The sequence below is a fragment of the Vicugna pacos genome, chromosome 12 (genome assembly GCF_048564905.1).
Source record: "Vicugna pacos chromosome 12, VicPac4, whole genome shotgun sequence".
Classification (NCBI taxonomy): Eukaryota; Metazoa; Chordata; class Mammalia; order Artiodactyla; family Camelidae; genus Vicugna; species Vicugna pacos.
The window spans coordinates 33,524,329-33,668,507 of record NC_132998.1 but is presented as its reverse complement, the minus strand read 5'-3'; the positions used below and the strand labels follow the sequence as shown (position 1 = coordinate 33,668,507).

Genomic DNA, 144,179 nt, shown 5'->3' with positions numbered 1-144,179 from the left:
CTCAGCACAGACATTTAAGAACCAGGTTGGAAAAAGGAACAATATGAAGGGAATAGAGATGAATTATAGACTCAGGATGGTTTGATGATTGCCTAACATTTCTTAGCTGAGTAAGGAAAATAATTTGATAAAAACCACATGTATAGAGGGTGAGACCTGAGGACTTAGGTTGGCAGGAGATTGAGAACCAAAAAGAACTCAGCTCATTTAAATACATAGTAAATCAGAATAGGGGTGTGTGGAAGGGAACAGATAAAGAGGAGGAGACACAGGAGGAAAGGAAGTCTGGGGCAGCTGGTGAGGAGTTAGGCTCTGAGCAGCAGAAATGATTGTTACTCTAAGAACGGAAGCTGAATACTGAATTTATCAAAATGTTTGATAAACTCCTAAATGGCTCTTGCATTCCTAGTCCCATTTGGTTTTTTTGTTGCTGTTTTAGGTTTGGTTTTCTTTTCTTTCTGTTTTCTGGTTTTGGGGATTTTTTGCTTTTTAATTTTTAGAAATTTTTAAATTTGCTTTGTGTTAGAGCATTTATCGTTCTCTGAAACTCTTATATAAGATCTCTGTAATCTATGTGTTTGTTTATGGGCCAGATTTTCCTACTAGCTGAGGGGATTTTGTCTGTTTTCTTTCCCCTTGTTGTCCAAGGACCTACAGCAGTGCCTGATTCAGAATGGATCCTGATACATATTTTTGAATGAATGAACAAATGATTGAATGAGAACTACTGATACCCTTAAGGCTTTCGGAAAACTGGGGGGAAATGCAGAGAAGATTTGATGGCCTGCCTAAGGTGACTTTATTTAAATCTACTGGTTGGTGTCATCCAAAGATTCCACTTACCTTAAAACTCTACCAGTTCTTCCTTTTCCCAATTTTCTCTTTCCTAGTAGCCTAGCTTTACCTGCACAAATTCATGGTCTCTCCCCTAGTCCAGGTGTGTGGATCACATTGTATACAGTATTGTTTTATGATTATGGCTTTTCAGATTCTGCTGCTTTATTTAGTGATAGGACTTTTCTAGTCTCATTAATAATAAATTAATAACAAACAGAATTTAGCAATGATATTTTTTCCAGCTCTAGAAATAAGATGGATGAAATCTATAGTAGACTGTTAGTACTTCATACCCTACATTCTATCTTCTGATTTTCAACTCCAGACTCTGAAAGCTGACAACCCATGCATTAAACTTGCTTAATGCATGGAAGTTGTTATGAGGATGACAGATGGAAGTGCTTCATGGTCCAGAATAGCAATGCAAACCAATGAAACTGGCCCACCTGCAATAGTAGGGTGGAGGGCAGTGGTGAGTGGGAAGGTGCTAGCCTCATCTGAAGGTGTTCAGGTTCCCAGTTTGACAAGTTGTGCTAGCCAAATATAATGCGGTTATATTAGCATTTGGGAAATGCTGTTTTGTAGCTATGATTCCTAATCTCAAGCATAATGGGGTTAAAAAGATGATTTTGCTCATAAATTTAATTTGTTTTATAAGTCCTTATAAATTGTTCAGTCAATTCTTTGACTCATATGAAGATTTTATGTGAAAATATCTATATAGATATAGATATATACATATATACATAAATATTGAGAAAAAGGAGTTGTGTATCAAATCTACAGTGTTGAGGTCCAGAACAAAGGCAATATACAGAGGATGGTGAAGCATGAAATTGGAGCCAGAGGTGATAAGGAAAAGTATGAGCTGCCGCCTTGTCTCTGAAGTTCGTGGAGGGCTCAGTAGGGATGAGGCTTCTTTTCCCACATGGAATCTAATTTCACTTAATTCTGTTTGCAGCTGATTCAAATCCCAACTCCTCCCTCGGTCGTAGTCTGGCCTTGGACAAGTTATTTAACTGTGTTACCTCTGTGTTAAAGTGTCTCTATCTGTACAGTGCGGTTTATAATGGTAGGCGCTTCATGGTTCACATTCAAAGGGATGCTATGAAGATTAAATGAGTTAAGGCACACGAAGGACTTAGAGCAGGAAGTGAAAGGATTGACTGATTGATTGATTATTGTCATTGTAACTTTGTTGCTATTTCAAAAGGCAGGGGAGCTCTGCTGACATTTAAGTTTTCTTTATTCTGCCCCTGTTTTCCCCACCCCATATGCCCACTTGTTTAGGATAATTGTAATGGGTTGTACTGATCAATGTAACTCCAGTACCCCCTACCAATCACTTATGGATATACCCTTTTTACATAGAAAAAAAAATGTGTGGGTGCTGTCGATGTATTCTAGATGATAAGCTACTGAAGTGCAGGACCTATACCTCATCCTAGACCCGGGTCTCTGATAGTCCCAAGCCTAGCATTTTTTGAAACCTAATGCCAAGCCCAGGAGGCACATAATGGGTCCTTAATACAGACCTGTTGCATATGTGAAACTATTTTGCACCCACACTTGCTAACCAATGGAATCCTTTCTCCTGGAGATTTGATTAGAAACGTATGCTCAGTATTTTATATTCTAAAAGCAGCACTGGTCATGCCGTAAGTTTTGCAGTTCTTCAGCAACCCTGCTTTTAAGCTACTAAACCTGATTATACCTTCCATGAGAAGACTTACACCTTCCACGAGAAGACTTGAGTTTACCCTTCAGCTAGTGTGCATCAGATGTCTTGCCAACCTGCCCACCATCTGCTTCATTTCTCCCTCTCCTGGGTACCCGAACACGTACACACACACACACACACACACACACACAGAGCAACAGTAAAATCTTTTTTCCTTGAGCCAAACAAAACAATCCCTTGCTCTCCCCAAAACAAACTCTCCATGCATATTAACACATGACATCAATACCCACTGAAGTGACTGAAAAACCAGTTCTGCAAACAGAAAGATTAATCTGCTCCTTCATAATCTGACTAAAATGACATGTTCTCTCCAGGCCCTCAGGAAAGACCACTCACATCCTCCAGTCAGAGATGAGGTTGCTCTCTGTGGTATGTGTGCCTCTCTGAGGCTGCTCAATCCCTTTCATATCCATTTCTAGGAGTTTAATTGCATCAATAAAGTTCTAAGCAGGGTGGCACATGTTTGGAGAGACTGCGTGAGATTAGCCACTTGCCACTCTGAGTTTTCAGTCTGAATGTCTCATCTTCCTGAACTTTCTTATGGTTGAAAGGAGGATAATGCAGGACCTCAATAAGCTGAGGGTAATAAAAGAAGGCAATCTATGTGAATGTGCTAAGCAAATCCCTACCATTTTCCCTGCTTCTTTAGGTAAGGAAATTGGTGACCAACTAGGGCCAAACAGGTGGTAATAACCCCCACCTATCACTACCTTGGACAGTGGCTCACAAGTCCCAAAGAATAGTTCTGGAGTTCTTAACAGTGGTTAACCTTTTTATTTCTGAAGGATTTTTTCCTTGACTCTCTTTTTCTTTTTCTTTCTTTCTTTCTTTTTTTTTTTCTTTCCCTCATGAGTATCATTCCCCCTAGACCCAAACTCAACCACAAAAAAGTGTATTTGACATTAAAAAAAAAGTACCAACAGCATGAAATAAAAGCAATTTTCAAATGTTACACAACTTCGGGCATTAAGGAGGGACATAGCCCCTACCTAATCTCTCAAATAACAAAGATAAAGCAATCACAAAATGTTACCACCTGAAGGGATTTAAAACCTGACACATTTTGAATATCAAGGGACCTTTAAAGGATTCTTACCAAGTAGACCACCATAGCTAAGATCCTCAAGAAACTCTAAAATCAACATTATTGCTCCACACATGTTTAAAATGTGCAGAATTCCAGGAAACAACAAACCATTTTTTTAGAATAAACAAATATTTGAAAATAAATGATTACTACTTAGCATATCTTGAGTATATACTATGTGCCAGGCACAGTTCGAAGTGCTTTACATGTATTAATTCACGTAGTCCTCATAAGAATTGAACATAAACTCTTGCACAAGGTCACACAGCTCATCAGGGACTGAGCCAGGATTTCATCAGAGCAATCTTGGTCCAGATTGCTGCTTTCTACTGCAAATGATTCTATGCTAACTGTAGAATCTGCAGTGGAGCAGAGCTGTGTTCCAGTCTCCCCTTCCTGTATGGTAGCACTACCCCAATGTCAGCTGCTCACACTGCTGCCTGATTTCAGACTGCATCCCGCACCCCCCCCCCCAGTTTTAAAGCTATGTGTGGCCTTATGACCATGTGCTGACCAATGAGATACAAAAGGAAGTGATGCATAGGAATCCCAGGAAGACTGTTAAATGGAGCTGATCCAACTGAGAGGCATCTCTCTGTCCTTCCGTTTGTCCTCCTTCTGGATGGCAATGTGGATATGAAAGTTGGAGCCATCACATGATAGCATGACTATGAGGCTGAAGCCATGCGCTGGGATGGTGGCAATAGAAAGATAAAAGCCCCACAGCAGCCTTGGTCAGTCTACATCCAGACATTTATAATATCCAAGAGAGGCCTTTTGTAGCCTCTTTTTTGAGGGTCTAGCTTGACCCTAGTTTCCTTAACTTTCCCCCTAATTTTGTCTGTTGTGGCTTCTTAATCTCTTGGTCTCTCTTCTTTCCATCCAGTTTCTTAATTTTTTCCCTTCTCCCCATCCCTTTCCTTCTCCACTTCCCTCCTTCATCATCTGTGGTTCCTTTTCCATTCTTTTTTCTCCTTAATATCAATACTAGCTCTCTTTCATGCTCTGTTTCTTTTTTTTTTTAAGTAAGTATAAGAATTAAGAATGCACATGGAAGGTGATATGCAATTTTGGGTGAAAATATGGTAATTGTATCTGCATGGTAGGATTATGGATGATTTCATTACTAACTCTACCACTAATAATACATTCTAAAGTTATGTATGTCTTTCAATAAAACATAATGATAAATTGCGCATTTATAATTCTCTCTAGAAATCAGGATTAGCCATTTTGTGTTTATTCATAATGTTTTTTTTTCCTAACCAAGGAGTTTTCCCTCAATCATTGAAATGTTCCGAGGTTACCTTTAATGTGTGGCCTGGACAGGCAGACCCATTTTAGTATTAGGGCAGGGTAAATATAATTAGAAAGCTAAATATGTTTTTAAATCATATAATACATTTTAATCCCCCAAAACAAGGATTTGGGGATTTTCTGCAGGTTTGTATTATCCACGCGAGTGAACTCCTCCATGCAGGAGTTGTGTTAATTGAAAATTAGCAATTGGCTCCTGTAATCCTAGAAGTACGTTACCTAAAATCACTTTTAGTTACAAGAAAACAAAATGTATGCTGAGAATAAACAATATGACATGCAATATAAGCAACCACTCTTCTTCATTACTGGTACCTCGGGGTCTGGTCAGAGCAGGCAGCCATTGATGGGCTAAAGTTTCTAAGCATCTTCTTTCATGTACTCAGTGGACGCTTCATTCTCAGAACTGTCAGGTATTATAGGTGGAAAGAAAAGTAAGTTCCTTCCAAGTTCTCTGATTCTAAAAAAAAGAATTGACCGAGGAAACCTATTGTTTAAACAGAGCCAAGAGACTTGAAATGAAATGGTCTTTCATTAAAACACGTTTTCATTTCTTAAGGCAGCATTGGGTTCCAAATATAGAAGAGATAATATGGTTTTTATTTTAATGTTAACATTATGAAGATTCCAGTAGAGACTTTTGCTGAGGAAACTAGAAAAAGGGGAATCTGATTTGTGTCCGTTTCTTAGAAGAGGAATATTTCTGGCAACTGTAAAATCAAATGTACCTTCTTCTAAAACTTTTGAAATTTGGGCAAACTGTGCTCCATCATCTATTTACTTTGGGGAAATTGCATATATTTTGATAACATCATGTATCTGTATGTATTAACTTATTGTGCAATAGGGGTCTATCGATGTATGAGGGAAATAAAGCCTTTTCCTGGGCATTTATTTAGCTTTCTTCAATCTTCACTGTTATTTGTGCGTTCAAGAGTGGCCTGTCAGGTGCTGCAGCTTCATTACAATCCAGGATTTCACTTGTTCTCCTTTAACCCTTTCATGCCACCTGATTTCCTCACAGCGTTTTACTCTGCCAGCAACGGTAAAGCCAGCAATTTTGATTTCAGAGAAAACATAATCTATAGTTTAAAGTCAACTCTCAAGAAATATAATTAAGTTATGTTCTGTGAATTGGAAATTGTGTTGTCTCATGTAGGTAGCTCAGATTTCTGTTGTCTGCTCCTGCCGTCTCCCCTTTTTTCCTTTTCTCTCTCCTTTTTTCCAACAATATTAAAAGCCAGTTCAGTGATTTCCTTATCTAAGGAGACCAGCTGTTTCCTGGTGGTTGGATCTAGTCTCTCCTTTCTAAATCAATGTCTGTCATAGGGAGACAGAAATATGTGTATGACTTACAGGATTTGTCTTTATAATGATGAATGTTTAGTTAGAACATTGATTATAAAAATAGAAACCAGACTTTGAAAAGCAATTTAAAGCTATGGTCTCTCTCTGTTACGATCGCTAAAAGCTAATGAGTGTATTTCTTTGTTGTAGTTAATCTTTCCACAGTCTAACAACAAGTTAATGTGGGAAAGATTCCATTTTAGTGTATGATAAACATTTTGCTGATTAGTCCCCAAATTATATGCTAACTATTTAGCCCATTATTTAAATATGGTATAGCATAGAATCTGCTGCTTAACTAATGATCACTTGGAAAAAATATCCAGACTCAGGCAGAATGGAAAGAACATTTATGTGTTCTAAACTTGAAGATACATTACATGTGATTAAAATTTAAAATTGTTGCAGGAACAGTTGTTTTCAAAGAGATCAAAGGTTGGTTTTTATGCATACATCTTACTGCAGTTGGTTTATAATTATTTATCAAATGTCTGACAAGGCTAATGAGCTTTGTCTACATTTTCCATCCATCTTACTAAAATTTATTCTCTCCACTTTTCAAGACTGTAAATATGCATAGAACTACAACTGGCAGAATTTTCTCTAAATTGAGGGAGTTCATTATAAAGCAAATGGCTTCATAAAACACCTGAAGCTTAAGTTTGAAACACCTAAAATAAAAAATTTCATGCCCTTGTAGTTTGAATTTTCAAATGAGCATAGGTTTTTAGATCTGAGGGTAGATACAGAGGTTATCTAACCCAATCCTTATTTATTTTTTCAAAAGAAAATATTGAGGAAAAATTCAACTGGGAGGTTACTCTTAATAAAGCATTTACTTAAAAATTTGGGATACCAGTGAAGAGGAGTCTCTCTATATAAATTCGTATGTATGGCATATACTCACACATCTGACTCTAGTGCATAAGTCGTAGAAATGCAAACTGGCTTTCATAATGAAAGATATCTATTGGCTTCTGTAACAGGACGATCTAAAGACATGCTGGGTTTCAGGGTTGGTTTGATTCAGCGGTTCACTGATGGCATAGAGATCTTTATTTCCCTCCCATCTTTCCTGTTGTGGGCTTCATCATGAGGCTGACTTCTCCCAGAGTGGCAGAATACCTTTGTTAGATAATAATTTTAGGCTTTATATCTACATATGATATCAACCAGATCAAAAGAGGAAATCCTAGCTTTCTCATATGAACAGATCACCTTTGTTCCAGAAGCCCCCCAAAACTGCCTGTCATGTTTAAACTGGACAAATAACCTCTGGCCAGAATCACACCACAGACTGAATTGCTTATGGCTGGTTTATTTGACAAGTAGCCAAGGAGGTGGGTAAACCCATAGGCCTAACTATGGGTTGAACTTACTGGATTAAACCATCAGGGCCTGTGCCTAGACTCCCTCAGGAAGGAAGACTCCCTCAGCCTCCCCCACTGCCCCGCATTGACCAGGCAAACAACCACAACTTCTACTACTATCTATGCGTCTTTTACTTTTAGTAATCATAAAAGTAAATTATGCTTATTGTAGGAGATTTGAAAAGTGCCTTCAAGAATAGTTTAAAAATCACTCATAATCTGACTTTTAGAGATTATAATTAGTCAAATGTTAATCAACCATGAACATTTGGTGTACTTTCTTTTAATCATTTTAAAAGATAACAGTCTTAAAATTACACTATATCTATGTCTGCCTGTCAGTCTATTTATTTATGTATCTATCTTCAGTTTTATATCCTTTTTTATATTTCAACCTAACACTATTGGAAACCTTTTCATTGTGTCTTCTAGCATCATTGGACTGAAAAGGGCATTGAGACTATTTCATCTCTAAGTGATTCTAAAAAATTCCTCAGGATTCTAGGACTTTCTGTGGAGTAGCAGCGCAATCATTAGAGGTATAGAAGCTGTCGGTTGCTAGAAGAGGTCTTCTTTGAATTAAGGCAGATATATATTGAACAAGGAGACAGGAGAACTGATCAGGCCTCAGGACACTGGGTTTTTAGTTCAGTCTGTACTATTATCCAATGTCTGAGTTGAGAAACCATTGTAAATGGTCTATGTGTCGTTTTCCTTATTCCTCAAGTGAGGTAAGTGTTCTCAGGTACCTCGTCAGAATAAAACAATATGAAGTACAACTATGAGAGTCATAATTAAATGATTTCCTAATGTATGTCTTGATGTCAGTCTCATTATTTCATTGTAAGAATTTGAATTATTTTATCTTCTTGTGAAGTGTTGGGGTGGTAGAGTAGATATTGTTAACCCCTTTTGACAGATGAGGGAAGCTAAGGTCAAAATGATATAATTAACATTAGAATTGCTCTGCTTCTTTGAGGTATCACCACTGGGTGATGAGCATGACGATGGTGGTGGTTACAAACATGATGGTAATACTTAACAGTCAAGAGTGATGAAGTAGCTAAGAGCTAAGTTACCATGAATAATATTTGTGGCATCTATTTTTAAAAACTGGGCTTCATCATTCCATTTTCTCTCATCTAGTTGAATTGGTAGAAAACTGCTTAAAATGATTTTTTAATTCTAAATTTTTTAAAGTAGCACATATGTAGTAAAGACAGCTTAGAAAATGCAGGGAAGGAAAAAATAAGAAGAAAAAAATCACTCTCACTCTGCTACCTATAGGAAACCAATAGTGACTGGCCTTTTAAGCTTTTTTTTTCCCCCTATGTTCACATTATATTTATTTCTGGTAATATTAAGTTCTTGAAACTAAGGAAGAAATTGTAGCAAGACCTAGAGATGACTATAATACAGTAACTGGTAACAGTATTGAGTGCCATCTCTGACAATATTATCTGAAGTACTTTAAAGATATTAAATATACTGCTCACAATTACTGCTGGTAACTTATGGATCAAGCTCTAATGTATTATCTCTATTTTACATGTGAAGAGACCAACACACAGAACAGTTAAGTCGTTTGTCCCATGTCATGTATCTTTGGACTTAGGCCATCTGACTCTAGAGCTTATATCCTTAATCTCTGTTCTGTGCTGCTGCCCTGCAGTGTACCGGAACTTCCAGGGATGCCCTGGAATCTGAGGATTTGGGACACTGACCTATATCCTGGAAGCATTCTTTGGACGATCTTTTGGCTTATTTTGCTTTCTGTGGGGTGTTAAACAAGCTTGCAGCTAGAAGTGCAAAGTGGAGCAGCTGGAAAACCAGTTGTAGTGAAAGCTGAAATCCCAGAACCTTGGCTGACTATGCACTCATTCATTGCACGGAGCTTGTGGAGTTTCACGTACGAGTAGTCTACCAGTCTCTACCCAGGGAATGGACAAGATGGTAGAGGACAGGAATGTTTTAGAGGACCTTCCTTAAGTAGGTCCTAATGACTCTCTCATGATGACATCGCTTTTAGTTGCTTTTTACTTCACATATGAGTGTGATGACAAATGATATTTGTGTTATAAATTACTGTTAAAAAGCTAAAAAATAATTTAAATTTTTAAAATTTGTGTTTCTCAAATTCTAAATAATAAACACATACTATTTTTTTATAACCAAAAACCGAAATCTAGGACTCTATCCCCTTGCAGGCCCTATAGCCGATCGTGGAGTTAGGCTGTCTGGCTTAATATTGAGGCTCTGCCACTCACCACCTCATAGTCTTGAATAAGTTTCTCAACATATCTGTGCTGTGGTCTCCCCATTTATAAGGTGGGGATAAGAACTTCACATGCTTTAATGTGTGATTGTGAGGATTCTGTGAATGACACATTAATAATTGTGCTGTCACATACTAAACACAATCTTAGAAAGTATCCTACAAAAATGTGCACAGTCATATATGAACAAAGATTTTTCCAGAAGCACTGATTTTAATAATGAAAAACTAGAAACAACCAATATGTCCATCCATAGGGGTAATAACTAAATAAATATTAATACATGACAGTATAGAATTTTGTGCCACCCTTAAAATTAGTAAGATGTATAGAAACTCTGCCATTAGATTACAAGATTAGTGGAAGCAAAGATACTGTTCTTTATTTTATCCTTAGGGAACAGTACTGGCACAAAAGTGCTCAGTGAATATTAATTAAAACAAAGAATAAATATTTATGAATTAATATCAACAAAATTCTATTATGTATTAAGTGGAAAAAAAAAAGCAATTTATAGAACTTTCCTCCCCATTTGCTTGCCTTTTCTTATCCTTCAAGTTTTAGTTTTTCCAAGAGCGGTTTCTGATCCCTTTACCTAATGCAGGACCCCTCAGTATTCTCTTTTCCAGCTCTGTGTTTATTTCCTTCCTTGGGCTGATCACAATTTATAATTCTTTTATTTACATGTTAATCTGCAGTTACTGTTTTTCTCTGTGTCCTTCCTTCACTAAAATATAAGGTACCGAAGGCAGAAACCATGTCTCTTCTGTTCACCATTAAACCTCAGCAGCCAATCACATAGTAGATACTCAAACAAAATTTGTTGAATGAAGGGATAGAAAATTAGTATGAAAGGATTCACAATAAACTGTTAACAGTGGTTTCCTCCTGAGTAGGGAGAAACTGCAAGGAGATGGGTGAAGGGATGTTTATTTTGCACTCTACTTTCTAAATAGTTGGTTTTAAAATAGTAAATCTGAATCACATTTATCACTAAAATACAGAACTATGCGAAAACACTGACTTGACTGGGAAAGAATTACTATTCATTAATCTGTCCTCGCCATGACTGCCTCCCACAGTGGGGTTTCAGTGGGGAAAAGCATCCTGAGTACTTTCTGTGTTACCACCCCCACTTCTATAGGAAGGACCTTTCAGCTTTGTGAAAGAGGTGAAATTCTTGCTAGCAGATCCACTCTTTACCTAGGATTTCTGTTTCCTTTAAGGATGTTATTTGATTATACATATTTTGCTAATGAGTTTATTTAAAATGCATTTTCTGAGAGCCTCTTAAGGTGTGTTGAAGTGTGGCCACAGGTGGTTGATAAGATTATTTACCTATTAATGGTGATGAGTGGGGAGACAGAATATGTGGGGAGGCAGTACATCTTAGAAAATCAGTACATAACAACATAGGTTTAAAAAGAGAGTCATTTCCATTCCTGTCAGATGAACAGGTGCTGAAATTGCACACAGGACAAAAGCATATCCTGAAGACATGACAATACTTACAAAATGATGACAAGAGGCTACCCCAAACTGCAGCAACCAAAAGGCCCACCTGGAGACTTTTTAATGACTCAGATTTGAAGCTAATTTTATATGTCTTATTGAAACCATCTTTTCTACAGAAACATCTGCTGTTCCTTCTATAGAGCAAGCCCAAAATTGCCAATGGGTGATGGTGACTTGATTGACAAAATGCTTATCCCAGATACACAAGGTTCAGCCTCAGAAAGCTGGATGCCCAGTAGATGCCTATATTGGAAGGTGCCTAGAATGGAAGAGAATATCTTGACTCTACAAATCCCCCCCTCTACCAGCACACACACACACACACACAATGACATCTTATCATTTTGGCTGCATAAAACAAACACTGCACTTCCTCCAAATCAGTTTCTCAATCTCAACATTATTGACTTGGGGCCATAAATTCTTTGTGTGGGAGACTATCCTGTGCATTTGTAGGATGTTTAGCAGCATCCTTGGCCTCTACCCACTAGATGCCAGTAGCACCACCACCACTTCCAGTTGTGACAACCAGCGATGTCTCCAGACATTGCCAAATGTCTCCTGGAGGGCAAAATTGCCCCTGGTTGAGAATCATTGCTCTAAGCCACGGTTTTCTAATAATGAGAGCAGTTATTAGTATTACCTCTTCATTTGTATAGCACTTCCTAGTGTACAAAACCCTCAGAATATGTTTCAGAAAATCAATTTTATTGCCACCAGGGAAAACAGTATGAGAGAGTGGTTGACCGTGTCTTACAGTGATCTTCCACAAGCTCTTATCAGAAGAAACTGCTGGCCAGCGGGAAGCTGATGAATGGAACTTTCCTCTTGGTTTTAGTTCCTTTGATGCCACCTGCAGTTTGGAATCCTGGGGCAAGTTTTTTGTTCTTTTTTTTTTTTTTCTTTTTAGAAAATGTCAAAAGAAATACTGGCTTTAAAGAATAAGTCATAACTTAAATTATTAACTATATTTCACTAGCTTATCTCTTATGTTCCTATTCTTCAGGGGCTCAGGGAAAAGTGTGAAGGAAAGTCGGTGGAATCTCACTCTTTTCCTAATACTCAAGTTTTTAGTCACATTCTGTAAAAGAAAACCTAAAAGTTGGTTTAAATACATTTAGCAGTTAGAGTGCTGCTGGGTGCATGAAATAACCTTTAGGTCTTTCACATTGTGTGACTATTCCATTTAATGGCTGTATTAGCTTTGTTAAAGGAATTTTTGCCCCTTTAGTTACTAATTTTTTTTTTATTATCTCTTCTCTGTCTCTCTCTGTTTATGTCTGTCTGTCTGTCTGTCTCTCTTACTCACTCTTTATCTTTCTCACTCTCTCAGTGTTATCTGAGACCTCAGAATCAAGGTATTTTAGGGAAAATGAGGTCTTTGGAGCCAGATAATCCTGAATTTAAATCTTAGTTTTAACAATTCTGAAATTGTGGCATTGGGCAAAATTTCTAGCTTTTCAGTATTTCAGTATTCTAACATCTATGGGTCGGAAGAGTAAGGGCTATTCTATCTGTCAAGACTGCTCAGTTACAAGTGATCTGTAACCTTACTCAAGTTAGCATAAGGAAGAAGGAAATCTGTTAGCTAATATGAACTAAAAAGTCCTTGAGTAGAGCTGTCTACTTCCAAGAAGGGTTTGATCTAGGTCTCAAATAGTGTCATAAAGATTTATTTCTCCTTGTGCTTTTACTGATTGGGTATATTCTCCAGTCCATATAGTGACCCCTGTCCACTTCAAACTTACATTTAACACCTGACCAGTATAAGAGAGTCTGCTCCTCCCGTAAATGAGCCAGAAGTTCTGGCCTTGAGTCTTGTCATTGATGAGCTCCCGTTGGTAAAGATTCCTAATCTGAATCAGCACCTGTGGCAAGAGTTTTGGATTGCACTAACTGGCTTAATCTGCAGCACGTGGTGAAGGAACTGGGAAGGGTGGTTCTTCAAAGTCAAAATCAAGAGCATACCATAAGAAGGGGACTAGAAGCTGAGCAGAGAAATAAGACAAAATGAAACAAAACAAAAAAACAAAGTAACCCAAAACTCGCAAGTCCACTAAAACTGCCTTGAAATATTAAAATATATATTAAATTGTATAGTATGCAAATATCTTCTGGAGTAGTTTTCTCCTACTCCAGAATTTGGGAAAGGCAAGATGTTATTTCACTCATCACAATATATTTTTGTATGTCTCATGTGTGGGTGGATCTATGTGTGTATAATATTTGTTTGGTCACATAAATTATTTACTTATTTTTGAAAAAGGCATTTTTCACATTTAAAGTATATCATGTTTAAAAGAAACAAAAAGTTATATTATGAAGTCTCCCTTCTTTCCCTGTTCCTCACCCACCTGTCTTTCCCAAAGGCAGCAAATCTTAGCAATTTCTTGTATAGACTTCTAGAAATAGTTTATAGCTATCCAAATAAAGGCCTGTTTTATCTCCCTGCCCTGGTCGTGTTCTCCTCCCATTTTCTCCTCTCCCCGACTCTTCCTTCTGCTTCTTTACAAAATAGTAGAATATGTCACATATTCTAATGCCTCTTACATTTTTCATTTAAAAATATATCTTAACAGTTTATCCATAATTGTATATAAAGGGTTGTTTCACATTTTTACATAATGTATCATTAATGTGTTTGTTTGACAGTAGATGTTTATTATATGCTAGACCACCTGTGAACAAAACAGAGAACAAATTTAGCAAAAATACCTGGTCTTAAGAAAGTTACATTCTAATGGGAGCAGACAACTAAAAAAATTAAGAAAATAAACAGATTATATAGAATGGTGGAAGACGATAAAAGCTATGGAGAAAAACAAAGCAAGCAAGGAGGATGGAGTGTGAGAATTGAAATGTTTAGATCAGAAAAGACCTCACTAATGTGACATTTGAAAAAAAATAAAAGAGTTGAAGACAGTAAGGAAGGGAACCATGCGCTTATGTGGGCTAAGAATTTCCTGAGTGGAGGAAGTGGCAGGTACAAAGGGCCTGAAGCAGAGATGTACCTGATGTGTCCAAGAAAAACCTGAGAAGCCCGTTTGGGTTGAGCACTGAGCAAGAGAGAGAAACAGGAGGTGGTGCCTGAGAGCCAGTGGCAAATCATTGATGGCCTGCGGCAGTTGTGATGACTTGATTTTTACTCTGCATGAAATGAGAAACTCTAGAATGTCATCAGCAAAAGAATACTGTGATTTTATGTGCATTTAAAAGCCATCCCTGTGGTCAACACGTGAACAATAGACTAGGGGGAGAAAGGGCAAAGATGGAAGAAAGGAGGCTACATTAACATATTTTCCATAATTTCTATTTTATTAAGAATGCCTCTCAAGAATGTATGTTGAATTTTATCATGCACTTATTTTAGCATGTTTGGTAATAATTACGATTTTTCTCCTTAGAGCTTACTAAGATGGTGAATTATAGTAATAGATTTCCAAATAAAGAATCAATCATGCATTCCTGAAGTAAACCCTGCTTGGTCAAAGCATATTCTTTTTAATATTCTTACTGTTTCCCCATAATACTATTTTATATGGAATTTGTTTATTTATGTTCATAAATCTGATTGGTTGGTAGTTTTCTTTCTGAGCAACATTTCTGGGGTTCTGCATCAGTGTTTTTACTACTGCGGAAAAAAATGGAAGCTTCCTTCTCTCTTCTATAGTCTAAAATGATTTTCAAATAGCATGAGAATTAGCTGTTCTTTAGAAGTTTGTTAGAACTTCTCCTGTGAACCAAGTCAGCCTTGGGCTTTTTTCGGAGGGAGTGGGAAGATGAAGCTATTTCACAAATTTCTTTATTTCTTCTATAGTAATTGATCAGTTTGGATTTTTCTCTCCCTTCTGAAGTCAGTTTTGGAATGTTATATTTTCCTAGAAAATTTTCCATCTCAACCAGATTATGAAATTAATTTAGAAAAGTTGATTAAAGCCATCTGATATGATTTCTTAAATTTCCTCTGTATTTATAATTATTTCTTATTTTCTGTGTTTATGTTCTCTCCTTTCTTGATTGTATTAGTTAATAGTTCATCTGTTTTACTGTAGGTGGGTGTGTTGTTTCATTATTTTAAAGACTATCTTTTAGATTTATTTGTTAGATCTCCATATGTCCTATATTCTAATTTACTAACTTTTGCTTTAATATTTATTCTTCTTTTGATTTCTTGTGCTGGTCTTATTAATCTGTTCCTGATTTCATGAGTTGTATACTCAATTCATTGAATTTCTTCTTATTTATTAATATGAGTATTTAAGTATGACTTCACTGATGATTGCTGCTTTAGCTGAATCGTGCAGTTCTTATCTGTAGGGTTTTTACCGTCAGTTTTCAGACATTCTGCAATTTTGATTTCTGAGTATTCTCTTTGACTTAAATGGTTGACAGTGAGCTTTCAAAATTTCAGGTGGTGGGTGATTTCTGTTTTCTGATTTGTTCTGCTGAATTAGGATCAAGTTATATTTTCAGTGCTACTTCTACTTCATGGAGTTTTTTGATATTTTATTAGTGGCCTAAAATATGTCTTTTTCTAATGACTGTTCATTCGATACCTGACAATAGAGATATTCTTTGTTTTCAGGTTATAGGGCTTCACATGTATCCATTAGAGACACGGTATTTATTTTTTTAGGCCTCCTATATCTTTATGAATAATTTTTATACTTTTGATATGTTATGAACTAAAACGAAGTAAGTCTCTAACTGCTAATGTAGCTCTGTTTCTTATTGTTATCACTAGTAGTTTTTGCCTTAGGAATGTTAATATTTTACTTGGTAACTAGATATTGAGAACTTCTTTGTGGATTGTACCCTTTGGTATTATAAAGTGTTTTTATTTGTCTGAGTTGATACTTTGTGTGCTGAACCAAGCTTTGTCTGAGATTAAGATCACGACCCTGATTTCTTCTTGTTTATACTTACTTGCTATGCGTTTGCCCATCTTTTGTTCTTAACCATTCAGAATCTCTTTGTTTTACCCATCTTTTATATAGCACACAGAGGAGTTTTCTCTGTGATACTACCTACACATCTTTTTCTTTTAATAGGTGAGATTAGCATGAGCATTTAATAATATGATAGATGTGTTTGGTCTTAGGTAGGTTTGTTACTGTATGTTTGGCTTCTGTTTTTATTACTCTCAAATACTTTCATCGTGTAGCTTGTTTTTATTGCTTTATGCGTGTGTATGTTTCTTCTGATAAATTTGAAGGTTTATAATTTTTTGTACTTGCTTATTATTGTAAAATTTTTCATAATTTCCTTTCTCCTTTGTTTTTTTGGCATTATGTATTAATTCCCTACCACGAGTAACAATGAAAATTTCTAATGTTTTTCTCCTCCCTTTCCATCATTCTGTCTTGCTAACTCAGTTTTAGATGATCATTTTGTCTTTTTTATGATTACCTTTTTAACATTAAACTTTTACTTTTTTTCCATGATGTGTCAGCCTTAATTGATTTTCTTTGACCTCTATCTGTTAAATATGAGAAAATCACTGGGCTTAAACTTTTCACCCTCTGTCCTGTCTTCTCCAAACTGCTGTTAGTTATAACATTTCTGATTTTCCATCCTGTTGTCATTATATTCTTTTTTATGAACGCATTCCACATATTTGTTTTAATCATAATATAGCAATTAAATGGATTCCATTTCAACCAGTGGTCTTTTGCTGTAGTGTTTTTTTTTTTCTGTTATTTCGAAATTTGCTTAAGTTTATTTTCTAGTAGATTGTCCATAAAGTTCTCACACAAAATATTTTCTGATTTCTTTAACATTTTAAACTTTTAATTATACTTGTACTTAAATGACGTTTTGACTAGCTTTAGATTATAGGGTGACAGGGTGACACTGTCTGTACTTCAGAATTTTGTAGTTTGTGTGTTGCTTTAGAGAAGTTTAAAGCAACGCGATTTTTAAATTTCAGTTATTCTAATTTACTTTACCATTTCACTGGAAGAAACGATGTGTTCTTTGGTTTTGTATTCTAATAGCTTCTTAGTATTAAGTGTATGAAGTCACTTTTTTTTTCTGGGAATAGGATGCCTTTCCAATAGGAATATTAAATCCTTTTGTTATTTTTGGAAATTTTTCTTTATATGTTTTAACATTTGTTGTATTTCATTACCCTGGTTTTCTTTTTCTGAGACTCCAGTTGTGTTGGATTATGTGTCCAGTTATGGTGGATTATTGTGCCTCTCTGTAACTACTCTTGAGTTCCTATTTTTCTCTGCTTCCTCCTTCCCTTTTCCGCTGCCCTCTCTTTTTTGTTCCCTCACTCTCTTCCTTTCTTCTTCTCCCTGGGATCCTGTATTCTGGGGTGTGTTCTTGCTTCTTAGAAGCAATTGCCATATCAAGGATAGTAGTAGCATTTAATTAGTTAAATATTTGTCAATGTTTTCATTTGCTCCATTAAAACATTTTTCAGAAATTTTTGGTGAGTGTTCTTCATCTATCGTTATATTTACGATTTCTTATTTTTTATTATAGTATCTCTATATAATATCCTTATCTGTTCCTTTTTGATTGTTCATCTTGAAATAGAAAATTTTCTTATTCTGAACCCACCATTTGCAGGAGGTTTCTATGTGTAGGGAAGACCCAAGATCATACTTTAGCTGAGTAGGAAATTTCTTTTTGACCCAGGTGAAGATGAGACTCTGTTTAGTCTTTAAGTCTCCCCAACTACTAGAAAAAGCCCACTCTGAGGTGGTTTATGATGCATACTCTCTTTTTTCCCCACTGCCACAGCCTGCTTCCTGCAAAATTTGGCTTTTTTGTTTTATTCTTCTTTGGGTGGGGTTCTTTTGTTTTTCAGAACCAAGTCTGATTTGGGAAACTCCTGTATCCAGCTGGTGCATATCACTCTTGTGGTAGTAGAACAGGTATTTATATTTTTACCGTATATTTGGGAAAGAATAATTTAATAGCTCTTTCTGATTTCTCCAGCTGAAGGGACTCCCCTCTTCATCCTTCTGCATCTATCTCCATACGTCTACACTGCTGTTAGCAGCCACTCCATCCATTTTCTGATTTAAGGTTTCAACTGTATCCTAATCTTACCAGATATAGTGCTTTAAACTTCTTATTCACGTTCACCTAATTTCTTTGAGGGAGGAGAATTTCTAACAGAATAAAGGGAAAATACTAACTTCATACCACCATATTAGAACCAGAACTATTTCTATTTCAGTAGTTTAATTCAAACACTTGTTTAAGGTATTTCAGCCATACCTTTTCATTTTGATCAGAAATAGTCACATCTCACATAACCCCAGTTGACCACAGTGTTTTCATTTACCAAACAATTTTTCTGATTCCTTATCTTTCAACCAGTTTTAGTGATCAATACATTATTTGTCATTCTTTTTAATAATGATTAAATAAAGCCAGATTTGCTTTATAAAATTTATACTTTAGTCTTTATGGAGAAAGAAAAATAGAAACTAATGGCTCCCAAGATCTAGAGATTTAAACACCTAATTTTAAATTGTGCTTTTCTTTTTTCCATAAAAGTAATAACGTAACTAGAAATATAGTGCCTTAGAATTGTCAGTCTTTGATAACCCTACCTGGTTTCTGAGTCTGTTAGTGAGAAATATTTATAGCTTCTTAATATGGGCATATGGTTAGAACATATGCCATAGATCAATGGTATGTATGGAGTTAAATGGATGGATGGAGTTAAATCCAAGCCCACAATAATGATTAATTTTATTAAGAAAGTCATGTCTAATTGGAGAGACTGTAATAGAAAATCCCCCTAAATTATATGAACTGGAAATAAGGGGGGGGACCTTAAAGGAATTCTCAGAAATTATATCAAAATTATAATAATAAATTCAGAAAGGACAATCTGTCACTTTCCCTCTCCCACCTACCCTCTTTCTTAAAACTCGTGAATGGTTTGCCTTTTTCCACTTCGGAAAAAAATCAAACTCCTTAACATAGTCGACCAGCCTTTCTGTGGTTTGGCTTTTACCTGCACCTCTAGCTCCATTTTACATCAGGCCTCCACGTGGCTTTTTCTAGAGCAAAAAGCCTTCTTTACTTCCCTCATACTTGGCATGCACTTTCCACTGCAGGGCCTTTGCACCTGCTTTTTCCTCTGCCTACAGAAACCTGCCCCTTATCTTTGCTTATTTAACTAACACTCATCTTCAGATGGCAGCCCAGGAGGCTCCTCTTCAAAGAAGCTTTCCCTGGCCTTCTTGACTAGCTGCCCTGTTGTGTCTTCTCACAGAATCTATCCCATTCCTTTGTAGTTTCCATGTCTCCTCCATTAGCTATAACATCCATAAGCATGGCTGTTTTTGCACATTATTTTATTCCCAAGGCCTATCACAGTGCCTGTCATGTAGTAGGCACTTTATAAACATTTATTGAAGGAATTAATAATGATTCTTAACATTTTTTGAGTGCTAACTTTGTGTCAGGCATCTGTATTTTCTTACCAAAAATGCTGATCTTCTTTTTAGAAATTATAAAGTAAAGTAAAGGATAAAATAGAAGAAGAAGAAGAAAAAAAAGGAAAGAAATGAATCTAATTAAGTGTCCTTGAGGAAGAATTTTTGATCTTGTAAAGTTTTGCATATTTACTTCTAATGTCAATTGAATATGAACGGTACCCAGGAGTCTAGAATTTGCATCAAAGCCTGTTTAAACTCTTAAGCTTATAAAAATGACCAAGGAATCTAATGATGGGTTTTTAGAAGGTATATTTGGCATTTTCTGCTTGTAATTGGATTAGAATTACAAGCAGATCAAATTTTCCTGCACATTTCTTACTTCTACTCTTGATCATATACTGAATCAGAAAGTCTGAGGTAGCAAGGGAAAGATACTTTTTTTTTTTAATGTATTGTAATCCAGGCCTTTGTCTTCTAGAACTCATTGAGAAGTGTGCTTCATGTTTTGATTTTTAATTTCTCACATTTTTTCTACTTTGCAGCACCTGCTGGATGTTCTTCCTTCCAGTGCTACTTTTAATTTTGAGAGAAGAAAGTGATGAAATTAAGAATTACAGAAGATAAGTGCTCAAAAGGGCTGTGGGGATGATCTGCTCAGTGCTTTTCATTTTACAGATGAAGAAACTGCTACCCCAGAAGCATCAGTGCTGGAACAGTGGTGAGGACTTCGGTTTCCACACTCCTTTCCCAAAGTCCATGCTTGCTCATGGAAAAAAAAAAAAGGAGTTAGATCCTGTGTTAAACCTTACTCATATATCAAAACTAGTTTTCTCATTGACTTGGCTTCAAGATAGAATAATGAAAAAAATAGTATCTTGAAAATAAATGGATTTTATATAGACACTACAATAATAACATTAACACATTTCAACTCTCAAGTCTATTTTCCTTAAATTTGATTTTTTAATATCATATAGAAAGTATGACTTTTAATCCATATAGTACCTAGATAGCAGAAGGTGCACACGGAGCTTTGGCATAAGTATATCTATGTTCAGTTCCTGACCTCTTCCACTTCTTAGCTGACACCTTAGGCAGACTACTTACACTTAGAATCTTAGTGTCTTCATCTAAAAAATATAAATAATTTAAATATTAGCACTTATTTAATAAACTACCTGAAGTATTTTCTTGGTGTGTTAATATGCAGATAAATATGTATTTAATAAATAAAATTCTTTACAGATTTCTATGAGGAAGAGATGATACAACAGTGTGTGGCATGTAAAAGATGTGTGCTAAAACTTACTTTCCCATCCTTTTCTAAACCTGGTGGAGCTGCTCAGCTCAAGTCAGCTTGGGTGAAGTTTTGCTTTTCATTGTGCAGAGGCAGGCTGTTTGAGATCTCTTAGGGAAGTCACCACTGGAAATGTTTCATGTCAATGTTACCTGACATGGAACATGTATTGAGAATTTTTTTGTTGTACTGAGTATTTAAGTGGTTTATAAAATGACCCCTATGGTGGTTGCTGCTGTAAATGACAGGAAAATGCACATGCTCTTGTGATGGAAAATCACTGCTTACTAGCATACCAAACTTTTGTTAATGTATTGATGGAGAATATTTGCATACTAGTTTAAAGTTCTGTCAGTTTAATAGATTGGACTATCAACCAGAAAATAATAGATTTTTAGAACAAACCATAAAGGCAAATTTAGTTTGCCTCATGAAGCAGATTAAATTCTTCAGAAGGAGGCCACTGCTACATGACACTTGAAGAATTGTTTCAAATCTGCAGATTTTTACACTTAGAATCCTATAGCCTTGGGAAAAGGCAGTAGAATTTAGTGAGATAAGTAACACTATCTTCCTCTAGTTCCCAGAATCATGAAGAAGAAGCTGAATTAGCTTCCAGGTAACGAAGTGTTGTGGAAAAACCATTGATCGAGAAACCCAGAATGTTGGTTTTCCTCCTACCATTATAAGGTGTTGGGCAAAATTACCTAACCTCTTTCAGTTTTCCATTTCCTTATTAATAAAGTCATAGACCTGAAGTAGACTCTCAGTAAGGGAATAAAATTCTGAGTCTGACTCACTTACTATAAAGATATTTTTCCAATAGCCATGGGGATCCAGCACCGGGGGTGCATCGGCCTGTAAGGTAGTCTACGATACGCTTGTTTACACTGTATTCTTCTTCCTCATAATACTTAAATGCCTTCAAAGATAGCATTTTGTACCCCCTCCCCACTCTTGTCTTTTCTAGGCTAAATATCCTTATTACTCTTCACACTAATGTCATTTCAAATTATTTTACCAGCCTGGCTGTGTCTTCTGGACGAGTTCCCACGACTTGATCCCCTTGTAGTCTGGATCCCTTGTCTTCAACATAATAATACTCTTTATAGAAATTCTCCAGGGCAGAGGACAGAGGCCAGCATTTCTTACCTAATGATCTATCCCAGGATTCTCCATTTTGTCTGCAAGAGGTCTTAAGACAATGATCTGCTGGTCTAGAAAGCTCTTATCAAAGAACGGAATGTATTTTGTTCAGGATAACTCATTTCTTAAAGAATCCAGGGAGACTTCCAATTATTTCTGTTTCCTTTGCTAATTGCCCATAACTTATCTATTCAATTATCTCTATGAGAATTTTCCCCAGAAGTTGTCAGACTCATTGATTTATAGGCTTAGGAATCTAACTTTTCTCCTTTTTTCTTGGGTGTAAGTACACCGTTTACCCATGTTCCATAATCTGGACTTTTACCTACGCATCTATTTACACTAAGAGAACCAAAAATGGTTCTCCTCATCATTTTTCTGATTTGAACTTTTTCAAAGTCCCTAAATGCTGTTTTTTAATCATTTCACCTCTAAATGACTCCAAGTCAAAGGATGTAAAACTAGTGCGCTAGAAGTCTGAGTTTGAATGCCCGTATAGAGCACCCACTCTCCAGCCCACCCAATCCTTACTAAGCTTTCTGTTTTCTTAACCTACCATTTTCACACATTTATGCAACAGGACTGGTCCATGAAGTCTTCTGAGTTTGCAGCCCCTGTTGGTTCTACCCTTTCATCTTGAGGATTATTTTCCTTGGTAGTGAAGAAGGAATCACAAAAGGAGTTGCTACTAAAGGTTTCCCCACCTTTGCTCACACTGTGTTCTCTGTCTAGAATCTTCTTCTCCATTTCTCCTAATGGTTCAGAATCTTTCCAGCATTATCTTATATGACAGAAGCAATGACAATTATTTATTGTGCAGAGAATATGGAAGTGAATGAGACCTGGTCCCAGGCTTAGATCCTTGGTCACTTATGAAGGAGTGATATGTAAAACTACACTTACAAGATGGTGTGTACTGTGGTGTTTTTGCACATGAACTCAGGAACCAAATTGCCTAGGTTCAAATCCAGGCCCCCAACACCTAGTGATCATTTATCCTGCAAAAAGTTTTTAACTGCTCTGTGCCTAAATTTCGTCATCTTGAACTGGGGATAGAAGTAGAACACCCTTTTAGAGCTGTTGTGAGGATTAAATGAGTTAATGCATATAAAGGATTTAGAATAGTACCCAGCACATTTAAGATCTCAGCGTTTGCTGTCATTTTATTACTCTAAAAGTATAAATGTAATAAAACATTCTCTGATCCCCTTCCTGCCCCTTACAACCACTCCCATGTATTAGATGTTCCCTCTCTTTGCTGTGCCACTCTCTCTATATATTTATAACAGTCAAGGCTGAAATGATATAATGTAATGATCTCGCTCCAAGGTGCTGGCTGGTAATATATTGAAATCATTCCTACTGTTTGTTTTAAAAAGCTATTACCTCAAGCTTAGCTTCCACCCAATGTTCCCAGTCATGGTCTCCTTGGCAGCCCCAAGACCCATCTCTGGTATTCTTTGGAATTCCTTAAAATATAGCAACTAAAAGGTTAATTTTTGGCATGGAGGGTTCTTTATGATCCCATCCCAATGCTAATTTTCATTCTTTCGTTCTGGTTGACCAGTGCCCCAACTATAGTGTTGTTAAACATTTTGAATTTCACTCTTGTTTTCTCCCTCTGCAATTTAAGTAGAATACAAGTCCACAATTCTTTTTCCCTCATCCCAAAGTTAGAAAAGAACTGAAAACCAAGTTTTCTCCTTCCTTCCTTCCTTTCTTCTTTCCTTCCTTCCTTCTTCCCTCCCTCTTTCTTTCTTTCTCTCTTTCTTTTTCTTTATTTCTTTCTTTCCTTTTCTCTCTCTCTCTCTCAACTTTTACTAAAACATATTTGACCACAAATCTTATCCTGAACTGAGGTATGGAGTTTACAGTCTTTATTTGTTATCCCATTTAGCATTAAACTAACATGCTTCACTTCAAAGCTACAAATAAATGTATCATAACCACTACCTCAGACTATACTGGGAATTTTATGTAGTAAAAGTGAATATATTGTCTTATATTTCTGAAATACAAAAAATTCTGAATTTTCTAAAACATGTCCAGCTCTAAGAGTTTCTGATAAGAAATTTATGAATTTTATAGGCTGATACCTTGGATTTAAACTCGCCCTTTTATATAAATTATGTGATTTTGAACAATTTAGTTAACTTTTCTCTACATCAGAAACCCTCATCTATAAATAATAATGAAGAATATTAGTACCTACCCATAGATTTGCTAATAGGATTTAATTAGCTAATGCATGGAAATTGCTTTAGAAAATGCCTGTCTCACAGTAAGCACTCATTTATTATTAACTATTACTTTTAAATTTGTTGTTGTTGTTTTTCTTTGAAGGAAAGGTTTGTACTTTCCAACTTCATGCTTGTACAACGCCTGGTGCACAGTGGGGACTCTAAAGGCTTATTGGATAACTTCGTGAATGAATGATTCCATGGGTCCCAAGTAGTGAGCTGATTCCTTTCCTGTTTTTCCTCAGAAAAATGGGTTAAACAGGTTAAAAAGCCTCTTTCACTTTTTTACACTTTTCACACACCTCAACTCATTTTAGCCTTTTTGTTTCTGACAGCATCTTAGAGATCTTTGCCCTCCTGTTCTTCCCATCCTTGGATACATGCTTTTCTTTCTATCTTTTATATATAACTTTGTTCAGTCAAGCACTTTTAAAGTATACACTGTCAAGCATAGTGCTTTCTTTAAATTTTCCTTCTTCTTCTTTTTTTTTTTTTTTGCCAGAATTGATGTTCTAAGAATGTCTCATCGTCCTTGAGGCATCTTCCCTCTTGAGATACTCCTGGAATTCACATACTGCTGTCTATATTTCCTTGAAACTTTCTGATATCTGCATAATCGAGTGCATATTCCCTCTCTGTGGCTACTACAAACCAAAAGAATTAGGAATATTTAACCCCAAGAAACATTATCTTTGGTCCTTAAGGTCTACTTTTGGTTTCCAGCAAAATGCATAACAACATTTCAATACATTTTTGTTTTAAAAGATTCAATCCTTCCTTATTGGTCAAAATGAAGTTCAGGGAATCTGCCACAGTCATCACTTACTCCATCATCTGAGAGGTAAAATTATTGTAAGGATTAACTAGGAGATATGAGATTGTTCTGCATGTAATAGAAGGAAACTCACTGAAAAAGTCCAGATCATTGAAGTTACTCAGCATTATTATGTCTTTCCTCTGTAGTTATTTATTTTATAAATTGCATTTTCTAGCAAGGAAATCTGCAGGACACCCCAATGGCATTATTTTTCCTGTTTTTTTCTCTTTCATTTTATCTAAGTTCTTTTTATCTGCAGGTTCATGCAGTTCTCTACTGGTATCCTCTTTCTTGGCACAGTGTGTTTACTTCCACCACTTCCATTAGATGTCTTAATTTTGAGCAAAGTATACCTTTTCATTGTCATACTCTTATCATGAGTCCTATCATGTCAGACATCAGGAATTCTTCAGGATCAAATTTGCTTCCTTTGTTGAATGCTTCATTTCAGTTTATTATCCAAATATTGCTCATTGATATCTATGTATTAGAAGGTACATTTATTATCTGTGATACATTTCCTGTTACTTGAGAACTTAAGTACCTCTTTCCTAGTATTCCCTGGCATACATAGCCTCTTCTCTACAATTTTGGGCCTTTTTCCTTTCTCCCAAATACCATTTTATCACCCATCTGATCTAGTTGTAAAGTCTCTGCTAAGAACATTCTTCCTAGAACACATTATTCTTTACCAAGAGTTCTTTAGTCAGGAAATGTTTACCATGTTCCGGAAAGGCAACCTTGTTCTTTAACCCTGTATACCTCTCAGGTCTTTAATTTCCTGTTGCCAGTGGCCTGTTTCTTCATTCAGGATCATTTTTGTACTCTCATGGCCTTGATTGGAACCATGCTACCTCTGAAGTTTCAATTTTAAATATCTCATGTTCAGACTGTCTCCCATCCTTCCACTTCATTCATTGAATCTGCAACTTTGTCAAGACCTACAGTCCAGTACCCTATCCATCTCATTCCTGAGGAGAGGGAAAGGGCTCCTTCTACCTTCTTCCCAAGATGAGTTTCCGTAATTCATTAACATAGCCTCGGTCTAGCAAAGGTGCCCAGTTCATTTTATCTAATTCCCTTTTTGTTTTTCTTGACAAAGCCCCAGGCTGGTATCTTCTCAAATCAAACGGTTAAAGTTCATTGAAAATAATCAAATATGCATCCGGAATTTTGTTTCATTTTAAATTCAAGATTATAAGCTTCAAACCTGCTGGACAGCTGTTCTGTATTTATCTAGTAAACTCATATTTCTACCTGACAAAGACTCTCTTAATGACCAAACTCTGGACAGGTTTCTCTGAGTCCTTTTGTGACTAATCCCTGACCTTGGGCTCTGTCCTTGGCCAGCTTATCCAGTTTTAGCAAGAATCCTGCTGAGTCAGTTTAGAAAAATCCACCACCCTTGATATCCGATTATCCTGTATTATCTGATCAAATCCCTCATCCCCCCACTCTAGATATCTTATCACCCTGGCCTGCCTTCAGCAAGAATCCTGTCAAGTTGGTTAAGTTAGAACCCTCCTTACCATTGATGTTTCCTTCCTCTTAGTAATTTTCCATCCACTGACCCCCACCTTGCTTCTTGTAAGTCTCCACTTGTCCATGTTGTATTGTGAAGTGAGCCGATCTGTCTTCCCTGCTGCTAACTGCCTCCACTACTGCAGTGACTCCTCACAAATAAAGTCTTCCTTACTGCCTTTAACAAGTGTAATGAACAATTTTTTAATACAAGATGACATATTTCATACTTTCTTTCAAACTTCCACATCCTCTTTTCTCCCCTTGCTCTTAGCTGATAACCTTGGCTGACACTTCATTTACATTATAGAAGCTCTTGGTCAGTCAAGAACTCACTCCCCCTTCTCACCACCAAATCTACACACCTACCTGCCTCTTCACCAATCTTCTCTTTCCTGTCTCCTGTGATAATGATGGAACTGTCCCTTCTCTAAAAAGTTTCAATCTTCCCATCCTTTATTGCCTTGTCAAAGAATTTAGTTCTTCCCTCATTCTCTCTTTCTCCTCAATCAATAAACTCTTCTTTATATGTGGATGAACCCCATTACTGTTAACATGCTCCAGAGTCTTCCATACTGAAAGAAGAGAAGGAAATCTACCTTGACTCCACCTCCTTCCCAGCAGCTACTGTACCATGTGCTTTCTTTCATGACCAAATTTCTCAAGGATTTGTCTAAATGTGAGATCTCCACTTCCTTATCTCCCAATCATCCCTCAACCTATTCCAATGTAGCTTTTACCTCCAGCATTCCATAATGTTGCCAAGTGAACACTTAATCCAAAATATTTTTTTCCTATTCTTATCTTACTAGACCTCTTAGCAATATTCTGCACAGTTGACCATTTCCTCCTTCCTGAAGTAGCTTCTTTCTTTAGCTTCTGAGGTACCACAGTCTCTGTTTTTTCCCTACCTCTTTGGTTGTTTCTCACTTCCTCCTTTTGTCATGCCTTTAAATGTTGACATTGCTCAGATCTCTAGCTTAGGATTCACTTTCTTCTTTCTGTACAGATTTTTTCTGGGTGATTTTTTTTCCTGGAAAAGAAAGAAATGTCTTTCAATACCATATATATGCTGATAAGCCACAAATTTATGTTCCCAGCCCAGACCATATCTCTGAGATATCCATAGATGTCTAAATTCTAACATGTCTGGAACTGAACTTTTGCTCTTCCAACTCCATCAACTGTTTCTCTTCCTCTGTATTCCTCATCCTGTAGTCCTTATTCCCAGCAACCTGGGACTTGTTGACTCCTCCTTCTGAGTCACTACCCACAGCCTATCCATCTCCACATGTTAACAATTCTATCTTCACTGTCCACTCAAATCCATCTTCATTTTCTCATTTTGACAGTATCCCTCTAGTCCAGGCATCTCTTTACTGGGTCTCTATAGTAATCTCCTAATTTATTTCCTTGTCTCTATAGTTATCTTGTTCCAATCTGTTTAAAACAGGGCATCCTGAAGATCTTAAAAATGAAATTGATAATGTCACTCCTCTGCTTAAATCCTTCAGCAGTACCCCCTTATGTTTAGGACTAATTCACGTCCAAGCACAAACTATGCCCTCTCACAAGTTGGTTACAACTCATGAGCCACCATCACCCTCACTCATCTTGCTGCATTCACACTGGCCTTCTCTTACTCCTTCAAACAGGAATGTTCTTCCTTTGTCTGGAACACTTTTCCCATACCATCTGTGTGTGGCAGCTTCATTCTTCAGGTCTCAGATTACAGATGTCTTTCTCAGAGGCACTATTATTTTCTTTATTACAATATATATTTTAATTGCTTGCTAATTCATTTTTCCTCCCATTTCCTCCCCAGACTAGACACTCCATGGAGGCAAAGATAATGTCTTTTATTCACAAATGGAGATACACTCAGCATCTACCAGTGTCTGGTATGGGATGGGTTTAATAAGAATTTGTTCAATGACTGAATCCAGAATTCTAGCTGACAAGATCTTAGTGCTTCTTTGACTCCCATTTTAGTCTCTGTGAAATTCAGTAGTGTGATTCTGTAGATTGGTGGGAGATGTCTATATTAGTTACTACTTTGTGTCTTCTTACACTTAACTATGTCACTAACCATGGTAAGTCAAGGGAATCCCTATTCCTTGATCAGCTTGATTAAAATAATATCCTTTAATGATATCTACCCACCTTACCACCTCTTGGAATTCTCACCATATAAGTCAGTTTTTTTTTTCTCTTTCAAAATCCATTTCACAGCTATTTTGTCTGATGAAAGTGGGATGAAAAGGAGAGGAAGAAATCTTATTATGATATATAATTCTGTTCACACTGAATAAAAATTCAGAAATAGCTAGCCTATTTAGGCTATATATTCTTTAGATTTAAAAAAAATGAGATGGAATAAAATATATGTTGTAATAACCATAGAGGAGAGCCCATGGATCTCTATATTTATAGAAATGTAAAGATGTTAGTATGAAATGTATACAAATATATCATATTAAGTATGCCGAGTACTTTCATCAAAATGTTCTTTTCTAAAATGACAATTATTTTTGTATTTATTACCATTTCAGTAGTTTAATATATTTAAAAAGAACATGTACATGAGTGGTAATTGACAATGGTGTTATTTTCCTTACAGTCTTAAAAACATATTCAAAAGTAAAAGTTTACTGGTAAAACGTCTACAGCATCGTGACAAGAATTCAATTTATTTAATTAGAGAGCAGACATTTCTCTTAGGATTATAGCAACCTATGACTAGGATTATTCAGGTGCCAGCATTATTAAATAATAGAGTCGAAAGAAAAATCAGTGTAACATTTAAAATTCACTTACATGCTAAATTGTAATAGAGAGAAGGAGAACATAAAACAATGTCGAACCAAATTAAGGGCTAAGCCCTCACTTTGTGAAGGCTAGAAAGAAATGCACAAATTTCTTCCCCAGGTTTTCACTGTTTTGCTATGGACAGTCTGGATTAATTAGAAAATGCAGTGCACTTTTTCTTAACAGAAGAAAAAAAAACTGAATCAGCTGAGAGATAAGAAGAATAAACACTGAAATCAACATTGCAGCCGAAACTAAAGTAACTGAAGTGAGAATGTTTTCATAATGAACTTTTATGTTTAACAAGCCCAGACACTTGGAACAGTGTAAGCTATATTAAACCCTTTTATGAAAGGATTATGTTTTGTATGATGAGTGTTTTAATATAAGTATAGTACACAGCGTAAAATACAACTACATTTAACTCAAAGTAATTACGAGAACTCAGGCAAAATTATTTTCTCCTGTACTATCGATATAGGAAAGAAAATTCTTCTGGAACCTTTTCCCAACGTGTCTCTGTTTCAATTATTTTTGGCAGTATATATATTGCGTCTCTGCCTCCGCTACCTTTTATATCGACAGTTGGTAGCACAAGCCTTTTAACGCACAAAGGGTAGCAGCTCTTCAGCCAATCTGTGATAAAAGGGAAAAAATGAAATCACTATGGAAACTGCGGGAAGGATCTAAAAGCTCTCTTTATAAAGTAAACGTCTGATGTTTGTGACTGCAGGGGTAAAAAATTCATAAATCTGTATGATGCTATCATTTCTGATTTGTTATCACTGCAAATGCCAACTCGAAGCAGACTGACCTTAGCTTCATTAAGTGCTGTCTGTTCAGAAATAGTTACTATTCAACAGGAGGAAGACGTGGTCTGCAGAGAGGTCAGGGGTTTAAGGGAATAGTGTGGGACGGAGCGAAGAGACTAATTTGCTTAGAATGTTTCCTTTCTTTTCTCATTGGATTGTCTCTTTCTTTTAAATCACAGTGACTTGATGGAATCAGCCACACTGAATTTTTTGCTCTATGTTTTATTTTGGGTTGTTTTTCACTCAGAAATGGGGCAAATCTCAGACCCAAATTCAACTTAGAAAACTATGTCTGTCTTTGATTTTGAGCTGAAAAAAAAAAAAAAAACGAAAAACAACTAACCCTCTCCAAAATAAATACCAGGGAGAAGCCATTCTCACTTCAGCACCCTGGACCCCAGGCAGAAAAAAGGAAGGAGATCGTGACTGTACAAACTCTGATGAATTTGATCCGTCCACAGCCAGCAACAGACACCTGTGTCAAAGAAGAAGTTTCAGAATATCTCATCAGTTCTCAGAAGTTAAGTGACTTTTAAAAGAGAATCGTATGGGTGTTAAAATAGGGAGCTTTTTATTTAATAATAGTTCACCTATGGAGAAGGGACTCTGGGGTCAAGAGGAATGTGAAAAGTCTCAAATGTGAAATTCTGCGAATTTGAGAGTAGTCTTAACTTAGAGGAAGATGAATATTCAAGTAAGTAAACCAGTTTTAGCACTGCATAGGCTGCTTCACTTATTATTTTCAGTGTTTGCAATTGAATACTATATCATTAGCTAGATTTTCAGGCGATAGAAACTGTGGCTTTTTTTTTAACTTTATGGAAACTTTACTTCAGTTGTAATGCATTGAAATATCAAAGACTGATGTGCGTGGTAATTGATTTCATATCATCATGCTGTATTTAGAGAATTATAAACATTGCTAATCTAATGTTTCAGGGTATTTATGAACAATTAGCAGTTCTGCACTAGCATCTCAAACACACTTTTGATGATAATAATATACTGAGATAAATTCTGTAAATCCTAAAAGGGCTGTTGTATAAATGATGATTAGAAAAAAATTAGAGTTTGTTTTTTTTTTCCTGGTGAAATGAGTAAGGCTTTGAAAATAAAAACAGGAGTATTCTGGTGGTGAGCATGCAAAAATGCAGCACAATTAGCAGGGAGAATTCTTTGCTTTATAATAATATACTTGTTCAAAATTAAAGACTATGACATCCACCATTCTAACTTTATTGAACTTCTACTACTACTACTGACTAGCTTGGCTGTTTGTGCAGCCTTTACAATTTCCACAGTGCTTTCTCCCAGGTCAGAAGAGCGTTAGTGGTCAGTGATACCAAATCTAATGGAAGTGTGTGTTTGTGTACTCAAACAGAAATCCATGCAGACTTTTATTTGAAAATATTTAAATGCCTCATACATACCAACTTCACTGATGCTTTTTGTGCATATAATGAAAACCAATTATCTGTGGAGAAAACTTGACTGGGTGGAAGGAAATTAAATTGGTTTTTAAAGACTTCCTTAAACAGCAGTAGCTAGGGAAAGCTCCAGTAACGCTTTCGCTCAGGACTGTAATGCCTTTGCCATATTCATTAATCATGCTTTATCCTGACTTTTATCAGAAGACTTGGATGGGGAAGACTGCACATGACAGGAGGCGAGAAGAGCACTTTTAGCGGAAGCTGTGCATGTCTCGGGGCCGCTCTCCCCGTTCCTGTGACACTCTGGGAACAGCTGCTGGAGGAGTCAGGTAAGTCCTAATTCACTCAAAGAAAATATCTGTCTACTAACAAAAACTTCTAATGGTAATTTCTGGAAGGAAATATTCATGTTCTGGAATATGCTGTGACTTTTTTTTAAATGTGTACGAAACAAATGTGAGGAAATCTTTACCAACTTGTCTGCCTAATTTCCTTCGGGGAGTTTCCCAGCTTCTGTCAAATGCTTTTGTGTTGAATATCAACTCTCATCAATCAGCTCCATGTAATTTTTGTTGTTGTTGTGCTATGAGTCCGAGACCACTTAAGAGGCCATTTATGGAAACGTGGAAAACATACCGTTTCATTTACACATGGAACAATGCAAATACTTTCCCTTTGTTACTATTCAAAATATTAAATTCTGTTCTCTGTATGTACTGTTCTCAGAGTTGACTTCTAGCAGCTACTGTAGAAGAAGGAAGGCAGAATACACTACCATTACCTCAGAATATCTGATTACTTACTAATTGATGAGTAAAGTACTTCATTGAGTTTTCCCAAAGCCAAATATTTATCTAATTTAAACTCTGTGTCAGAAAATTATGGAAGCAGACTCTATATATATATTATTGTGCTGCAGTGAGGGGGGCTTGTTAGGGAAAATGCATGCTTTTCCTCCTATTAATTATCAAATGGCCAGACTAGTACATGTTGCAGGAATTTGGATGGTGTAAAGTAGCCTCTAATACTTTCCATTAAATTTTCACTGACTTTTCAGAACAGTGCTCTTAGAAATAGTGTTTTCATTTAGTGAATTAAATGGAAACCTAAGCAGCATTTACCCCATCCTGGATCTTAAATACTAAGAAGTTTATATATTTCATGATGTGTTTTCGAATCAGCCAGTTGTATGATCGGATTTGTAAGATACTGTTTTTGAATATAATCATAGCAATATTTTCCTCTCACACCGCACAGAAATTTCATCTCTCAGTTCTCTCTCTCCCCAGCTCACGAGAAAGTAAAGTTCTGTGGAATAAATCCCCAGGGAATATCTTTATGGCACTAAATACCCAGGGTCTACAGGGGGTTTCCGAAGTTGTTCACAGTTTTGTATTGTTTTCTTTCTACTGGAAGTACTTTGTGATACTGCCATGAATTGCCACCTTGGAACCGTCGGAAATCCCAATTCTACACGAGCTCTCACTCTAAACCAGAATTCACTCTCTAATCTCAAATCGGCCAACTGAGATAAGACAAAAACTTTTAATTAGAATTTTAATATGTAATCCAAGCCATTTATAGATTATGCACAGAGGTGATCTTCTGTGTATTTAGATAACTGTGTGGAGAACTTAGATAATGTTTAATTTGGTGGAGAGACTATTTTTAACTTTGCTGGAGTGGGGTTACCTGCTACTTTCCGGGAGAGTCTCTTAGAAGTTCTATCAGTGTGAGGTTTATTGTGTGAATGAGTAACTGTAGCAAGTCTTGGGGGGAAATTATAAAAATTGAACTATTCTGTAATATAAAGAAGATACTCTGTTTTCCTTTCACATTTCTTCTGGGAAACCTAATTTCATGTCTCTCAATTCAAGCTCTGTGGATGAAAAGAGAGAAATAGCCAGTTGAGACCCAGGGGAATTAGCCTACCCCTTGCTACTGTTAATGAGTGGTACCTCTAACCTCATGTGTTTATTCCTCAAAACCCAGCATATGAAACAGTTTTTTTTCCTTCTCTTTCAAGAAACAGTTGGCACTTTATGTTGGACTTCTGCTTGACATGAATTATTTGGCGAATTGGTGACTGAAGTGTGAATTATAAACTTAGGGCTGTGTAATAAGCTTCAGGGGTGTTCTACAGACAAAGACATCCTAGTAGGAAGTTTAGAAAAAAAAACTTTATTAAGAAAAAAACAATCTTTCCTGCCTCTCATGAAACAAGGATTTAAAAAAAGATGTGTACCTTGCTCAAAGACTGATTCGCAATTACACACACGCACACACACACACTATGCAGGAGTGTATCCTCTGCTTTTTATTTCCATGTGCACATGACTCTCATTAATGTTGATAACCCTCTGCACATGCCTCCAGAAAATAATGGACCCCGACTGTGAGAACTGTCTGTATTCAAACATGTTAAGAGCTGAATATTTAAAATCTGTTTGGCACACCAAGCTTGGTTTTTTGAAGACAACAGAAGTTGGACAGAAAGATCAAAGGGGGAAGAAAAACACTGCAAAAGATAATGACATCTGGATGGGGCCTGGGTAATGCTCTAATTAAATGTACTTACACCTAAGTCTTATCACATGCTCAGGAGCAGAGCTTAGATGCCCCTTTTAAACTGCAACATTAGAGGCAGTCGTGGGAGCCTTGCCTGGGAGCTGTCACCTCCCCTGTGATCTAGCTCAGTTCTATATGTGTACCTATAATCTATCTTCCTTTCTTTCACTGATTGGGCTTCTGCTATTTTGTTCTTAAGATAGTCATGATCAATTAGGTTATCCCTTAAGCTTACAAAGATATGCATGTTCTTTGAAATGGGCTTGAAAAAAAATCAGTTTACCCCACCTGGAGAAAACAGGCTACGGGATTCTCTTGTTCCGTTGCTGTCTCATAGGTGAAGATGAGCTTAGTGAGAAGCCTTGCACACGTTTCTCCCTGTTCAGGTGAAGTCTTTTGACATCCTTTCCCTTCTGAACATAACAGAAGCTTTCCCAGAGGACAGAACACAAGGTAGACTTCCAGAAGGCGCCAAGTCAGGGGATTTTAACTTCTGAAAGAGTTCTGAAGCCTGTATTAATGGCACAGAGTTCAGTGAAATTAGCATGACTTGAACTGGTTTCAGAATTCTGGCATTTAGGATAAAATACAGTGTGAAAGGAGGAAACTGTATTTGCTAGGTCTTCTTTCTTTCTTATTTTAATTGGGTTTTGAGACATCATGATGCAATCTCTTACTAGGTTCTTAAAAAATAAATAAAGCACCCTTAGATATTTAGAAGAAGCTTCCAGACAGTGCATAGACATAGAGTGCATATCTCATTACCATTAACAGCCATGCATGGCTAAACCTCCCCCTGTTGCTTTGAGTATTTACCCTCTGGCTTTGTAAAGTGATGCTTGAGTGTGGGCTTTCCCAAGAAATTTCATAACAATTTTATAGACTCCACAGCACACCTACTAAATCAGAATATGCACATTGTTTCTTGAGTAAATGTTAACAATGAATGAAATTGGTGTTCATTCTAGAAAAAGTCCAAAGTGCTTGTCTAGTAAGTCTGTGGGAGAAGTATGAGTCCACCTCTTATTTTAACTCAGCTTGAGAAGCTACTTTTTCTTTTTCTTTTGTTTCTCCATTCCCTGCCTTCTAACACTGTTAAACAATCAAATGCAAGGCATTTTGCCTTCTTTCACTCTTCAGGAGAAAATTAATACACAAAGGTGAAGGTTAGAAACGCACTGTAATCTAGAAAGGTCCAGAAATTAAGAGAATCAAATGTACTCTCTGGATCTCGGGATCCATTAGGGAGAATATAGAACTAGTTCTTTTTCTCTGAGCTTCCTTAATTTTGTTTTACTGCTTTAGGCATAATTGGAACACTGGCGAGGCTTTGAGGAAGGGAGGTGTTTCGGGGGTGCTTGAGATATCTAGTGAAGTCTAAAAAGAGAAAGACCAAAAAGACTCCAACCCCCAGGAAAACGGAAGTATACTGGGGCAGATTTTTGTGCAGGATGAATTCAGTGTGCCACACACCTCTGCAAAATGTTGGGACCCTTTTGGCTCAGGTAAGCCCATTCATGTTCTAGGGTACTTTGAATAAACCCAATTTCTGTCTTCCTTTTAAAATTGGCTGTGCTGTTCATCTTAGATGTTAAGATTTTCTTTTACTTGCTAAGTCTTCCCCATGTGATCTAATGCTTCATTTCTTCCCAGAAAAATAAGATATTTGCATCAAATTCAGCATTTCAATAATAGTAGTGGAAAGTCCCTCTTTGCCAAAGGTACTGGGTTAGTTCCTGCCACGAGCTCATCTGCATCATCTCCATTTATTTCTCGTGGGTGATGAGAAGACCTTTGCATTTGACCAAAAAGCACTAGTAAATAAGGAGTTAAAATGAAGGCAGGCTCACTGGTTTGCTGAGATCTGTCAGAGTCTGACTGGCTGGCTACATATCTGTCTCTGGAACAATAGGTACCTGTATTCTGCACGGACTGCTGGGCAGCACTGACACTCTGGAGAAGGTCTGCCTCTGTCTGCGCTTTCCTGGTGAGAATCCCCAATGACAGTTCCACTTTTCAGTGGAGGAGAAAAAAATATCTGTCTACTCTCTTGATGAAGGACAGAGCTTTGATCATTTTTATTCAGGCTTGTCTTGGCTGGAGGTTTCAGGTTCTTAGTCTCAAGTCAGCTGTCTCTCCCTTTCTCTCCCTCTCTCTCTCTCTCCCTCTGTCTCTCTCTCTCTCTGTCACATACACACACACACACACACACACACACACACACACACACACACAAACACCCCTCTCCCTCTGTCTTACTCTCTCACTCTCTCTCTCTCATTTCCCCTTGTAGGTTGCGTGCAGGCAGATGAGTGCCACAGCTGTAACTGAGGCACAGAGCAATAAACAGAGTGGAGCCAATTTCTACGATGGCAAGAGGGGGCATCGGAGGTGACAACAACGACAAGGACTCAAGGACCGTCCTCCTGACAAGTTTTAGGTAAGACCATATTTATGCCCCGATTCTTGTATTTTTGCATCCTAGTGGCTGAGAGAGACGTGGAGCTAGAAAGCGAGTCTCGGGTAGGGAAACATTTGCGTGAGAGTATCATCTGCTGTCACTTGCCTGCAAACCTGTGTTCTCAGGGCTTTGTGTTACTAGAATCATCGGGGTGAGGTGTGAGCAGGGCTGGGCAGAAGGGTGAGTTGCTTTTTATGTCTGTCTGGTGACATTTATCATGCTGTTTAAATTCATATCTGGAAAAAATCCTGTTTGATGATAGTTAGCAGTGTTTTGTGCAACGTAGAGCATATGGCCATGTAGAATTCCAGTGATGCTCTTTCATTCTTAATTTCTAATTATTTTTACACTCAACTGTACTGAGGTCAGAGAGTTTTAAAAATTAATGAGATTCCCTGTGGAGTTCAAATAGTACTGCCTACGTGAGCTGCCACAAAAAAGATAAGATGTGCTTGGTGCATTTTTAACATAGATTTAACTGACTTACGTTGAACATACTCTATTTGAAATATCTGAATTGCACAATAGTTTATGGAAGCTTAAGTATTTGGGGATATTAATGTTTAAAAAATTTTTTTCATGTCCTGGAGAAATTTTTGTCAAAATTAGACTGTAAAAGATGAGTATTTTGTGTGGAGATACTGCAAAAACTTAATAGATATTATTATTATGGCAATGGAGAATACCTTTTACTTTCGAGGAAATGACAAATAATGAATGAGGCACATGCTAAGTAAATCTGCAAATTGCTTCATCTTAAGAAATATATCACAATTCAGGAGATATTTAAGGCAAAAAATTGCTAGCACGAACAAAGAAGCAAGTGTACACATAGATGAGAATTCTTTGTCACAAAAATGAATCCAGGGCATGGATTTAGGAGGTTAAGTGATTTCTACATTCTCCATGCCCCACAAAATGGGTGAGTCTAGGCATTTAAAAATGTACCAAAAACTTTCATTTCCCACAATTTAAAAACATTGTTTATGTTCCTGATACAACACATTGTTTAAAAGAGGGGAATTGAAAAGCAGTCTGAGTATACAGTAATCGGGGCTAAAGATGCTTTTTATCCCGAGTTCCCCATTTATAAGACCCATTCTGAGCTTCCTGTGATATATTGTTATGTAAATACTGTGCAGCCAGGGAAAGCAGTACTATGGAGATTCAATTTACTTTGAAAGTTGTTCATTATAGCAGGGATGAATGTTATTTATTTGATGTGATTCAAAGGCTGGAAATGACTTTTTCATTGTGGCGCCTTTTGTAATGGGTGCAGGGTGATCTAATCTTTTTAATTTTGGCTTTCACACCAGTGGAGATGAAAAGAGATCTGAACTCATTTATCGGTTGCTAGGTCCTTCTGGAGACCCAAGTCCTGTTCTTGGTTGCTATGGCCAGTCTGACCTCAATCTCTGTGGTTTTGGGGACTTAAGCAGTCTTTTTTTTTTTTTTTTTTTTTTTTTTTTGAGGAGCATGTACCTTGATTTATGTCCAAAATTGTGGCTCAACGTCTTTGTCTGCAAGTGATAAATGGTGCTGAACAATTCATCAGTCCTTACAAGTAAACACCGCTGCCCCGCTAAAAATATGTTTTGTTCTGAGTTAATGGTATGGAACGAGGCAGCCTCCACACACAGCTATCTTTTACTGCGGAGGGGCCTCAGAAACTCGGAGCAAAGTGGAGGAAATTGGCATTCATTTTCTTGTCCATTAGCATTTCATTTGTGATTCGGATGATGTGGCTTTAGGTGCATTGAGGATGAGAGGGTAAATCTTGCACTTCCTTACTTTCTCTTTAGTTGGGGCTGCGTCCGAAACAGGCTTTCTCCAAACGCCTGGGTTCTGCCGGGGCCCTAAGAACTCAGGAGTAATTTCTCCGATGGGGTCGGCCTCCTATTCGCAATTGCCAAGTGCTAGGGCGTAAACAGGCAGATGTGCCGCGGCTCTGTTGCCTTCAGTCTCATGCTGGTTCTTTGAGGCAAAGTTGTATCCAATACTGGTGACTCCCAGGGATGTTCTGCTTCTGTGCTACTTAGTGGTCCCTGGACGTCTTTGCATTCTAGAACCTTGTTAAAAGGAGCCATGGTGATTCAGACGCTGAGGAATATATAGCCGTTCTTAGCAGCTGAGCCCTCATACATTTCCCTGTTCCCTTAAAAACTGCTTAATTGATGCTGCAGGGAGCACACACTCTGCTTTATAAGATGGTGATGACAAAATAGGTATCAGGAAAGGCATTTATTGCTTATAAACGCCATCAGCCTTTTTCCAAGAGAGATTGCGGCTTTTGTAGTGTAGTTTTTTTTTCTTTTAATAGTAATATGCTAATGGTTTGTATTCTAAATCGGCCAGCACTGAGTATCTCCAGGAAAAATGCGTTCTCTAAGAAGTGGCATCCTCCTCGAACTGAAAGGTAAAATTGAACGTTTTTAAAAATACAATTTACAAGCCGTTTCATGTACTTCTCGCCAGTAGCATTAGAAAACTGCTTTCTAAATAAAATTTCAACTATTGTTTTGAACATAAAAGGTTTAAAGAAGAAACTATCTTAGGGAATTTTATTGCTAGCAATTTGCTAAAGATTGGCTAGCTTTTATTAACAAAATACAATTAGGTACTTTGTATGTTTACTTTCAGCCTTAAAAATCAGCAGAGTTTTACATTTTAGAGAAAATGATCATTTTGGGAGTGGATAAAAATGATCTTTATCTATCTTATGTAGATTTTGTTTCTAGAACTGGTAACAAAAACCAGGGTTAGGTGATGTGGATGGCCTCTTCCGTCTTGAAAATTCTTCAGAGTGCTAGTTTTCTGAAAAAAACACATAAGGATGCCTTTATTAGTATAATTGGGCTAATTCAACTAATGTTTAGCTCTTTAGTAGAACAGCAGTTAAAAGTTCTATACTCTGTTGTACAGGTAATATTTGTGGTGGAAGAAATCTCTGAAAAATTGATTTTTGAAGATTTTTTTAAAACTGCTACTTTAGTGCTTTATTAAGAGTGAGGTTTTGCAAAGCTCACTTGTGGCTTCTTGGGTTTCTTACTTAGGTCTTCTTGAAGGTAATACCTTATATGAGTGGTTAATTTCACAAGAAATATTTAATTCCAGGTATCTAAAGACAAATATTCCCCGGTATGTGGTATGTATCTATGTATGTATATGAACATATTTTAATATAAAATGTCTTATAAATTTCACATTGTGTTTTGCTTTGCTGTTATTTCAAAGGATTTAAGTGAATGTTAGATAGCACTCAATTTCCGGAAATGATTAAATTCAGTCTCTGAAGAATCTGGGGAAAAGGCCTGTAATGACATTTTGATGACTTTCATTTTAAGGTGTAATAGAAATTGAGTAAAATATTTTAATAGCTATTCTCTAATATCTCATTCCAAATACAATGTTTTTATTGCTCATTCTAGCTTACAATTTTCTGGTGATAATAATGTTGGCTGGTAATTGTTTATTACACAGAAATCATTTCATCCTTATGTAAAAGTATTTTAGAAAAGGCTTCATGAATTTATCTCAGCTGAAGCAATTGTATTGAACTGTTTAGATATAACAACGAGTATTTCCAGATTCCTCCTATTTTAATTTGATACTTCCTTATAAGACTTAGGTGTAAGTTAAAGGGAGGAACATTACATATGATAGTTTGTAGTTTGAAGAGGAAAAACAATGTCAGGAAAGGCTAACAAAACAGAAGGAATAAATACTATGGTACCACAAAATTGACTTTCCTTCCAGATATCATGTATTTTTTTTAATTTAAAAAAGGATTAGGAAATTAGAAATCTGTGTATAAATATACAGTTATTATATCTATCTTTATTGAATAGGTAAGTGTAGATAGGTAAACTTAATTTGACTGCAGCTAATGTTACCAGAAACATCCTGGCACTTCAATTCTTTCGGGACATGTAGACACAAATAAAGTTAATCACATAGCTTTTACAGAACCAGATCTTTGGGGAACTGGGGTTGTGACGTATTAGATCAATTTTTATGTAAGTCAAAATGAAAACCTTAAATCAGTTTTTCTATGTGTGTTACACAAAGCCATTAGCTTCCAAATTGCATTGTTCTCAATGCTAATTAGAAAAGTTGTTATACAATTTAACTTAATTGTAGTGAATATTTAAAGTCAGAATACAATATTATTGCTGAATTAACATGCAGTCAGTGCATTTTTTAATAAAAGTAAAATTAAGCACTAGTATCAGATTATTCTCTCCTAATGTGTTTACTGCATTTCCCTAAGTTTGCTTTCTTTCTGTAATTAATATTCCTTTCCACCTACCAGGGTTACAGAGTAATCAGTTACTCTTTTTGCCTCCTCTAATTGTGGTTTTGTGTTTCTGGTGTGCCATTATTCTTATCTGTCACCTAGAAAGTTATAGTGACTTTGGAGCTATTTGTCTGACCTTTTTGTCTGAGTTTGGGGGAAAAAAAAAAAAGCCCGAAACTTGTTTCATTAGAAATTGTGTATAAAGTGCTGAAAGATTTGAGTTGGCCTTGGGATGTTGTTCAAGGAGTTGATATTAAGATGTAGAATATTCCCAGTAGTGGCAAGCTACTGGAATAATTCACTAAAATCTTTCCTTTGCCTCAGTTAGCTTATTTTTCACAAAATAGTTTGTCAAGTGGCAAAACTCAGATTACAGTGAGCATTATCTAGAAAATTTATTATAGAGAAAGAACTGGCAGGGAAGGGGGCCTCTTACACAGCTAATGGAGTCGCCCCAAGTTACTATCCTAGCATGTTGGCAAAGACACATGGTAAAATTTTATCTACTGGTGTTTAGTGTTTAATTACCTCAGAGATCCAACAGCAGAGTTTAATTGGTATAGCCATCAGTCAGATATTTCTGTTTAAATGATACCAGAATGACTTAAGAAAATGAAAGTTTTGCCAAAAGCTGAATTATATACTCTAACAGTCACTAATAATTAACTGAAACATTTAACATTTATTCAGATTAAAATGTGAAACTTGTAATTTGCTGAATGGTGTTTATAATTTTTTTATCAAAAGATGGCCTATATAGACTTACAGTGACCCCAAGTCCTTCTAAAGGTACTAGGCTTTATGATCTTACACTATCTAGTAAACAAAACCTTTTCACATTCTTAATAATATTTCTAAGCGATAATTTATATTCTTGATTTTGCTTGGCATTATTTAAGCATGATGTACTTGTGATTCATAAATCCTTGAATTTCCTGTATTTTTCTGACAATTGAGTTCAAAGTCCGAAAGCAGAGACTAAAATATACCATAAGGCTAGGCGTGTCCTTAGAGAAAGAAAGACAAGGTAGCTTACCATGGCTGGGAACATATGGTGGATAGTTAATTATCATAATCTCAAGGGTTTTAACATAGTTTACTGCAGGCATCTTTGAAAGTGTTGGATTTTCAGGAAATATTTGAAGAAGAATTCAATTTGCTAGAAATTTGAACATGGACATCAAGTAAATTATAAAAGTGTCTTCCCATACGGATTTAGAAAATATTCGTTCATTCAGTCATTCGTTCTTTCATTCAACAAACACTTATTCAGGACCTAGCCTGTGCCAGACCCTACTCCTGTAGCTTTTAATTTAATATTCACCATTGATTCAATTTAATTATTTGCCTGGTTCTGCAGATTATAGAAGTCTCACCAGTTATTCATACATCATCAGTTAATTACAGCACAATCGATGTCATTTGGGAACTTGTATTTCTCTTGGCTATTCTTTAAATGACTTAAAATATATTCTGGACATATATGCCAATTTAGAAGAATATATTGGCAGAATAGTCCAAATGTGTTTTGAGCAGTTATCTTATTGATATGCAGGCCCACGAGATAGTAGATACAGTTGGTTTTATTGCTTTTATGCTTCCTTCCAATGCTTCTTATACTATTTTAAGAGACCTCTAATTCTAATTATAAATAGCTAACATTCATTTTCTATATGCTCGTCAAGGTGCTAAGCCTTTTAAATTTGTTTCCTCATTCAACCCCTTCAATTACGTTACGCCAAAGGTAGTATCACTGTCCCTGCTTGCAGATGAGGAAACTGAGGCTTTAAAAAGTTAAGGAACTCCCTGGAGGTCACAGTAGGCAGCTGAGATGACTTAAAACTCAAGTCTTTCAGGCTCCATTCATTCTTCTGGTCATTCAACAAATATTATTGAGCATTTACGATGTCCTCGGCCACTCAAGATGTTTAGAATAAAGCAGTGGATGTAACAGGCAGGTCTCTGCCCTTAGAACAGGTCCTCCCAAGCACCTTGATACTTTCATTACGTTATTTCCGTTTGCATCTATGGGTTCCCCAGAGCCAACAGGAGAACATTTTAAAATTTCAAAACTTCCTCAGACTTCTCACCCTTTGGCTTCAGTCTTTCTTTCCGATTGCATTATTGCCTATTTCTGAACAGGGCTTTTCTACACTGGAAAGCTGATCTGCTCATTGCCCCACAAAGATTGCCTTGCATTTTCTCTAATCATTCCTGCACCTGAAACACTTTTGCCACTGCTTTCTCAATGCCTCCCATCCTTCAGTGTCTGTGTCAAAGCTCATCTTAGAAATGAAATCCTAAAATTCCTTTATCTGAGTTGATCATTTGACATGTGACATTTGCAACAACTAGAATAACCTGTGGCTAGGTAACATTTCACTTATTTCCTGTGTCCTGGCTGCTTCAGTTTTGGTAGCTGTACCCAGCTGACATGCTGGCAACGAGTTCAGACAACCAGCAGTAAAATAAGTAAGACTCAGTAAAACTAGAAGTCTTGGAAGCAGGAGCCCCACTGCCTAGCACAGCACCTGCCATAGATCATACAGTTAACAGGCATTTGAGGCTGGGAAAGAGAGGACTGAAAGAGGGAGAGATGGACAACAGAAAGAAAGTTAGCAGGGAAAAAGAAAATAATATCCTTAAATTTATATCTGAGGGCCTTTAAAGATTTTTAAATATTTAATAAGGGTCAGGGATCCTATTAAGGAATATATACATACATACAATAATCTTTTTTTTTTTTTAGTGGAGTTACTGGGGATTGAACCTAGGACCCCGTGCATGCTAAGAATGTGCTCTACCACTGAACTATACCCTCACCTCTACACAATAATCTTGACTTTCAAATATGTTTTTGCTTCTTCTGAGAATAAATTGTCACTCATCAATATTAATAAATTAGATATATAATGAACTCTGTGGTGTTTCTGAAAGAAAGTGCAGTTGTGGTGTGTTTGTATTTGTTTTCCATCACTTTTCAGGCCCATGATGCAGCAGACTCTAAGTAGATTTTATTGTTTTATGCTGAATATGATTATTTTTATATCCTGGGAGCATTTTTCATAGAAATTGCTGACCCCCCCCCAAGAGCTATTCTCTTAACCATCATAAAGTTTCATTAGTTAATACTTCACGTTGCACTTTTTTTGATAAAATTCAAATTCAACACTCAAAATCCTAGTGCAAATCTCCTGTATCAACAAGCAGCTCTTGTGGTTAATTTTATTTATGTTTTCACTCAATTGTGTTAAAAAAAACGTAGCCTTGAAATCTCAAGAGAAATATATATGTCTATATGTTTATGGGTTCTCAAACTCAGTACTTAAGGTAGAAAGTTCACTTTGTAGGAAATTCCAGGTAGATATTTCTTAAAGCAACTGCTACATCTGACCACTGCTATGAAGCTGTTTTACTGACTCTAAGAGCCATGACTTGTCCTCATAGATACGAATATAGGGTTCACTTCAAAGAGGTATTACTAGTACATAATACATATGTAACGTATACTAGTTTTCCTGGGTGAGGCAAGCTAGAAAGTTTGCACCCTGAATCAGTGAACAGGATAGCCTATGCGTACCCTCTAATTTATATAGGGGTACTCTGCTAAAGCAGCCCCATTCTTTGGGCATCCCTACCTGCTAGTTGAGATAAGTGAGGCTAAAGCTTCAGCTATGAGGCTTTTGGCTATACCCTGCTTTTAGGAAACCAGGTATATTTCTGCAGACAGTATTGTAATAGTAGCAGCTGAAACAGTCAATGAGTATTCCAAAAATGAAACTGCTCCAAATGCTTATCTGCTTATCACACACTGTGTTGATGTTGGTAAAATGCAGAGGATGAGCTTGTCTCCTCTTTAACCCTGGATTTCTTTGGTCCTTTCATTTTGACACTAATTTCAGGCATGAACCTTGGCACTTAGCTACAGTGTGTAATTGTTGGTATCTCACTGCCACCTGAGTGCACAATGGAGAACAATATTTAGCCCCTGTGATTTGCCATAAGAACACACCACATGCAGTTGGAAAGGGAAATATTTAATCAGCCAGTTTTCTCATGCAGTCCCAATCAGTTGAGTCTTTTAAGATTTTATTTTCTCTAAGTTAACTGGTCGTTTTGTCACTGCGCAGATAAAGCCTTTGGATCCCACTCATGCTGTGTACATTTAGGGACATTGTCTATCAATTTAAATGTACAAACAAAAGGAAGATATTTTTAAAATATGCTAAGTTAAAACTCATTTTGATCAAAAGATTTTTTCTTAATGTTCCTTGAGTCCTCTGTTTAGTTGTTGGCTATGTACTTAATATGCAAAAGGCTCTAAGTGACGCACAAATAATACCATTCCATTTTTAGTCACGTTGTATGATGATGCTGTTGATCTTTAGAAGAAATTCCATTTGGTGACATTTACAAAAATAGTTTCATGTTACCAGCTTTTAATTTTAATTTTTAAAAAATATCGAGAATGATATAACTTGCAAGTAACAAGAAAATCACCTAGGAGATGTGTGTACTTATATAATTGGAAATGTGAAACACCTTGCCTCCCATCTGATATGCTTCTGTTCAGTCCAGGGAAACAGTTTTGACAAGTAGGAAAATGGTATAAGAGTAGAATTATTTGTGTAAAAATGCAGCATATCATCTTAAAGACTGAGTTCTATTTTTTAAGGCTGGTGCTTTCAAAGTGCTAGAAAGATTTGAATCTAGAGTTTAGTCTTCATTGTAACTTAGTCCTATTAATTCAATGCAATACAATGCAATCCATTTCACTTCAGGTCATTGAATTTCTAATATTTATGAACATTTTAACCTCTTCAAGTCAATTATCTCTTTAACTATTTTATTCTATTTTATTTTATTTTGTTGGGTAAATACGATAGGAAATGTCAGTACACATGGCAAAGGATTTCTGGTTCTTTTACCACAAAGCAAAATATTTTTAAAAGTTCAGAATTTCTTTGTGGTTTAGAGCATTTTATTTTTGCATTCCAAGTTGGTTAAAAGTTGGTACAGTACATGATCTAACTAAAACAGTTTCTCTTTTACTCAATAATCATAATTATTGTCATAAATTTGGGAAGAATTCAAGTCATTTATTTACTCAATTATTCAATTGGCTTTTTTCCCTTAATTATCTTGTCTGGCCAGTGTTGCTAAAGGCACTGTGGAGGATTTTATAAAAGGAGAAAATGTGATCTTTCCCTCATCAACTATAGTGTAATTGGAGAGAGAAAAAGAACTCTGAAGAACTAATTGGATAATATAATAAAATTACTCTTAGTAATCATGCTTCAGTACTGTGAAGGGAGAAGCTATTTTCTCACAGGTAGAAAACAGTATTAGCAATCAAATATAGCTTTTTGGCTCAGAATCTTGTTTCAGATTATTTGTTGTAAAAACAATAATAAGAGCATGTAGAATAAAGGCCAGTTCTTGAAAACAGATTTTACAACGATCAGTTGATTTCATCAGCAAATTTTTCATTTCACCAGGACTTAAAAAAAAATGAACTGTGTTGCCTGGTTAGTTGTTAATTCAACTGTCCAAAACTTAAAAATGCCTTAACAATTTATAATTAAATATGTGTGTAGGGGGGGTGAAGTTTACCGTTGCCTTAATTGTACTTCAAGATATTCTTCAAAATTTGAAGACAAACGTAAATTGAAATATTTTTAGAAATACTTCAACTTCCTAGCTATCTTGAGGAAACAGGCTAATACATTCTATGAGGTAGAAAACTTTTCAAAGCTGTCTTTAACAACATCTCTGTATGTATGAAGCCCTGTTCACAGCTTTGTTCTCTGGGAGAAATATTACACCAGTCACCCAAATAGATAAAAACATTATTCCAAATAAAACCTAACATTGAGCAAAGAGCTTTGGGATTGGCTCAAGTTTTATTTTCTATCTCAAATATAAAATTTTAAGTTTTTAAGGAAAAGCAACAACTTTGCCTGTAGATTATCATTTTCCAAAGCCAAAGATGAGTCAGCCAAAAAATTTCAAAACTTTATTTAATAAGCCTTGAAGTATTTCCTCTTAGTTACATTGACAACTGTGTTGAAAAGCCCAGTGATAACTTAAATAGTCTCTTCTTTCACCTTGAGTAGTTTATACTTTGTAGACATAGAGAGAAGAATCTTGACCACTTTTGTTTTGTCTGCTCAGGAAAGGAAAGAATCAGATAGAAAAATGCACACCACATTCCTGCTAGACCTTGCCTATGGACAGTGTATGGCATCCACTAAGCGAGGAAGACGGATGTTCACATTTTTAGGGGCCGAGGGGAGGGGACAGCAAAGAACTGATTCTCCTATGTATCCTAGCATGTGAATGAATTGATACTAGACATATCACAGGGAGAATCAGACAGAAGGATACTTAATGAGATCCACTCAAAGACCAGCATCCTCTCTAGAACACAGCAGTTCTCGATTCTCAGTGGCTTTGGGAAGCAGGGTTCACCATCTACCTGTTTAAACAGGTAATGAGAGCAAAGGCATGACACACATCCCTGTGATTTTTGAATGTCTTCACTGCCCCCAAATAAGGAACTCCTCCCACTGCTGTCTGCTCTAAGCTGCATTTCATTTTGATAGCCATTTGCCGTAGGCACTTTGGAACTCCATGCAATGCAAGAGGTACGGTTGAGAAATTCTTCAATGGGATTTCTCCCTACTCCCCAGTAGGGGATTCAGAACATGATTAGAGACTTTGAGACATTCTATCTAGCCTACTTCTAAAACTACACATTTAGGCTCACACCATTAGAAGAAAAATGAAACAAATTAGAAAAAGAAAAAAAAAAAGAAAAAAACTCGAGGACAAAGTATTCTACATCAGGGAATATGGAAAATGGTTAAATTTGTGAATCAGAAGAGATAAAAGAAAATATTTTGAAAAAAAGAGATCAAGTTTCTCTTGAATTACAGATTCGTTGAGTCTCAGTTTTACTTTCACTTGCTAAATCATGACATCCACTGTCGTCTTCAAATTTAATATTAGTGTCATGCCTCTAAAAGTAAATATGTTTTAGCATCGACATCCTCACCTTGCTTTTTCTTTCTAGGGGACGACACACATCTTTGGCCCATCTTTGTCGTGCTCACTTGTAACAATTTAACTTTAGCATCATTTACTCATTGTCATACAGTTCTTTCTCCCAATAAAGTAGCCACAGTGTTTTGATTAATGGTGCTTCTAATGGCAAATACAACTTTTTGTGCTTCATCTTGAAATATTTAAATGCAAAATCGAAATTAGAGTGCTATATTAAATGTCTAAGAGCACAGAGCCTTTTTCTTGCACCTTTGGTGAATCCACATCTCATCAGTAATCAGTGTCAGATTTTCAGGTTCATGCTCATTTTTAACGCTATACTGACTGGCCATGGTTTTAGTCATTTTTTACTTTTGAGTTTAGCGCTCTGTGATTAGAGCACCCTGAATGTTTTTTGAAAACCTAATAGTCTAATATTTGAATACACACTTTGGAAGAAAGGATTATTAAAACGCAGACATCCTTCAGTGTTCACCAAGATGGTCTTTGGAGAATCTTCTCAGCTGACATATTTTCTTGTTCACTTTGGGGCTCTAAGTTAAGCAGCAGCCTTTGAGATAGGAAAGGTTTATTCTTTGGAATCAAACCAAATTGTTTTCAAATCCCACACCTACCGTTACCTTGGACCAATTGTTTAGCATCATTGAAACACAGTTTTTTCCTCTGCAAAATAAGGATTATAACACTCACCTTACTAACATTCCTTGGCCATTTCCCACATGCCAGACACCATACTCACACGGCTATATACTGTCATTATCCACAGTTTACAAATTACCACATTGAGGCTTGGAGAGGTAAAGAAAACCCACTTAGGCATAAGTAATTGTTAAGTGGTAGGGCCTCTTGTTGGTTCTTTTATTTCTGTAGAATTTGTTTTTTAGGAAAGGACTTGCAGGGTCAAAAGGTAGGTACAAAATAAATTTTTGTAACGTCATTTAGTTTCAGGCACTTGACTATGAGATGCAGTACTGAAGCTGTAATTTATATTTCACCATGTTGCTGCATTAGGGACTGATGCCATTTGAGAGTGTGCTTTGTAAGTGGCCATGGAGAGCTATATACTACGAGAGCCGCTTTATGCTTTTCTTCTTGAAGATGGTGATGGTGCTCTCATCTTGATGAGCACAACTCATTTTCAGTAAAGATTCTGGATAAAGGACTGTTGCATGGAATTGAATGCTAGTCTACAAGGCAATTGTTCTGCCTTCGATGAAGAGTGGATACCATTTCCAGAAGAGCTTGACATTCTCAGGGAAGAGTTTTACAGCCTTGAAGAATATGTGTGATTTGTATGATTCTTGATAAAGAAAAAGAAAAACCGAGAGTTATATACTAGAAATTTAAAACTTTCATTCTGTTGTGGCTTCATCTGCTGCCCGTTCCCTACTCGCAAGACACTACTAACTTCAGCGTCTTCTCCTACTTCACCTGCAGGCTCTTGAAGTCTGTGGGATGCCCAAGTGTGTATAGAAACACAGAAATAGCACAGTCCCTTTTGTTAAGAATAACACGCCAGTTTTCTTTCCTTGCTTTTGTGTGCTCTCTGGTGCTCACCCATGCATGATGTTCCAGTTGACTTCAAAGACAAGTCTGTGGTTGGATTAGCTCCACAGGACAGGGAGCAAGGTAAGAAACAGGCTTAGTGCTTTCATAGCCCACTGGGGAACTGATAGAGCCAAGCTGTGTGGTTACCAAGATAGCTTATTCATTATGTCCTCCCAGAAGAACAGGTAAATTTGCATAATACTTTCTATTTTGTCACTACTAAAATTATTTTTTAAATGATGACTGGTCAGTACCCAAAAAGGTTGACTTATAGCTATATAATTCCTGCACTTGGGGAGTTTAGTGTCTAATAAAGGAGACACAGATATAATAAATTTGGAGTGAGAAAATGCCACTAAAGTCATGAAGGTAGAAAACATGCAAATCATAGGGTAAATTTAGGTATTAAAAAAAGGGATGACTTAGTGCTTGAGAAATTGCAACTAAGGTACGTTTGCTTTCCAGACATCGCCAGCAAAGGTAGGCTTATTACAGAACGCTAGAGCTAGGCATTGCATCACAAACTTAGGTCACACTTTGGGAGATGGCTTAGTAATGAGAGAGGCATGGTTGGATGATGTGGGCAGTGAGATGATTTTCCAAAGAAGAATACAGCAGACTGGAGAGGGTAAAGATACAGAGCAGATAGGGAAGTGTGAAGTGCCCCATGACCTGTGAAGCTGGGAGAGTCTACAAAATAAAATGGAACTGCCTTTGATGAGGTCCCTGGAAAATAGGGAAGCAACCCTAGCAGTTCTGCTGAGTGTTGACCATAGCCTTATTCTTCAAGTTTGAAAGCCACGTAAAGGCAGATGAAAAGTCTTAATTTTCAGAAATCAGAGGACCAGATAAAACAGGCCACAATAATTCAGGAGAGCCACTGCCAGGTCCTGGACTGAGATTGTAGACGTGATGTTTTAAAAAAAAAAAACGGCTGTAAATTTAATAGACACGAAGGAAATAATCATACAAAATAACAACACTGACAAAACCCAACACCATGGAAGGAGGACCGAGAAACAGTAAAGGATAGAATTAAAAATTGCCTGAAGGAGGAATTACAGGTAGAGCAAGAATGAGTGAAGGTATCCAGCAAGTTCTCGAAAGAGGACCAAACGTACTTGTTGCATATTTTTATTTCTGTCTCGGAATGGAGAAGAAAGAGAATACAGCTATTTCTTTGCACTTTGATTTATTCCATTTCAAATCCAGGATCACAGAGAATTACCATATACTAACATTTTGAAGTTATGTAGGGCTAAAAGTACTTTTTAATTTTGCGGCTCCCACACACGAGTGCTTTGTGGTCATTTTATTTGGCGTTGTATAGGGAAACACTACAAAGAGAAACTGCTGTCTGTGTGGTACCCAAAGGCCTAGACTTTGTATTACTGAACCTCAGATTGAATCTCGACTGTGGTTATGTTCTAGTGAATAGAGCAGAAACAGAAATGAATCATTTGTCTCCAGAAATTGTCATTCTGACTTTGCTTTTGAAAACACTGGCATGTGTACTGTGGCTGGAACAATCCTGCTTTGGTTTGTCATCAAACACTTCATATTGGACTTTGAAAGGGAAGAAAAATATTGTGTGATTCAAATGAGCTCTTCATTTGAAAAAAGAAAAACGTATGTGTGCTCTCATCCACTGATTTTACAGTTACTTACAAATTTTAAGTGTAGTTCAGATCTCCTTCCTGAGTTTAGGCTCAATATTCAACTGCCTGCACTGTCCATCGGGCACCCTCCAACAGAACATATGTACACTGACCCTCTCGTTGTTCTGAAACCTGCTCTCCATAGTGTTCTGTGGGGCTGCTAAACTACAAACCCGGGGGACATTTTTGGCTTCTCATTTCCCACTTCTGTTCTTTTCCCACCTCAAACCCATTACCAGGACCTGCTAATCTTCCATCTTAAATACTTCTTGAATCCGACTGTCCTGCCCATTGTCACCACCACTGCTACAGTTCAGACCTGCTGCCACTTGCTGTGGTTTATCTCTTGCCTGGCCATCTGCACCATTTGAATGGGCTTTCTTTCCCCAGTTTTGTCACCATCAAATCCATCGTACGTACAACTATTTTAAAGCTTGATTTATCCACATTTCAGAGATACTATTTTTCATACCAAGAAGTAGCACACTGAGCTTTGCTGTCCCCCAAAATATGACAAATGCTATTTTCTCAGGCAAAAGGGTGAGGTTTATTTTTTGTTAATGAAATGCCAGACAAGCCCAGCCAACTTGCCAGGCATAATTAAATTGGAGCCTCTTTGGCAGTTAACTCCATCCATGCAAATGTTTTGCAAAAATTCATTTTAAACGATTTTTTTTTTGCCAGATTTTTTTCGGGATAACGTTGGGATATTCAGGAATCGGGGCATTCTCACAACATTATAAACATTTCTAAAGGCTGGTTAAATAAGCTCCATTATTATCCAAATCATTCAAATCCAGCCTTTCTTTCTACCCCTACCACAGGCACCAAAACTTCAGCACTGGGCCCATGTGGGTGTGAATGAAGTGGCAAAGTTCAGATTTTAAAACATTGCTTGAAAGTCATTTCATTTCTAATTTATATTTCCTCTGTGTTTTACAATACTATTTATCCACGATCTCTTTTTCTTCTTCCTAGTATCAGAGAGGGAACAAACACATTCCTTAAGAACTCTGTAGAATATCCTATAGAAGTAGATCCCCAAAAAGAACACACCAAAATGGAAAACAGACAAATATGTACATCCTATTTTTCAAGCATACCATCCAATTTTAATTAATATAATCTCCATTGTGTCTTACCTCTTCTGTTGTAACTCAAAACTAGCCATAGATAATATATAAACAGATGAGTGTGACTGTGTTCCAGGGAAGCTTTATTTATACAAACAGGTGGCAGACTGGATTCGGCCCACTAATCAGAGTTTGCCAAGTCCTCATTAACTCATTACTTCTGTTAGTAACTCTTCTATTTTGATTTTTAAAGTTGTGGACCTAAAGATGAATGCTTACTTCTATAATGAATAAAATTTTAGGTTATATCAAAGACAAACACTTGAATTCTTTGATGGTTAGAAAAGATTAATTTTTAAGACCTTTCTGTATTTGAAGTTACGGCTTACGCAATTGTGTGAATAGATGATAATTCATCTCCTGCTCTCACCATGACCAAAGTGCCTGGTTTGTGGTAGAGGCATAGTTTTGAACAAATAAATGGTTAGAGCCAACCCGTAAGTCAAGTTGATTATATTGTAGACAAAATATCAGATCCAAGTTTTAAGACTCTCAGTTCTTCATGTTCTGTTACTTCAAATGATCCCAGATTAGCTGCACTGATGTGGGATAAAGAAGGCTGCCCCCAGCGGTGGAAGCAGCACATGTTTCCCCCTGCATGTGTGCTCAGAAGCTGGTGCGGATTGTCCAGGGAAATCCTGTGTGGATAGGTTGAGAATGAGTAGGGTATGGTTTTTTCTCTAGACCCATTACAAACAAGAAGGAAACCCTTTTAGCTGTGAACGTGGGCTGACAAACATGATGAATTTACTAGTCTTTTGACTCCTTAGATTTGAGGTCACGGTGGGCGCAATGTCCTCAGTGAGGCTTTGAAAGTACTTGTGACTGGTAAACGACCAGATGCCAGAAAAAAAGGTGCTCTTTACAGCAATTAAAATATCTATTCTACAGAACTCTGTGACCACCATAGATAGTAGTAGGCTTGATTACAAAAGACTGGTAGTGTATATATTAATACCATTCCATGCTAACTGGTGTAAATCTCCCTCATTCTGTTTGTAAAAGCACTGCCCATTGTAAAACCACGTTATTCAAATTTGAGGAATTCTCCCCTCCCCACCATAAACACTGTGCTCTTCTGATAGCAGTATTCCAAAGATGCTGTGTTAATGAATGAGGGAGATGAAAACAGTCCTTCCCATGTTGGGGAAATGAACATCTATGTTTATTAATCTAGTTTTACTTTTTATTGGTTCACGGTTGATTGTTGATAGCCTTGTGGAGTTTTACAACACTCTGCCAAATGTGTCCTTGGTTCTTCCTGTGGCATATTTTTGTGTAACTGTGTGCATTTATAATTATACAGCTATAAGGGCCCCTGCTTGCATACACACACACATGCACATATGCAGATTTATTAATTTCAAGGAGATCATTCAGATGGCCAGGCTCAGAGTAGAGGTCATTATGACATGCATCTGCCTTTTGTGCCAATGACATCCTGGCAGATACAGCGTGCAGGTGTTAAGCCTGAGAATACCCTACCATTCTACAGTAATTGCTACGTGTGTTTAGCCATATTAACAGAGTGTGTTTAACCTTCTACAGAAGAAACCTTTATACCTTACTATTCAGAGACAGCTATTTTTAAAATTTCCAAACTCACTTGCAGCTCTGTCCTCTGCAAGATCTTCCTATCTATTCCAGCCATATCAAACTATGCCAAAAACAGAAGAAAACAAGAAGAGACTGTATATGTCATTCATGTTGGCTGAGAGATAAGCTGAGAAAGCAAGAATTGGATGATGAAGGAATAAATGTACCATCGCCGGAGAAAGAACTCTTCTCTTTCAAGCCATATGTAACTTATCCATTGTAAACTGAGGAAGACTATTAATAGTAATCACTATAATAACTTACCTTACATTTGTCTATGCCAGTAACTTACAAAGCCTTCCTCAAATTTGAATTCACTTCCTCTTTTTTGACAGTCCCATCAATTAGTCAGGCTAGAGCTTAATATTTCTTCCCTATTTCCCACCTCTGCCGTTACTTCCTGCTGTTCTTTCCAAAGCTGGTGTGCCAAATGTGAGAAACAGAGCTCCTGCCTCAGACACCACCCAGAGGTTGCTATGTTTGGGCAACATGCTTGCTGATGTGTTAGAATGTGAAAATTTCTGCTGTGGTTAACATCCCCTTGAGAGAATACAAATCACTTAAAAGCTCAGGGCAGATAACTTAGAATTACCGAGGCGATGCTACTTTTTTGAAATAGAGACATGTGACAGTATTAAAAATGGATAGTATGGATTAATTCCTAAAATTTATTCTCAATTATATCATACAGTCATTTCAATTCCCTTCATTTCTCTAGTAAATTAGCCACTGATAATCATAATTATGACACTTAGGTACAGTAAGACAATGAAATGCCTCCTGAGTTATTAAGAAGTGTTAATTTATGTCTACCCTGCTATGTCGTTTCGAGTATTCTACTGCATTATCATTTCTTGAAAATTGGTCACCTGTATGTATGATACATACGTAAGATTAAATTTTAGTAATGGTAATTTTTTTTAGAAGAAAGCCTTACTCCTAGTGTTGAAGAAACATGTTTTATATGGATATTTCCCCTAGATTTCTGTTTAGTGTCCATGACTTACTTGCTCATTAGGCACAGGTTGTTATCTGGGAAAAATAATGCCGAGCATTTGTATGATGCTTTATTACAAACCAGTGCTTTCATTGTCGTATACACTGTCCAATTTATTATATAAACTTCAAAAGGTATTATTACCAACATTTTATAAAGTAAGCCTCAGGGAGCGTAAGTGGTTTGCTCAAAGCCACATGGCTAACGAGTCGTAGCGGAGAAACCCAATCCATCTATCCGAGTCAAGAATGTTTTCCATCAGCCGCAGCCATCTCAGAAACCCGTCTCCCAGAATTTGTTGGGAGGCTTCAGCCTGCATGGGCCTCTCTACTTGTGAACCCACCTGGCAGAGTTTTTTTCTAGAGCTTGTCAGACGAGCTGTTACCAACCAACAAATCTGAGATTCAGAAAATGTGCTGTAATCCCCATTATCAGTGAAAAGGGCTAATGTCTCCAATATTAGATTGCATTCCATCCACCTGGGGAGGTGCATAGAATGCATCATTCTGCAGAGGGATGACTTTATTTATCCAACAATACAACCAAAGACTGTGCTAAAGCAGGACCCTTTGTCATAGCTTTTTACCATATATGACGATAGTAAGCTTTGAAAGGAACTATAGCTGTGGGCATTCTCCATTTACCTTGGATACAAAACAGATTTTCTGCCTTAAATGAAAAGAACAGGCAGTGCCCATTCTAAGGAGAGAGTGTGAAATAAGAGAGAGCTCAGAACGCAAGGTTTTATCATCACCTCCTAGTTTTATTTTTTCCATTCTAATCAGAAACCTGCTTTGAAACAAGCTGCCCTGATATTAATAAGTGATACAGAAAAGTCACTGCCTTGAACATGCTGGTATGAAAAGTGGCATGAGAAGATGAGGGACACCTCAGATTAAGAAGTGCCTTCGCCTTTAATAATTATTTAGAAGGAACAAACAGTGCCTGGGAGGCAGGGCTGGATTCAGAGAAATAGACATCTGAAACATTAGGACAGACTGCTGCTTTTTCTTGAGATACAGCTGATGCTGAATGCACATTTCCAACTGGAATAAAGCTGGTAACAAAGTCTTCCTACACTCATCCAGTCTGGAATAATAAGGAGAAATGTCTCTTGAATTTATTAAGCCACTTCTAATTATTTCTGACATGTCAAACATACTGGGGATAGAGAGAAGAGAAGAAGATTGGGGGGAAACTTTTTTTAAGGTGATGTGAGTCTCCAAAGAATTGAACAATTGGCCCCAGAAATCATCATTTTTGTGAGTATGACACTGCCGCTTAATAAACCAACAGGAAATATTGAAAGGAATTCTGTCCACATTCTAGAACTAGTGTAATTTCCAACAATGCAGTGTAATGGCAAGATCAAGTGTGATGTCATGCTGTACAACGTCTAATTCTGTGAAATTAGAAAACTTGAGAAGGAAAGGGAAGGAGAAATATGTCAGGGTGGAATGGAGGGAAGGGTATAGGAAGCCTGAGGTTCCAGTTCTGTCTCATCTGACCTTACTGATATGCAAATTATTCCACTGAGTCAAAGTAGCAGAGGTGAAACAATCAAGGTTTCCGAGGAAAAGAATTTCCAGCTTCACCACAGAAAACGGCAAGTTTTGCATTGGAAACGTCTGAGAGAGCATCTGAAGTGTTGCCTCATTAAAATTTATGATAAGAATTAATTCACATTCATTTCGCTAAGAACCAAATCCCCTGGGTAGAATCTGTGTGGGGGATCATAAAAAAGGATGATGAGAAGTGACAGCAGGTCTGCGGAGTGGTCAGCGAGGAGCACTCGGCCGAGCTCATCTTCCTCTTTCCCTTTTATTCAACTTCCCATTTGGTGTTTGGAGATGATTTGGTGTTGGAGAATCAGTGTCATTGGTTGGCATTTGTGTATGATATGAAAGAAGTAGGATCCTTTTAAGTGTGTATTTAAATGGCTTTAAATGAGACCCAAATATGTGGCAGTCAGAATACTGCTGCAAGGAAATGAGAATTTCATTTGTTAAAGAGAATTTTGTGCCTGGCCCTGTGCTCCGTTGCCTTAATGGTGCTCTCAGAGAGAAAGCCTGAGCGTGGGATACCTCCTGCACCGAGTTGCTGAAACTGTCCATTTCCTTTGCTCCAGATGTACGATCTCAAGTGAGAAACCAGATTGTGCTGTTCAGCTCCTCGTTGCCCCTCTTCTCCACATCCTCTTGGTTGCAAAATGCCGAGCCCAGCATCTCCTCTTCATGCCTCTGTCGTCTGTGTAGATAATTCCCAGCTGAGGATGCTGACATCTCTTGCTAGGAGAAGTCATTTGTTTCCTGGTCTCTCCATTTTCCTTCAAATAATTCCATTGCTATCAGGAAATTTATTTCTTCTCTGACACTTTAGCCACCTTTTTATACCTCCATAAGTTCTAATCCTGGAATTGCCCCTCACTCAATGATACTTAAGGCTGATGACTATTTCTGGGACACACCATCCTTACCTAGAGAACTGTAGGCTGATTATTGCTAAAATCTTATATCAGAATGAAGGTCTGCTGGTCTGCGTATTTATAAGCCTCTGCCTTCTGAAGGTTGATAGTGGTGAGCTTTTCCAGGTGGAGATGTGGGATTAAAATTGAGACCTTGTGTTTCTGTCTCACCATTGCTTTTTCTGTCTGCTCTCTTTATACCAGACGCAGCTACTCACTGACCCCTTCTTTAAAATTTTAATTCTTGACTAAGGTGCTACTTTATACATCAATACTTTCTTCCCCTCAGGATTGCCAAAGAATATCCCAAGTCTGAGGCACTGAGAAATGAGGCAAATGTTCCCCTCCTCACTGCCAGCCCCTTGGGGACCCGCAAGTGGTTCCCAAGTCCCATGGCGCCTGGACCACAAAAAAGTAATTCTGTGCATCCTGGGAATATCCAAGTGAAAGTGTGAGGTTTACCTAGAATGGCTTCTACGTGGCTCTCCTGCAGGGCCTCAGGGCTCCTTGCTCTCTCGCTAGTGACCGTGTCCATTTTAGAAGTGACAGGAAAAAAGGTTTCAATCTGTTCCTTTTCCGTTGTATAACACTTACTGAAGCACTTGGTGCTAGTGGGCATTCGGCAAGTCATCTTCTTCTAGTACTTATATTACCCTCTCTTTGCGATGGAAATTTCTATTTCAGGTTCCTAAGCAGCCATTTCTAAGTCTCTCGTGTGGGACTTGAACTTAAGCTTTTAGACTGTAGAGAAAGGAAGGGAGCAAAGAAAGAAAAGACAAGCTGGATGTGTGGGCGGTTTTACTGCTGCTGAGTTGCACAGTTGTTACAATTGCATCTCTGCTGTCCAGGTCAATTTCTCTTCAGTGGCTCTGGATTATAATATAAAAAACAAACAAGTAAGACATCCTTTTATGTTACTTAAAACCTAACTATGTAGAAAAATCTACTTCTGGATCTTGGGGTAAGTGTCTGATAACACTGTAAGCTCTGATGCTTTTCTGTGATATCCTGTAATGTGCCTGTGCTCTCACCTAATCGAGGGGAATGAAATTATTTGTGGAGCTATGTCACAGTGAATTTTTAAGCCAGACTGTCCCTCAGCTGAAAGAATTTCCTGTGATCATAACTGGTTTTCCTAAAATCTGTATTAATGCTTTTACACTGCATTGTAAATGATAAAATCTTGAGTCTAGTTTATACAAACCAGAGGTGATAATATAGCAATAGTGCGTGTTAACTGAGTGCTTACTACATGCCATGCCCTAAGTTAAGCATTTTAGGCACTAGTTTATTTAATCCTCACAACCCTAAGTGGTAGTACCGTCTTTATTCCCATTTTATAGATTAGGAAATTAAGTCATAGAGAGATAAATAACCTGTCACATTTGCAAAAGGTAGTGTCAGGATTTGACCTCAGGTGGCTCAACTCCATTAGTCTGCTCCACTCAGAGGCTCTGTTTAATCATTGGTATTCTTGCAGTTCCTTTCTGATTTGGTGTTTTGCACATTCAGTGAGCATCCTCCAGAATCGAAATTTTAAAGGAGTAAATAGTTTCCCGAAGTGATGATCAGTGAGAATCAGTTTTGCTTCTGAGTGCATCAAACTTACTCTTTTTTTTAAAATATATTTTTACTGCAGTACAATCAGTTTACAGTGTTGTGTCAGTTTCTGGTGTACAGCACAATACCTCACTCACATAGGAACTTACTCCGAAAGAAGGAGATGCTGGTTCGCTGTAGAAGAAAAGACCTGAGAAAGAAGTAGGTAAATGAGCCTCAGGCCCCAAACAGCTCAGAGAGTAAAGCTTTCAGGCATATTATTTCTACTCGTGTAGGAAAGAAAGAGCCAATGTAAATAATTCACTTTTTGATATAAATCTCTATCCATCATGACACTGGTTTGGTGGCCGGGCTAGGAGAAGAGAAGCAATGTCGAAGGACTCTGGAGCCAGACTGCCTAGATCCAAATCCTAGCTCTGCCGCTTCCTGACTGTGTGATCCAGGGCGGGTTTCTTGTTGCCTCTGTGACTCTGTTTCCTTGTCTGTGAAAAACAGATAATAGCACCTACTTTACAGAGTTGTCATGGGGATTAAATGAGTGCATTTTATATATAGAGCATTTAGAGCAAGCATTTAGAATAGTGCCTGGCACATAGTAAGTACCATAAGGGTGTTTGCTATATCACCATCATCATCACCACCACCACCATCATCGTTACCAGGTGCTCAAACATGGTGTGGCAAATATATCAACAGTGGTCTTATATTTAGACATTCTTAGGGCTTTCATGTAGAAATGGAAGATACTAGATTCGATTTCTATTAGACTTTGCTATATAAAATAATTCTTAGATCACCTAGGTTTATTTCTGTTTTAGAATTTGAGTGGTAATTTATAAGTTAACCAGCAGACGTGCTGCTAGCATTCTAAATCAAATGATTGTTAAACAGAAACAGAGAGACTAACCCCTATCTTAAAAAATCTGAAGATGGGAGTAGCAAAAAATAGGAGATAATCCTACTTCCATTAGGGAAACTTGGGTTTGGAGTTTATAGCATAAAAATAGCTAATTTATTTTGGGGTAATATCGGCAGAGGTAAACTAAGGCTCATAGAGCACAGTTCTGATAGATTCCCACAGACTTAAATGTTCATTCCTGCTTTCTTCAAAGAGTTGGAATAGATGCTCTCTGATCCCCTTGAGGGCATCTCACCTCCGCAGGGGTGAGAGAGGCTTTATGCCTTTAAGGCAACTTGGTTCAACTCTGCCTGCTTACTGATGGGGGAGTCCTGGCAAAACTCCAGCTGTGATTAGTGTTGTATCTCTTATTTCACAGGGTGGAGTGTGTTTGTGTGGATGGAGGGGGAAGCCTATAATCTCATAGCTGTTAGAAGAGCGTTTCTACTAAACCTCTTTTTATTCTAAAAATTGATGAAAAGATCTCAATGTTCAAGATGATTTGAGGACATTCTACTGTCCCCAGAATAGATTTAGTTACGGTTGTTATTTACTCTTGATGGTGCAAGTTGGAAGAGTGTAAATATTTCCTCCAAAATATCCATTACTATTTTGACCTATTTTTTTTTTTTGGTGAGATCAAAACCATCTTTTTAATTATTTGAACTCTGAAGATTGTTTCCCATAAATATAAAGATCAGAGCTATAAGCTTAGCCTAGACCAGTTAAGAAATACTGCATTTTAAAATCATAACATCATTGTCTTGTTTAGGAAGAATATGACTTAGGTTAAACTGAACATTGACTTATAAACTATTTCAATTGCTCATATTCATTGCTGCCTTGTGAAGTATAAGCATTCTTATTTTTCTATAGGTTCTTTGAATTACGTCCTAAATGACTAGGATGTAAATAAATGAGAACAACAGTCACACCATGCTTTTTGTCATTTTCATCAAATGCTTAGTGATCTCATTGCACTTGTGGAATTTAGTGAAGAAGCTCCACCCCGACATCCATGGGTCAGCTATGTGGACTCTAGCTGCCAAAGGCGCTTATCCTTCTGAACAGAGCGCTTTGCTCAGCCAGTGTAGACATGGCCTGATAAACAATGGAACTTCTCCCTTGAGAACTGGAGTTTGGATTGATCTAATTCTGTAACTCAAAAATGTGCACAGGTTTGATGAGCGGTTAAAATGCCTGCGTTTTAGTAAAACAGGAGCTTAAATTGACAGTAATGTGAAGAATAGCATAATTTATAATGAACTTGAAAGGCAGTAGCACTCACTGTTGCGCAAGCTAATCAAGGGACTATCACATCAAAGTTTGAACGTGAGCTTAAATATCTGTGGCAGGGAGGTTGTTCTTGCCGGTTTACATCTGTCAGGTCTTAACACTGAACCTGTCAGAGTGCAACACGGCCATGTCACTTTTAACCAAGATGTCACATGTCATAGATATTGTGGGAAACAACCTGCTTTGTGTTTCCTTCTCTAGGATTTTACAAGGAAAAGCAGATGTAAAAGGAATTTCTTTAACACTGCATTTTTATTTTGCAGATTCTCAGACTGATGGAGTGAGTGACGGAGTAGGTTGCCAACTGTAGTTGCTCCACTCAGCACAGAATGGCTGCGGGGAATATATTCAGACATTCCCAGAGAAGTCTGCCCAGGGTGAAACAAATACCTTTGAGGTTTAAATCAGGTGTGTGAAGAATGTGGGAAACATGACTTCTTAGGTTTTTGTTTTTGTTTTTGTATTTATGTTTCCCAAGGAAAGTGGTAGCTCTGGCCTCTTCTCCCAATTCTTTTAGCGCTATAAAACTGGCAGCCCAGAGTTTAACCTGCCCTCTCTCCCAGGATTTGATATATTCTACTCCACTGCCTCAAAGGGTCTTCTATTTTATCAAAGCTTTTGATTTTAAAGGCATAATTGTGATTTTTCATATTCAAAAAGGGTTTTGATTTTGGAGCTATTTTAAAATTGGGCATTGAAGTTTGATACACTTTACCATTTGTCTATTTTCTTAGAAAAATAAATGCTATTTATAATAAATTAATTAACGTGAGATACCTAAGAAAATTACATTCAAACCATCTTTTAAGATACTTGTTCATGTTATCTGTAAGAGGTTGTTCAGAGGCTCAGAAAAATCAAGCGAAGGTAACTGTTTTTAGAAAATGTAAAGCATACTTCCTTACAGGATGAAGTTGTGCTTAATAGCCTCTGTTTAATTTATTCAGAAACGACACGATTTTTGTTGCTATATTTTGTTAGAAAGGAAGGAGAGGCTGTTTCTACAGGTGTCATAGGAAAATCGATACTGAGCCACGGATTGTTGGATCCCATAGAACCATGGAGACTTGGCAGTGAAATTCTTCCAAAGGTGAGTAGGGGCATTGATTTTCCTTCTTGTCCCTGAAGAAATATGACACAAGGAATGAAGGCTAAATTTAGACTTGGAAACAAGTCTGATTTGAAACTATGCCTTTAAAAATTTGGTGACAAGTTTTTCAAAAATATTAAATGAGGCAATTGAATGAGAATTTGAGTATATAAATTTTTCTCAGATATTTTTCTTAGATTCACTTCTTTTCTTTATTCTTTTGGGTACTTTTGAGGGGAAAAAATGGCTCTTTGACCAACGTTTTATCTGTAATTCAGACCCAGTGATTTCCTGATGGAATACTTGTGTTTTACAATACAAAACAATCTCTTGCTTAAACCTGCCACCAAGAATGCAATAGTCCTTTAGTTTCTAAGAAAAAGCATATTATATACACAATCAAACTTCAAATTACTGAGCCCGTCACTGATCTTCCTTATTTAAACTGTGTAATCTTCCAGCTAACTTGTGCCTTAATTTTTAGACACATACTTGCTTATTTGTGTACTTATTTTACAGTTTCTTCTAGATTTCGAAAAGTTGAAAAGCTATACGTAATGTGTTGGTTGTTTTACCGCATTGCTTAGCATTCCATCCGTACAGGCAGACGGTGTTCCTAGGTTTGGGAGTATAAATCCCAGGGGAAGTGAGCTGAAGAACATTTTATGCATCACTCATCCTATTATGAGCCCTGTGCTGCTCCATCTCTCTACAAGGTAAGCAATATATTGTGAGTTGGCTTCCGGCAGTCGAGAATGATGTATGCTAATGTTCTTGCTTCAAAGTGTATGTTTTTGGAACTCATAATGGGGAGTACAGGAATCATTTTATAAGCAAAAGAATAATTGGAACAATTTAAGTTACTCACACACGCTCTAGCTTGCTCATCTGTCCCCAGGTAGTATTTGGTTGTTCTACCTTGGGACCCACATCCTGTAATGTTGTCTTCCTCATGTGAAATGAGGTGGTAAATTGGTCATTTTTATAATGAATTTGAGCAGAGTAGATGATCAAGGAAGATAATTCAGGCCTCAAAGTAGAAAACTGCCAGATTACCACCACTCTGCTATGTCTAGAGGTTGATATAATTAGAGTTTTAGTACATTGTGGGATCAAAAATTGATTCTAAGAGTTAAAATATAAGATGATAGAAAGTTCATGGTAATGTATAGAATTCCCTTAATATTGTTTTCTTTTTTGGTGTCCAATGGAAAATTCCTAATTCTTTTTTTCTTATTCTGAACTTTCAGATTGGCTGAAACAACCACCACAACAAAAATTGTTCATAATTTGTATTCTGACATTGGATCATCTAGTTAATACCCTAACTCTGATTCCCCAGAAAGACAATGCTCTATAAGAAAGACTGTCCATTAGAAGGTTGCTACTGCATTATTAGTAAAATAACAGGGAAAATGCAACATTCTGCATGTCCCATCTGATGAGGTAAGATTTTATCATGTCCCATAAAATGAGATTACATTTCATTTTATTTTTTACTATCCCAGGTTCAAAAAAGTTCTGCATTTCAATCTGAGACAGAAACCCATAACATATACATTGTCTCAGCTGTGACCAGCCTGAGACATTTAAAGCCAGGCTGTATAATGTATTTTATTTATGCATAAATTACATTATTTTTACAGTTTTTCATCCCTTCCAACTTAGAAAACTATAACTCAATGTACCCTGCATATTTAAATAAAATAAGTTATGTGCATTATAACTCTTACAGGGAGGGTAAGGCATACTATTCTCTAACCTTTGATGAGGTTTAACCTTTGATGTGTGAATTCTTAAATGTGAACAAACCACAGACAATGGAATACTTGGAAGTATTCTAAAGTTAAAGAGTTCTAAAAAGTTCTAAACTAAAGTTGAGAACTAAAGAGTTCATGGTAAATGGCAGCTTGTGTTTACTGTTATAATAATACAACAACTGCATGGGAGGAAAGAAGTACACAAGACAGTGGAGAGGTGATGGAGGAGCTGGACACATGGGAAATTCCAGGTGCCTGTAGATAACAGTATGAGGCTCCTCAAATACCTGGCCCTCTTTTTTTTGGTACATATTCTGTCGCCCATCAAAGTGCTTTATTCACAGTCCAAGAATATTAGTGTTTTCAACATCACTACCCTTTATGTTTATAGCAAAAGCTCCCACAGTATGTAATGTATCTTATCCATGTCTGAGCAGCATGATAGTAGCCATTCTCTCTTTGGGTTTAAGCAAGCATGACTTTTCCTAAAATATTGCAAAGAGCAATTTCTAGTAGATAATTTGTAGTTTATAAAACATGATTTTTAGGGGACAAGTGGCAATTAATTGAATGAAGTGTAATTATATTCCATGTGAAAATAGTCTGGGATGCCAACTTTGGCGAGCCGAGTCTTTGACTCATTATCATTTTCTTGGCTTGCTTTGTTGTCATCCTTTGGTTCTTTCTGGATCCATCTCTCTTTTGTTTCCCTCTGACTCCTCTATTGTATTCCAGTTGGCAGTTAAAGAACAGAAACAGAGAAATAAGACTGCATGGCTACATTTTCCCAGTGCCACCAACTGGGAGTTAAGCTGACTAACATTTTGAAAGCCCAGCCCATTTCGTTCACAGCAGGCATGGCAGGTAAAAGCATTTCTGTATTGAAGTACACACTTCGCTTCTTCAGGTTCTTGGTCTAATTTCGCTTGTTTGCCAGTTGTGGGGAGAAATGAAAATAGGTCTCAACCAACTGCCTGGGGTATTTAATCAAATGCCCAGCAACTCTTAATGATAGGATGCAGAAATCTCACTTTCAAGGATTAACTGTGGGGATTTTGTCAGTCCAAATGGTATCCCCTTCTACGCAGCATGTTACCGGGCTACTTCCTACCCCTGACTAAATAAGATGTGGTAGAAGAGCTCCAAGTGGCTTAAGCAATACCTCCTGGGTTAGCAGATATCAAATATGCAGGGTGAAAATTTCCATTAAATGTAAGTCTTTGCAAAGGTCCTCAAGCATCCATTTTACGTGTTATTGGTTGCTTCCGTTGGAACAAGGATTTGAGGATTGATTTCAGTGTGTTCTGTTAATTTGATTATTACTTCCTAAGTGGTAAGTATAAACTTCTTAAATATTTTATGAGGCTCAATTAATCAAGCCAATACCGTAACGCACATCCCAATATTGATCCTTGCGCTTTGGACCCGTCGCTCAGCCACGTTGATGCCTTTTTCTCAGGTCCTTGTAGAGGAGAGCTTAGGGAGCTGGAAGAGTGAGGGAAAACATCAGTCCTTCTCCCCGAGCAGCAGCTGGCATTGGAATTGTCTCCTGGGAGGGGATTTCCTTGGAAGTGGTGAAATTGGGATGAAAAATGCCGGTTTGCATTTATATTAATGTGTTTTTAAGGAAGCTTAAGGGCACTATACAAAAGTCATCCAGGAAGGATAAATGTAATATTACATTTAAGGTGGGAAGCCTAAAGCTCTGAGATGCTAAAAACTATTGTGATAATATCATAGCTCATTTATGAATAAATCAAAATATTCCTTAGCTAGTGCACATGTGCCTTTTGTTGAGATAAATTTTATGAAACCTCTCCTTTCACTGAAGGTAGAGTCTTTACATAGACCTTCTTACCATGGAGTATAACCTAGTTTATTTTGTTTTGTGTTCTATGACCATCCTATGGCTATTTCTCATCAGACTGGATCAAAAGTTGACAGAGGGAACAGTGGAAAGTTAAAATAACTTTTCTTTGAAATGTTAGCAAAATAAATATATATACATGAATAATTAAAAGCCAGTGGATGTCCACGCCATGACTGTTTCTGGAATCTTTTTAAGAGTGTGAGGTCCCGTCTATTTTAGTCACTAGACAAATTCTTTAGCCAATTTGCCCTCAAACTGGCAAAGATATTCTACTTATAAACGTCCCTTGAGGGGGTCCATGAAGAATCTCTGATACCCGTTTATTTTCTAAAGAAAGGTTCAGTATCAAAACATTCAGAATATTTCAAAGTTACCATGTACTTCTCTGCTTGACTAAAGCGACGTTGCCGTGGCTATAGCTAGAGTCTTTGGCTGAAGAAGGTTACCTTTTCCCTGTTTTTCAGAGATAAAGAAATTTCTTGTTTTCCATTTCTACTTTGACAAGGGTTCCACACTTAAAAGCTTTGTCTCCCTGCATTTTCACACTTTCCCTCCTTGTTTCCCACCTTTTCTAAAGATGAACTGCCATGTTTTTACCTTCTTACCCCAATGTTTGTGTGCTTGGTGTATATTAAACCAAAGAAATTAAAAATTCAATAAATAGGGGGCTCTGTCTTCTTTGCTACAGGGTCTGGATATTTGTGTGTATGTGTTTGTGTGTTATAATGTAAACTCTGCAGCTTAAGTTTAGTATACAAAGGTAGTAGTTAAACTGAAATTGAATTGACTGGTTTGAATTCCTGCTCTACCACTCACTAGCTGTGCTGTACGGACAGTTTCTAAACTTGCTTCTTCAGTTATAAAATGAGGAAAGTAATCATACCTACCCCTACTTGGTTGATGTAAAGATTAAATGGAATAATGAGTGTAAAGCACAATGCTTGGTAGGTGGTAAAAGGCCAATAAATCCTAGCAGTGATCTTTGGTATGACTATTATTTATTGCACATTAGTGCAGATACACACATACCCTGTATATGCAGTTTTCTACATAATTCAAAGAATGATGGCTAATCATAGGCAAAATTGTGAAAAGGCAGTATCCGCCCTCAGCACTGCCAGCTTATATTGAGAAGGAGCATTCTCCCCTTGCTCCCTTTGAATACCCAATACCCTGCCTCTCTTCTTCCCTTTACTGGGAAAAACCGCCTTTCAAGTAAGGACCTGAAATTTAGCCACTCAAAGGTCTAGATGACTGAGAACATTTGAGGTGTTGCTCTTGTAAAGGTCACTGACCTCTTATCAAAGGTGGAATACCAAGCTGATGAGATTGCAGGCATCCAGCAACAGCTGGAGAAATTTGTTTGGTGATGTGATCTCTCCGTTGCCTTCTGGAGATCTCCCCAGAGTGGGAACGGTTAACTGGGCTGGGGTAAAGTTAGTTCTGCTGCCCCGCTGGGGCTCTCCTGGGGGTTGTTTGACATCCTCAAAAGCTGCCTCTCTCAAAGCCTGGGCCATTTAGGAGTGTCTTGTCAGCTTTTCTATTTTTTTTTTCATATATGTCTGTGGGTTTTGAATCTAGTTACGCCTTAGACCACAAGCAGTAGTCTTTTGAACATTCTTTCCTAATGCTCTTTTTAAATTTTGGGATATACATCCATTTTTTTCCTACCCACATCCCATCCATATATTCATTCTCGGTTGTCCATTGTATTTCTTTCACAAAGGCCTGTATTCATGATTTAAGTTTTTCACACATCAAGCTGTTATTCTGAGACATTTTTCTGAAATATTCTTCTTTTCTTTTTTTTTTGACATAACTCTGCCTGTATTTTCTACACACAGATTTGGGGATTCGAAGGACTGGGTATGCCTTCACCAGTAACATATGATTGGAAAACCATTTCATTTCTCAGCTTCAGTTGGTCAGGGAAGTGGTAAGAGAGGGCTCTGCTGTGGTGTTGTAAGAATCAGAGGACAGTGTTTTGTAAACTCACAAGTGGAGTAGAAGCTTTTTGGTTTCCTTTTCACCCATTATGACTACCTCCTCAAGCAATTTTTTTTTAAGGGAGGGCACGAAGAGACACATTATGCTTAGTAACTGGTGGAAGAAGAGATGGGATTCTCTCTCTTTGACATTTTTCCTTATTCCCTGAAATAGCTATTGTGTGCATTCTTCTGATATTCTGTCAGTTGCCTTCTGCTAGCATTATACCATGTAATGCAGAGACAGCCCAGGGAGAAATTCTCAGATGACGCTAGAAGAGGAGAGATGTCCACTGGTAAACAAAAGGGGCCTGTATGAATGGGCGAGATCCACAAACTGTTTCTCAAAGGATCCAGATCATTCTTTAGAACATCTGTATGCATCATGGTCAGGCTGAGATACTCCCAGGTCACTCCGAAGTTTAGACAGAGGCCATGATTCTGGAAAATATTTTTTCCAGATCCTCTACATCAGTGATAAAAGAGAATAGCTAATATTTATCAATACCTGCTATGTGAAAAAATCACTTTCAATAAGAATAACCGCTAATTGGGTTCTGGGTAGACACCAGGTAGGCACTGAGCTACAGACATGACCCAGTTGTCTAGTCCTTACAACAACCTGGTGGCACTGGTATTATTGTACTCATTTTATAAATGAGGAAACTGAGGGCTCTCTGACTCCATAGCCAGTGCTTTTGGATTTTCCCACAGGTCCTGAGATATAAATAGCATTGTGTACATTTTGCACATGAGGCAGGTTGAAAAACTTGTCCCAGTGGCTCCACGTGGAAGACCTGGACTCCCATCCAGGTCGGCCTTACCCTACACACTAGAAACACTGCCGTTCAGAGGGCTCCCATTCTCAGAAAGGACCTTTCTCTCCCTCTTAAGGTATGATCCGATGTGGATTAATACTGTCATAAGTTGGATAAAACTGAATTACTGACAAAATAAAATTAGAAAAGACATATAAAACACAACCAGTTCTTTATTATTCGATTCAACAAGCATAAAATTACCCTCACATTGCTACAGGTTCTTCCAAATGCTTGCTTGCAATTTCTGGCTTATGTCATGGTGGACCGATAACAAAACCACCTGCACCAGCATCAACGGATGCACGGGCAGTGCTTTGAGGAGCACGGCTGGAGGCCTTCGGGATATAAAGGTAAGGCAGCTTCCTCGCTCATTAACAGAAGTCTTGTAGCTGTAGATTTAATTTCAGTATTTACCCGTGAGGCCTTGCATAATAGCCAGGTTGGAAATATACTAAACCACAGTTTAAAGTTAAAAGTCATGGCCCTTAGTTTTTGTGTCTTTTCTCTAACCACAGTTAAATAGAATGTCTTAACAATATACCCCCAGGAATAAAATTCATTTTGTATGAAATATGGCTATTACGTGAATACCTATCTTCTTGTAACCTACATAACCAAAAAATGTAGACCACTGTAAATTAGCTTATTTGATATAATAGAGATAGCACAATATTGGAGGTAAATCACTTTCTTTCCAGAGGACCGGTTCATTGTTGTATTCATTAATTAATGTTCTCTCCTGCTGTCTCCAAGTAGGTTAAAGAAATTAAAAGAAGTATGATAACAAAGCCAACAAAGCAAATATTTCTGGTTAGTTCCCACAGTGACTAGAGAAATGCTTGTCACCTGTTTCTTCTTGTAGGGCAGAGCAAGTTAGCTTAGCAGTGGTCCCTTTTTCGGCATTCCTGAAAGCAGGTCTTAAAACAGAATGGCCATGAGAAACAGCGAACACATGTTTCCTGGGGGAGAACAGGGTCTGCAGCAGGTGCTTGTCTCCACATCCATCTGTAGAAGTGTCTGCAGGAAATAGATGAGGGAAAAGGCGTGATAAACAGAAAACGTGAGTTGCTATTTTTGATGTTTATTTAGCAACGTTATATCCCAGATTTCAGGACAAAGTGTAATTTTTGCCTGATTCCTGGCCCACCTCTCCAAGCACATGACTGCTGTTTGGTTTGCTGTGTTTACACGGTGCTAGTGCTGGTTATGGTTAATCTTAACCGGGCTCTAACTGCACGGAAGAGGTGCTAGATTCGAGGATCTGTTCAGATCAATCATTGTGTTATATTGTGTCACTGATTCTCTGCAGTCAGTTGAGGTAAAAATCGTGGCAGAAGATAGGCTCTTTATGTGTCCTTATAATGGAGCCCTTTGCTGACCATCACTTTGGCCCCCTTAGTACATTGAAATTCAAAGGAGGCTCCTCCATTCTTGTCCTTAAGCAATGGCTTAAGCAACCTAATGTTACTCAGATTTGCTGTCATCATTCATACATTGATCATTCATTTATGGAGTGCCCAACAGGTGCCAGGTCCTGTGGGAGATTCCTAGATCCTGGAGACATGATTATGAAGACTTGATTTCATCTTCAAAGAATTTCCAGCCTGATGGGGAGGCACAGGGATGCAGGGAGAGATTTAGCGCATTGTAGCACTTGCTATAATAAATAAGGCCTAGGAATGTAGGAGAAGTGACAAACTGGGGCCATAGAGTCAGGAAGTGCTTCACAAAATGAGTGACACGCAGCCCAGATTTGGAAAAATAAAAAAGAGTTTTAAATTTAATATTGGTAAACACATATCAGTATTTTTGCACAGTGTGACTTTCCTTGGGTGTTTTTCATTCGTGGCCTATTTTTTTGAGACTCTTATTAAGTGTCCTAGTGGAACTACTGTTTTTATGGAATATTTTGTATTATTTCTGTGCTTCTCCACATCATATTCCTGTGTCTGGACAACAGCTAAAAGTTAGAGTGGTTAAAAGCAAAATTTTGTTTACACTTTCAGTATCTCCTTACTGAGTGTCTTTGCCATATTGATTGCCAGCAGCTTTCTTCTAGATTCAAAAACTCACCATCTGCTAATGGTTTTTATTTCCTCCTCTGCCTGTGATAAAATTCATTAGTAGTTAATGAGTTCCTAACTGTTAAATAGGGCTTTAGCCTTGCCTCAAAGATCTATAAGACAGGGCATGCCTAAGATAGCATTTAATTTTAAAAACTAAGTTCATACTTAATCGAGTTTAGCGATGGTAGCCTTGACAAAATGGAGGCTTTTGTTTTTAAAAAAGAGAATGAGTAAGAAACCAGTGAGGAAATTAGAGAATGTTTTAACATTTTTTTTTAAATTCCAGGAAAAAACTGTAGTGCTTAAAAATAAATAACTGAGCACTTTAAAGAATAAAGGCTGTGACCATGCACTGCTAACTGGCAATTTAGACAAGGCCAGCAAAGAGAGAAGATTATACTGAACAACAGGGAAAAATGCCCAAGTGAGCCAAATAGGCCATCTCACAATGCTTGATTGACAGCTAGACATTGGGTGAGACCACACAGAACTTAAGGGTCATTGATAAGGAGTGCTGTGATGCAGTATGTCAGCTAAAGTGTGAGGGTAGCACATCCTGATACATGTCAAGAAAGTGGCAAGAGTAAATCCCAGTGTCCTATTTTTAACAGATGCATACTCTATCCCTATCCAGAATCCTGCCGTTCTGCCATGAATAAAGACATCTGAACATTTGAAGAAGTTGATAGAAAATGCTCGATAAGTGTCAGTCACTGTTCATTTATTAAGTTGGACTGATAAAACACTATTTTTAAAACCAAAACCAAAAGCTTGGCACCACGCCTTTGCATGTGCCAGACGGTTCTCCTAGAGATTTGAGACATGGCAGTGAATGAAAAAGTATTCTTCCCTCTCCTGTGGCACTTAAGGTCCAGACAGGGAGACAGATACTCCAGGGTTAAGCATGTGACAATAAGGTGGGTGGAGGATACAATGGGTGTGAGTGGAGAGGAGATCTCTCCAAGTCCTGGGATGTTTCTGAGAAAGTTTCCTCAGCAAGTGAGATTTCACTGGGAGTTGAAGCTAGCCAGCTGTGAATAGAGGCTGAGACTGGATGGAATTTGGAGTTCAGGGGTAGGATGGAGAGTGGGGAAAAAGTGTTGAGCAAATGTGAGAGATAGGAATGCATTTCATAATAGGGTAGACCTATTGGCTAAATCCCAGAATATAAAATTGTAAGACAGCCCTGGGAGCTTAGAGGAGTGGGAAGATCAATCACTAGAAGACAAAAGATCTAAGACCTAATGACAGCTCAGCGAGTTCCCTGGGGTCAGTTCAGGTGTGTCTCTCGGTCTCTCACAACTTCTTTTCTCTCATCTGTAAAATGGTGGAAATGATGCATACCTTGCTTAGCTCATGGGATACCTGTGTGGATCGCATCAATATATGAAAGTTATTTGTAAGCAATGAAGCATATACGGTGATAGATTTTGTTTATCAGTACTTTACATGGCAAGGGAAACTTTGGGGAAAATTTCAAAATATAAATCCATTTTGGGAGATCTAGATCTGAGATTGTATATGCAAATGAGCCAGCCCTTCATATTAATAGTGAAGGGAGCTCAGTCAGGGCTGCAATACAGAATAGTGGGGACTGTGGCAAAATGGAAAAGGCATGCCCTGCCTGAAAATCAAGACAATGTGTTGTCATATAAAAATATAGATATAGAAATACCAGGTCTTCTCATTTTAACTTCTACATTTTTAAAGATCTTCTAATTATAAAGTTGGAAATTCAGATGTTTATGTGAAGCTAGTTGGTGCTAGTCCCTATATTCAACAATGGCACTATGTGTGTGGGTCAGTGGGAAACAATGCTCCTCCCTCCAACACACACACACACGAACTGTGAAAACTGACCTATGAACTGTGACATCAGGTTCAGATGACTAAGGGAGAGTAAATATGTACCTTATCACTTGAAATTAATGTCAAGGACACACAAGCGAGCCAAATTCTTTGGTGCATTAAGAGAGGACACTAGGCTAGAATACTGAATGATGCGAGCGGCAGTCTTCCTTGTCACTAGACCGCTAGGACAGTTTTGCTTACTCTTTCACCTTTTTTTTCCCTTCTCCAAAACCCACTGCAGGCTTCAGAGTCATATCTGCTGAGTTCTTTATGGAACATGTCACTCCCTTGCTCAAGAACTTTGGGTAGTTCCCATCACATACATCAAACTCCACATCTGCTTTCTCTTGCTTTGTCTTCTTCACTCATCCCTTCTTTGTGTTCTCCTCTTTATTCTCTACATCTTTCTAAGAGCCAGTTCTGTGCTTTTTTCTGTACACATTGAGCCTTCTGAATCCATTTTATTGGCTATCAGCTCTCAGAGATCTTTAGAACCACAAATACGCAATGGCAGTGCTTGTAGTTATTTTTTAATGCACTTCGAGAAGTTTTCTTAAGCTGAACAAGAAATGTGGACCTTGTTAATCATTTATTATTATGGTCCTGTCTTATTAAACTATATTAAATCTCAAACTAACTGAAAGTAGATGTAAATACCCAATTAAGAATGTGCAGACACACACACTTTAATGACTAGGTTTAGTCCAAACTTTAATGACTACCTTTCCTAAAACATACTTCTTATTTTATATTAACATTTTCATTACAACATTAAAATACTGCTCTAAAAGTGTTGATAGCACCAAAACCCTGTATGTGTAATGGGTGTGATAGCATAAAACCAAAAGCTTTTATTTTTGGCCTTTGCATTCCCAGTAAAGGAGGACTTTGAGGATTGTATGTCTTTTTAGAAACATGAAGAAAATGTTCTTAGACAAAATTACATTTGTTAAAAGTGGTCACTTACATTTATTTTTATACTTACTTTCACCATATCTTGGATATCCTAATACATATGGTTTCAGACTTCAGTTTGTTTTATATCCAGGATATGAGGTAGGGGAAATGAGTGATTTCTTTTCACTTATTGCTATACTGGGTTCTTCTTATTGGAAGCATGGCAAATGACTCTAGGACGTACTTGCTATGATTAGAGAAGGAAATGGTAAAGGAAGTAATATAAGAAGGATTACCTTCCTGGAAAGCTTGGTCACCCCTGTTTGAGAGCCTCTCATTTTAATCTTCATGTTATGTTCACTTTTATTTCACCTTGTTGTTGTTGCTTTATGAAAGATTTTAATTAGAAATTACTAGGTTCTCATTTTTGCTCTGGGATTCATACTTTGAAATAAGTGAAATTTAGTTGTCAGATCTGTGCAAATTATTTAGAGGTGTCTAAGGCAAAATCAATGTAATGGTTTCCCTGAAGGTACTTACAAAGCAATTAGAAAAATATTAATATTTAACTCCTATTATTATGCTTATAGAATCGCAGGTGAGCATGGAAATAGTTCTAAGAATGCCTAGGTAATCAGTGGTGAATGCAAATCTCGAATGACTGCTTGCAAAGAATTTGGGTTTTGTCAAAAGTGTGAAGAAAATTTGACAGCTGCATAGGCTGAAGTTGGACTTTGTCTGTCAGATATTTGGACCTGACAACAAAGACTAAAAAGGTTTGCATGGAAACTGAGAGTAACCCTGGTTTTCTGCAGTCGTGAGTACTTCAAGCTTCTTACTGTGAATTGCAAAGGGTTTCGTTCATGAAAACCGTAAATAATATGGTGACAAGGCCATGCATTATCAACTCTTTCATTTTTCTTATCCATCACCTCATAAAATATACATGGTTGCTGTTGCATTTTGATAACGGGGTGGAAAATACACAGGTGGCTTCTGTTTTACTAAGATCACTTTTGTTCTTATTCTTCTAGGGATCTGAATATAATATAAAGAAACACTTCAGAGCTGGATTTAATGACAGTGTTTAAAATGAATTTAAGGAAGCTTCTACTTATATAATTCTTATTGCCAAAAACAATTTAAAATTTGATTTGTAAATTTTCAGATAGGATGGAAAGGTACCTGAAAAGCAGTTTATTTTCTTATACATTGCCAAGAGGATAATTTTGATTTAAATTATTTTATTATTTAATACACTTACTACATGAGTGTGTGAACCATTTAAAATATTTATTGATTTCTATTGTGAGTGCATTTAATGGTACATTATAGTCTCAATATATAACAATTCGATAGGTAGACTGAAAAATATAAACTTATATGACCACATAAGATTTTATGTTATAATATAGTTGACAGGAATGTGTTAGTTATCAAGCAATCTTAACTGTCCAAATTTATCCTATAAATGAAATTTATAAAATGGTTTAAAAATCTGCTGTCTTTATGACCTATTTAACTAATTTGTAAAAGTAATCCTTGTGTTTAACATGATAGACATACTGAAATTAAAAATGGTGAGTTTCTTTTCCTATCTGAATTCCCACCTTAAATTTTCAGTGATTAATGTAAAAAACATGTATGTTTCAAAAATGTTTATCAATGTGACTTTACTGGCTACTTCATATGTCCCAGGCACTCTGCTAGGCTCTGGAGATACAGAGATGGGCAAGATAAATTCTCTGTCCTAAAGGACCTCATTGTCAAGTCAAGATGACTGGAAAGTGGATAAATTGCCACACAAGGAATCAGAGAAGATTTACTTGGTTTCAGTGTCTCTATGGGGTAACTGGGAAAGGTTTCATCTAAAAGGATGAAATTCAAGCTGTTTACAGAAACATGCAGAATGAAGACATAGGGGTAGGTCATTCTCTGCAGGTGTGAAAACAACACCCACAAAGGTACCCCACAATATGGTGAAACTTGGAGTACATGCACATGTGAAGAAAGAAAGGTAAACAGTGAATTAGAAAGATGTGACAAGGCCAGATGGCAACGAGCTTTGAATGCAAAGGAAAGGAATCTGAATTTTTAATCTTGTAGAAAATAGTCAACCAAGGTATATAATTGCATTTTTGGTTTTTAAACAGGCTTGTGATTTGAAATGTTTAGTTGTTATTTTTTAAGATGGTTAACTCTGCCAATCATCAAAAAATATACATAATATATGCTAAAAGGAGAAAAAAGAGGGGAAAACAAGGAAGATTTTATAATTCTCTAGCCCCTACCTGAAATAATAAGGAGCTGATGAGATGGAAGAAAGGCTAGATTCAATAAATGTTTCTGGGTTAGTACAGATAAATGTTAGTGACCAATTGAATGTGAAGAGACAGAGAGAGGGAACTGTTAAGGATGACACTGAATGTTCTGGTTTAGAAGACTGTAATGGATGACAGTGCCATTATGGTTAACATTGGAAGTAGGATAATTTACTGGGGATGGGGAGGGAAATAAGCATCAAATTTGAAATACTTGCAAGAAATCCTAGTAGACATCTCCAGAGATAGTAATGTGGATGTGGAACTCAAAAGAGTTGCAACTCATTCTTATTTCTAACTTTTTGAGGCAAGTGAGTGTTTGTTGACCTGAGGAGGTAGAGTTTTTTTATGTAGCGATAGAGTACTTCCTCTATAACCTCCAATCTAGGAGATTGAATGAAAGCATTGAAGAGTACCGGGGATGGAAACTTAGCAAACTGGCTCACATTAAAAATGTGAGTAGAGTGGAAGAGTCTGTCAAGGGAGACAGAATGAAGCAAGGGAAGACTTAGGGAAGAATGGATTTTGAGCAGAAGGGAGTCCTTTTGGTGCCAGATTTCACTAAACTGCCAAGGAGTATGAAGATTAAGCCTCAGTTTTTGGTTAGAAATAAGGGAGTTTATGGTCATACCAGGAAGACTGAGTTGGGAGAATGTAAGCCACATTACAGTAGGTGGAATAATGAATTCTACTTGAGGAAGCTGAGTCGGTAATGGCAGGCAGCCTACATTTTCCACACATTTGGTGTTGAAGGAAAAGAGGGGAATAGAATGGTAGCTGCAAGTTGTGGTAGGATCGAAGGAAGGCTTTTGAGAAAGCAAAGTTGAGAACAGTCTTGGAGAAAGATATTTGTAACAAAAGGGAAACAGATTACCTAATGGCACAACTTGTAGGGGCAATGGGAGAGGATACAATCCACCTGGAAGAGGGACCTTGGAAAGAAAAATGGGTACCTTTCTCCTCCAAGAGAGGAGGAAAGAAACTAAAGACAATTGTCAAATGGTAAAATAAACAGGTTTCTACCTCTTTTGCTCTTTTATGCTTTAGGAAGTAGGAAGCCAGATAGTTAAATGACAGTTGACAAGAGAAGAAGAGTAGTAAAGATTTGTAACAGCTGCTTGAGGACTAGGACAGAGAGATGAGCAGTTGTAAGTGAAAGAGTTTCTGAAGTCACCCCTTTGTAGTCGCATCAGTCTGCCCAGTGGTATAAGTTTTTTCAGCATCATGGAATAGCTTTGGAGCAGGAATAGAGAAGAGCTATTAATTAAATTACTCTGAGTCAGAAATGGATCCAGGGGTACAACAGAAGGACAGTTGGTACAAATATACAAGTCTGAAAGTGGTACTATAGTTCTGTAGGGTGGGGGAGGTTAAATAATCAAGATTAATAACATTGCTTTTATTTTTACTCCAATCTTGGAGGTTTAGGCAAAAAGACTTAATTTATTCTAAGTCAGCTTTGAAAGAAGACAAATATTTAGACAGGAATCAGCATGTCTTCTTTATAGATTCATCATTGTGTAAGGCAGCATCGTGGCGGAAACCTATATTCATCGGCTTAGTTAGTTTTCCTGAATCTTTGCAATAAAATGAGTTCCCAGAAAGTTCATCCTTTGAGTAGGATTTTAACCAGGGAGACCATCATTACTTTGTCTCAACAACTACCTTTGTAGTTGCTTGCATTCTCACTTCTAGTTTGTAAGGGATAACAAAGATAAACCTTTGAGAAGGGATAATTGTACATTTATTTGTAAAGATTCCATTGTAGGCGTACAGCTGATACTAGATTTCCTCTCTTCTGTTGGCACCTTAAGTCAAACCTTTAATTGACTGTCACAGAAATTTGTTGAAGTCTGCCTTTATGTATAAAAAGCTTTTTCATTAAAACATCATCTGGGATGTGACAAAGTGGACTATATACCGAACTTGCTGGCCTGATTCTGCTCTTAACCACTTAAATCCAAATATGTCACTTTATATCTTAGAGCCACAATGAAATCAGCATAAAAATAACTGCTTTCCTTCAAGATTCAGGTTGAGAGCCTGCCATTTAGGAGAAATCATCTTATAATAAAATCCTCTTAGATGGACAGTTAAGATGGTTCTGCCTTCTCTCAGTCCCTTTCCATTTCTCATCCCTTCCTCCTCTTACTGAATTAGGTCAGAAGCAAATTTCAGTAGAGTCAAACATCGCCTCCTTATCCATCACTCAAGTCCCCAGCTCAAGTGCCCCAGCTTGATGTAGGGTTCTGTCCTACATTTATAGTCTGAGACTTATAACGGAGGAAACGTATTTACAGAAGACTTGATATAACAGTCTCTTAAGTTATAGTGATCTGCCATGTTAGAAATACATTTAATCAACTTGATTTGTTTGGCGACCTCAGAAATGAAGCAACTTTGTAGTTTTGGTGAAACTAAACTTGAGAAACATTTTCTGAGAGTGCCAACAGTAGATGGAGGCATTAAAAAAATCCTATTCATGAAAACCAGAGAGGGGCAGGTTAAACCCATGGAGAAAATAAAATCTTTGGTTTTCATCATTGCCATCTAATAAGTGATTTCTATGAGTCATTTATTTACTTTGTAATTGAGCAAGTCATAAAATGAATTGAGCGGCCACAGATCTGTTGCAAATGAAGATGAAACATCATGTGCTTTTATTTAATAAGAAATTTAATCTTATTAAATAAAATTGAATTTTCAAGATAGTTAAAAAGCTTGGTATGTTATATGGTCATAAGGCCGTTTTTCAAACAAGTGACTGTCCAGTTTCAGTAGAATGTTAGTGTATTCAAGGGGAACATTTTCACTAAATTGGCAGTTGTTTAAATGCATTGGTCAAAATCGTCTTGATCTTTATCACATAAAGAATTACGTCTGGAAACTCAGTAGGTGATAAAAACATTTGTCGTGCATGTTCATTCTATGTGACATCTACCAAAATGGTCAAAATTTTTAAGAAATTCAACTCTCACTAGTCTATTTTGGCTCATTTCCACCAATTAGGTAGATTTGCTAAATTTTCTTTTCATGTGCAATATTTTTAAGCCGAATTTAATAGTTGATTTGCCATTGTGCAAACACTATTTATTCACATGAAGTCCATGATTGGGATCTTGTTTCTCCTCTGATAAACTTTTTTATTATTTTTTTTTTTACCTCTACTAGCTTCTTCAGTTATGAGAATGAAAATTCAAAATTTGACATAAATTTCAAATTTGAAATTTCTTTTAGTACGTTGATCTCTGAGACTGTAGAGCAGAGAAGGAAAATTATCTTAAGGAGAATGGTTTTCTACTGAAAACTTATAATAAACTATTTGGGAAATCCACAAGAAATGCTTCCCCTCTATCAGGAAGATACAAATTATTTTAGAGGGTCTTTCTTTAGAAATTCCTTGACATTATTTTTCCATTCACATTTGCTTTTGATTTGCCTAAGGAGAGCACAGAATAATGAAAAACATAGGATTTGGTCTTGAGGTAGTACCTGAATTTGAATCCTAACCCCAGAATTCACGTATGATGTGACCCAGGGCAAATTGCCTTAGTTGTCTCATGTAGGAAATGATGAGTGTCATTTTTGAAGAGTAAATGTAATAACTAATTTTAGCAGGATTAAAAATAGAATGAAGTAACCTATAGAAAGATACTCACTTTGTAGTTGAAAACTATGGGATGTGACAATGACAAAATGGCTTTGAATTCGTTGTCTCATAGGCAAACCAGAGTCACTGCTTTACAGTCACCTTTTGTTCACATATATGCATTTGGATATGATTTTAGTTATTGCAAAATGTGATCTAAACCAAGACGATACTCAAAAGATATTTATATAGATGAAGCTCTATATTTAGGTTTTTAAAAATCAGTTTCGTGAGTACAGAATGGAAGGGACCTAGTTTGTCAACAGCGCAAATAAGCAAAGATGTAGCAGCTTTAAATGACTGCTTTGTTCCTTCATTCATTCACCAAATATTTATTGAGTACATACTGTGTGCTCAGTGCTGAAGATAGAGCAGTAAACAAAACACACACAATTCCCTGCCTTCAGTAGCTTCTGTTCTAATTGATCATGAGCTCAACCCAAAACAAACCAAGTGAAGCTACTGAGAGAGGAGAGAATTTGCTTTTATAATGCAGTTTCCAACTATAGTAAATCAGGGTTCTAATGGATTTTATGTTTATGGAACATACTTGTGTTCTTATGTTTATCTTTGGTGATACAAATTAAAAGGGATATGATAATTTGGAGTGTCTTGGGAAGACAACATCATGAGTTTTCTGAAACCATGTGCATAGTAAATGGTGTGCTAGGAGAAATGCAGGAGAAACTAGATGGTTTATGTCCAGAGAAGAAAAGGGCCAGAGGAAGTGATAGCTTACCTCGAGCATTTAAGGAGTTGATTCAAAGGAAAGGCAACAGACTGACTTTACGTTGCTCCAAAATGGGACTAGAACCAAAGACTAGCAGATTTTAAAAAGTAGATTTTAGCTCAAGATAGAATTTTCTGCTTAGAAGAGTTATTCCATAGCAAGAGGTTATCAAGGCTTCCTCTTTGCTGAGGGTAACTCAGCAGAAGCTGAGAGAACACTGTGAGGGGTCCTCTCTGAGTGGGAGACTGGCAAATGGACCTCTGAATCTCCAACTCTGTAACACCATTTTTGTTCTGTAGTTAATCACTACAAGGATTCATAGCCCAGAAAAACTCCAGAGCCCTCATGATTCCAATGACAGTATCACTATAGGATCTCTCTACTTGGTAAATTTTATAGGAGAATGAGGATTTCCTTATTTATCAGCCATGTTCAAGAAGTGTTTTGTATGATTTTGCTTTTGTTTTTTAAAACGGCGACCCCTTAGAGATTTGCCTGTCTAAGTCCATTTTCTTGTCAGGATTGGAGATGACAGGTTATTCTGATACTTAAATATTCATTTCTGTGGCATATCTATATATTTCATTGGCCAACCTTCTGTGAATTGTTTGGATTTTGATTAGCTAAACTCCTGGCAAGCTAAATTTCTCTAACAGTCTTCAATCCGTTATATTAAATGCCTGTTCAACCTTGGAAGATATATTGATTTTGATTTTTTTTTCTCAGCAAAGTGGCAAACACTGATTCCATGACTGTAATAGAGATTGATTACATTTTATGGAACACAAAGAGAATGCTGATCTTAGTGAGACAATCTTAGGGCTTACAGAAATGAAAATATCATTTGAATTAATAATGAAGTTAATGAATTCATCTGTTGCTGATGAAGTATTTTGAGAAAATATCAAAAGCTCTGCAGCTCCACAAACACTGAGAAGAATTAAGACGAATTATGATACGCTGGAAGCGTCGGTTTTGTGAACCCTTTTAAAAACTTAATAGTAATTGTTCTCCAACCCAAAGCTATGGCATTAATCCCCAGCACACCTGGGCATGTTGCATGGGAGTGTTCATATTAAGAGACATTTTTCAGTTAAGTCAGGACAAAAGTAAATCATGATCGATGTCAACCAAATTCAAAATATTAAGAAGTCTATGGGAGCACTCTGCTTCTGATATGGTTTATGTACCCTAAATTTAAAGTTGAACAAGTTTCCCTTTTAGTCTAAGCTTTTTAATGGTTAAGCCTAAACTAGAATAAATAAATGTTAATATGTTTTTATTATTCTGCTTTGCTGTCTAATAGTTTTTACTTTATAACTTAAAAGGTGTTTAAAAAACAAACAAAAAACCAGGCACACATGTCATAAGCTTAATGTATGTAAAGTATATGGACTATGTTTTCTGAGAGAGAATAGAAATAAGAAACAAAGGTAAATATTTTAAGGTGTTGAAATAAGCTATGGTTAATCTGGAAAACATTGTTAAGGGAAGAGTATAGAATTACTTTCTCTGAAAAAACCTTGGAAAGAAGGAAACCAGCTTATGTCTATTTAGGGACCTTATCCATTTGTCCATCTTCTATCCCCGTCACCTATCTTTGTGCCAAACGTGAGATCTAGCTCAGAGGAGTTCAGTAGCATCTGTTAAATGAACAAACAAGTTTCCCTGATAGCAGAAAGAAAAAGAAATCATCATAACAAACAGCGTTTGTTGAGCTACTAACATGTGCCGTGGGACATTACCTGTTTTCCCCCAAGGTTTCACAGTTCTTACATGGCCACAGGGCGGTAAGTCTCAGGGCAGGGCTAGGGGCACTAGCATTGATGAAGCTGAAGAGTATTTGTGCATATTCTGAAAGATCTGTTTACATGTCTGCTATAGTTATGAAGAAAAGGGACCAAACCTGAGGATTTGGGAAACATCAGAGAAATTATTATAAGTATTTTTGTGGCGCATTCTTTTATTCTATGATTGTACTATGCATGGTAATATTATTCTTTTTAATGTGTTCTAATTATTTCATAGGTATATGCTTTGGCTCTTCTATAAACTTTTTGTTGGTAAATTATTTTTGGTCCATCCTAGATGTTCTCTGTATCTCTGTAACTTTAGATTCCGAGAGTTCTAGAAGTCTTAGGTCCTTGATCCATACAGTGAAGAGATGAAATCTCCAATTTAATATAGTGATGAACAAATGATGCAGAAACTACTCTAACAATAGTTGACTATTTCCTTTGATCTTGTGTCTAGAGAAAACATTTTATATAATTTTTTATTTTATCGAACTTTACAATTTCAGATTTATAGAATGAAACCTTTTACTCAAGAACTCAGCGTTTGCTTAAATATTCTCACAGTTTGTAAGACATGACTTTAAAAGTAATTTAAATAAAATAACAACTTAGGACTAGCTAATTGCCACCAAACTCTACAAAAACTCTGCAGTAAATAGTTTTCTCCTTGTTATTTTCTATCTGAATAGACACGTTAAGCTGTTCCTTTCACTGTAACTTATACAGCCAGCGAAGGCTCATGTGTACCCATTGGTACTATTAAATACATGAAAGTATAATTTTATTTACACCATAACTATTTTATATTTTATTTTTCCTCTCATGTCTCCTAAATTAGAGTGAAGCTACAATTCAGACAAAAACTAATTGTTGAGAAATCGGAAAATTAAACCTAGGAAATACATAAATCTACCTAACTATAGAGAATTTCATAATGAAATTATGTTTTATTTAAAAAAATAAATTTTTTTATTTAATTTTTTTATTTAACTTCTAAACACAATGTTTTCTGAGAGAGAATAGAAATAAGAAATAAGAAACAAAGGTAAATATTTTAAGTCTTTAGAAGTTAAAAGAGAGAGATTCCCTGACTTTAAAAAAAATACATAAATTAATTTTGTGTAAACTTTTTAAACGAATTGTTTTGTTGGTGTAGGAAGAAAACATCTTTAACGTAGTGTGAACTAGTGATTTAAATAGCATCCGTTGGAGGTGATTTTGTGAACAAACTGCCATTACACTTACATGTGAAATAAGTGTTCATATTCAGGATTCCCATTTATTGTAAGCTAAGATATTTTATGGGAACCAAGTACCTAACAGTATTAAATCACAGAATGAATGAAGGTAGTCTTATGAAGGGTATCTAATGAATGATCAAGTAACATAATTACTTAATGCAGTCTATAAACTCTAGTATTATGGGTATATATTTATTTCATACTCTTTAAAAATGTAAATATAAAGTTACCACCATCAGGTGGAAAGACTGATAGATTAATTAAAATGGAAAGGTTTTTGTAAAATTTAGAAGTCAGTATGTAAATCAATAACTTTTCTGAATGATTTTTAAAGCCTGCAGTTCTATTAACTTTTGAGAATTAATGAAAATGAAAGGAAGCCAGTTTCCCCTCCATACTATCTTCAAAAGTGACATTATTTTCAAGTTTAAATCCTAGGCAAGCATTTAATAGATTGCAAATACTATTTTTTTTAGCTACTTCAAAGTTAGATTTTTAAGTTTCCTTTATAAGTTGTAGAAGTGGTTTTGCTCATTGTTTAAAAAAATCTAAGTTATACAGACATGTGTAAATTAAAAAGTGGAAGCCCTCCCCTTCACTTGAAGTGGTTTCACTCATTGTTTAAAAAAATCTAAGTTATACAGACATGTGTAAATTAAAAAGTGGAAGCCCCCCCTTCACTTGTTTCACTCCCCAGTTTTGCCACTGCTATATTCAATATCTTGTAGTAGCTTGAATATATTTCCATGTGCTATACAGTATAAACTTGTTAATATGTTTTATATATACCAGTCAGTATCTGCAAATCTCAAACTCCTAGTTTATCCCCTCCCACCCCTCTCCCCTCTGGCAACCACAAGTCTATACTCTATGTATGTGAGTCTGTTTCTGTTTTATATATAAGTTCATTTGTCTTTTTTTTTTAATTCCACACATGAGTGATATCATATAGTATTTTTCTTTTTCTGGATTACTTCACTTAGAATGACATCCTCCAGGGCCATCCATGTTGCTGCAAATGACATTATTTTATCATTTTTATGGCTGAGTAATATTCCATTGTATAAATATACCACAACTTTTTTACTCAGTCTTCTGTTGATGAACAAATATTTAGGTTGTTTCCATGTCTTGGCTATTGTAAATAAACTAATGTTTATCTGAAGGGTTAGAATTGGATGATACCTTCTGAAAATAGATACCTAAAATAGAATTATTGGAAGCAGAGTAGTGTACTTTAAAAAGAATTTTTAAGGTGATAGTAATGCCTTACCAAAATCAGTTGAACTTCAAAGTTGGTCTTAAAAGCAGATTGGAATATTGATATCTAAGAGTTTCTGATGAAATTTTTGACTAAGGGCTTTTACTTTTGAAAGAAATGAAAATACTGATGTTTATTTTGAGCAAAGTTGATTATTATTACCACACACCTAGGTTAAAATAAGAAATTCTACTTTGGCTCTTGCCCAGAGTTTCTCCTTGTCTCCTAATTCTCTTTTCCCCAAGTCCTTCTAATGTAATCTTCAGTTCACTTCTCCCTGGATACTATGAAGTTTCCTTGTTGCCTCTAAGAGATTAAAAATAATATCATAACTAGTAAATTTGTTCAAAAATCAACTTTCTCAATTCTCACCTCCAAAGATTCTGATTCACTATGTTTGGAGTGGATCAAATTATCTGAATTTTCAATAGGAATGCCAGGCGATTCTCCAAGTTATATCTGAGAAAGACTAGACGAAAAAGTTTGTATACTAGTAATGACTCTTAATAATTTTACCTTTCTATCCTTTTTTATATTCACTAGTTTTATTTTTTAGATTCCACTTATAAGTGATATCATACAGTATTTGTCTTTCTCTGTCTGACTTATTTCATTTAGCATAATACCCTCCAAGGCCATCCATGTTGTTGCAAATGGCAAAATTTCATTCTTTTTTTTAGTGGCTGAGTAGTGTTTGTGGTATCTATAAACCACATTTTCCTTATTCATCCATTTGTTGATGGACACTTAGGTTGCTTCCTTATCTTGGCAATTGTAAATAATGCTGCTGTGAACATTGGGGTACACATATCTTTTCGAATTAGTGTTTTCATGTTCCTTTCTTACGTTTTTAGCCTCACATATAGTGTCTCTCTATCCTCCAGCCAAATGGGATGACATGCTCTCTCTCAAACTGGATTTTGGGTTCTTCTATCTTTGTGTTTTTCCTGGAAAACCAATTCCCTCCTCTCCACTTCTATCTTTACGTTACCCCTCATGTTCTAAATCAAATCCCACCTGTTAAATGAGAACTCACCATTTCTTCATCCCTCAATGGTCCATTTCTACAGCATTTATCCACATCACACAGTTGGTGTTGTGGTGTAGTATTGCTCCTTATGGCTGACGTGCAATTCTTCTCTGTATTTCTCACAGTGCCTTATACATAATCAACATTAGAAATGTGTTGCTTCGCTGGTTGAGTGAGTGAGTGATAATGTAATTAGACTAATAGGGAGCAGGGCAAAGACTGCACTTCAACCCCATGAAGCCACTTCTTGACATTTTGCAACTTGTTCTTCTCCGGAGAGACTCCATTACTCTCACTTCATATTGGATTGCTTGTTTTGGTGAATAAAACAAAAACTAATGTTTACTATTTGTTTGAGTCTGTTAATTACATATTTAAACCACCCTACTTGCCATGCTTGAGGAAGTTAATCCATAGCAAGGGCAGAGTTTAGACATTTTATTTGAAATCTACTGTTACAACTCCAGACAGTTTTTATCCCAGCAGGTCTAGGTTGCTAAAGGTTCAGATGTTAGCTTTCTTAAAGTAGTTTAGCTTTCTTAAAAGAGAATTCTATTTATGTTCAGAATAATTTCCTGTCAGTAGCTACAACATAACATTGTGGTGAGGTCTTTAGTGTAAGTGCAGCATTTGTCACAGGCACAGCGCTTGAAGTGCATTTGGTTTCTGTGCTGTATTCTTGCTACATGGAACCAAATTCTACAGTTTAGCATAGCTGTGAGTATCACCTAGCACTGTGTCCATAAAAATGGGATATACTTCATGCTACTGAAAACGATAATTTCCCAAGAATAGAAAAGGGAACTGGCATATATTTACCAATGTTATTCAAGAAAAGCACTATTCATTTGAAAAAAATTTCATCACGAGACAGGCATCTTCCTAATACTGTTTCATGACATAGGAACATTTGCACTATTTTTTCTCAGTTTTGGAAAGCAAGCACTTGGTAAGTCACCTTGGAAAAATGGAGGTGATTTATTAATTTGTCATTTTCTGGGACTGAAAACATCTTGACAAATAAAAAGATGTCCATCGACATATATTCCTTTCTCTTAAAACTAGCAATTTAGTACATTAGGGGAACGTCTTTGGGCAGTCTGGTCTCCTGTAGGTTTGACTGTGGAGGAGCAGGTGCGCGCTTCCAAAGTGTCTTTACAAGTGTCTCAGTGGGGCTTCCCTCCCACGCCTCCGCAGGAGACAGCTCATCTGTTTAATCCTTATGTTTCAGTCAGCCTTTCTTATTATGCAGACAGGGCTCTAAGGCTCAGCTGGATTTTGACTCTCCGAATGAATTGATGGGGCTCTTTGATCTTAACTGTGTATTGCATCTGTTTCATCTTTCCTCTTCATGCATGGTCTTCCAAACTCTGTTGCTAGCTGGTGCTTTTAAAATAAATGGGTATTTATATGAACAAACAAATAAAACTTGCCATTTAAAGCTCAGGTACAAACTCCACTTTCCAAGTTGGACTTTTCTGTTTTTGTCATAGTAAACTTTTGTGGAAAAAAAAATCCCCAAAGCAATTTAATTAGGTTACTCTGTAAGGGACCACCAGACTTGAGAGTATTTAACTGTGTGTGTGTGAGTGTGTCTGTGTTTTGTAGGATCAGATTTGCACAGAAAATAAGAATGACTGTTCTTCGCAATCTAATACATTGTATGAGAACATAATATCTTATTAATAGACCATATTGGAGCAAGAGGCATACAGCTCGCTTAGAAAAATCTATCACAGAACTGTAAAAATCCTGCTGGGCAATATTCTTCTGTTTGATGGGAGTGAAGAAAGCAGGAAAAATCAGTTAGAATCGGAACTAATTCATATGGAAAGATCAGAATAGGTTATAGGATGCTAAAATAGCATTTCTTTTAAGTAAATTTCTAAGATGAAGGATGTGCGGATGGACTCGTGTGAGGTGGGAGTGAAGCAGTGCTGAGGGAACAGCGTGGGTTGTCTGCTTCCCCGCAGTAACGCACATAAAGTCATGATTAATTGAACTAGAAAATACCAAGTTTTTATCTGTGTAACCTTTGATGTTGTAGTCTGGTATTTTGGAGACTTGTATTAACTCTTTCTGTTTTTAATTCTCCATGAATCCTCATTTGTCTTTGAGTGTACCACGATCTTGTGATGATGATGTAATGTCCATGCTGTCAGGATGATTTCAGCTGCGCCAAAAAAACTGACGTTTCATAAGAGCCAGAGGCCCTTGGAAGAGTTATGAAGAGGTTTCTCTCCGAGAGGAGGAAGACTGTGATGTGACCTTCTAGTCTATTAAGCATATACTTTATCCCAACATGTGTACAGTAAATGTACTAATTGCTATTAGTGAATTGTCAGAATAAACATTTAGAGATTGAAAAATATAAGGGATTTAATCCCTACTTGTAGCTCTATAATATTCTTTTTAAAGAATATTCAGATAATTTTCTTCCACTCAAAAGGACCTCTGTAGCCACACTATGATACTCAACTCTGAACCGGGGAAATTTTCATCACTATTTTTGCACTTTCCATGTGGAACCTGGGAATGACTATGCAGGAAGGAAGTATGAAAGGTTACTCAGTCCTTTGTCAAGCAGAATACCCTGAGAGCCACTAGAGATGTTACTTGGCCTTGCCTGCAGGAAATGCATTAACACACAAAAAAAGTCTTGTTTTATTTCTGTGCTTTTCTGTGATTCACAAGTCCTGAAAAGTTCCAATATATGTTAGAATAGTGTCCATTTGGCTCATCAGTGTAACTCCTAGGTCACTGCAGCTTACTGTGTTAGAATTTATTTCAAAGATGCTAAATTGCTACCTGCACATTTCCTCATGTTCATCAGTTCTGACTTTACTATTAATTCTTAACTTGCCTTCTTGTTACTTCCTAATAGTAATTGGGTAATTCATTTGACCTCTGTTATTCTACCTAAATGTGAAAGGTGATCTTCTTACGTTATCCTCTAGAGAAGGGAGGAAGAAAACATTTATATTGGGTGTATTGGTGGAGATATGGTTTCTAAATATGAACTGCCACTGAAATACCCTTGTCTGGGCTCTCTGACCATGCCTTTTGCTCGATGACTATCACTGCATGATCTCAATTCTTGAATATCCCTTGCACCCATAAATTTCCATTGAACCAAAAGTTACCCAAGACTGCGTTATTTTAATTCAGAAGTTTAAATGACTAATTAGTGGGTCATGAAATCAACTTAATATGTAGATCATAACCAGCATTTAAAGAAAAAAGTAAGAAGGAAAAATATCAGAGTGCATTGCATATAATAAAAGTATTGTTTCATGAGGAAATTTTTTCAAAAATATTTTGAGTATATGTGTGGTACTTGGTTGTGCTGTAAATATTTTCTTACCATGGATCTCAATTAAAAATCAAAAGTCTGAAATATCAAGCCAAATCAAAACTGAGCTGGATCATATGGCCTCTAGTAAGGTTTTGCCTGGATGCTGGGTTTTAGAATTCAGAGTATTATTTTACCATATTCAAATCATGTTTTTCACTAGTTAACCTCAAGCAAATCAAAGAAATTAGCTCAGAGGAATAGAAATAATAATGGAAGCTTAGCAAGTGTCTCCAGAATTGTTAAGAGATAGGCTGTACCAGCAGACTGAGGGTACAATATTCTTACCAATCAAACCATTTAGCTTTAAGTAGTTGTTTTAGAAACATGAATATTTAGTTACACCACAGGAGCATACGGATCACAGAAGAAGGATTTTGTTAATACCTTATTTTGTCATTGGGCCAAACAGAATGAATGTAAACTATGACTGCATACTTCTGGTATATGACGAGAAAGGATATAACAGTTACCACTCTTTAAAAATATCTCAAGGTTAAAATCTTTGCCTTTTCACTTAAAAAATGTCTTTGTAAGTGTGATCCTTTTATTATGAATGATATAATTGGGTTTTATTTCCCCTTTGCCTCTGTATCCACCAGGGATTAAGTAGGGAGGAAACTAGTTGTCCTTGTATTGCACACTTGCATTTTATTTCAGGACTGAGAAATGTCAGTGCTGTTCAGCGAGGCCAGCAGGAGAGAGAGAAGATTATAATTTGGTTGTGCACATGTGTATATGGTTTAATCTTCTTGGTCGTGTCATTCTTACCCTCTGTAAAGTCCACGCTGGTGTGTAAATTTGGTCCTCCGTGACAAGCAGAAGTAGGCACTTCAGAGCAGAAATGTGGGGTGTCAGGCTCCACCCCAGACCTACAGAATCAAAATCTTCATTTTAACAAGCTGCCCAAGGGAACAACATGATCATGAAAGTTTGAGAAGTGCTGGTATATATGATAAGTACTACCGATTGCCATATAGACCTGTATCCATTTCATAGGTAACATTTGCTCTGGAAAAGAAAAATTGACAAGTGAAAAGAACCAGCAGTGTTTCATATCCCAGAGCTGCAGTTGATCGCCTAATGGTGTTTATAATCAGCGAGGATGGAGAGCTGCTGCTGCTGCTGAGAGCATCCATTACCAAGTGTTGGCCATCGTGTTGTCCATCAACTAACCCATTTAACCATCTTCTTCTCCTACCAGTTGGATGCTGTTTTACAGAGGAGGCAGCAGAGGCCAGAGGGCCTAAGATCACCCTGTTTTGAATCCAAGGCTAACATCTGTGGTGGTAGTTGCACCTTTTAAACATAAAAAAGTCTCATTTGTTTCAAAATAGGGAGAAAACATGACACTTGAAAGATTCCTATGAGGGTATCGATTGGCATTTGTTTAGGTAATATTTTTAAGTAACATGAGTTCTCAAATTTTGCGTCTTTGAAAGACAGGAAAAGTCTTACGTTTGAAGTTTTAAGCCCACATCACACTTTAAGGTCATCAGCTCACAATTTATTGTATACGAGGATACCTGCTGTGTGGCTTCACGTGGCCCCCAGCTCTGGATGTTCTGCTGGTGTCTAGGGAACTTAGCCTTGAGAAGGAACTGCCTGTTTGTACATTTGTACATTTGTACATTTGTAACATGAATAGAAGACTCCTTACTTGAAACGACTCGAAAATTGTACAGAACGCAGGAATGCAGTTTGTCTCTCATGTGCTGAATTAAATCCTTTATAAGGAAGACATCCTTTGAGAAAGAAGATGCTGCAGGAATGTCAACATTTTGGCATTTATTGGGTGAAGAAGATCAACTCTTGTAACAAATGCTATTAAAATAACATGGAATATTTTTTCTTTTTCTTTTATTTTGTATCAGTATGAGATGAAGGGTGTTTACTAAACTTATTGTGGTAATAATTGAATAAGGTATATAAGCCAATTCATTATATTGTATACCTTAAACTTGTAGACTGCTGTATGCAACTATGTCTCAAAAAAACGGGAATAAGAAACAAAATTATATAGAACTGGAAAAAATAGCATTGAAATGAGAGTTGGCAAGGTCACGTTATGATGCAGAAAAACAGTGCTGTGTGCTTCAGATCAACTGGGCAGACATAGGCTGGTGAACCATGTCCACTAGCAGGCGGAAATAGAATGCCCAAGCTTTTTTATAAAGAAACTAAGATATACTAATTGCACATTCAAGTGGACATAATGAAAAAAATTTAGGCATTAAATTTGTTAATATTTTAAATACATATATACATAAATTCATAGAATAGTGAAGAATATTGTCTGAAGAGTAGTCCTTCCTCCACTCCCACTTCCCAAGCTCCAGTTTCCATACTAAAGCAACCATGGTTAGCAGTTTTTTGTGTATTTTTCAAAAATATTCTCTACATACACAAGCATCATGTACAAAATCCTTATTAAATAAAATGACAACATATACTACACATGGTTCTGCACCATTCTTCTTGAATGTATCATAGAAATAATTTCATGCCAGTACATCATTTTAATGCCATGCAGCATTCCAAAGCATGGATATAACATAACTTATTTAACCAGTTACCTTTGGTAACTTCTTAGATCATTCTCCATCTTTTGCTATTACAAATAATACTGCAACTGGGTTATTGTCTGTATAATGTCAAGCATATGCGAACATATGTATTCTCCGGTCTTCACATGCCAAGTCCTGATTTATGTTTACTATGCAATAGTTAAATAAATGGGGGAACGTAACCAAATAGCATAGTGGGCAGAGTAATACTAATAACTGCGAATGTTATTTACAATGTAGTAAGTACTTCATAGTAGTTGTTTCATTCTTACAATTCTATGCGGAAGTTGTTATTACTATTATTGTTGTTGTTAATTATTCAGGTGAGAAAGCCAGCATCTGAATTCCCCCAGAAGCTTGACTCTTGAGCCCTTGTTCCTACTTACTGGGCTGTGCTGCTTCCCGGTGATTCCCTTGCTCCTGTAGCAACGACAGAGCATTTACTGAACATCTACTATGTGCCAGAGAGCTGATAGGTATGATTTAACCACAATGGCATTACAAGGCGGTGTTGTTTTTTAACAGAGTCTTAATAAGGTTTAGGAATTTGCCCCTATCCCATGCCTATGAGGAGCCAGGAATGGAATGGAAACAGGGCATCTGACTCATGAACTACACAGCACAACAAAGAAGGGAATTCAGGCCTTCAAGTCTATGTTCAGCAGGCCAGAAGGCAGAAATGAAACGAATGGACCTGCGAGAGTTAATTAAACATGTTCAGGTGATCAGAGGGATTAGGAAGGCTGTTGGAAGGGCCAGTGGAAGATGTTTTGGGGCACATGGATAAAAGCACCTGCAGCTGATTAGGGCTGAGTGGTCTGTATGCATCTACAGTGGTTACTTCTGCATGGTTCTCCGTGGACAGTGTTTCCAAGTCTAGATTGCCTTGTTCTCACTGACTGCTTCCATCTTAACGAAATCCACACCTACGCATTGTATTTATATGTCACACAACCCATTGTGATGGTGGCATTGGCACGCCCTACAGGAAAAACAGCCTTGGTGATTCTGCTCTGAGCCGGAATTTGTGCCTATGGGGATCAGCAATCAGCATGTGCTCACATCGGAAAAGAAAAAGAAAAGCTCTGAGGTTCCTTAAGGTATTGACAATTCCTCCAGGTCAATTTCTCTTTCAGCTTCCATTTTCTTAGTGGTCTTGCTTTTTTCGAGCAAGTCAGAAGCTGTCATAGAGAAGTCAGAATTAGAGCCCTCTTTAGAAGACCTATAAGTCTTATAAAATTATGGGTCTTATGCAAATTATAATTTGTAATTGAAGTCACAAGTGTCTGTTGACTGTTGTTACTGTGTTATTTTAGAAACCAGTTTTGTCGTCTAGGCTGTGTTCCTGTGCTTGGTCTCTTGTGTTTAAAATACTGAGTTTTCCCTGGTTTGGATTGCCTTCTTTATATTCAGTGACTCTTTGGTAATGTTTTATAAAAAAATAAAGGATGTAGTATAGGTGGACATGTCAGAATTATTTATATGGTGGCTGTACTAAAGATAGTAACTGAGATATGTAATGAGTGTTTACTAAGCAGGTCAGGAAATATGCGGCAGGCTTTATACACATTATCTGAGTTAATACCAAAACCCTACTAGGACAGTAGTATTGTTGTTGCTGTTCTTATTTTACATGTGAGGTCTTTTATTCCTACTTTTGAGATCAACAATTATAATCATGTTAAAGCAAGCTTTTCTAAAAGAAGAAACACTTTCTAATTTTACAGAACATATTTCCTATTTTGGCATTTCTCCTTCCAGTCTTTGTCCAGATGGTCACAGTAATCAATATATGTACAATTCTGTATTCTACTTTCTTCGTGTCAGTGTAGTCTCATAAGAATTTGGTTTTCTCAGTCATCCTCATTATCACATAATGACTGCATGTGAGTAATTGCCATAATTTATTTAATAATTTCCCTCTTTGGGGACATTAGGTTGTTTCCATTTTCTGTTACAGATAACTACTTCAGTGAAAAGCTTTGTGTGTGTAGCATATTTTATTCTCTTGGAATTTCCTAGGAAAAAGTCCTTTCAAATAGTAAAGAGCTTTTTTGACTCATTTTGACTTTCTGAGTTAGATTATTTTCATAGGAGCAAATAGTGAGCATTATTGAAACATTCATTTTGGAATTATATGAGAAATGTCTATTTTGAAGTTTTTTAGGTATGAACAAATTTTCAGTACTTTAAAGATATAATTTTGAGAGAATATATACCTAATTAATATATAGTCATCACATAAAGCCAAAGTTGTGATTTTTTTGCATTATTAATTTTAAAAGTAGACAGATTGGGCCTTGAGGAGGGTGTGTGCAACAAAAGTATTCATTCTTCATCAACATGTATTTCTTTTTATTTTTTTCTTTTTTTTTTTTAATGAGCTCAGCTCATGTCCTAACAGGGCGTTACTAAAGTCACAGCTAAGTCTTTGTCCTTGACGTTGTGTTACAACACACTCTTATATTGTAGCATTTCCAACTTCTTTATGTTTTGGCTTTTATGGAATCTAACTCGTTTCTTAATATCAGCCAGAGATGTGAAGAATGAAGAATATCATATGTACACACACACATACACACTAAGAATCAGTGAAACCATATTTTTCGCATCTCTGTTCTGGTCAAATTGAAGAAACCCTTTTGTCTCCTTAGGATGAAAGTATCTTTCTTTGTAATTTGGGGGATCCCTGAATCATCATATCCTCATTGTTTACATTTTAGAGTGCATCTAAATACATTTACCTTTTCAGCAATCTGCCTAAATAACCCAAGTGCAGGACTTTGGACCCTCTGTTACAGGAACATCTTGTGAAAATAAAATATAAATTTAGGCTACATACCATGACTTATTAATGCAGTGTACTATAATTGCAATTTTCACAGGTAGTGATAACCATTTTGGTCCCTTTAGGGAACCAGATATAAAAAATCCCTATGCAAAAATGAGCTTCAAAATTGCATTTTAACTTTTCACCAAATTCTTTCATCCCAGAAAGACCTACTAATTTCTTGGTGAATATAACTTTATCATATTGTATATTATTTTTTAAACTCTGCAGTGCAGACTTTTTACTTCACTGATGTTTAAACACTTCGATGTGAAAAAATAATTCTTTAGCAAATATTACATTGGTTTAATGGCTTACCAAGCAGATCAAGCTCTTTACTGACCAAGTGAACGTTTCACTTTCAAAGATACTGTCATATTTTTATAGGAATTTTATATGTGTTAACTAATATGCATTTAAATTTCACTAAATTCTCTATATGTACATTTGTGTATATCTACATATTTCTATATGATTTAAGTAGACTGATTTTTAGGAGGGAAAATTTGTATTAGGATGTAATGATATCTGTCTCTCAATCTAAAGTTGTAGAAGTTATTGTTAGCAGAGATGCCCAAATTAGTTTCTCACATTATTCTATATAAATATGATTTGAACTTTTATGTGAGGGTACGTTCCAGAAATTGAAATTTATGAAGTACTCTTCTTGATGAAAAAGGGATGCATGGAGACAACTTCTTAATGTCAGAATACCTGTTCCATGGGTTGACTTAAAGCTATTTGGCGATTAAGCTGGCTCCTCCTGATAATAATTTGCCCATAGACATTACCAAGGTAGCACAAAGAAGGAAAAGAAAATACAAAGGCATGTGAAAATGGAACTCTGGTAGATTTTTTAAAATTCTCCTTATTCTAATATCCCATATCCTTAACATTGAGATTGAAGCCCTCCTTATTTCAACTTTGCACATCCCCTACTGCTTGAACTAAAAACCCTAAGAACTACATGTCTGAGATCTGAATGTATTCTTGGCCCAAATCAATCTTGTCACTTGTCGGAAAGCAATGCAAGATAATAAGTAGTATTCACCTGATTGCTTTCCTGCTTCGAGACAGCTGGTGACGCGTGTCTTCCTGATAACCAGGAGTTTCAGATCTAAGGCAGGGATAAAGGGAAGCCGGGAGCTTGCAGAATCTAAATTTGACAGTCGATGGCTGAGGAGAGGGTCAGAAGGGATAGAATCTGTGACACGTATGAGAAAGGAACAAAATTTATCTGCTCTGGTTGCAATGATTAGATGTCTCTTTGTCTGGCTTTCTTACAGCGGTTGACTGATTGTACCTGCCAGCTGGTTAATATCATAATTAACAAAGTTGCTACTACGTCTGCAAAGTTTAATCGAAAAATTTGCCAGGGATATGATGGCATTGTCACAAAGATCACAAGGGACTCGGAGTCGATTTTTGCTCAAGGTGGAACGGCAAAGCTGTGTAGGCAAAATGAGAAATCTCGAACTTGTTCAGCCAAAGGTAGGTTTCTGTCATAATCCAACCTCTTCAGCTTTCTTATTAAGATTTTTATTTGATGGTGAGTGGGGATTTTTTGTTGTTTTGTGACCAAAATTATTCATAAAAAGATCCATATGCTTCTTGAGCATTAATAGCATATTCTCTGGAAGCTTTGGGTGTTTATCCAAATCTGGAAATTCAGAAATACAGGGAAATAGCTTTTGATATTGAGAATGGAATATAAAGCTATGTTTGCCTATTGTGTCTAGCTAATCTTTATCAGTTTACAGACTAACTCTTTGGTAGCAAATATCAATGTATATTGTGTAGCACTTGGATTTAGTTTGCTCAACAATGTAAAAGCCATTACTCTGCTTTATTCTATTGTGTCAACCTAAAGGAGCAAAAAAAAAAACCACAAGCATAGTTATAGAATATGTAGAGGTTCTATTTCAGTTTCAAGAAATGCTCAGAGTGGGGGGAAAGAGGGCTGAGGTCTTAAAGTGATTAGGGCTTTTTTTTTTTTTTAAGAGCACTTATAAAGACCGGTATTTGGCCATTGATTGTTAAACTTGTATTTTCTTTTTACTGTGATTTGCTTTGCTTGATTGAATATTCAAGCTCTGAGGAGTTTCCCAAATGATAGCCTTCACATGTTGCTAATTAATGAATGTGAATATTGATGAGGAGGGGCATGTGTCTCTGTGTATATGCCTGTGCGCTTCCTCTGAGTACAAAGAGAGAGGAAAGCATCTCAAAAATATGCAGAAGGCAAAATTTGGGTTATTTATGCTGTGTCACAGCACCACTATAATGCCAAGGCAATCAATTTGCAGTGTAATTGGGGATATACATTAAGGTTCTTTTACTTTCTCTCCATGGTCATGCAAGCCACTATATCATGGCCAAAAAAAAAAAAAAAAGCAATAATTTGTTTTTTGTCTTTTGCTATCTATCTTTTGTGTTAATGGCAGTTTTTAAACATCATGAATAACATTTTGGGAACAAATTAATGCACAGCATGTATATTTTTTAATATGCCCATAAACTTTCTTGTGGGTTTATTCCTAACCATGGGAGACTAGATATTCTGAGTATGCTCATTTTACATTTGACAGTCAAATTTCATTTTCTCAAATTTTAAAAATGAATCCTTTTATGAGATTATACATTTTAAAGCCGTTGAGGGTCCAGATAATTTAAAAAACTATAGAAATTTCGGTTAAAATTTGACTTAGCACATTTGCAGTCTTCACTGAAATTTGATGACGTTGATAAGAAAAACTGAAAGTGGAGGTGTAAATCATTATTTTATTTTATTCTGGACATCATTTTCAGAAAAGAATGTTATTCTCCTGTTAAAGGCGCTCTCTTTTTTTTTTTCCCTTTGACTTCACATCTCTCCCTTCCTACTATCTGGCACCTGATAGGCACTCAACATGTGTTTATCAAGTGAATGAATTAATGAATTTGAGTCCTGCTGCTGCTATTCAAATATGGTTATTTGCTTCCTCTAAATCAATCTTTTTTTTAATGCAGTAAACATTATTGGTAGAAACACATAGATGAATGGCACAATCACAGACAATAGGGAGGATTAAGTTCCTAAAATAATACAATGTTGTTTTAACCTAAACCCCCATAATATTTTGTGTAATTGAGATTTGCTGTTGTAAGAACTCAGCTGGAGTAGCAAAGGCCTATGAGGATTAGAAAGGGCCAGGGAAGTGGTTCACAGCGGATGCACCCGTTCTTTTAAACAGGATTATCTCCTGAGATGTGTAGAAATGAACTCTTGTCAGAGTTTCAAAGGAATTAATATTTTTGGTAAAATGTGCTAATGTAAAGAGTTAGAAGATTAGTGATGCATAATGAAAGCAATGCATTCTTTCACATGGAAATAAGAATATAATAAATGTCCTGCAGGTGATTGGGGCTGTAGCAATTTTATTCACGATTAAAGTTTGATTGACCTTTGTTAGGGTGATTAACCCTTCTGAAATTAAAAGCCAGAGCTGAATTATTCTGGCCAATTTAAATGCAAACATTGAACAGGTCTTGTGTCATTCAAATAATAATAATAAAAAACCCTCCTATTTTAATTTTCGTTTTTGCACGTCTGAATGAGATGCTGCCTTAGAAGGATTATAGCTCAGGCAGAGAGTACTGGTGGCAGAGAGTATAGAATAATGTTCAGATAATTGGGAGCACATGGAAGGGTCCTAGGCATCACTCCCCCCATTCAAAACATCAAAACCACCACCCCAACAAAAGCAGGGAGCCTAAAGGCCATCTCCACATAACTGAAAATGCGTGCTCTCAATAGAAAAAGCTTAGGAATATCCTGAAAAGGTTAGGAATAAATAACAGTGACATCTCTATTCTAATCCAGTACCACTAAACTGCATATTAGATCCACATGAAATCCTGAAAATGGGGGCTTTTGGGTACGGTTGCTTATGAAGCTAATCAGAAAAGTTAATTATTTCTGACGTCTGGAATTTCATTCCCCATGATCTCTGATAACCTATGGATAGAGTCGGTATTTTCAAATACATTGTAAGAGGAACATTCTCTAGTTGTTTACAAAGCCATCTAACGGTGTGGTTTTGTTTTCTTCATTAAATTTTCTTGAAGCCTTGGTGAAAAGTTGCACGTTCACGTTGCTTCCAGAAACTATTTCCATTTTTCATAGCGCATTAAATTTTTTTATTACTAAGTCAGTGAATATTTTTAGTTTTAAGTCCCACCACATAGTGAACACATCTTCTTTTTATGTGTCTGTGGACTATTAAAATGATAATAAAGGTTCTCGTCCTTCCATATGTAATTTATTTCTCTTTCTTTTCATCAAAGAATTTACTCTGAATGTGTCAAGGTAGAAAAGTCCAAAGTATTACAGTGTAAAAATTAAGAAGCCCGAGGTGCTATAGTTTATTTTTGCACAGGCGTTTCATGTACTCTTTTAACATCCTTCTGAAAGACAGGCTTCTACTCCGGGCCTGTGAAGAAAGTCAAAGATGAAAAACTTGTGATGGATTGACAGATTATTCAGCTAGCAAAGTGACTCTGACATCCTCCAGAGAGCTGGATAATACCTTGCAGCATAGATTAATAACGTGTTCAACTAAGATCTGTTTGCTGTGAGGATAATTTCCTAATTCTTAATTGTGGGGCTAGTATTCAACCGTAAAGGGTAAACAAATACTTTCTGTACCTTGCCTGATAAAGTGTAGATAATCAGCTTTAGTTTTGATACATTGAATTGTCAAACTTAAATAAAAAAAAAACCCAATTGTTCCACAGTAATATTTTTCACTAAAAAAAAAACACTGCCGCTAAGTCAAATCTCTAAAATAAACACCACTAATTCTTCAGATACAAGTCGGTGCTATTCTCTAATTTGATAATTCTTGTTTTACCTCTTACCAGAACGAAATGAAAATAATTGGGGGCATTATAATTTATTGTCAATACAGCATTCTTGAGGCATAAAAAGCTAATGTGATAGCATCTTCTCAGCGTTGCCATTAATTGTCAGTAGTCTTTTCCATAAAAGAAAATCATGGCTCGAGAAAGTGAAATTCATATTGTCTTCGGGTAGAAAAAAGAATTAGTGAAAGAGCAAAGACAAATAAGATTATATTTTGTTAAATCCTAAATCCAATCATTTGTTTTGCTTCAGCGTGTTTAGAAGACATTTTTATTTCTTTGTTGCCTTTGTTTCTGGCAATCTGTTCCCCTCTAATCCATCCACTCCCAGACCTAGCATTTTTGCTTATAGTTGTGAAATAACTTTCTTTGCATTAATAAGCCAAAATTAATCCATTTGACATTTTCATGGGCCACATATTTTAGCTGGAATCCTTCTGTTCAAAAAAGCAGATGATTTGAAAAGCAACCAGTTATTTTATTCATTGCGTATTATTTGTGAGTCAACAATTTAATTTAATTCCACAAAATTTACAGTAGGCCTACCACGAGCAATTTTATTGTTCTGGGCTAAAGAGAGAGAACAAGTGGCACACTGGAGGATTTTCAGGGTTTTTAAAATCATTAAATAGTGAAACAATAGTCACGTGTGAATTTTTCAAGATGTTATTCCCTTTAACAGACAACCATTCTAGAATGAAATGAGTTGGTTATGTCAGTCAGATGAACTTGTTTTTGTAATTTGTTTGACAAACAGTATTCTCTAGAGACAATAAATTCTGTATGTTGACTTTCCAGCTAATTGTGAAGGCTAGTTTCCTAGCATTGGTCTTCGGGTGAGTCGGAAAGCTACCTAGGGTAGTGCAGTGGCCTGTGGCCTATTGAAGCATGCTGTGCTATTTGTAATCAAATGATCACACCACCTCTACACGTTCCCTTGGAATCCAGAGAACTGCTTAACATGGCAACTTTAACTAGCATGCCTTCAGCATTACTATTTCTGGAGCCATCACTGACTGACCTGTATCAGTTTCAACAAGTATTTATTGAGGACCTCCTAGGTTCCAAGTACCCCTCAACCCAGTGGGGTGGCTCTAGGAGCCACATTTTATGGACCAGAAACTGAGACTCAGTAGAGAGTGATTTGCCGAAAGTTACACAGCAAGTTAGTGGCACAGCCTGGGCTGGAAGCTGGTGGCGTAATTCAAGGCCTTCGTCACCAGAGCTGTTCCTGCGTCATCTGTAGCCTTCCACTTTGCCACAACTTGCTGATTGTGAGCACAGGATTTTTAGATGGATTTAAGCATTTCCCCCAGACAGAGGAGTCACAGGAACTGCAATAAAAGAATTAATTCTCTCCTTATTCAGTCCCAAGAAAGTAAGAGATGAGGAGATTTAGAATGACACAGGTTATTCACTGGTGTATCCAGGCAATGGACTTCACTTAGTTGGCTCATTTCATGGAGACCAGAAATTGTCCTTCCCAAATATTAATCAATTAGTTCATTGAAAACCAGTCATTAGTCTTTAGTCTCTTTTTATAATTGTCCTTAAAATGTGTGTGCTTACCTATCTTTCATTTAAAATTCTTAATTAATTCTGTCTAACACAGGCAAAATCTGAGGTACCTCCGTCCCACCTCATCCACTTCTGTTGGTCAAATAGCCATACAACCATTGATAAATGTGCCTCTAGATTTTATAATTCCTGCTCTCAAAACTGGAGATGATCACAAAGTCTGTTAGATTTCTGTTACATAGGGAATGGTCCGATTATTTATGCCAGATGAGTTTAGAGGACTATGTGGGGAAAAAATCTTTTTGATAAATATTTTTAAAAATACAAGTTTTATTGAGTTACTGCAATATGAGAAAAATACACCAAGCTATTTGGTGAAAACAATTTTGGTTCTCATTTCCTGATTTATTATGAGAACAAATGAATTAACCTGGGGTAGGCAAAAAGTAAACCTCTTAAAAATCAGCCTAGGAAGTTTCAAAAGTTTGGGATTGACAGATTTTCACTTGGAGACATGGTGCACCTTTTGAAAGTTGATACTTTCGGTCTTTAACTTCTCAGAGCGTGGCTCTGAGAAGTGTGATTGGTCTAAATCCATCTCTGTCTGCCCACAGGACCTAGAAAAGTGCCTGCTACATAGTAGGTACTGAGGAAATGTTTGTTACATTGGATTGAAGGTGACTGTTACCATTAAATAAAGCTGGGGATGCTGAACACAGTACTTAATTATAAAGGTCTGGTGTCTGCACTAAGAAATAAACCTAAGCTTCAGATCTGAAACGGGAAAGGAGAAGTTGAGAGAGAGAGATGGACAGAGAGATAGTCATAGATATATTCCCATGTCTCCTTCAGGATGCTTTTCAAAATGGCCCAGGTTCTGTTTTACTCCAGCTGTACCTCTAGGCCTATCAACCTCCCTCAACTCTGAACTGTTAGTCACTAGTCAGTCACTTACAACCTACCAAGGGTGAAACTTGTTTTTCTGAGCTGATTAGAATTTTTAATCAAAATTATCAGGTTGGTTTATGTTTGTAGGAAAGCAGGAAAAATAATTCACAGTATTCCTTTTTGAAAATCAATGAAAAGGCAACTAAAGGGCATTGGGTAGAACCAGGGAAGTTGAAGAGTATTTGCTGGAAAAGGAGAAATTACTATTGTGATTGTAATTGCAAATGGAAGTACTTTGCAACAGAGAAGACTGAAGTGTGTGATAAAAGGAGACACACTGAGCGCATCTTCCCTGAGAGATGCTAGGCAAGAGAGAAGAGCAAGTTTGACCAACATCTCTTCTAAGGATGTAAATACTCGAGCGTTCATTAACCATTTGAGTCCTGCTTGATGATGATTAAACCCTTAGGCAGATGTGAATCAGCTTTACTATGGAAACATTGAGGAAAACATTTATGAAAAGGTTGATCCAATTTTGGAAAATACAGGCCAATTAAAGTTTGAGATTTAATTTAGGAATTTTTACTCTGTCTACATGATGTATATATTAATGATGATTTCTCGCACCTCATTCTTCATCTTCCTAAGCAAAAGGAGATTTTTACTTATTGACATATTACTGAAGAATCTAGCTTTTCTCCAAAATTACACTTTTTTTTTGCATAAATGTGCCTAATTACCTGAATTCAGTTTTGATTAGCAGTGTTAATTGATGCAGCTGTGGATGGTATCTGTTTACCTAAATTACCATGTGCAAACAGCAATATGTCTGGAAGTGAATATGCTAAACTGAAAATACTAATTAGCTAAGACAGATTGCTATTCAAGTCACATAGTGGAGCTTTCTAATGAAAGCCTGGATGTGTCAGGGTTTTATGATACTCAGACAGAAATGTCTATATTACATATGATTTCTAAATTTAATTCATAAGAACAGATGGGATGTCAGCCAGGGTTCTTCCGCCTTATTCCAGTATTAATGTGAATATTTTGCTCAACTGGAGATATATTCATATGTTTTTTTCTAAGAAACTGGTTGTGTGCTTTGACAGTGTGCCAGCCCTGCACATTCAGACTCAGCTATTTCTTGACCAGTATATTCCCAGGTTATATCCACCTACTGTGCCAGAGGTGAAGATAAACAAACCACATCGACTGGCTAATTTAATGAAATCAAAGAGCAGAAAGGTTAGTTAAACAGACAGCTTACACTGAGTAGTGTTTTATTCTTGCATCCCGAATAAGTAATAACAGTAAGTTTGACTGTAGGATTTTTGAGAATCAGTGAGCGGTTTGCAGGGATGAAAGGTGGTTTCTCGTTGTCCGTAACTATTTAAAAATGGATAGCAAAGCAGGGCTTATTTTCAAATACCCAGTTTTACAGTATGGCAGCTTTTCCTGTGTCTGGGGTTCCTGTTGCCTTTGTCCTAAACCATGGTCTGCTTTTGCTTAAGGTTTCTCTCCAAAGGAAGCATTGGTCTCTTACTGTCTGCTGAGGCACTCAGCACTCGTTAATGGTGATGTTAACTTAGAGGTGCCCAAAGATTATAGTACAAATCCTGCACATCATATAGTGAAGAAATAATGGACCCATATTCTTTTTCCCAAGAGGCTAAATAACTGTACTTAATGCATAAATAAGTCTCTTCTTTCCAAAGGCTGTGAAAATAAGGCCTCTTGACTCAAACTAAAGAGTTTAAGATCCCTTATTAGATATTTTAAGATGCCATGAGCAAAATGGGAATACTTTTCATGATGCAAATTTGAACATAATTATAGTTTGGCATATTTAATTTAGGTTTAAGTGAGAATTATAATTACCAAAAATTGAATTATTTCAATTATGCTAATTTCTATCCCCAAAGTTTTGTGTAATTTGGCTTCTGCAAGATAGGTTTAGATCCAGTAAAATTACAATGGAATCTAATACTAAAAATAAGGAATTTGTAAAAATGACTCTACTCTAGTTACATTTTAGCCACAAAAATGGTGAAGTACTGTTAACTGGCCCAGGAGGACATGCAGAGCTTGAAATAGCTTAAATCAAAGTGGAAAGGGAACATCTTGCACTGCTTGAACCGTTTGCTTTCCATTTCCTGTATCAATACCAGTTGTAGTGCATTATTTGCTATTTGCTGTCTAATCAATGAAGCTAATCCAGTATTTTAAAAATAAAAGTCATGTATGTTATAGTTATAATTATTTAATAGTACACTTTGAAGAGTCGCCCCCAGAATTGTGTTGCCTTTGATGATCATTTTATTTTAGCATGAGCCCTTTCAAAGAGGCTTAATGTAAAATTCCTTTATTTTTGAAAACTTGGAAGGTTTTACTTCCCAGTGGCAAATCCTAGTTTGCTGCGTGTTCTGTGGATAGTTTAATAGAGCTCATTGTTACAGAACCGAAGTGTGTGTGTGTGTGTGTGTGTGTGTACACATTCATAAAAAATCACCTAAGTGAAGAGTTGAATTCTGGCACAAGAGTCAGTTGGCTGGTTTGACTGTCGGTTTGTGTTAACTTTCTGTGCTGCTGGATTCACTAAAGTAGCTGCTGAATCAGTATAAGTCTGTTTTCCAAGCATAGATAAAAGAAGAAAAATCTTCTCTACAAAGTTAAGTCATTTATTCTGTTCAAAGTGATGTTTGGAGCACTCTTTGGTCATCATGAGATTCCCTAAATATTTTAGTGAAAGTTTTATTTATTTATTTTTGACTCCATGTGCAGACATGAACTTGTTTTGTGTCAAAATCTTTTCTGTAATCTTAGTAGATACACGTGAGCACTTCTACATAATGACATTAAAACGAGAATACAGGTTCCTGATGTGAAATGTGAATGAATTAAGGAGTTTTATCAGACATTGCAATGAATTGTCTTTAGGCAAATCACTTAACCTCAGTGTGCAAATTAGTTAATTTTAAGAATAAATAAAGCTATCTTTCTGACTTATTAAGGATTTATCACTTGTGCCCAAGGTTCAGTGGATCTATAAATGAAGCTTTTCTTTGAACTCTAATTGGCATGTGGGGGGAGCAGGTCAGACTGAGTTAGAGGCCGAGGAACTTAATCCTTTGAAGAAATTTTGATTTAGTTTTATTCCTTCTAAGTATTGTTAATGTAGTCTAAGATTAATTTGACTCTTTCACTGCTTCGTTTGTGCTGGTTCTTTTCAAAAGGCTAGAGTGTAGGCTCCCTGAGGGATATCTCTTCCTTCTTTGTTAAATCTCTCCTCTGCCTTCACAGAGCTTTATCACAGGAGAAGTGGTGCACACAGGTCCTCCTTGAGCAAACTGTGGTTCCCAGTGTTTCAAAATCACCGGCATTAACCCTGCTTATAAATCTCAGTAACCTATGTTACAGGATACCATGTATTAGCTGACTAGGGGCTGTGAACCCCATGAAGACATTTAAAACATTTTAAAGCTCCTGGTTATTTTGGAAAAAATGCATATTTTTGATCAGTTTATATTCTGGTCAAAGGAGCCCTAACATTTCATAAAGGCTAAAATTCATTTGAACTTGCTCCCTGAAAAGTATAACATATGTTACACTTGAATTAATGCAAATTTCAAATGAACGGGATTTGAGTTGGTAAACAAAGCTTTGTAGACAGGCAGACCTAAATGCAGATTTTGCCTCTATCATTTGCCAACACTGTGATCTGGGGGCATCTTCTTAATTCTTCTGGGCCTTAGTTTACCCGTATAACAGAGAGAGAGTGATACCTACTTATAGTGGGGTTATGGTGACTAAACTATATAATGTATGTAAACACCTTAACTTGATGCCTATCATCAAATTGACATAAATAATAGGTATAATTACTGTGTAAAATACAGTAACTGCATTAAAAACCAACAGAGGCAATTATACAAATGCTTTTCATGTGGTGTTTATTAACTCTTAACGTTTTATGCAGTAAAGTGATTCAGATTTCCCACAAGTATATATACAAGTCTGTTTTGTCCCAGGTGTATATGTATGCATGTGTGTGTACACATATACAGATCACTTATATGAGAACGAAATTAAACCCCTGGCTTCCCAAAGTGGTACATGAACTTCCGGCTTCTTTCTTTTCCAGTAATTTCTGTCAGCTATATAACACTTCATAGCCCCAAAGTTCTATGCACATCATCACATGTAATCTTCACAGTGACAAGATAAGGCAAATGGCATTACGTTCTTTTTTATAAATGAGATTTGCAAAGATGTTAAGTGACTTACCCAGTGTCTCTTACTATAGTGAGGGACTAGGTGGCAATGAAAGAAGGAAAAAACACTCAGAGTCTTAATCTGGATTATCTGGGGAAAAAAGAAGTGAATAATGCTGTTTCTCTATGCAATACTGTCAGAGTCATATCCTAAGAGAATATTGCACATTTAAATATAGGGCTCAGAGATGCGTGTATTATGAAATCCAAGACATTATCCGGGATTTGACAGGTGGAGTGGAATTTGTTTATCCTCAACAAACCTTTATGAAGATATTCTGACTCACTGCATTGTTCATAATAGACAATATCATTTTCACAGTTATTACTGGGGCTGATGTAGAAATGGGGTGGGCCACTTTTGGGACCAGGAACTTAGGTCTCCCTTAGGCCTGCACAAAAGCCCTAGAGGACTAAACATGGGTGCACGTCTAGGGATTTCTTAAGAAATTAGTACCTGGAGCTAGATTTCACAAACATGTGTTCTTCTTTCTTATAAAGAGCTAGCAATAGGAGAAGGAAAATGACCCAAGGATGCCATTTCACCTGTTTATAATTCGTTATGCTGGGTTAAAATATTTCACCGATTCAACAAATACCTTATAAATACCTTGTCGTGGTGAGGTATTACAAAAAGCACTGTAGGGACATAGAAAGATAAGATGCGATGTCTTTAAGGATTTTAAATAACTATCCTATCATTGGATACCTGCAACAGCAATATAGTCTAAGGGGCAAATTCTTCCTCCTTTAATTGTAGATATAGTAAGTAATGCATTTATCCATTCATATATTCATTCAACTAGTATTTTATCCTCCTTGCGCTAGGTAGTGGAATATGAACATGGTCTTTGAAATTGGATGGCCTGGGTATATAGATCACTGGTTCTCCACTAAATATATGTAGGGCAAATTATTTGAATCTTCAGCTTGCTTATCTATAAAGTTGGGTTGATCTTAGTTGATTTAATATTTATAAAGGTCTTCCCACTGTGTGGGGCACACACAATTGCTGTCATTTCATGACAGTGAATACTCTTCCACTCAAGGGATGTTAATGGGTAGACACATACCTAGAGCAGCTAGAGAATTTTAGCATGTAAGTAAGTACTATCTAACATGGTCCAGACTCCATCGATGCTGACAGAATTTAGAAATAGAAAAGATCTTTTAGAGAAAGGGAAAACAGTAGTGAAACTGCTTTCTGAACAGCGTGGTGTCTAGATTCTAGCCATGCCTTTTGCAGTATATGCAGCCCAGTAAGCATCTCCCTGGAGACCACTGTTAATTTAGGAACCTGCAATATCTGTGCAACTCAAATAGGACCAGAGCCCAAACCCAAAACCACATAGAACATGATTTCTTATGCAGTGTGGTTGAATAGGACAGCACCCATCCCTGGGTGTTCATAAGCTACATGAACCTAATTGACACCAGCTTGTTGCCTGTTCAGATAGTATGCATGGTAGAGTTTTGGTGCATTTGGACTTGTTCAGGGTTCTTATGTCCAGAAATTCCAAATTTGATTTTTGTCATTAGCTTGTCAAGCTTGTCTTAAGCCCACTTAATGAGGTCTGCCGATGGAATGCCTTTTATGTTCTGTGGCCTTTGTGCTTATTCTCAGCTTTTCTCAACTGTGGCTGAGAAGTTAATGAAGTTACCGCAGTGCTTGCTTGTCTGCTGCTTTGGAAAACACACCTCGTATGTGTTTGGGTATTTAAATTCTGTTTTCTAGCTTTTAGGGTTTATATCCTCATCGTGCATTCAAGTGCAATGGAAATAAGACCAGATGGATATGACAACCAGCCATTCGGGAAATTACATACACATTACATTTTAGAAAACCAGTGTACATATGTCTTTCTGGATGCATTCATATGCTGGATTATTTTTGTTGCCTCCAAATGGTTGGGATTTCAATGAAGCAGTTACCTAGAATGGCAGCTTGAGAATTCCTTTTGGAGGGAAAGCGCGGCCTGCAGTGAGCCATTTAGTCAAACATAGCTGAGTGTGGGGACAGAGTCAGGGCCACACTGCATTTCTCTCCCTGCCTTTAGTCTTCTCTCTAGTACTCATCCCTACAGACATTATATTACAAATTTGTTTGTCTGTCATTTCCCCTAGCACATGAACTCTGTAAGGACAGGAAATTTTTAATAGTAATGCTTGACACATGGTAAGCCTGCTCGATGTGACAGTGGAAAAATTGGCTATCACTGAGATAATGAAATGGTATTCAATTCCCCCTTGTGCTGAAGCCAGCTTAACAGAGAGGATTTCCTTTTGTCTCTTAAATGAATGACATCTGATTGCAAATCATGATGGTGATGAGCATACCTAACACTGACCATAACATTTACTGTGTGCCAGGCACTGTTCTGAGCACTCATAAAAACCGTAGGTGTAGGGGCCACTTCTTCTCCCTGTTTTTCTGGATGGGGAATCTGAATACTACAACGGGACAGGGCCACAAAGCACACTCACCAGCCTGTTCTTCGATGTTTCATGTGCTGTTAAAATGCAGCTCCCAGGGTTTGAAAACAAGTCATCTTGGGAATGTATCCACCCTTTCAATTAGCAAAAATCATCACGGAACCATGATTGATTAGTTCTGTGCTATTCTTAAATATGCTATTCAGTTCAGCCCAGTGGTGCAAGGAGAATTACTCACATTTTACTGGAAGATGTAGGAATCTGGAGAGGCAGTCCCTTTTCTTATTTTGTATTACCCTCTTCATTAACTTACCTACCTCCTTGCTCCTCTGTGGAAAGGAGAAAATAAGACTAGACGATAAAAACTGTAAATAATTACTTCAAGTTTCTCTACTGTTTCAAATATTACATTCACAAGCCCACAGCATATTGTCAGCTAAATGGAACTACTGGTATTGGGGTTCTACCTTGGCTTACTCTTGGCTATTCAGGTTTCATTCTTACTAACACAAGTGGTGGTAGAAGAATCAAATTTATACTTGAAATCAAAACACAGAACTTTTAGCAACAAATGTATCTGCCTAGCCGGTTTTATTTAGGTTGATATTAAAGATTAATTTCCATACCTCAGCATAGACCTCCATGGTGGCATAAATCTTGACCCAAGTGAGTGCTGGAATAGAATTGTTAATTCCCTAACAGTTGGTGAAAATCACCTCCAGACACGCGGGCAGTCAGGGAGTGGACAGTAGACAGAAAACAATGGCTAATAAATAAATCTTCAGAAGAATCCAGTTTTCAGGGATGCATTTGTGTGCTGAGTGAACAGTGTTCCATTGCCTTAGGGACCATATCATAACTAAAATTGGGAATTCTATCCATTGCCTGTATATTTCCTTGAAACCTTTCCTATTGTCTATCCTCAAAGCAGTATTATTTTACCAATTCATTTCCCTCTCACCTCCTCTGAGCAGTCTAGATGTTCAAATCAGTCTTCCTGCGTTTCGTCTTTTCCTGAATTTATCAGTTCTATGAAACCCCACTCAAAAATGAAATAGCTTTATGTTGGGCTGACCTAGTTCTATTTATTCCTTTTATTTAATATGCATTTATATGTTGTGCAATTTTGCTATTAATATGGTAGGATATCAATTTCTGCCCCTGATAACTGAATGAGGTAATTTGTGCAGAATTGCTTAGCAATACTAAGTACATGGTTACAAAGCCAGTACATGACATCTGTTGTTAGGCTTCTATTCCTGTAAACATATTCAAATACACTGTAAGAAAACTGAAGAAATCCACTTTACACAAGAACTTTTGGATGAGCCCATGATTTTTCCTACTCAGAGTCAGGTAAACAAAATCATATTTTTTTGTTTTTATTGCATTTGATTTTTATTGCACTCTTGGACTTTATCATACACGCTCTCTCTAGTCTTCTAGCGGTTATTTTCGTCATCAGCACCACCATGATAACTGTATCTCAGAAAAACACCAACAATATTCCCAGAGTACTACATTTTATAAGGCACCTCTTCTTATGTTTTCTTCTTTCCACAACCCTCTGAGTACAGAGGAAACAAATCATGTGGCTAGTGTGGGATAGAGCTGAGGTTCAGAGTCTAATTCACAATGATAAATGGAAGATTGGGGCAATTATTAGTATTGCAGAGGATTTTTAATAACACCTGCAAACATGTCCCATCTTTAGAGAACAAATCTTGGAAAAGACTTTTTTGAACTAATCATTGATTGAGCCTGACCTTAAGGAATGTAGACATTCTTGCCTGTGTTTCTTCCCCTTTCACCTTCCGTTGGTGACCTTGGAAAGGGCTCTCAGATACTGGTTTCCAGCTGCCCCCAAGCTCTTCTAGCAGGCAGAAAGGCAAGCAGGGATTTGGGGTGCAGTGCTAGGAATATTTGCTTTTTCATCAGGATTGTAATATGGCAGTGCCAGAAATATGGCAGGTCATGACATTTCTTAAAACTTCATTTTTTTAAGAGCAGTTTTAGGTTTACAGCAAAATTGAAAGGAAGGTACAGAGATTTCCCATATAGCCCCTGCTCCACACATGCATAGCCTCTCCCACTATCAATTTCACTTACCAGAACAATACACTTGTTACCAAGGATGAACCTATACCAACACACCATAAAAACCCAAAGTCCATAGTTTACCTTAGGGTTCAACTCTTGGTGTTCTACATTCAGTGAGTTTGGACAAATGTATAATGACATGTATCCGTCATTATACTGTCACACAGAGTATTTATATTGCCCTAAAAATCCTCTGTGCTCTGCCTATTCCTCTCTCCCCCAACCCCGTTCCACCCCTGGCAACCACTGATCTTTTTGCTATGTCTATATTTTTTTGCCTTTTTCAGAACACCACATAAGTTGGAAACAAACAGCGTAGAGCCTTTTCAGATTGGCTTCTTTCACTTAGTAATATGTGTTTGAGGTTCCTCCATGTCTTTTCCTGGCTAGATAGCTCATTTCTTTTTAGCGCTGAATAATATGCCATTGTCTGGATGTACCACAGTTGACTGACCCATTTACCTTCTTAAGGATATCTTGGTTGCTCAGGTCATGGAATTTGATAAGGAAAAACTCCTGGGGATGAGCAAGTTCTGCTCATTAATGTTTCTAACACGGCAACGTGACTTGACTCCACGCAAATATGTCTAACAGCTTTAGAGCTGAGGAAGAGATGGATGGGATGTGGTTTTTACAAATGATCTGTGTTGCTGGGTGGGATGAGAAATGGGAATATGCCAGGTCTTATTTAAACAACAGTTCGCCAGGTGACAAAGAATTAAGACAGCAGGAAGGGCTTATCTGTGGGTGCGAGGCTGAGTGCTCAGTCATTGCGGGCACAAGAGGAATGTGGGAACCAGAAGAGGATGATTTCAGTAGAACTGAAGGAGCTATGCCTCCATCGTTATTATTATCAACTAACTAGCATTATTTTTCTATCCTAGATCCCAAATTTGGATGCCACCCTCATCCTTGAAGGGCTTATACCCGAGGTAGATAAACATTGCTGTCTCTGTTCATTGATTTTCCTAAGCATTGACAATATTTGAAGAATACATGTATTTTTGACAGTGAAGGTTTAATCTTTCACATCTCTGTTTTTAATCAAGGAAATATTAGTGTCAAAGTAAATTTTTGTGACTTTGACTATTTTGTTGTGGTGAGAGTGAATAAAAAATTTTGATCACATAAAAAACAAATGACGAAAAGTCTACCAACTAAATATTAAAAATGACCAGTGGAGGTTGGCTTGACAGGTTTGTTTTTATATGCTCAAGCTCTCACTGACTTTTAAGTTCTGAGAGCAGAAACTTTGGGGAATAATGCTGTAGGAGCATCAAAAAACAGAAAAAAGATATTAGAGTTTGTAGAAATGCAGGCCTGCTCATTCCCTGCTACTCACCTCAGATGGTTTTAAACTCTGAAAATGATGCTAGAACAAACAGATCTGCACATAACTAGCTTTAAAACAGGGCCCTGTAACAAGTCAAAATATTCTTACGGGAACAATCGGTAGAGCCTCAAATCCTTTTTGGACTCCAGGAGAGAACGTGTTTTACCTTGCCGTGTGACTGGTAGAGTGTTGAGAATACCTTTTGTATACATGTATTTTTATTTGATTTGTGAAACAGGCCCTTTCCCTTTATAGCCAGAGGAGCCATTCTCAGAAGGCATGCAGGCAATCAAAATATTTTCAAATCCCGAAAGCCAGAGAAACACTAGCTTTCGGTTTATTCACTGGGCTGTGTCTTTCTAAACATTTTCTTTTCTAAACTGGCCCTAAAGGACAGTAAACTAGGCCTCTATTAGGCCTGAGCGAATAAAAAAGTTGAGGATTAAACGGCATTCAGCAGGAATGTCACCCAGATGATGTCTGTCTTAAGATGGATGGTCAGTCAGGTAAGTTGAAACAGAAAAAATAAACAGAGGACCATCACGCTGTGTTTATACAAAACAGCCAAGACTTACTCAGCAACATGCTAATCACAGACTCAACTAGATGTCAAGAAAACACATACAACGGGTTTTCTTTCTTAGTTTTTCCCCCATCCCAGTCTCGTTACTCTGTGTCAGCAGTGTGCTAGGTGTTGATAAGGCAATATAAGCACTGAGGAAATGGATGGATATTTTTTACTGGAAATGTAACTGTTGACATATAAGCAGGTATTAATAACAAGGGGTAGGTTGGAGACCTGTGCTCCACAGAAAGAGAACGAAATGACCTAAGCCAAGCTGGAATTTCAGATCTCTGCTGAATTCAGTATTTTGTAATGACTGTTTCCGTTGCCATTTTATATGCCAAGGGATCAAAACACACGATGTTTGTTAAGTAATTAGCATCAATCAAAAGTTCACAGTTGACAACAAACGGAGACAATCAAATGGTATTATTGGCAAAGAACCCTTTCTGAGAGTTCTAAATGCTGTATTTGACGGCCATTAACAGTAAGTGTTCTAAGAACTGAAATAATGTAGATGGTGTCCAGATAGGGGGAAGTCAACTGTGTTTTGACAGTTCAGCATGGGACTTGTTCAGGGACTTCACCTGTGTGGGATAATTTAAGATGTAGTTGACAAATCCTGACTTCCTTTGAATCATAGAAAATATTTGTGAGTTACTATCAGTTGCTGCAAAGCTAAATTTAAACCCATGCCCTTGGCTTCATGAGATGAAGTATTTCTGTAGGATCTTCATTTTCTTGACGTTATCGTTTCCAGTACAATTTATACTGGCACCTTCATAATTCCCTGATGCTATGGAGCCAGAACAAAACATACTTTGTGGCATCTCTTGTTAGTAGATGTCTTCTGGCCACACATTCATCCACATACATGCCAAGTGGGGTTGGGAAAGTGCAGGTAGAAAGTAGGCTTATCGTATCCCGGAATCCCAAAATGACGGCGTTGTTGCTAAAGCCACTGAGGAAGGTGAGTTGTGCTACCTTTATTGAGCACTTACTATATTCCAGTTTACATATACAAGTCTCCCCCCTCCCCGCTATCTGAAAGTAGGGCATTTCTGTGAAACCTTTTGTAAGCTGAAATGGCATAAAGCAAAGAAGCAATTACCTTAGGACACATCTTGGTAATGGAGGCACAAAATAAATCGAGATGAAGCACAGATGCTCACAGACTCAGTTCAAATCTATCATGGCTCGATGCTGAGATGCTGAGGGTAGTTCCCGGGGAAGGAGCTTGACGGTGTCTTTCTCGTCGCTGGGAGGAGCTGCCTCCAGAACAGCTCACTGCAAAACAAATGCTGACAATCAGGGACACCTGTGAAACCTCTGATTGTCCATAAAACCCCAGAGAAGTAGGCAACACTATCACTACTTTGTAGACAAGAAAACTGAAACTGTGTTTAATGAACTTTCCCGAGGCTACCAGATCAGATTTTTAAATGAGCATTGACTTGAAAGACCATATTCTTCCTATTACACCACAACATGCTATCTGACCACCTTGAGAAGCTGTACCAGTTTGAAATAGAAAAAGAATCAATGGTGTTCATGATCCATCGTTAACAAACACTAAGCCTTGTCACACTGGCTCCTCAGTCCTCTTGGTAACTGAAATTACCAAGCCCGGCAATTCTTATGCCAGCCAGGGAAAGGTAAAGTTAGCTAAAGGAGGAAAAAATAAGAAAGAGAGAATATGAGATTGGTCTACTTGTTGCTGGCTTTTAGAGGACATAAAGGAAGACATGTGTTTCCCTACAACTTTTTTCTGTTTAAAAGATAAGTGGGATGGTCTAGGGTGAAGGGCAAAAAAGAACATTGATGTTGTGAGAATGAGCAAAGGAGAGTTGGTTTGGGGCTTACTACTCCATCTCCCTGGTCATTCCGTCTTTTACTGAATGAGAATATTCTGTTTGGCTTTCAGGCTGGGCTTGTCATGCGAGAAGTGTATGTTAATTTCATATTTTCTAATAACTTTCTTTTGGGGATAAGCATTTTGGTTTTCTGCTGTTTATTATTTCAAAGGCATCTATATGCTAATATGTTTTATGCTAATTATTTTCATGTTTTCCCCTTAGGTTATGCTTCATATCACCCACCAGGGAGGATCATCTCTCATGAAAACTTTCAAATTTGATTTTGAAAATTATTCAGAAAAATTTAAGCCCTGCTATCTCCCAGTGTAGGAAAGAATATGCTCTGGAGAGCCCTGTAATTCAAAGAAAATGGACTCAAATGGATAACATTTGAGTTCTCATGCTACCAAACTCCTCTTGAGAAGAACAGCCAGGTAGGTGAAGCGTTTAACATCATGACATTGAAATGTTGGAAGAATAATTAAAATAAAAATCTAATAATAGGTTTTCAGAAATCACTAAATTACTATTTGATCCAGAGAAGAGAAAGGAAAGGCTGTTTTCATTCTCCGCAGCGTATGAGGTGTGTTAACTGCTTCTATTGCTATGAATACCGTATTTTAATTGTATGTCATCATTTCTTAGTGTCATTTCTAGAAAGTTCATTCTAATAATATTAGGGGCTGAAACTGAGTTTGTGCTAACAGGAAGAATCAGGGAAAAGAGGACTTGCATATAACAAGCTAGCTTGGTGTTTTCTTCCAGTTTTTTTTTTTAATTAGAGATTTTTTTAATGAGTCATAATTTAAAAGTAGGTTGCAATTAAAAAAAAAAGTTTAGCCAAGTCATCTATCTTAAAAACCTTTTTGCAGGCATCTTCTTTTGAAAATAACCAAGGCTTAAAAACTGATTCCTCAGCATGAGGTATTAAAACTTAGATCTCTTCAGAGAGTGTTTTACGTTTCCGTGGGTGAGGAATCGGTCCCCAAGCACTGCAGGAGCCCAAAGAAAAGGCCCCCCATTTCACAGGCCCCTGCAGTGGTCTCTGCCCTGCTCTGTGCTTAAGAGAAGCAAGGAATCAGAAGCCCTGGAGGCTTCACAGCTGACTTCAGTTGGTCTGTGTCCCGCCTCTTCTGGGCCTATTCCTCCCTCCACCTTTGAGGGCTGCACCTGATTTCATCTTTATTAAATGCTTTCACTTTCCGACCTCAACAGTTACTTCACCCTGCAAGAAATACAGCCCAGCTGCTGCTATTCTGCTCTTGCTTCACTTTAATGCCTCTTGAGCTCTAAGACAGCTGTGTCAGTAGGAGAATTCCTTTTCAGGGTCGGAAGAAAGGTCTCCTGCTGGAAGGGGGCCTGACAGGTACGCTAGGCTCTCCTCCGGCAGAAGGGGCTCAGAGTCAGCCTCCCAAAGCCAGGCGAGGACAGGTACCTGGACGACCTGCTCTGGGACTGCCAGCCGGCCTTTCGACACTTGCAGTCACGACCTCTCTCCAAATGGGAAGAATCATTGCTGGGGATACATCTGGTAAATTGGTTAGAACAGAGGATTGTCAGTTAAGGTAAAATAACATTTTGTTGAAACCTGGCTGTGTTTGGTACATTCTGTTGACAGAAAAGACCTGCAATAGTTTATGTGCTAAGCCTTTGTGACCCATCATTACTTTCTTTTCATTCTACCTTGTTGGTGACAGGAACAAAATAGCTACACATTTTCCCTTTTAAAGTTGTGTTTGGGGAAGGAGTCCCTGAGCTAACACATGTGATCTTAATGCAGCCCCAGCGAAGAAGCTTTCTCTCCTTGCTCCTCTCTGAACGTAAGGCAAAGGTAGTTCAAATAGAAAAGCAATTTGCATATAGTCAGGCTCCAAAATGTATTAGGTGTAAGACGAGCCATGCAGTTTGATTAAGGAGGCTACTATGAGTGTATTATTCCCTTCGAGAACTAAATTCCCTGAGGACAGAAAGACAATCTATCAATAATAACTGTTAGCCTGTCATAGCTCTAGCAGGGGGTGCACTTAGTGGACTTGCAGCAAACTTCTGGTGGGCTTGAGCGGCGGAATTGGTTCAGCACAGCTCAGGAAATGCTGCCTGACCTGAGAGGGGGGCACTGCTGGGTTCTGAGCATTGTTAGAAGTACACAGCTTTGAAATAATAGGGACTAGAGTCAGAGAAGCTGAATTTGGGTCTGTCGACTAAAATAAATGTACAGCCTAAAAGTTGAGTTATGTTTTATTTGGTGGGAGGACTCAAGCCAGGATGACAGCCTCTCAGATCGGCCCTGAGGGACAGCTCCAAAGAGGTAGTGGGGGAGGAGCTAGAATACATAGGAGCTTTACAACAAAGACCAGGTAGTTGGAACAATAAAAGGTTACTTGTTATCTAAAGAAAAACAGGCATCTCAAGTTAAAGAATTAAGTGCTTTTCTATGTATGGGAGGAAGCAAACATTTGGGCTCATTGAATTCATTCCTTTGACAAGCACCTCGCTATCTAGGGCCAGTATCTTGTCCTTTATTATTCTGAGTCCCCTCAGGGTGCACCATTGTTAAGTGACTACAAGGCTGGGCTGCAGGCTTTTCTTCGCTTGGGGGTGGCAGCAGCGGCTGATGACTTGATGGTTTCAGCATTCTTTGTTTACTGATACAGTTTGCAGTATTTTTCGTTCACAGGTCCCACATCCATACCTACTAGTTTTCTGACCTGAATGCACTTCTTGGTCTCCCCGAACCTCATTCTTCTCGTGGGTGATATAGGGAGGGGGGAAAAATCACACTTACTTTTTTAAGTTGTTGGCTGCGAGGATTAAGTGAGATAATATATTTACATGGTGCCCACACCTAATAAATGCTCAGTTAATGGTCATTAGTTCCATTATCATCATTATTCTTACTAGGAAATAACACTTTCAGGGTTATTATTAGCATTATCATCATTAATGATATTAATGGTTATATGAAAGGTTCAAAAGTTTTCCTTAGGTTGTGGGAATTCAAAGATGCACACACTGGATACTTTCTTGCTGGGAACACAGGTCCTGTGAAATGAAGGTGTGGACAGGGTCTAGCTTGAAATGATTCACTGGAATCTTCTGGAATCCCAGTGTTTCACTGGAAGCCTTTATGCCATGGCAAAATTTCAGGAAACACTCTTTGAGGAGGGGGGGTCACATCTAAGCTTCTGCACAAGATGAAAAGTTGTAAAAATCCACCAAATGCTACTGCTTGCGTTAAGCAATGTCAAATACTGACTAAGATAGAAAAAAGGTCACTTAGAAGCTTGTATTTTTACCCTCACTACGAAGAATTCAGGTGTCCAGCTAACGAGCTGACTTTTGCACTTGTCTTTTCTGTACGTAAGATTATGAAAAGCCTCTAGTCTTGCTGTTATTGGTGGCCTCGTTGATTATAGGGTACAGTTTGAAATTCCTGAGTCTCATGAGGTGTGGAACTGATCAGAACAAAGGGTTCCAAGAGGAAAACCATCTCGCTGGCTGAAAAGCCCTACTGAGCTGCCAGGCCATCCTCACGGACCCAGAACATCATCTGAAAGCATGCAGTAGGGTCTCAGGCCAGGAAAAAGTTTCAGCCCTGCTGCTAAACTGGAGAAGAGTAAATAGGCTTGTGCTGGTGTCCAAAACACAAGGCTGTTCCCAGACAGAAAAGGCAGGTGTTAATTAACCACTGCAGAGTTAGAATGGCTCGTGCCATTCTGCATTGAATAGTCAGCTTTGACTTCTGATTGTATGCCAAACAGGGAACAAACAAACCCAGTGTACTTGCTAACAAAGGTTCTTATTGCATACAAGTCACATTTAAGGTAAAAGAGGAATCTTTTTGTGTGTATGTGGGTATGTGTAATCATAGCAGAGCCTTCACTGAAACGATCTCGAGTGTATATTTGTATGTTTTATTTAATTTTCTTCCTTTCCTGTGGCGTTCCCTCTTTCATGAAGCCATCCCTCAAAGTAAATGCTGATAAGAAATTAACATCCACACCCTGGTATACTTCAAGGTGTTTCATTTTAAATATTCACACTTGGATTAAAGTGTAGCATCATTTATTTACCTTTCACAATGCTTACCATATTGTAGAGGCTAAATACATAGCAATTAAAATAAACTAACCTTACTAGAACTATAGTGATACTTTCCTAGATTTTATTTCCATTCTGTCATTCTTAAATTGGTCTAATTTCTCCTTAAATGGCAGGATTTGGGATCGTTCACAGTCACAAATGAGAGAACAAAATAAGAGAAAGGCAGTCTTATAAATGAAAAATCTCTCTTATCTATTGGTCTTGCCTCCCAGACTGTCTGTCTGTCTCTGGAAAGCAAAGTCAATAAAAATGATAAGAGCTGGCATCTCACAAATGTACACCCTTAAACCATGAAGCAGTAATGCTGTGCAGGGAATATTTTTCTGACCTTTTCAAATTGCATCCAACTGTCTCGGGAATTTCTCAGTGACTAGAGGTAATAAGGTTCAATCCGTTTTACTGGCTGGCTTCAAATTTAGTTCCCCCGAATCTCTAACTTATCTATTCTTTGCATCTTAGCTCTGGCATCCATTCAGCACAGAAATCCATGCATCTCATCTTTTTTCCCTTCCTCAGGTTTTGCTAAAGGATCACACTGTGGAGCTACAACCATGACCACTCTCCACTTATGGCCCCTTAAAGAACAAAATAGTAGCATGGGGAAGGGTGGTAGATGTGATGTCTTGAGAAGCCCTTGTTGAATTTAATTAGCTTGTAGATTTCATCTCCATGTTAACATCTCAGTTTTTACCTATGTGATTTATGCCCAAGTAATCTTCATTAGATAAAACTTTTTTCACCTTAACTATATCACAGACACACTGTAGAATATTGAAGGGGCAAAAATAGAGGAATCTCTTTTGTGTTAAATTGATTTTGGTTTTTCTTCTGTGAGTCCAAATGCAATGAACACACTCCCCGGATAAGGATGGGAGTCATCCGAGTGTGACTTGCTAAAAGGCAGCTGGGTGGCCCCATTCTTCACCGTGTTCCCTGAAGGAGAACAGAAAATAGAAGCTGGGGACACATTTCTTGACCTCATGAACATGTTGGATGTCTGAAAGCCTTGACGAGGAGTTAAAAGCTTGTCTTTTCATATTTAGAGCATTTCTGTACTGAATATGCTGCAGGGGAGATGATAGCATTGTTTTCTTATTTGTAGGAAACACCAAGTTCAACACACACATGCTCGTTCTGTTGCTCCCACCCATCGCCTTTGCACTGCCTTCTGCAGCCCTGATTAGAATCTTGGCTGTAAGTTCCTGTAGTCAGTAGAGCTTAGAGCCTCTTTCTGGAGCCTCTCTGTTCATGGGCAAACAGCCACGAAGAGGAGGAACTCTTTTTGAAGTTGCCCTTCTACAAGTCTGTATTTGCTTGTACAGTAATTGTCAAGTTTGATCATCATAAGATATTTGGCTTTATAAAAAATGAGATTATTTCAAACAACTCTATTCAGAAAATAGGTTTCGAGGGAAGAGGATAAAGAGCAGACATTGTTTTATTCAATTATTTATTGTTTATTCAAAACAATGTATTTTTTTCTTAAAAGAAACAGAATATACTTATGCCAAAACTCATCTTCTTAATATAGCTCATCTTTTCCATTTTAAAAAATAAAAATAATGGTGTTGATGAAAGTTAAGAGGAAACAAAATATGTTTAAGGATATGTGTGTTTTTTGAAGTTGCTATTTTGTCATTTGAAATTCAGTTCCTCTTGACAGTAGAGTCATGGTCCTGATTTTGCCCGCTTACAACCTGGGTATGGTTAGCTGGTAGCTTTGTTTATTTTTAGTAGAGATGAGGCATTTGGGCAGTTTTGCATAAACAGATAACCCAATATTTGCAATACAGCATAATGGTTTTTATCACTAGCCAGAGAAGAGTGAGACTTTCAGATAAGGTGACTGGAGCAGGTCTGTTCCTTGAATAGAGCTGCAGCACCCCTGACGGGTTGTTAACGCCTGTGTGGCCAGGTGTATGACTGCATGGACATGTGCAGCCACGTGTGACAAGCATGCACTCACTTGAAATTGGGATTGAAAGGCAACAATTCCAAAACCAAGGGATTCCAGTTTCTCCCTGGAGATGTCATCTCAGTAAATTAGAAACTCGGCCATACCTATGACACCTTTCAAAACAGAGTGGCTTAGCCAACCAGCTCTGATTATACATTTAGTGCCTCCTCTTTCCTATTTCTGAGATAAATCATCTCTCCTCCCCTTCAGGGCCGGGAGGTAAAACAAAATCAATGTTCAGCCCTTCCACTGACAATGTAAAGTGGTTTGAATCTGGTGGGAGAAAGGAATGAGTGGTGCCGGGATCTATTTGTAATGTGCTGTTTTGCCTTGCTGGGTGTTCTCAGCATTTGGGGCATGCTTCGGGAGCTAATCAGGAACTTCCAGGTGCAGAGGCAAAGGGAGAATGAGAAGCGTCATTAGCAGTGCTGTGAGTCCTGATGGTTGCTGCTCGTTGGATGACTGCCATTTACCGGGTAGAACATCCACATCTCACATAGCCTCCCTCCATCTTCACGGAAGCCCCATAAGACAGGTACAGCTGTCTTTGATTCACTGGGGCAGAAAGTGACGCTTGGTATGGTTACAGCTGAGTTTGTGTGTTAGTGGCGGGCGATGTGTGAGGAAAATTCTTTTTACAGAGAACGGAAGAAGATAATTCACTGACTGAACTCAGTGAGTGTAGGACATTTTCTCCTCCTCTTTCTTCCCCTCCTCCACCACCTCCTTCTCTTTTCATCTTCCTACTTTGCTTCCTCTTCTCCTGTTCTTGTCTCAGAGAGAGTGAAATGAAGCTGAATATTAAAGCTCCGTCTTCCGCAAGATGGCTGTCCTTCTCTCAGTTGTCCTGGAGGTGCTTTCAGTAGAGTTACGTATTGATTTTGAAAGTCTGACGAGGGCCAAGAGTTCTGGCTAATGGCTTCTAGTGTCTAAACTAAGGTAATTTTTATTACCTGAAAATAATAGCACCAAAGCAGAAGATGGTATTATGTGCTGTCCTCACAAGCTCACATTCAACACTGCCTCACGTCTCTTTTCGTCTGTGTTAATGGTTTACTGGGATGAAAAAGTGGACTGAGGAAAGCGATGTTCAAAGGGATTTTTGTGAGTAACCCAGGAGAGCCTACTTCTGTAAATATAGTATTTCGAAATCAGGGTAGCTAGGAAATTAAATTCCTCCAAATAGATCACTAAGATCCTTTTTCTTCTTCTCTTTGCATCACATCTCAATATTACAGAAATAAGCATGCTTGATTGCCAAGGCAGGCTTGTTATGGTGGCCTTAGCTCAATGAAGATACCAATGTGTGAGGATTCAGTTTCACCCTTAGAGTGATGCCTGACATACGTCAGTGTGTTTCTCAGTAAAGGGCCTTGGTAATTTCTTCTGGGTAAACTGGGCTTGATTGCCACAGCCCCACTTAGTCTCTGATGCCGAGGCCAGCAGCTTCATGGGGGTTTCATTTGTTCCCAGCATATCAGAAGACAGACAATATATTAAAATCTAAGCAGAGTGGGAGCATCTCAAAAGCTCTGTCACCAGTGTCCCCTGCAAATTTATTTCTTCCTAGAGTGAATATTCTGAAGTTTGGGTCTGCATCTCACTTGAAATAAATAATCCCCTTTAAACATTTTCAAATAGAACTACACAGGAAAGGCAGCATGACTTTAGATGGAAATAAGATTTCAAGATCCCCTCCCTCTCTCTCTGAGGGCTCTTGAATGTGCATGTGATCCCAGTACAGAGTTCTTCCAGGAAAGCTTTTATGTTTTGCAGAAGGCCCCTTCACTTCCCACTATCACCCTTATTGGGAATAAACTCAAAATAATATAAACAAACGAGTAGATTGTTCTGAAATGGTCTGTCACACACAGTTCATCTTCAACACTTCGCTTTCCATTACTGCTGAAAGAGGGAAGGTGACAGCATCACTTTTAAATCCGTGGGTTTAGTCGTGGGCACCTGCCTGTGCTTCTGTGATATACAGGCAATCTCTACTTGTGTCCGGGTTGCAGCAGTTTGTATTCCTTAATTGGAACCCCACTGATACCCTGTGGGATTTCCTCTCCTTGGCAAGGCAGTATATCCATATAGACATAGAGCATAGCCACCGTGGCCTACTGTAATATTATAGTCAGAAATATCAACACTGGGATCAAAATTAAACCAACACCTAGGCTAATGGAGATTCTAGACTGCCTTGTGATATGATTAGGAACTCACCATTTTCCTCAGTGTTTATCTTTGGACTTAAAGCATATCCAATTTGAATTTCTGCTGACATGACTTTATCAGGATGTTTCCTCTTCTGTTTTAATTCCTCATTGCATTGCTTCCAGAAGTGAGGGGCTGACTGGTAAAATTACTGACAGTTACACATGACAAACAAACACAAGAGGTCTGAGCTCTCTAAATAGAAATGATACTGTTTTATTATACCTTCTGCCTTTTTAGGTGAATAAATACTACATCACCAACTTTATGAAAATGCCTGGAAAGCCTTAATTTTTACTAAAGTTAAGTTAATTAAAATGAAATTAACAAGTAAATCCTCTTTATCTTAACTTTCATTGTCAGGACAGGATTCGTTACCTTGGACATCAGAGGGCCACGCCATTGTCTTTATTTATGGTTACATCATTTGCATTTGCTTCTCCTTTCTGCTATTTTTATTTTTGTCATCTGAGTCCATGAAAACTTAATCATGAACCTTCTAATTTTCCTTAAAAAAATGTTGATTTATCAAACTGGCTGCAGAAAAAGATCATCAATCTGACATTGTACGTTAATGGTAGGGAAAAAATACATTCATAATTAGAAGAGAAAAGGACTTTCCTTGTTCATTCTGGTTGATAATGAAAAGCCCCTCACCAAAGTGTCTTAGAAAATAATGCATTCAGACTGAGTCGAATTACGCCAGCAGATTCTATTTATCTGTAGCTTAAAAAGCAGCTGCGTTTTTGTAAAAAGCAATGAATGTGGCAGTCCTACTTAAAGGTAGGAGAGAAAGAACACCCCTTGTTTTGTAATAAGGGATTTTCCATTTAAAAGAGCGAGCGATGTTGTTGTATGAAGTACGACCATTACAGTCTGTGTGCTCTATCTCACCCACCAGGAGGCTAATAATGGAGGGGCCAGAAAAGAGGCCGGTGCTACAGGGTTATCTCGCAGCCTCAGATGCTGGATAAGTTGGGGGAGACAGAATCGCTTTTGGGTGACATTCAGAACGGCTGGAGTGATTATTTGGAAGAGATAAGCCTACCTATTCTTTTCCAAGGTAAACAGTTCATTTCATCTGTCGGCCACCTGTTTTATTACCAAATTATGTGGATATAAAGAGATCTATAAAGTTTGCTTTTAAAAAAATTCTTTCAGGTGCGTGACTATTCCCCCAGCCTGCCCATCCCGATGAATTCTTAGCAGCCTGCCCGAGACAAAGGATGCGCTCAGAGCCCCACCACACCTGGAGCCACGCTTTGAAGGATCTGCCAAGCTCACTTTTAATCGGGAGAACGAAATTACCCACATGGAGTCAGCAGAAAATGAGAAAGTAGAGCTCGTGCTGCGAATCATTCCAGCAAGTGCCAAGGGGCTAGTTGAGGAATGGCTTCGTGAGGTGAATATCTTTAGCTTGTACTTAGGGTTTGGCTAGCGTATAATCATTTTCTCTTTTAGGAGCGATGACGATCATAAGTGTCTTTCCCAACTCAAGAGCACCCCGGGCATGTGTCGGGCCGTTGTCAGACTCGGTATCCGTCTTGTCCTTGTTATTATTTACTGTGACTAATTTGACACTTGCAAATACGCAACGTTCCACCGAGGCGGGGTCTCTCGGAGCCTGGGACCGGGGGGAGCCGCGTGTGTCTGTGTGCCTGGCCGTGAGTGCGTGTCGGTCACTCCTGTCTGTGTGCTGTGCGCCCTTGTTCTCGTCTCCTCTCTGTTGTGCACGTAGCCGGGGAGGGCTGGCCAACCACTGTGTTCTCAGATGTGGTTCGAGGCTTTCATTTGATTTTTGGACCAGGAAGAAAAGAATGTGTCACATCGTGATTAATGGTCAATCTGAATTTTCAATTCATACGAAGGGAGAAGGGGGAGGAGGCTATGAGCCCAGTGATGAGACTAACCTTTTCCCTTTGGGAAGAGCATGATTCAAATTAAACAGCACTTTCAGTGTGAAATTAGTTTGAAGGCCTCTCCCTCGCTCCCTTTTTTTTGGTCCCTCATTTAACTCTTTGATGGGCAGCTCTTTCAGAGAGGATCCCTTCCTGCCTGAGTCTGTTCCCAGCAGCAGCCTATGGCTCCTCTTCCTTTGTTCTGGTTTTCTAAAGACTGGGTCCAAAACCCAAGGACAGAATATTTGGCTATTTTCAAAGCTCCATTATTTACAAGATGCCATTCTCCCTAAAACATGTTGTTTCTTTACGTCACGAACTGACCTCTCAAACAAGCAAATAACATTCTTCTTTTAAGGATAACTTTGCCAGGGAGAGGGGAGAGCGGTCCTTTTGAAAGACCCCTCGAGTGCCCTCTGCTTTGCGCCAGTCTTCGCTGGCCAGGGGGCCAGTGAGGAAGAGCGGCGACCAGAAAGCCCAAGTTCCCTCTCAGGGGGCCTCTGGTTCCCCACACGGCTGAGGCACGGGATCGCCAGGCCAACCTGCAGCAACGCAGGCTTCAGGCAAGGATGTGCCTGGACACTTTGAAACCACCTTGCAGTACTTCCTGGTCCAAGGACTCAGGCCCAAACGTGTAGAAATAAGTGCTGTCTGTGGAAACACTGGGCTGCTTGCCCACCTGCACATCCTGGCTGCCCCCGTCAGGCCCACCAGGATGTAACCTGTGACTGATTCGCTTTCTGGAGTTTGGTGGCTTGTTGGGGAAGGGATAGTATTGAAAAGGCTAAGAGACAGGGATTTTGTTGCAATGTATTTTCAAAGGGAAAATCTGAGAGCTTTGAAATTCCTTTCCTAAAGGAAGGAGAGGTGTGCTGGAGGAGGCTGGGGAGGTGAGGCAGCTGGGGGTGGAGGTCAAGGTGGAATGGGGGGGCAGGTGGAGGAAGAGGAGCAGCTGTGTTTATTTTAATACATATCATTTAACCCTCACCTAGAAACAAATTGGAGAGGTTTGGGAGTGCATTAATCTGGACCCAATTAGCATGTCTTTCTCCTTCAAAAGTGCAACCTGAGACTAATGAATATAAACTAGAGTTTCAGATGTCGTGCTTAAATCATTTGCATGTTTCATGCATGATAACTGAATTTATGTCTGCACTTCCTTTCACTTAACTATTTCCAGTCTCCTCCTGGTGAGTCACATGAAGCAGGATTTCGTTATCCTGGGTGGGAAGAACTTGCCTAGACTTTACTCCTAATGAGAAACTTGAGTGCTTGTTTCTTCTATTTGAATTTGAATAAATCAGTATTTTTTCAAAAGCAGAAGGCAGGGCTTAAGAGTCCGGCATGCTGTTTCAGGAGTCGGTAAACAGGCCTTCCAAGTTGATTTTGGAAAGGGCAGAAAATCCATGGCAATTTATGGCATTGAGTTTTCAGTGGTCCCAGAGAACTGGGTTTCAACGTGGCCACTTTTCTTATTTCCAAGAGCAATGTCACTTTACTGCCGCATAAAGAATGTTCTTGGGCTGTGGACCGGAGTTACTTAGATCACAGGGATTTCGTGCACAGCACTGTTTCCGGCATAATTCGATATTTGCTTCCATACATGCGGGTGGGAGATGGTGTCACCCTCCATGAAGGTCTGTTAGTGAGCGGTTAGCACTTGTGGTCCCTTAGCATGCTATAGGTTTTTTCCTTCCTTCTTTCTTTCTTTTTTGTTATTTAAGTGTAGAAGCCTTAATGCTGACAGTGCAAGCAGGTGCTAAGCCCCCTGCCCCCAAACCTGCTCCAATATGAAAAGTCTAAAAGCTGGCAGTGTGCATGTGAGAACACTTCCTAGGGAAAAAGTTGAAACAAGAGGCTTGAAATAATCCCCTGGTTTCAGTTTGTATCAGTGATTTGTCTGTCTTCTGTCTTTCCTCATGTGTTTCCAAGTCCAATGTCAAAGTAATGCGCTTTTCTCCAGGAATTCTCCCCAATGTCCTTTGTTTTGGGTGCATTCAGTGGTTGCGTGTTGCTGAGTGTCTTCTAGTCTTGTTTCCTGGTCCTTGTAGCTAAGAATGTCGTTGAAGGATAAAATTGTGTTAATTTGTGATGTCACAATTTAAGTGTGCTTCCTGTCACTTACGTGTAGTTTAAAATGTTCCTTAATGTAGCATGAAATGATTGGTTAGCTTTGAAATGGTTGTGAAGTCATGTGAAGAAAATAAGTTTTGCATCCGACCAAGATAAATTCACTCTAGTGCTTTATGGCTTTTTATTCCTATGTGATAGTAATAAAGTCTCATGTAGGGATGGAAGCCATGAAATACATTGTGAAAAATCATCAACTAAGAAGGGGCCATCAGTATAGAAAACGTTAGCCTGTGGAGCTGTGAACGTGATGGAGAAATAATTTAGCGTATAGCTTTGCTACGTGTGGTGTTTCTTTGCGTTTCTCTATCCTGAGATTTTGACAGCTAAGGAATCTAGGTTACAAGAGTTGATTCATCTTTGTAATCATTGATTTACATGCGCATTTAGGTTTGCACATTTCTGTTTACCATACATTTTCTCCGTTCTCTATTAAGGACCGTGCTCTAGGGGAACTATTTATAGCCTGCTGATCTGGGAGGGAGCATTTAGTCCTCCTATGCCTCCTTTCTCCAGCTGTGGTCTTTTTTCTGAAACAAAGAAGAAATAGTCAAATCAGACTTGCCCTCTTGGAAATGTGGTCCAGATTGCTCTACTCCCAAGCTCCAGAAAAGTTCTACAAGGTTGGGGGGCAGGATTGGTCAACACCTCCTCAGATCCATGAATCCACTAAGAGTTGATTTCCACTTTACAGGGGTAGTGTAGTCCAGAAACACCTGGTGTCAGAGGCAAGGGGGGCTTTGGAACAGAGTCAGGCTCTAATCCCTCTGCTACCCCAACTTCGTGACCTGGGGCAAGTCATTAAAACTCTGAGCCTCTTTATCTTTAAAATGGGGAGAAATAATACCTTAGGGGGACGTTGGAAGGATTAAATGAAAGCATGCCTACCTGTGCCTAACAAAGCATTTAGCATATTTAAAAAATCGACTGAAATACGACTTTTCCTCCCTTCCTCTCTCATTCCGTTTTCTCTCCCTCTCATGTCCTCCCCTCCCTTCAGATGTTGGTCTAAAAACAGCACCTTTGCGAGAGAGAAGACTAGAATGTCTAATAAAACGCAAGCAAGTAACTAAAAAACAATAAAAGAATGCCTAGTTGCCTCCTTTCCATATGTGGTTGAAATCCCTCAGTTGGATCAATAGTTTAATTTTTTTCCCTTGAATTGTTTTAATGATGATTGCCCTATTTTCACGTCTCCTGTTTTCTGTATATTTATTTTGGCTTGACTGTTTGTTTTAATATTGACTATTGACCTCTACTCATTTTACTGGTTTTCTGTATTTTTTTTCCACTGAGAATTCCAATAAAACTTATTTTCATCGTCTTTTGCCTCTCCATTTCCTCCACACGATGGGATTTTAGCCTGTGCTCTGAAAATGTCTGGACTGCTCCAGAAAGATAAATGATGTCTTTTCCTTAGAAACTGCCCACTGGTAGTGCCAAGAGAACTCTATCCTCCCTGCATTTGCATATCAATTTGCTCGGGGAAATTGGTCAATTTAGTTGTCACTTTGCTACTAGCTTAACTTTTAAACATATAGAAATTATAATTGACTTTATCACTAGTTTATAGGATAACTATGGATAAGGAAAAGGACTTTGCAGGGACACAAATGCTGAAACGTTAAAAAAAATCACAGAATAATGTAAGTGTACTGCTATAAAAATAGACTATAGTGAAAATCAGTGACACTATATTTGTGTCCACACTTTTTAAAATTATAACTGAATTTGTTTTTTTATACCCCTATTCTTACCCCTGTATATCCAGATCCTAGTAATATCCCTAATCCTTGGTAGATATTCAGATATTACTGGATAAATTAATGGGAATGGAAGGAAGGAAGAAAATGGGGGAGGGGATAAGTAAAAAGCTATATCCCCACAAGAAGCAGATTGTATGATTCGAGAACACATACCCAGTTAAAGGTCTACACTCACTACAGAGTGAGGAGAATCTAATTCTGTACTAGGGTAGATATTACATTCTTATATATCTTGGACATTCAAGATAAAATGACATATACAAAATTATTCTAGGGGCCCAGAGCAAGGAATATTCCCTAGAATCAGAGAAGGAGCCCTTTTGGGATTTAGAACATCAGCCAAATTTCCATAGGCAGGAGTCAGGGACTTAGAAATTAATTTATCAAGGAATTTATTAAAAGCTCAAATGTGTGGTTCTTGGAAATGTTTCCAATGTACAAAGCCTTGAACCCTGGAGCCCATATTTACTTCTAAGTATCTTCACAAGTATCATTAGAAACAGACAGTAGCTTTCAGGACACTCTTACTTAGATTAATTAGTTACTGCTGAAGCTCAGTGGGCTGCAATTAGCTCTTACACCCGTGTGGGACAGGACAAGTCTAGACTGCCAGCACGACCGTGATTTCAAAGATGGCCGTGTATTTGCCCAGGCTTTCCCTGTATTCTTGTGTGATTGTCCTTAAACTCCAATACTTGCTGTAACTATGAGGCAACTTGTGCAAAAGTGGTAGCCTCCAAGAAGGGCTTAGCATTCCCCAGCAGGTCTGGATGATGAATCTGTCAGTAGACACTGGCCTTTTCAGGGTAACTGATTGGCCATTAACTTGCAGTGTATTCCTAGGTAAAGTGCACATAAATATGCTGACCAGTGGAACAAAATACTGCAGTAAAAAGTCATTGCACTCAGCAAGTGAAGGAGTAAAGCTCTGTCTCACCAGTGGTCATGGCGTAAGCAAGAGAGACTCGCATCAGAAAAGAGTGAGAGTGTGAATGTGGGGCAGAACAATCCTCACATTGTTTCCTTCCCTAATCTTCATCAGAAGTTGCACTTCATCAGAGGTTTCACCCACGACATTATCTTAATCAATGGAAGGTAATAGCCACGGGATCTGGGTATGGCCAGCTTAAGAAAAGTTCCACATTGTCCTGCACATTCAAAATCCCAAAATGGTGCTGTGGAATTATGAGGTCTCCTATTTGGTGAAATAAAGAGTTCAGAATTCGTCTCTCATTCTTTGGATGGTCCCAGGAACTCTGAAACCATGGTTCAATTAGCAAAAGCGTCATCTTTTTAGTCACAATTTGGACCTCACCAAGTAGCATGTGCTCTGAGTTGTCTTTGTCCCAGTGGGAATGGGCTTATGCTGCCCCACACTCTCACCTGCCCACCTTTATAACCAAAGTCACTCACACCTGCATGGAAGCCATGACTGAAGGGGAGGTTCAACAGCAGCTCTGGATCAGAGTGGGGTCTACACAGGAGAACAGAGTGAGCCCACAATCTCAGTGAGCACCAAATAACACAACCTTCTTGGTCATGAGTTTTAGGTTTTCCATCTCTAAACCAGTTCTTAGTGTCCAATCTCCCAAGGGTAGCTACTCCAGAGGGAGCTGCCCCAGACCCTGTACTTACAGATGAGGCTATCCTTAGATTCAAAACACTGATGGTCAAAGGGTGGCATGGGATGAGGTTTGAAGAAATCTCTCCTGATGCTACTGGAGGGCTCTTCTCTTCATGACCTTCCATCAAAGAGGCCTCCAGACATGTGACGATCCACTCTTGCCAGGCCTCTTAACTTTTCTTTCCACCGTTAGTCCTGATCAAGATTAACAGAACATAAATTGGTTGGTTTGAAGTAATAATAGCAGCCCTCGTGGTTCATTCTTTCATTCTGTTCGCTCTTTTCTCTTTCATGTGTTTATTTGGGCATTACGAAATAAAACTTTATAGGCAAGAGATATAAAAATATTCTGGGAGTTTGTTTATTGGTCTTCCAAAATCAGGCTATGCAAAGGGGACTCAATAAATGGCTTAACTGCTTACTAACTTCAGTTCAGAATCCCTACCATGACCCACAGGCCTCACAAGGCCTGCGTTTGTCCCCCTCTTGACCTCATCTCCTGCCTAGCTCAATGAGTCCAGCCTCACTGATTTTGTGATATTCCCTAAATATACCAAGTGCACGTCTACTGCAGAGCCTTTGAAATTGCTGTTTCCTCTACCTAGAGCACTCTTTCTGGAAATCTACACATCCCACCCTCTCGTTGCCTCAAGTCTGCTCAGAAGTCCCCTTGGCAGTGAGACCTGCCAAGCGGCTATAAAATAAGTTCCCTCCTTCTCCTCACTCCCAGCATCTTACTCTGATCTATTTTTCTCTGTAGATAACATTTTTCAAAATCTGATATACTATATATTTACCTGATTTTTAAAAATTAATTGATTGATTGCCTTTCTTCACTAGAACATAAGGATCCAGGAGGCCAGGGGATGGACCTGTCTCTTTTGTTTACTGCTTTACCCCCAGAGTCTAGAATCATGTTTGCACATGGTAGACACTCAAATATTTGTTGAATGAAGTAATATTCATTGGGCACTTCCTCACATCTAGGGGGTCAAGATACTGACATTATATATCATATCAGCAAAAAATCGCTTGTACTTCTCATCATTTGAATTAACTATGCTTTAAGCATTATCCTCTCCTAAGACAAAACAAAACAAAACAAAACACGCTTACTTTTCCAGTCTCCTCCCTTGTAAGTCATATCATGATGAGCATCTTTGCCCTTTAAGCTCTATACAAATTCCTCCCTAGGACAAATTCTTTGTTGTGGAATTACTGACTCAGAAGTTCATGGGCATTTTTATGGCTCTTCATTTATATTACCAAATTGCTTACCAGGCATGTTATACCAACTGACACTCCAAACAGAAGGAAAATGTCAGAAAATTTTGGTTTGACTTTTTTATTTTTAGCAGTATCACACAGATTTCTGCTGAGTTCACCAGATTCCCTTGCTCTCTCAGTTCTTTTGATGGATTCCCCCGAGAATACACAAATGTGCTATTTTTATTTACACTTTGAACTTTGATTCTAGATCTAGCATGAAATAAATTATTCTAGAAATGGAAGGAAGTCAGAAACTATATTTTCCAATTCCTCTATTATACATAGGAGGCAATGAAGTTCCAAGATCATACTATGGGTTGCAAGCAAGTCTGGAAGTGAGGGCTCTCAAATCAGCACCTGAAAATATGTGAAAACCGTGAGTCAGCTCACAGGAATCAGAGCACACTGTGCTAACTCTGAACTATCAGTGTCCACCTGTTCCTCATTAATGTCAAAATGTCCACAAGAGTCTGTCTTGATGTTGAGATTAGATACATTTATGGGGAGTAGGATGTAACTTTTGACTTGAACTTCCTGTTCCACTTGCTGTGTTAACTTGCTCTGGAAGCCTCTGTTTATCTCAGTCTCTCTTGCACAATCTGGCCCCTTCACATTTACCTTCTTTCTGAATTTCAAAAAATTACAAGACAACTGAGAAACTGGTAGCATTTGTTGCATTTCTTTGAATATAAGCAAAACCATTAGAGAACTGGTCTTTTTACCAAAGAAGAAGATTTTGTGCTTTTCTGGAGCTAATACAAAATTGTCACTTGGACACTGTGGGAATGACTATTCAAACCAGCCCATACATTTATAAAAAGCTATACATATTTGAAGACATGTATCTTAACATATAAACACACATAACCTCCCATTTCTCTCCAGGGTAATGTACACTAATAAAAAACTTAGAATTATATCTTGTCTTTCCTTTGAAAGGCTAAAATCTGGTCCTGTACTTTTTTCACTCACATGTATGCCTTCATAAGATCTCTTTTCAGATAAGGTGTTCTTACCTTATTCATGGATTGAATTGTTCCAAGAATGCCGTAACCGAAGATCAAAAAGTGCTTAACATCCATGGTAAATAATTATCAGAGCTCTGTTTATTTTCAGAAAGATCTTGAAGGCTGAATCAATTGATGGCTTAAATAGGACAGCGTGTCCCGAAAAAAAGCATTAATGTACGAATATGTATCTTAACCTGGTTGCCTTCGCTAAATGCAGGAAGTCTGAAATTTCAAACTATTTATGGAGAATACACAATTATTTACTGATAAGCATGAATATCTCTAAAGAAAATGTAAGTGTCCAGTAAAATAAACAAGTAACTCAAATTGACAAGAAGTCTCCAAAATGAACTTAGTAGTCACTCACCTGAGCTGTAGGGGCTTTAGATATGTACATGCAGGCATATCTGTTTGTTTCAGGAGCAAAAATTTAAATTCAAGGACAGAAAGTTGTGAGGCTCACCTGAAACAAACCAAGCTTTGCACAAACAACAAACATGATTTAGGAAATTTTTATCTTTACTTTAAATATGTATTTTTCAGTTATGGCCCCTTCTTATTTATGTTAGGTAGTTTAGATACAAATGAGCACTGGGCAGGGGGAGAGGAAGGGGAAAAAGTAATGTTAACCGGGGAAAGGGAAATAAGAATGATCTTTGTTCTTAGTCACCTGAAAAAAAATCTTTTTGATGAGAGACAAAGTGTGATATAAGCAAGATTTTTATTAGTGAAGTGAAAAAAAAAATAGTAAAAGATAGTCCACTCCCAAGAATTGGGAGTGGGCTGCTCTGGGAGAGGAAATATGGCACTGTTCTTTTGTTTCTCCTGTTTTTATATCCTGGTTTCATGATTGATTGATTGACAACTCAGGTTCCCTCACTCTGGTTAACTGACAGTTCAGTTTCCTTGTGTTCTGGGTTGTTCCTTTCCCCTTCCTCCCCCCAGCCCAGTGCTCATTTCTATCTAAAATATCTAACGTCCCTCCCTCTAGTCACATGACCCCAAGTCTTTGAGATGTCAAGGGTGACGACCGCTCTAGCTACTTCCTGCTGATCTAGGGCAACGATGGAACCCGTTGGGGTCCTAGACTAGATGGCTGTCACTGGGCAGATGGCGAGCCAAGGGTCGGTGTCCACTGAGGGGCTTGCATAAAAGCTGTCTTGGCCAATTGGTTACTTACCTTGTATAGCCACTTGAAGTTTAACTCTAGACGAGAAGAAACACATTTTGTAAGAAGGTTGAAAAGACAGAGGTCAAGTATATAGACCTAATCCTTGCTAAGGGATGAAAGGAGCAGACGAGGGTCTTAAAAAAAATTTATTTCTGTGCTTTCTATTGGTTTAGGTTTTAAAAGGCAGATGTTGGAGTGTTAGTCCAGTGAACTAAAGGAAGAATAAAAAGAAGGACCCTAATGTCAGAGACATTTTGAATTAGTATTAAAATAATCTGATTGGGGCCCTAAAAGAAAAAAGATTAGAGCCAGTAGATGTTTAAGAAAGAGGTTTATCTAACAGGGATCCATAGTCCTCTAGGGTGATGGAACAATCTCACTGGAGTGTTGCTTGAGAAGCAGTTGCAGATCACTAAGTTCACAAGAATATGTGGCTCCCGTCTGTGAACCAGATCTCATCAGGGTTTTCCAGGGTTTGTCGGTGAGGTCTGTTCTAGCTCCTAGAGAAATGGATAGGGTCTCACGACACAGGTGAGAGGGAAGAGACTCGTCTGGTGATGGTAATAGTGTAGCAGGATTGAGTGTCCCACAGACAGAGACAGCACATCTGGGTTTGCCAATAATAATGCCTGATATTTAAGAAACCAAGTATCTGAGACCCAGAAATGTCCCTTGCCTTTTAAAAGATCAGAAACTTGGTGGTTAGCCTATGCTTGTATAGGAGCCCCCAGAGTTAGCTTAGAAGCTTCCTCCAGGAGAGTGGAGAGGGCTCCCAACACTCTTAGGCAGGAAGGCCAGCCTGGAGCAGTGGGATCTACCATGTGGAGAGGTATCCCATAGGCTGTTGGGTAGGACCCAGCCGTTGGGTGAGGACCCCCAAGGCTCTTTCTCCTTTCATAAAATATAACTGGAAGGGCCTTGTGGGATCTGGAAGCCCCAAGGTCAGGGATCTTACTAGGAGATTTTTTTTAATTCTTCCATTGCTTCCTGTTGGGAAGGACCCCACTAGAGGGGTACTGAGTCATCCTTACCCTTTAAACTGTCATACAGAGGTTGAGCTATGGACCCATAGTTAGGGATCCAAAGCCCACAGTAACCGGTTAGTCCGAGAAATGCCCTGAGCTGTTTTCAAATAGTGCGATTAGGGAGTTATAAGATTCCCTGAATTTGTTCAGGGGAAAGGCTATGGTTTCCAGGAGTCAGAACAACTCCTAGATAAGTTACCTCTTCTTTGACCATTTTGGCCTTAGACCTGGAATCCTTTTATTTTTGCTCAGCCAAGAAGTTAAGAGTTTGGATTGTTATGCTGAGTGGCCTGTTTTCAGGTAGCGAAACAAATAAGCAGATTATTAACATACTTTAGCCCCTTTTAAAGCTGTAAGTCCTATAAATCTTGGGCCAAAGCTTGCCCAAAGAGGACTGTCTAAACCCCTGTGGTATCACTGTCCAGGTTAGCTGGCGCTGACACCCACTGGGTGAGTCCCACTGAAAGGCTAATAAGTACTGGGACTGGGGACTAAGGGGTACACAGGAGAAAGCATGCTTAGGTCTAAGGTGGGGCACCACTGGGCTCTGGGAGGTATGTCTGCAGTAACAGATCAGGGTTTGGAACCACGGGATGAAGAGGCACTACAGCCTTGTTTATGATTTTTAAATTTCGGACTAGTCTGTAGGCCCCATCCTTCTTAATGACAAGAAGGATAGGTGTGTTGTAGGGTCTAGAGGACAAGGGTATGGAGAAGGAAGTTAGGACAGAGTAAGTGGCCCCAGTATCCAAAAGGAAAGTTATTGTCCCACCTGCTGCATCCATTTGTCTCCGCGGCTGCAGCCCAGGGATGGAGATCTCTTGCATTGGGGCTGACTGCAGGGAGCTTCTTTAGTCCCAGACAACCATCTGCAGGTCGCAGGCCGGTTCTCCCCGACGGGCCATTTGGCTCGAGGGACAGAGGGCCACCCAGTGACCTTGCTTGTTACACCAAAAGCAGGCAGATCTTGGAGGTTTGTCCTTACAGGGGCATTTGTTGGCCCAAGACCAGGTCAGCGGCAGATGTTTTGTTGATCGTCAGGCTTGTCTCGTGCTGCTGGGGGCCGAGGACTTAGGGACGGTGGCTGCTCATCTGGGCAGGCCTGGCCTCTTTCCTTCTTTCCTTCTCCTGAGCCTTGGCCTCTTGTACCTGATCTCAATTTAAAAAAAAAAAAAAAAAAAAAAAAAAAAAACCTGTGGCAGCAACGGTTAACATTTATCAAGAGTTACTCTGGGTTCCTGAATTGCCTTTTGGAGTTTTTGTCTAATACTGGGGGCAGATTGGGTGAGAAATTTATCCGTTCAATGAGAGGTATATGGTAGGGAGAGCAGGGGAGGATGTACGTTTAAGGGAGACCCCCTCTCAAGGAGGTGTTGGGGACAGCAGGTTGCTGATAGTAACCATGGCCAACCATTGCATTTCTTTAGGAGATCACTGCTGTCCCTCAGCAAATAAAAGATCTGGATATATGGTATTTTAGACATTTGCCTTGTGCATTGTAGAAGAGATTAAGCTGGAGCAAGGTGCTTGAATTTATGCTCCTATTTATGGGCCATGCTTTTGGCTAAGATGTAACCCAGGGGAGTCACAGCAGGGATCAACTGTTGGCTTTCCACCTAAAGGGCAGGATACTGGGGGAAGGGGGGGCTTCAGAGCTCAGCATCCTGAGGTGAAGCCCACAGGCTATAGTCTGATGTCTCAGTCTTCTGCCTGTAGCCAAGAGTACCCTGAAGCCATGGACCGAAGAAAGCCTGGCGTCCCAGGGTCACTGGTCCCCACAGGAGGAGGACCCAGCATCCCGGCCTCCTCTCTGGGTGGGGAAAGCGGCCACAGTCTTACCATGAGCTGAGAGTCTCCGCAGTCCGAGGAAATAGTCAGTTTTAACCATGCGGGTGGTCAGTGATCCAGGAGCAGAAGAGCTGCTCAACTGGGACAGCCAGAGAAACGGGACAAAAATTGAGGAGGGAGTTAGGGGTAGAGGGTCCCTATGGAAGCTCTTGCATGGGGAAGGCAGCAGAAGAGAACTTGAGCTAGAACTCCAGCAGCTCAGTTTTCTAAGGCAGAGATGTTTTCTTGCCTGAGCAAGTGTCCCCGGAGGGACATGAAGCCAGAAAGGAGTCAGAGACATTGCAGCCCGTGGTTACTGTCCACGGTGGTTTTCTAGAAAAGGCCACCAGGGACAGTGTTACTCAAGCCATGTACGAAAGCCGTGGCCAAATACTTGCTGGCCAGTGAATAAGAGTAATAATACGGTTATGAGAGTTCCCAGGGCACCACAGGTTGAAACAGTGGCACCAGGGGCGAGGCCCAGCCGCACTGGGAAACTGGGAGTTCTCTTTTAGGTCGGAGAGTGAGTAAGTTATAGCCCAGAGGGGGGCACCCCTGTCGGAGCCATAGGACTTTGCAGTGACCAGTGGGACAAAGAGAGTCAGAGACTGACGGAGGGTGTTTTTCAGAGAACTCCATAGCAGAGGTCAGAAAGCAGAAGCAAGGACCCCCAGCCAAGGATAGAGACCAGTATGTAAAGTTGTGAGTGATAAAGTAATCGGTACACAGGCCTGGTCCCGCGTCTTGAGTCAGCTGTCTACCTCACATGCCATCTTCTCCTCTCCTCGTTTCGTAGCTTCTCCTTTGAGCATTGTTTTCAGGCGGTCAGCGGTCTTCTCTATAGGCCAGTCCGGCGTAAGGGCCGGAAGTGACGCGTTTACCGCGGTTCTGGAGTAAGCCCGGTTAGCTGCCCCTGGAGCCCCGCGGCGGGCGGGGGGGGGGGGGGGGCGGCGCGCGGCCCCAGACGGGCCGCTCGCTGCTTGGCCGGCCCAGCACCGCTGGGAGCCCCGCGCCCTGTCCTCGCTCCAGCCTCCACAGCCCGGCCCCAGGAGCCTGTGCTCCGCTGGCCTCGGGGAGCGAGAGGGAGATGGAGGAGGAAAGATTAGGTTGAAGCACGCAATCTGAGTCACAGCACCAAAATCAGTGTTACCGGGAAAAGGGAAATAAGAATTACCTCGGTTCTTAGTCACCTGAAAAAAAAAAGAATTTTTGATGAGAGACAGAAAGCGTGATATAAGCAAGATTTTTATTAGTGAAGTTTAAAAAAATAGTGAAAGATAGTACCCTCCTGAGAAGCGGAAGCGGGCTGCTCCAGGAGAGGAAAAATGGCGCTGTTCCTTTGTTTCTCCTGTTTTTATACCCTGGTTTCATAATTGATTGATTAGATGATTGATTGATGGACAACTCAGGTTCCATCACTCTGGTTGATTGACAGCTCAGGTTCCTTGTGTTCTGCATTGTTCCCTTCCCCTTCCTCTCCCCCTGCCCAGTACTCATTTCTATCTAAACTACCTAACATTTAGATTGTAGAAAATAATTTCCGTAAATATTTTCCCCAGTTTTATCAAATCCAAATCTTTAAAGCCAATTGCATTCCCAGCATCTGTCAGCTGCTATACCCTCTCAAGTCTAGAAAATAACCTTATCTTCAGATATTCAAAGCCTCATATCCTCTCACTCCATTTCCACACCATCTTCCCCTCCAAGGCGCACAGGAACTAAAAAAACAATCATCCACCAACAGTCTGTTTCAGGCCGTGTCGTTTACATACATCTCACCAGTAAGTCATTGTCCTCATTTTTTTTTTCTTCAGATTTAGAAATTGAGGGTCTGAGAGATTGTGATCACTGGGTGGTTTTCACATATTCTCATACATCCCTGATATCCGTCCTCAGATCCAGGGCATACTCCTACAAGGTGTGCCAGCGGCCCCAGCTCCAAACCCACCCTCTGTGTTTTGTACGTGGTGATACTGCAGGACCCCTTATTCCTTCTACGTCTCAGAGGCTGGAGACAGGAGTGTGTGCCCATCCCCACCCTCCACACACATATCCCTTACCTTGTTTCCTCTAATGGTTGAACCTGCCCAGGAGAGGGAGGGTTAGTGACCGCTCCTCCCCACCCTCACGCCCCCAACTCCCACCAGCTGCTGCTTTTTTTTCTGTTGTTGCTAACGTTTTCCCATAATTCTTGCTTAAAGTCAGAATGATGCTAGAAAAGGCAGGGCTGGCCCTATCGGGGCAAAATGTCCTCTGAGTATCCAAACAGTAAGCTTTCTGCCTCCCACATGGGAAGCACACTGCCAAGGGTCACTGGGTCCCTTGGGAGACTTTTCCAGACCTCCTCCACTTCCTTGTATAGACAGCACAGTGGAGGAAGGTTTCTACTCTAATTCTATTAAGGCAGGCGACATCAAGAATAAAGGAGAGTGATGGAATAGATATTTCAAAGTGACTCAGTCAACCTTTTGCAATCCACAGAAGCAGCTTTCTGTACTCACAGAGGACACTGTCCAATGACAGCTAGTGAACGTGACAGTAGAATTACAATCTGAGGACCCAACTCTGCCCCTGGCCGGTTGTGTGAGCATGTGAAGGTCACTTCCTCTCTTGACTCTAGTTCCTCATCTGTACTCTGGGATAATTTCCATCCTTACTTCAGGTTGTTTTGAGGCTCAGCTCAAGCGATACAACAGAAATGCTGTGGACTGGAGGTACAGCATCTAGAGGGTTATTAGGTTGGAAATTTGACACAAAACGGCAAAATGTAATTCACTTGAAATTTAACTTGGCAATTTTAAGTTCACTCACTGGTTCATGTGCCAAGCCCTGTACCAGGGGCTGGGATGGTGCCAAGAACAAGGCAGACTCAATCCTCCGTGGGGACTAAAGGCGTGGGTGGCAGACACAGAAAAAGCAGTCAAACTAGAGATGACGGTTACGAAAAGGGGCACGCAGAGTTCAGTGGATGTGTGATGGGCTCCCTTTGGGGGATCAGAAAAGCGTCCTAGAGAAGTGACACTTAACCCTAGTCTCAGAGCAGGTGACCACAACTTCCTGAATACCATGAAACTAGACCACACAGAGTGGATACTGTCCCATTGTCTGATTTCCACACCTAAATACAGCTCAGTCATTCCTTCTATTGTCACACAGATGTAAAAATAGAATTAAAAGGGATTTTTAGTCTAAGGATGATAACTTTTGACACAAAGCATTTACCACTCTGATCCTCCTTGGCAGCTGAACAAGGCTCAGACTCTCTGGGGCCATGACTGGGACACATGCCTCCGTTTCTCCTGGGGCGGGGGTGGAACATGGGAGATGCAGGGGTGGAACATGGGAGATACGGCCGTCATCTCTCCATATCATTGAGGGGCTAGAAATACATTTTTCCGATCGCTGCAAAAGCAAACCAGGGGCTTCCCTCTAAGCTACTTTTAGAGTCAACCCCTCTATCTACTTTCCTAAATAAATCTCTCCTCTCCTTCATGTACAAAACTTTTTCAGAGCATTGTCATTATGTGTGACCTCAGACAAGTTACTCATCCTCTCGGGAGAAACAGTAAAACCACAGGGTGTTTCCTAAAGGTTTGTTCTGAGAGTTAAATGAGTTATGACTTAAAATAGTGCCTGGAACATAGGAAATGTTGTACCAGTGGAAGCCAATAGTATTATGATGATAATCACCATCTTTTCCTTCCCTCCTGCTTACTCTCCGTTCACTACAATTTGCTTATAACCTATGACTCATATCTGTAAACAGCCCATGTTAAGGTCACCAATAGCTGCATGTAGATGAATTGAAGGAACTATTTCAGTTCTCATTCTACTGACTTCTCCATAACAGTCGACCCTGTTGATCAGAGCCTTTTAAAAGTGTATCTTCTCTTCTCTTGACATCTCTCACACAACAGTTTCCTAGGTTCCCTTTTCTTTCTCTGGCTACGGCTCCATTTCTTGTGTTGGCTTTTTCATCCTGGCCGTATATTTAGTCTGAAGCTACTCAGGATCTGGGACTCGATCTTTTCCTCATTTCTCGCAGGGGTAAGCCTTTTAGAGGCTTCAGCAACTTCTTCCCTGTCAATTTTCTGAGTTTCAAATCCATAGACACAAGTACCTTCTAGACATCTCCAGTAGGATATTTCACAGGTACATCATCTGCAACATCAAAATAAATTCAAAGTCAAATTTCTTCAAAACAGATTAGTTATCTTCTGCCTTAAACCTGGGCCTCCTTCCCAGCTTCCTGTCTCTGTGAATTCTACCCATTGTGTAAAGTAGAAACCAAGGAGTAATCCTTGGTATAGTTCTCACCTCCCTTCTGATTTCAAGCTGTAACTTGTATGTGTCTATTCAATCCACCCATTTTCCCCTGACCCCACTGCCCCCAAATATAACTCAGGCTCCATGACAGAAAGGACTATTTCTAGTCTTGCCCGTACTTTTCTCGAGCACTTACCAGGCAGCCTATTGTACAGAAGGAACTCAACATCTGTTGAATAATCAAATGAGTGATCTCCCCATCCTGGGTTATCTGAATATTTAATGTTTCTTTTCAAAATCCTCAAATCCAACCCCCAAGCTTGATCTTACTACATTCTAAGAAAGACTTGGGGATTATAATTAAGTTTTTGGCTAAAACATAGCAAGGGTTTCTTTTCAATAGCTGTGGTTTCCCTATAAAAGTGAGACTCATTAAAGCACATGTTGAAAGAATGCATGTAAACAGACTCAAATCAAGACCACAAGATTCAAATAGGAGAGAGGCTGCAATTAATCTGAAACCTAAATTGTATTTTCACGTCAACAAAGTTATAGAAAACCAAGTCATTAAGTAATTGCTATTGTGACACAGATGCATGCCATAGTTGAAGTACTTTGCACAGCTGTAATCTCAAACTACCTTGAGGTTTGCCACATTCTTTAATTTTCTGATTGATTAAATGGATTATTTGACATTTTGGCAGATCACAGAAATTGCTGAATAACAAAGACTTCTTTCATTCCTCATTATTCGCTCTTTCTGAGCTTAATGCAAATTCCTTAGAAACAAAGGTGTGATATTTCCTTTTCTGTAATTTTATTTCAGTGTTGTGTTTTTACTGATAATAGTAGCAGTTCCCACACAAAAATTTCACATTATTAACTTATCATTTTCTCTAATTAAAATGTAATGCATAGTAAGATATGAACTTCGTATCACATTCAGATTTTTCTCTTCTTGTCTACAGAGAATTCCATGCTTTTATATTCTTGTCAGTGGAACAGAGGATTTAAAAAAAAAGCCCTCATTGGTAATGGGAAATTTCTTCAGTTTTGGCTGCCAACTCATCCTTTGGGAGACTAGGTATTTCCAGGTGGCTGGTTAAATGACGGTGTGGACAGTATTTACACTGACTAGGCTGGCCAGAGTGGGGCTTTTTGTTCCCAAACTCATTTTCTCTAGTCCATTCAGTTAGTACTGATTATATAAATATTGCGTAGTTGTCACTCATCCACTGGGACACCCACAGACCTATTTACAACCTTCATCCAACTTCTAACATGGATAAAGCTCCTCTCTAATCAGGTTCTCACGCCTGCTTGAGGAGACAGAGTATTTGTTACGGGGCTGATTGCCTAGGATGGCGACCCCAGCAAATACTCATTGAGTTTCTACTAAGTGATGGAGCCTCACGAGGTATTAGAAACATACTGACAAGACACTGACTTCCCTTTAGAACAAGTACTCAGACTCAAGTGGGGAAAATAATTACAATGTAGTCTAGTAAATGCTATATTAGTTGATTTAACCATCCTGTACCCAACTTGGCAGGCAGGGAAGGCTTGTCAAGGAACTAAAACCTCTGCTGAGATTTGAAGGGTAAGTGGTAGGAAACCCAGTGAAGATGCAGCATTCAGAATGAAACAGCAGCATATGATAAGCTTGGAAACGTTGTCCACCACGACAGGATTCAAGATACACAATCAATTCCAGTTCAGTATGTCCCAAGCTCAGGCTAGAAGAGGGGCAGCTTAGAGACCTGAGGAGTGTGTCAAGTAAGGAGCTCTATTTTCTTTGTATGCAGTAGAGAGCCACTGAAGAGACAGAGACAGGGAACACTAGGATCAGCGTTGCATCTCAGGAAGATCTCTCTGATTGCAGGACTGGAAGGGAAAGATAAGACAGAGAACAGGAGACCCGTTTGGAGGTGAATGCAGTCATCCTTTCCTGGGGTAGCAGTGGTGGTGGGGGTGACAGGGGACAGATTGGAAAGCTATTCCGTAGGTATTGTAGGCAAGAATTTGCAACCACTGGATGCAGACAGGGAAGGAGTGGAGTGGAGGCCAGGCTTAGGCTACCTCGGGCTCCTGCGTGGATGGCATCACAGTCTGTGAGTTAACACAGGCTTCCTAAATTGGCAATGTTAATTATACATAGCTGGATACACTCCTGGATCCTGGAAACTTTAAGCAAAAGAGATCAAAGCATTCCTTAGCTGGACACTTTCCTCTCTGTGCAGGAGATGTGAGAGACTGTGGCCCTTTTCCTCCAAAGGAGTCTTCCTCAGGTGGTCCTCTGTGTTCTCACTCCCACCCTGAGTTCCCCTCCTCTATAACATGTGTCAGACGTGATGCAGTTTTCCTTTTACTTAACCATTCCTTCCCCAGAACACCTTTCGAGCAGGGACTGTGTCTTATGACTCATGACTCAGATATTCATGAACTCAACCAGGTTTTTGACACCCACTGTGTCTCCTGGGCATCAGGCACTAATTATGCTCAAGACCCTGCAGAGTGCCTGGCACACAGGGCACCCTCAGTGAACGTCTGATAAATTAAATTCAGGCCAGCATATGACTTAGTTGGCTACTAGTCAAAGACTTTCACTCTCATATGAGGAAATCTCCAGGTATTAAGTTCTTTGCAAACAGCCTTTCTTCTCATGTGGTCCGAGGACCAATAGCATTGGCATCACCTGGGAGCTTGTTAGAAATACAGACTCTGAGGCCCCACCTTGACCTACTGATTCCGAATCTATGTTGTAATAAGGGTCCTGGGAGATCAGTGTTCCTGGTGTGTACTGGCCCATGGATGCAGTAGTGTCCAAATGGTGGCTCGGCAGTGTTCCGTGATTATTCCCTAGTGTGCTCCAGTCCAAGCCAGACCTGCTGCTCCACTCACTGCCTTCACTCAGCTCTAGTCACACAGGGACAGGTTTTTCTCCTGACTTGTTTTATCAGTTTTATCAGTCTCTTACTCTTCTGATCAGGCAGCATTGTGGTAGTACCCATCAGAGAGCAATAACGTCTGCTGTTTGTTCAGGATAAAAGTGCTAAACTGTTGGTGCTTTGCAATCATTCGATCTATGTTCAGCTCCTGACTCTGTCACTCACTTGTGGGGTGTCACAGTGGCTTTATTTTGTTTTTCTGAGCAGCCATTTTCTCATCAGGCAAATGTGGATAATAACACTGCCTACATCATAGGATTATGGTGAGGAATAAAATGAAGTATTAAGTGCCCAACTCAGTAACTGACACACAGAACCCATTAAATTGTATCTATAATGATTTCATTTTGGGAAATCCTTTTCAGCTTTTCAGCATTTATTTACTAACACTTATTGAAGATCTATGATGTACAAAAGCCTATAGCAGGGTGGACGCAGATGTGTGTACCTTACATCTAGTGAAGGAGA

General features: G+C 38.2%; 2 long non-coding RNA genes across 9 annotated transcripts; one reads left to right on the top strand and one right to left on the bottom strand.

The window, feature by feature from the left end:
- Positions 1 to 36,942: 36,942 nt before the first annotated feature.
- On the top strand, positions 36,943 to 128,052 carry LOC107034552 (uncharacterized). 7 transcript variants are annotated; one of them, XR_012078495.1, is made up of 15 exons: positions 36,943 to 36,983; positions 61,780 to 61,924; positions 62,502 to 62,606; positions 63,210 to 63,322; positions 63,857 to 64,052; positions 65,102 to 65,230; positions 69,260 to 69,392; positions 92,127 to 92,279; positions 95,920 to 96,124; positions 111,633 to 111,680; positions 114,725 to 114,936; positions 123,141 to 123,354; positions 123,679 to 123,840; positions 123,939 to 124,179; positions 127,806 to 128,052. It is a non-coding gene; the product is annotated as an uncharacterized lncRNA (long non-coding RNA). The 7 variants fall into 7 exon arrangements; XR_012078497.1 differs by having other exon boundaries at positions 62,498 to 62,606; positions 123,146 to 123,354; XR_012078493.1 differs by having other exon boundaries at positions 62,498 to 62,606.
- Positions 126,906 to 137,327, bottom strand: LOC116282667 (uncharacterized). 2 transcript variants are annotated; one of them, XR_012078501.1, is made up of 5 exons: positions 137,259 to 137,327; positions 135,443 to 135,819; positions 132,481 to 134,145; positions 130,207 to 130,390; positions 126,906 to 127,335 (listed from the first exon to the last, which is right to left on the bottom strand). It is a non-coding gene; the product is annotated as an uncharacterized lncRNA (long non-coding RNA). The 2 variants fall into 2 exon arrangements; XR_012078500.1 differs by lacking the exon at positions 137,259 to 137,327 and adding an exon at positions 136,510 to 136,797.
- Between the last annotated feature and the right edge of the window lie 6,852 nt (positions 137,328 to 144,179).